The sequence below is a fragment of the Salmo trutta genome, chromosome 12 (assembly GCF_901001165.1).
Source record: "Salmo trutta chromosome 12, fSalTru1.1, whole genome shotgun sequence".
In the NCBI taxonomy this organism is placed as follows: domain Eukaryota; kingdom Metazoa; phylum Chordata; class Actinopteri; order Salmoniformes; family Salmonidae; genus Salmo; species Salmo trutta.
Window position 1 is genome coordinate 62,336,866 of NC_042968.1, and position 144,179 is coordinate 62,481,044.

Below are 144,179 nucleotides of genomic sequence, written 5' to 3' on the forward strand. Positions count from 1 at the left end.
AGAACTTTAAATTTGATTTGGGTACAAATTAAAATGTGGCGCTTAATTGCCCATGGATTGATGTTTCACCACTGTCTCAATGAAAATAGCTTGGAGTTCGGCTAGCCACGTGTGACATGCACGTGCAGTTACAAGCCTGGTAGAGTTAGCGGCAGGTGGATTAGCAATATCCACCGTCGTAGTACAAAGGAAGCCTGAGCTGGAATCTGAAGCTGGTTAGCGTTAGAAAATCCTGAGTAGATCTAGCTTGCTTTGTAGGATACCCCTCTGATTGCTGTGTTCACTGAAATAGAATGGTGAATGCAGTGATCAGGCTGCTTCCTCCAGGCTATTGTTTAGCAGCCCAATCCAGGAACACAGGAACGGACCAAAGAAAGCAGAACAACTGCAGCCATGTCTGTGACTTATAAGACAATTTGTTATGTACATCTAGGCAAACTCAATATCTGCCCCTGCTGAGGTTTATATGTCACTGTTGTTCTCAACTACTCAAGTACCCAAATAGTTCCTCCAGAGGTCACTACAACTTGCCTGACGACTCAAACTAAATTCTTCTACTGCTCTGTTTGTTACATATGTCAGTGAGACTGCCATCATTTAAGTCGTTTGTGGTGATGTCAAAAAGAGGGGTGTTGTACAAAACAAAGTCATCAGCGATTGGATCAGCACTAACCAATCAGAGTATCAAAGCCAATGACACATTTTCAAAACTCTGCTTTACCCACGTGTTCTGGCCCAAACCAATCAGAACGGTTAGAATGTGTTTGCATTCTTGGGGGGGGTACTCGGATCCAGACTCAACTGCGGAGAAGAAACTAACGTCTGTGGTTGTGGCGTAGCATTTGGCCGGAGCCAGTTTGGCCCAATTTGTAGTTCCAACAAAGACAGTACAGGATAAAGATAGGCAGAAATCAAATAGAAATAGAATCAAAGAAACTGCTTCAATAGAAATCTCCAACAATGCTTGTAGGTGATATCATGGCAACGCTGGCTTGCTAAACCACAGAAACGTAATCGAGGTCGATGCATATGCATTTTGTTTTGCCGGATGTTTAGCCTGCATTTTCCATACTTGACGCACATGTGCTTCGCTTTTCAACTAGCTAAACCCTAGCTAATTGGAGTCTGTGTACTTCTGTTTGTACCACCGCACGGTATTTTAAAGGCTTAATTTTAGGGGCTTAATCTGTGTCCGGGAAACCTGCCCTTAATGAGCAAGTACCCCAGACACCAGTTGTGGGGTCAATACCAAGTGCATTTGACTGCTTAGCATATTGTTTACACAGTAAATTATGTGAACTGATGTATAGTACATGTAGTCTAATCCTTTTCATATTGTTTAACCAGTAATTTATGTGACCTGATGTACATGTATAGTCTAATCCTTTTCTGTACAGTGAGTGTTTTGTCCATGTGATTGAATCAAATTCTGTTCTTTACATGTTTACTGACAAAAGCTACATAAAGGTTAAAAATTACTGCCGGCTGTAGTGATGCTGACATGCAATCAATTACCGTACAGTAAGAATATTTGTGGACTGTTACAATTCCATGTTGCACAATCACAAATAATAATGAGGAAGGTGCAAGGGCATGAAGTAATGGCAAACACATATGCTGCAAAAACACCTCTCATTCTAGTAGCCTATGCACTCACTACTACCTGGTTATAGTTTGAGAAAACCATCACAAACATACAAAACAAGTCTTGTGAATGTTAGAAAGAGTTTGGGCTGGTATGTAATTTCCTTATTAAGATATGCATGTCTTGGACCGTGTTGTTCATGTTCAGCTTCGTGTAGGAGAAGTGGAATTTCGATGGCATCCACTTCATCGGCAATAACAGTGAATTCCATGTCTGCCATTTAACATTTCCTAGAAAAAAACAGAAGTTGTCAGACAGCAAACTGTCAGTGCATAAATATGTATCTCCCTGACTTTACTCGTTGACTTATGTCTACAGTCGGTTTACCACTCAAACGCGCACATTTACTTCTCAATCCCAGGCCTGGTCTGTCTGCTTGGTCTGTGTCGCAGGCATTCCCGGAAGTCTCACAATGTTATGCCTCTGGTTTAAGAACGCAGTAGGCCAGCGGTACTAATATTGGTACTTGAAATTATTCTCATCATATATATTTGTTAAAATTAGGTAATTTAAAATGTGGAGTGAAGCAGCCTGGTCTCTAGACGTAACATAGTAAAAGTAAATCCGGAATTCTAAAATAGCATTATATATTGTGTTTAATATGGTTACATAAAACAGATGGTTACTTGAGGCAAAACTAAAGTAGATTGGTTGTTGTGAATGGGTGTACAATGCAAATGAATAGCAACCCAAATATTGTAAATTCGTATCTCTCTGGACAATTTAAGCTTTTTAGCTAATTGGCAGCTTTTCAACCACTTACCTACTTTGCAACTATTTATTATGTTAGTTAACCCTTCCCCTAACGTTAGCCAGCCAGCTAGAATTAGTAACATATCATATGTTATGCAAATTCGTAAAATATTGTACGTTTAGCAAATTGGTAATATATCATACGAAATGGGTGATGGAGTTCTACAAATTAATACATGCCATATGAAACGTAACATATCATCCTAAATGGAGTGTCTCGGATTTACATACAGAATAATACGAAATACTCTGAGACCCAGCCAGTGAAGAGACCACCACGAAAATACACACATTTTCTGAGAATATCTGTGAATAAAAAAATTACATTCGGTGGTATTTTGAGGGCTACATTAAATGTAAAATACACACAGGAGATGTTATTAGGCGTGATGTAGGCTTACGGGCTGCCATGTGGCGGCGGAAGTGCCTACCCTGAACGGGGTCGCCTGATAAGCTACTACATGAAAACATCCGTGCTACGTCTACATTTTCCTGCACTGTCAAATGTCAGCTTACTTGGGCTGTCTGCGTTTTGCCAGTAGAATAAACGGGAGTCTGAAAGCTCATAGTTAATGATTAGGTTGTGAGTTATCTTGGCCCAAGAAAATCACGCTGGAACCACAGCTTTTCTGAACGTACTGTACTGTCGACGTTGCAGGCACCGTGTTATCTATATTGTGAGGTAAGCGCGTGCGTGCTTTCCCAGACTAAGTTAAACTATTGTTCTTTTGGACTTGTTTGACCTCTGTAGCTACTAGATAAGCTAGTTGGCTAGCAAGTAAAGCGACTATCTAGTTCATTAGTTAGCAAAGTGGTTTTTTGGTATTATGCAACTTGAGCCATCTCACAATTTCAAAGAAATGTGCATATGTTAGATCCCATTTTTTAAATATATATATATATATATATATATATCATTTCTTTTTTTCCCTTTTTTTAAGACAACCCCATACAGCTAGTTAGCTGCCAGCAAAACAGATTTCTAGCCTTTGACTATAATTTTACTATGCAGACGGTCAGTTGTTGAGAAACACTTGGCTTTTGTATTTGCTACACAGCTACAGTACACACAACTCTACATTGTTTGCCAAAGACTCATTGATCTTAGTCTCTCCACTACCTCAAGGTTTTACTCTGCTCTTTTTCATCATACTCTCATATTGCGAAACAATTAAGCTATCAATATCTATCACATTGTCATGCTCATGAACTTGTCATGAAGCACAAACGTGCAATGTTCACTATTCCAATGTCTTACCTGTTTCACAACTAGAAATTAAGCTACAAATATGCAAAATAATATTTTTTTTCAAGCTATTTCAATTGCAGCCTTTCAGAGCATTGTGTTGAGCATTGATGATGATGCCGAAACAGAACCAATTGTACTGTGGTCCTTTTATAGACTATTTTCAATTACAGCTTTGAACATATTACCTGTCACAGTTATCCCCTTTATAACAGAGAAAAAAAGTGAGCCTCTCTAGAGCCAGAAAGTTCCATGACCTGGTAGTCATTATTTATGTCACTCCAAAAGTACATCAAAAAATGGTCAAGGCTGGTCAACCACAAGAAATGTATGGAACTTTTATCTCTCAAATGGTCGGTGCTCACTGATCTTATTGTGGGAAGTCTGCTATTGAGTGGCACTCAACAACCACGACAAACTCTGCCACAAGACTTGAACCCCAATGCACAAAAATCTATGCAACTTAGATGCTGTTACAAAGATCTGCTTTTCACTTTTGGATTTCGCTTTCAATTCGACTGCTCTGGGAATAACAGGGTCACTAATAGTTAACTGACTTTGTTATATTTTCATTTACTCACAGATATGTGAATGGGAGGAATGTTTATGAGTGGGTCTGAGTGAAACAGTGCCCAATTGTCTTTATGTATCAGGAGGACAGGGACAGTATCCAATGGGCCAGGCTGTCTTCCAGCTATGCTGCTGTAGTTGGCCCTCCATCCCTTTGGCATCACTCCTACATGACTGAACCTTGTTTGCCTGGTAAGGGTTCTCATTCTCAACAACCGGTTTACTTTACAGACAGACTTATACTTAGGCTAGTTGATGATGAAGGCGGCAGGGACCAAGTGTATTTGAATACAATTTGTCAGACCTCCGCCAAGCTTAAATGACCACCTTAAATGTTGTGGTGGATTGTTAGTAATTGTTTTGATCTTCGTTTTTGATTGAAATGGCGTCATAGTTACAGTAGAGAAAATCAATCCCTTCCTGGATCAAGATCCCTGCAGCCTAAATTAGTTTTTTTACACTTGAAAAGTAATGGCGCCCCTTGTGTCCACTGCCAGTAATACAGTATACCCCGGGATGCTACAGGAACGGTATGCAAATCTGGTGACCGCCCAACCCTAGTCACATACAACATTCCATGAATGGAAAGCAGTGGATTGATAACACAGACATGACAGGTAAAATAAAACAGGGCTAAAACAACACCTGTAAATCAAAGATGGGTTGATGAGAACGTGATCAGAATCTAATGGAGAAATTCAAGTTTGAAGTTTGAATTGACAACCTTTTGGTTATTGTACCTCAACCTGTATTGTTCTGTACCATCTTGTTTTAAAAGTCGGAAAGTAGGCTAACTTTGCCATTGTACACTCTTAGCTAGCCTGTGTACCCTTTACTGTACTGTATTTGCATCAGGTAGTGGGTCTTGTGCATTCATTAGGAATGTGTTTAAAGTCTGGCAATTACGTAGCAAAATTAGGTCAGTGGTGTACTGTTAAATGTGAAAGAATTAGGCTTAGGTCTACGTGATCATGTGAGGCCAGTTAGGGTAACTGATGGCGATATCATACAGTTTATTTATTTAGATAAGACTGATTAATTGCACACTTTCAAATTGCAGGTCAAGGGTTATCTTTACTGTCCACTGAAGTGATTAGTGAATTAGGCAGGCCTTTCCAAATGGCATGTTGCCACATTGACAGACGCAGGCAGAGAATGGTTTTGAACATTGTCTTCTCTACTCAGCCCTTCTTTGTTCCATCAAGGTGTTGAACTTGAGGATGCAGCTTTTACTAAAGGCAAGAGCTGAAGAAAGTTAATCTTCCTCTCTGAACAAAGCTACAGTACACACACACACACACACACACACACACACACACACAAACTGTTGAGTAAATAGTAGGCTTCACTGAGTAATCATCACCTCTGACCTCTAATCACAATGTTTGAGTTGCACAATCATGGAATGTTTTGTTGGTCAGTGGTTGTTGATGCTCTTTTTTCCGTTCCGTAATTTTGTACATTGTGCTATTTACATTTCATCATTGCTTCAGTCACTTTAATCTTCGGCAAGGATTATTATGAGCCCGTTTTATCAGCGCCTATGGCTTTCATATAATATGCCTACGTCGGCCTTGACTTGACATGCACTTTTACGTCGTGTTCCACAAAGCTGGAGGTCGGACTGTTCTGTCACAGTCACACTGTAACTCATTTTAGACTAAAGGTGCAAGTACATTACATGTACAGTGCCTTCAGAAACAATTTGGCGGCAGGCAGCCTAGTGGTTAGAGCGTTGGACTAGTAACCGAAAGGTTGCAAGATCAAATCCCCGAGCTGACAAGGTAAAAATCTGTCATTCTGCCCCTGAACATGGCAGTTAACTCACTGTTCCTAGGACGTCTTTGTAAATAAGAATTTATTCTTAACTGACATGCCTGGTTAAATAAAGGTAAAATAAAAAAACGTTACTTTTTCCACATTTTGTTGTTACATCGCTTAAACTTGAGGTGTTGTGTTACTGATCTACACACACTGCCACATATTGTCAGTGGAATTTTGTTTGTAGAACATTTTCCAAATTGATAAAAAATGGAAAGCTGAAATGTCTTGAGTCATTAAGTATTCAACCCCGTTGTTATTGCAAGCCTAAATAAGTTCAGGAGTAAAAAAGTTGGTTAAAAAATCACAAGTTGCATGGACTCATTCTGTGTTCAATAATAGTGGTTAATGTCTTTTTTGAACGATACCCCATCTCTCCCACATACAATTATCTGTAAGCCCCCTCAATCGAGTAGTGAATTTCTAGCACAGATTCAACCACAAAGACCAGGGAGGTTTTCAATGCCTCGCATTTTTCATCCACTTTGACCTTAAAGTATTTTATGTAGATCGTTGGCCAAAAATGTCAATTAAATCAATTTTAATCCCACTTTGTAACACAACAAAATCTGGAAAAAGTCAAGGGGTGTGTATACTTTCTAAAGGCATTGCATCGCTGCAGTGTATCCATTATCCTTTATCTCCGATTGGTCGCCATAAAGTCTAATGATTAACAATTCCCTGTACGTGGACCCAAGCACAGGAAATGGCATTATTAGTTGTGTTCTATGCATCAGCATTCAGTTTATGATCAATTATTTTGATCAGGAAAGTGTTCTTGTGTTACTGTATAGGCTAGCTTATGTGGGTTTTACCGAACACTGATGAACACAAGCCTACACTGTTTGGTCCTGACTGTTTGTCTGGTCAAAGGACAGTTTTATGAAATATAAAAGATTGTCTGAGCAGCAAACAAATAAGTGAGTGGACATCCCATTATTTCGTCAGCTAATGTATGTTTTGTCCAGCACTTGTAGGGTATGTTTTGGATGTGTTTGAAAGTATTTGCTTTTGAAATGGCTCTTTTCCTCATTGGGGGGGACCCATGTGATTGGCTGGATCAGAGGAAATAAGAGGCAGATGAACAGTCACATGAGGAGGGCAGTCATGAGAGAGAGCAGTTTATTGCACAACACACAGTCACTTTCCCAGACTCAAGCAGGAGAGCACACTCGGGATCAGACCACACACACCTATACGCATTGATAGGTTGCATGAACACACACACATTGACAAGTATCTTGTCATTGATTTGGCTGTAACAGAGACATTTGGGTAAGTTTTAATGTGGTGAGACATTAGGGTAAGTTTTAATATTGGGTGAGATTTTATCTGGAATGAAGCTATTTCATATAAATTATCGAATCAAGAATGTTTAGGCTACCATTTAATAATATACATTTTCCTTGTATGAAATGTATTTCAGCTGTTTTTACTTCTGCATGCTCCAAACAGTCTGACTGTTCTGGGGGGGGGGGCATGGACTCTGTTAATTATGTGTTTCCTGTTTTTATGTCTAGCTCAACCGAGTAAGCGAATATATGCAGGGTTTAGGCTTTTATTCACAGTACTTTGAGAGCAGTCGTTTCTAATGTAAGTCCTATCTATATGATGATCACCGTTGTTTTTTATTTAAGGGGCTAAGATCAGCTTTAATTTTGCAGATAATGCTGGGTTCAATCAATGTCATTTTTGGCATAATTTCCAATCCCCCCCCAAAATTTTTTTTTACATTTACATATTTTTTTATTTATTTTACCCTAACCCTCCCCTCCCCTAATTGGAGTAAACCAAGGACAACTATACTTAGGCATCTACTTCCAGCTTATACATACTAAATACATTTTACGGACACGGTACATTTTTATATTGGTTTACTTTTTTCATTTTTATTTCATCCTTCAGCCACCCTCAACCCCAAAAAACGATCCAGTCTTGACTTATTTCTGCTGTGCTGTTTCACAAAAGTTCTGAACCTTTCTATTCTCAAGTTTCCACAGATTCTAAATGAAAGATGAACACCTTTACTAAAAGTACAATTATATTATTGATCAACTGACCATGGCTTTTCAAGTCACCCAGCAGTGCTATTTGCAAAGATAGATTTAAGTAAATGTTGTGATTTTTTTCATCAGTGAAGAGCACTTTTTGCCAGTCCTGTCTGGTCCAGCGACGTTGGGTTTGTGCCCATAGGCAACGTTGTTGCCGGTGAGGACATGCCTTACAACAGGCCTACAAGCCCTCAATTCAGCCTATTGTAGACAGTCAGAGCACTGATGGAGGGATTGTGCGTTCCTGGTGTAACTCGGGCAGTTATTGTTGCCATCCTGTACCTGTCCTGCAGGTGTGACGTTCAGATGTACCGATCCTGTGCAGGTGTTGTTGCATGTGGTCTGCCACTGCGAGGACGATCAGCAGTCCGTCCTGTCTCCCTGTAGTGCTGTCTTAGGCGTCTCACAGTACAGACATTGCAATTTATTGCCCTGGCCACATCTGCAGTCCTCATGCCTCCTTGCAGCATGCCTAAGGCACGTTCACGCAAATGAGCAGGGACCCTGGGCATCTTTCTTTTGGTGTTTTTGAAAGTCAGTTGAAAGGCTTCTTTGGGGTCCTAAGTTTTCAGAACTGTGATCTTAATTGCTTAGGAGTGGGAGGCCCCGGTGCACAACTGAGCATGAGGAGAAGTACATTAGTGTCTAGTTTGAGAAGCAGAGTTGCAAAGAAGAAGCCATATCTGACTGGCCAATAAAAATAAAAGATTTAGATGGGCAAAAGAACACACACTGGACAGAGGAACTCTGCCTAGAAGGCCAGCATCCCAGAGTTGCCTCTTCACTGTTGAGACTGGTGTTTTGCGGGTACTATTTAATGAAGCTGCCAGTTGAGGACTTGAGGGGTCTGTTTCTCAAACTAGACACTCTAATGTACTTGTGCTCGGTTGTGCACCGGGGCCTCCCACTCTTTCTATTCTGGTTAAAGTCAGTTTGCACTGTTCTGTGAAGGGAGTAGTACACCGCTTTGTATGAGATCATCAGTTTTGTGGCAATTCCTCGCATGGAATAGCCTTAATTTCTCAGAACAAGAATAGACTGACGAGTTTCAGAAGAAAGTTCTTTGTTTCTGGCCATTTTGAGCCTATAATTGAACCCGCAAATGCTGATACTCCAGATTCTCAACTAGTCTAAAGAAGACCAGTTTTATAGCTTCTTTAATTAGCACAACAGTTTTCAGCTGTGCTAACATAGTTGCAAAAGGGTTTTCTAATGATCAATTAGCCTTTTAAAATGATAGACTTGATTAGATAAACAACGTGCCATTGGAACACAGGAGTGAATGTTGCTGATAATGGGCCTCTATACGCCTATGTAGATATTCCATTAAAAATCAGCCGTTCCCAGTTACAATAGTCATTTACAACATTAATGTCTACACTGTGTTTCTGATCAATTTGATGTTATTTTAATGAACAAGAAATGTGCTTTTCTTTCAAAAACAAGGACATTTCTAAGTGACCCCCAAACTTTTGAACGGTAGTGTATGTAAATAAGGTATATGTTTTTTTTTAAATAAATTTGCAAACATTCTGCAAACATTTTTACGCTTTGTCATTATGGGGTATTGTGTGTCGATTGCTGAGGAATTGTTTTATTTTTTTAAATCAATTTTAGAATAAGGCTGTAACGTAACAAAATGTGTAAAAGTCAAGGGGTCTGAATACTTTCCCGAAGGCACTGTACGTTTGTGTAATGGCTAACTTCTCTCTGTGGTAGTAACTGAGTCTAGCAGAACAATATGAGTCAACAGATGTTTTGACTGGAAACCAGCAGTTTAAAAGATGTGGTTTTTGTGTCTTCATTTAGATTCTCGATGTCTGTTTTGCTGATGCCATTGGTTTCCACCTCTGGGTGTTCCAGGCCTTTTTCATATATCTTGTGTTTCTCAAATTAATTGACATTGTCCATTTTAAGTGGGCATTTATTGTGTTATAAAGGCAGTTTTTACAGATGTGGCCTTGGGTTGTTTAGACATTAGATTAGTAAGGGTCCTGATGGCGCTCTCGACTCAAGTGGCTAATTCTTCCTCTTCGAATGTTTGCTCTCTTAAGTAGGGAGTGAAGGTGATTTTCAAAGTGACATGTCTAGTAGATTTAGATTTAACCTGAAGCCGTGTATGAAATAGCCTTGGCACACGGACCATGTTGTTCTATCTGTAGCCTAATATGTGTCTGTTCTTTCCTCAATTTAGGTACTCTTCAGATCCGACAAATGCAACTATAATTAGCCTAACTATTATAATTGCATTATCAATAACTCGATTACAAAATGGCAACGCTGTAATCGTTATCTTGACCTATATACGTTTATGGTCTGGGTACTGCGCTTCCTTTTGCACGTACTTGATGTCCAAGAAAACCGTTTCAATCAGCGTTTACAATAGACCCCGGCCACCAGTGGGTTCAGTACAGTAGGTTGAGGTTCATGGTTAAAACACCTCAACTGAATCGCACCATCACCGTCTCTCCATGGCAATAACACTGGGTACTTTGGAGACTTTGACTGACTCGTTTTAATTACGGTCCTAACTTTTTCAATCGGTGCTAACCAAGGAGCATTAGAGAGGATCTGGGGCTTGTCCTCAGGCTAGTGGCATGGTGCCAAGTCAAGGACCAGGCTACTCCAATTCTGAGGGATTACCCACTTCATCCCTCTTTAAACTCACAGTCAAACACGGACCTGTGTCCTTACAAACCTGGAAAATGTAGCTTGAGAGGACCTAAATTCGACGTGCAGGCCTACACCTGGAAAATGGCACACTATGCATTTTTCCTGGACGATAATAAGCAGGAGTCCTACACTGTGCTGCTAAGGATGGGCAGTGTTCCCTCTAAACTGTGTGCGTGTGTGGGTGCTGCGCAGCTCCCCGGGACTGCTGTGCAGAAGAAATATCAGCCCACAGAGAGAAGCACGAGATTTAACTTGACTTGAAATAAGGGCTGTGTTTCATGTAGGCTTACCCTGGCATGATGTTTTGATAACCATGTAAATCTCTCTCAGACAAGGGGGACTTTTTTTATCAATATATTCGTCTATATTCCGAAAATGCTAATTAGCATCAGAGTAGACATCATGCAAGACTACAAATCCCTGCAAGCTCCTGCACGTCATCTCTAGCTGACACCTTTGCTAACAGGTATTGAGTCAATTAAAAACTTGCACAAGACAGTTCATAGAATTGTCAATTTAAATATTTCCAATTTATTAATTACAAAATATAGCTAGCTTTACATAGTTAATCCAGAGATTCTTACCTTTGCCTTGAATCAGGCTGTCACATCCAGATCATGGCATTTTGTTATAGCCGCTAAAGCAGCTAATTTAGCATTTCAATTTTGGGGGGTAAATACAGGGAACTATGTTGATATAAATCACGTTGTCCTAGAGAGATTTACACTTATCAAAACGTCACGCCAGGGTAAGCCTACACGAAACGCAGCCCTTATTTTAAGTGTTTCTAAAATCCCCTGTGGGAAAAATGAATGGTGGAAAAACGATTAGACCCATTTCCTTGTTTGACCCCAAGGTTTTATGGGTATTATGACTCCGACTCTGGTACTCTATAGGCAGCAGGTAGCATAATTTGTCTGATTCTCTGTAATAATGGAATGGGCATAATGCATTTTATTTTGTAAAGTGGTTTCTTGCATCAAACAACATATTTTCAGTCACCTCCTTGTCTATTGGACAAGTGGATAAACAGGTTAATATCAAGCCTTGCATGTTTTTTTACATAAATCTCAAGGAATGTAGGCCTACATTGAACACCCCACATTGGCTGCTACTGTAGGCTGAATGATAGAACAACTATTTCCATGTTAAAATGTTAAGGGATGCATTTTTCTCCATTGTTTTCAATGGTAGGCCACTCTGGTAGCACTACATTATGATCAAATGGCCACAGTAGCCTACTTGGCCACTGTTAAAACTGTAACTTAAAGCGGGTACAGCCTCAGTGTTCACAGTAAACGTGTGTTGGAAGTTGCACAAAATTTTCACAACGTTCAAGTTTGGGCTCAGCAGACCTTAAATGTGCTCGGTGCCCAATTTATTTTTAGTGAACATTTGGGGTGGGGTTTGTTTTATTTTTGGCTTGATGTCTGTTTCCGTCTTGGCTTCACAAGAATTTTCTGAACACCTTTGGCACTGCCAAATACCTACCACAAAAGCCACCTGTCGTGGTCAAATGAGTCTGTGTGGATATGTGAAGTGTGTGTGACTGATGTGTGTTTTGTCTCTGTATTTCCGGGTTCTTGCAGTCCTACAGTACAGATGAACATGGACATGCACCATGATCACCACAACCACGGCACCATGGCTCCTCCCACGGGGCCAGACTCCCATGCGGATGGAGCAGTACACTGTGCAGGAGGAATGATGATGGTGAGTGGGCCTGGCATTCAGAAATATGTCACACACTCATTTCTCTGTTACAGTGTGGGATTTACTTAGGCTTGGCACCCTGTCACTGCACTTTCTACCACCAAAGTTGCAAATCTGATTTTGAGATGAATGGTTTTAAACTCTAAATTCAAACGGCCTGCTTGACATTTCTCTCTGCTGTGTGAGCTGAATCACTGTAAACCCCTTGGCTCTGTAGGTGTGTGTGATACAATTTGTTTTCTGTTCCTATTCTGAAGCAAATGACCTTCTACTTTGGCTACACAAACGTGGAGCTGCTGTTTGCCGGTCTTGTCATCAACACACCTGGAGGTAAGAGTGTGTGTTTTCCAGGATGCATTTGTAGACTTGAAATGTAGTGCAAAAAGTATTTTATGACCATGGCCATTAACAGTTCATTATTATCCCCATTTAAGAAGTTGAATATCTAAACCAACATTAACATCTCAATCATGTCTCTTCTCAGAGATGGCAGGGGCCTGCATTGGTTGTTTCCTGCTGGCTGTGCTCTACGAGGGGCTGAAGATCGGCAGGGAGTTCCTGTTGAGGAGGAACCAGGTCAACGTGCGCTATAACTCCATGCCTGTCCCGGGAGCAGACGGTACCATGCTCATGGAGACCCACAAGACTGTAGGGTGAGTGAGACCAAATATGCAACAGGCCTCCTCACTAAACGGAAACACAGTAGTACTGCAGTGAAGTGTTCCGATTTATACCCCAAATGTGAGACTTCTAGACATGGCAGCCAAAAAGGGCTACTGGCTCCACATTAACTTGTAGTATGACATTTTGAAGCTTATTTGTCCCACTTCACACATGTACACGTGTGTATTAATACACGTGTGAATTGTAAATGTGTTTTTTTGCATATCCCAACTCTCCCTGAGACACACTTGTAGACTGGCCCAATGCTCTAACCACTAGGCTACCTGCTGCCCTGCCTTACTGTTTGTGGGGAATGTTGTACCCATAACAGAAATTTAAAAAATGTCCAAGTAGCCACTAACACCCGACTTGCAGAGTGCTGTGAATGAGTTGATTGAAAACATGACTCTCTTAATATTCCTGTTTCCTTCTCTCTCCCCTGCAGCCAGCGGATGCTGAGTCTGTCCCACTTGCTGCAGACGGTGTTACACATCATCCAGGTGATGGTCAGCTACTTCCTTATGTTGGTCTTCATGACCTACAACGCTTACCTGTGTATCGCCGTGGCAGCGGGGGCCGGGGTGGGATACTTCTTATTCAGCTGGAAAAAGGCTGTGGTTGTTGACATCACCGAACACTGTCACTGACACCCCCACCTGGTCTATTCATCCTACCACACACGTAAAACACACACACACATACAGGCATTCTCCTTTCAATCCCCATCGTCATGCATCCAGTTTTTTGTTGTTGCATGTATCACATTTAGACAGTTCACTTTGTCACACTAAAGCTTGATGGTAAATCTAAATTATGACCACGAGCTTTTACATTTGTGACAGTCTGTCCTATTGGTAGCTCTAGATGACTACCCGTGTCACCGTAACACGATGTTGGTATTCCAAATTCTTACGCCTCCTGTCTCAATCTCCACGTCTCTGTCAAAAGAGCTGAACGTTCACTCTTCCCCCAGTCGTGCCATTCTTAATCAGTATTTTTATTATTGCGCAACAATCGGTGCACGTTCATCCTTACAGCATCGGACCTAGGGTTTTCTGCTCACATAGGGCATTTGTGACATTTACAACTACTTTCTCCTTGAAGAACAGTGTGCTGGTACAAGCAGTCAGTAGTTATATGAATAGGGCCTAGAGTATCTCCTGACCAGGGAACAATGCTGGGCCCTAGTTGAAGCATTCTGAAGCCAAGTCCTCTGCATTCCATCTGACAGTCCGGTGGGGGCCATACATAATCAGTGTCTCACAACAGGAGTCAAAGGTCATACTTGAGATTGGCTGTATAACTGAGCCTTAGTAAACCCTTTGCCTTAGAGGAAAACATGTGACAGCCTAGGCCAACTGTAGACAGGACCCATAGTCTACTGATAAGTGCGAGCACCATTTTAAAGAAGTTTGTCCTTGTACTCGTCACGTGATTATATGAATTAGAATATAATGCAGCAGAAAGTGACAACCCTTAAAACCCTCATGATACACACTGCTATGCAATGTTCAATTTTGGATAGATTATTACTTTTTTTTAAACTCAGTATTTACAAATAACGCTTCACTTAAGCATAGGCTTGATCTGACCCATAAATGTACAATAAAAATGGGCTCTTGCACATTAAGAAGCCAATGTAATTAGAAATATATGTACATGTCAAACAGACCTACTGCTAGTATCACTTCCAACGAAGATCATTTCACATCTAAATTCAAGTGTCTGCCTTTCTAAATCTTTACCACCATAAATTGTTGCTGGACAAATCTTTAATTTGCTTGTTTCAAGAAACTAATTCATGTTGAACAGATTACTGGGTCTAATCTGAGCACATAAGGAGGTCCCTAAAAACCTCAACCTAAAAACAGTTAACTTTATCACTTCATGAAGTGGGATTCCCCGCTATAATTAGGGAGTAACTTTTGGTGTGTTCATTCAATAGGCTTGAAGTAGCGCATGTCAACACAACATGGACACTAGTGTCCTTATTGGAGCAAGTGCTCAGGTCCCAAGGACAAGCAGAGAACTGGGAAAGTAGCAGGCTGGATCCAGTGCTTTCTCAGACTGGCCTAGTAACACATGATTTCTGCACTACTTTGTGACCCATCAGTGCTTAGGCCACACACTACATACAGTACATACTTTGACAGAAGGGTGATTTCTATGAAGTAGAACCTAAAAGAGAAAATAATTCACTTATAGGTATGTCTTTTTAGTTTCTTAATGGTGTACCTTTTTTCCATTTGAGATAAATGACTGTAGTAAATGTTTCAGTTGCCTGAGTGACATTGTGTTGTGCCTGGTTTGGGGATCAAATTCCCAGTTTCTATAACTGGATTTAACAGCCACGTGTTCTCATTACATTACAATAAAGCCAGGGACATTAGTATGTACTTGAACATAACCGTTTCTGTTTTACCATGTGGGATCATGTATAAAGAGGATACATTATGGTCTACTGTACAAATGGAGTGAATTGGCCAAAAACAACAGTGGGAATCTGACCCCCAATCCAGCACAGCATCAGCGTGAACATGTCTGTATAGTTTTACATATTTATAGTGCTGTAATCTTTTCAGAGAAAACAAGTAATAAATGGTATCATTCAAGAACTGTATTTCAATTCTGTTGCAGTCTCCTGTCCTTGACAACACGGCCTTGAAGGCAAATAAAAGTACAATCATACCATTGTAAGTAATGACTGATTTAGTTAAAGTCCATTCAGTTAATCCATTTTTCCACAGATGCTACCAAGTCTGGATGTTTGTAATAAAGGAGGGAAACCACTGTACACAACCCCTCCCATCAAACATGACATTGTACAAAAGGCTACCCTTTGCATCACAAGTCATAACTTTTCAGGTAAATGTAGCAACATTACTTTAGACTTATGAATGCAATATGACCCTCAAAATACACATTTCTTTGTAGAGATATACTTCTCAGGTAAACAAATACCCCTGACCATGTCAAGAGCAGTCACGGTGCCAACCACACACCAATGCTGGAGGGGCCAACCATTTTAGCGGTCTCTAATGTGCCCATTAGGAACCTAAAATTGCAGGTTTCCAAAGAGCGATGGCAAGGTGTTGGGTTTAGGATGGGGCTTGTAGCCTATTCTCTCATTGATCATCTGTTCCCGTGTCTTCCCATCCCCTGTTCCACTACCGGCCCCCACCATGTCACTCGACATCGCCACGCCAACAACATCCACCTCATCTCGCTGTTTCTTCCGACTCTGAAAGAGGAAAGTGTGGGTGGTAGTTCGACACATGGAAGTTCTGCTAATCATCAAGCTTTTCTTGCAAAGTTAATAGGGAACTGCATTGTTCACACACTAATAAGATAGTATTTTATACCTGCAAATACTATAGAGATTATTCATGATGGTGTGGCTACTCACCTCAAGCTCTTTCTTGACACTCTCAAACTCCTCCGTGTCGTCCAACTTCAGCTCCAGACGGGTGGGCTTTCTGCGCAGCATCTTCTACCCACTACCGTTAGCTGGGAAGCAGATGTGCCGTATCAATGAATACTTATTCACATAAGTGCCATAGGAAACTGTTGTACTATTATAGCTGGCTAAAGATAGAGAAAGGTGATAAGTCAAGTGCTGAGTGCAATAGGTAACGTTAGCATTAAATCACTTATAATACTGCATATGAAATTACACAGTAATTGTTAACTCTGCATTGTTGAAAAAGGACACGTAAGTATGAATGTCACTGTTAGTCTAGACCTGTTGTTTACGAAGCCTGTGACAAATAACATTTGATTTTATTTAGGCTGCCAAAGAAATTAATTGCACTCATATCTCTGCAACGTCCTACTCCTAGCTAGCTAAATAGCAAGCTGGCTAACTAGAACTAAGACTACAGTGACGGACCAAACTTGGCAAAGGAGACCAAAATAGCGAGCTCCCCACGTCAATACTTTGTCTCTGAGACCCAATGAAACAGGCAAATCGTTCATATTTACTTACATTTTGTTGTTTATTTGGATAGTAGCTAGCCACGCTCTGTAGAATCCGCCATAAATTGACGAAGAGCTTCTGGGTAAAGTAGTTTTTCAGCTGTGCCTTGCTTTGGCGTGTTTGACCCTTGATTACAGTCAGTCGGCTTGTTCGACATAGAGATCGCCATCTTGTAGTCCTAAAACCCAGAAATGAGTTACCTCTGGTTCGTTCAGCCATTCATATGGCGAAAATGAATAGGAAAGAATAGGGTTTTGGGATCAATGCCGAAAATAATGTCTGAGGTTAACACAGGCTTAATATCAGTCAGTTAACATGACCTTCATGAATTCTTTCCCCATACATGTTTTGTCATTTGAATGCCTGAACGAACCAGATGTAACTAATTTTAGGGTTTTAGGATTACAAACTGGCGAGCTCTATTGCAGCCGACTTTAAAGGTGAGTCAAGACTGACTTATTTACAAATCACCTTATAACCAGTGGTGTAAAGTACTTAAGTAGTACTTTACTATTCATGTTTTTGACAACATTGACTTTTACTTCACTACATTCCTAAAGAAAAGAATGTACTTTTTACTCCATACATTTTCCCTGACACCCAAAAGTACTAGTTACATGTTGAATGCTTAGCAGGACAGGAAGATGGTCCAATTCACGCCCTTCTCAAGAGAACATCCCTGCATCTCTACTGCCTCTGATCTGGTGGACTCACTTAATAAACATAAATGCTTTGTGTTGGAGTATGCCTCTGGCTATCCGTACATTTAAAAAACAAGAACATTGTGCGGTCTGGTATGCTTAATATAAGGAATTTGAAATGATTTATACTTTTACTTTCAATCTTTAAGTATATTTTAGCAATTACATGTATTTTTGATACTTAAGTATATTTAAAACCAAATACGTTTAGACTTTTACTCGAGTAGTATTTAAGTGGATGACTTTTACTTGAGTCATTTTCTATTAAGGTATCTTTACTTTTCCTCAAGTATGACAAATTGGGTACTTTTTCCACCACTGCTTATAACTACTCAATGGGCGCGCGAAAGTAGACGACTGTAGTCGGACAACTTCGAAAGTTTCTAGGAAACGTGACAATGGCAGACATGGCATTCGCCTTTGTTATTGCCGATAAAGTGGATGCTATCAACATTCCACTTCTTCTACACAAAGCTTAACATAATCAACATGGTCCAAGGAATGAATATCCTGATGATAAAGAAATTAGATACCAGCCCAAGCTCTTTCTAACATTTACAAGACCAGGTAGTGAGTGCATAGGCTACTAGAATGAGAGGTGTTTTTGCAGCATATAGGATATGCTCTGTTGTTTGCCATTACTTCATGCCCTTGTACCTTCCTCATTATTTGTGATTGTGCAACATCAAGATTCAACACCAAGATTCTTACTGTATGGTAATTGCTGCATGTCAGCATCACTACAGCATGCAGTGTATTTCTTTAATACTCAACCTTTATGTTCCTTTTGTCAGTAAGCATGTAAAGAACAGAATTTGATTCAGTCACATGAAAGACAAAACCCTCACTGTAGAGAAAAGGATTAGACTATAAATGTACACCAGTTCACATACTGGGCAAACAATACGTATACGATCAGTTCATATAATTTACTGAGTAAACAATATGCCAAGCAGTCAAATGCACTTGGTATTGACCCCACGACTGGTGTCTGGGGTACTTGCTCATTAAGGGCCGGTTTCCCGGACACAGATTAAGCCTCTAAAATTGCCAGTGTAGAAATGCATGACAATAACCCATGTGTAGCCTACAATATGTATTCAATTATATTCACACTTAATAGACAATCAACCAATTACAATTTGTTTGGTGACAACAATATTACAGACTACAATTGTAGGCTATAACATTGGACACAACATTACAGTAACATCTAGATAAATACATTAGCTAAATTGTCAGAAGTAGGATATTTCATTTATTTATGTTAGAAATGTGGATCACATGTAGGCCTATGCAATTAGCGAATCCAAGATGGCGTAGCAGTCAGACATGCGTGTTTGTCTTGTCCCATGTAAATAGTCGGTCTCACTGTTTCTTTTCTTCGTATATATTTTTTTATATTTTAATCTCACTTTCCACCTAAGATCTAAATATACTTTCCTGCAACCCGCCCCATCCAATGTGGTACGGATCTGTTATTTTTATACGTTATAACTGGAACCTCCATCAGAAGCTAGCCAGTTAACTAGCTACTAGCTAATAGTCACTGTTAGCCCTGCTAGCGGACTTAATCTTTAGCTCGGTCACCAGCCAGCTTTAGCTCGGTCAATACCTGCAAGTCTGCACAGCGCGATATCGGACTGCTTTTCTCCACCACGTCATCGGATTCCTGCCGCAAGCTCTGAGCCATTACACCGGATCATCGCAGCTAGCTAGCTGCAAACGATTGGCTAACGCCTCTGTCCCGAAGCAAGCACCAGTTAGCCTTGAGCCAGCCTCGAGCTATGCCCATTTCCCGGCTAGCCGAAGAGGTATACCCGCTAATTCATGGGCTACAATACCTCTTTTGCCAATTGGCCTGGACCCCTTTATTGCCGACACGGAGCCCCGCCGGTCCATCACGACTGGTCTGCCGACGTAATCATCCGATGTGGTTTCAACAAACTTTTCCGTTGCTTTGTCACCGAAGACCCTTCTGCTATCCCGGCCCGCTACCTTTCTGAACGCCGTGCCTCCCGCTCGCCTAGCATAGTAGCGACTACCGAACGGCTCCCGGACTCATCTATTGCTGCTCATTGAACCCTATGGTCACTCGGCTACACATGCCTCTCTCTAATGTCAATATGCCTTGTCTTCTGCTGTTTCGGTTAGTTATTGTTTTATTTCACTGTAGAGCCCCTAGTCCAGCTCAACATGCCTTAGATTGCTCTTTTGTCACACACCCCACACATGGGGAAACCTCACCTGGCTTAGCTGGTGTCTCCAGAGATGCAAGCTCTCTCATCGTCACTCAATGCCTAGGTTTACCCCCACTGTACTCACATCCTACCATACCCTCATCTGTACATTATGCCCTGAATCTATTCTACCACGCCCAGAAATCTGCCCCTTTTATTCTCTGTTCCCAACGCACTAAACGACCAGTTCTTATAGACTTTAGCCGTACCCTTATCCTAACCCTTCTCTGTTCCTCTGGTGATGTAGAGGTTAACCCTGGCTCTGTAGCCCCCAGCATCACACCTATTCCCCAGGCCCTCTCATTTGTTGACTTCTGTAACCGTAAATGCCTTGGTTTCATGAATGTTAACATCAGAAGCCCCCTCCCTAAATGTGTTTTATTCACTGCTTTAGCACACTCCGCCAACCCTGACGTCCTAGCTGTGTCTGAATCCTGGCTTAGGAAGGCCCCCAAAAAGTCTGAAATTTCCATCCCCAACTACAACATTTTCCGTCAAGATAGAACTGCCAAAGGGAACGGCGTTGCAATCTACTGCAGAGATAGCCTGCAGAGTTCTGTCATACTATCCAGGTCTGTGCCCAAACAGTTCGAGCTTCTACTTTTAAAAATCCACCTTTCCAGAAGTAAGTCACTCTCACTGTTGCCGCTTGTTATAGACCCCCCTCAGCCCCCAGCTGTGCCCTGGACACCATATGTGAATTGATTGCCCCCCATCTATCTTCAGAGTTCGTACTGTTAGGTCACCTAAACTGGGAAATGTTTAACCCCAGCCGTCCTACAATCTAAGCTAGATGCCCTCAATCTCACACAAATTATCAAGGAACCTACCAGGTACAACCCTAAATCAGTAAACATGGGCACCCTCATAGATATCATCCTGACCAATTTGCCCTCTAAATACACCTCTGCTGTCTTCAACTAGGACCTCAGCGATCACTGCCTCATTGCCTGCGTAAGGGGCCCGCGGTCAAACGACCACCCCTCATCACTGTCAAATGCTCCCTAAAACACTTCAGCGAGCAGGCCTTTCTAATCGACCTGGCCCAGGTATCCTGGAAGGATATTGACCTCATCCCGTCAGTAGAGGATGCCTGGTTGTTCTTTAAAAGTGCTTTCCTCACCATCATTCCCAATTCAAAAAATGTAGAACTAAGAACAGATATAGCCCTTGGTTCACTCCAGACTTGACTGCCCTTGACCAGCACAAAAACATCCTGTGGCGTACTGAATTAGCATTGAATAGCCCCCACGATATGCACGTTTTCAGCGAAGTCAGGCACAAATATACACAGTCAGTTCAAACAGAAATTTGCATCCTGTAGCACTAATTCCAAAAAGTTTTGGGACACCGTAAAGTCCATGGAGAATAAGAGCACCTCCTCCCAGCTGCCCACTGCACTGAGGCTAGGAAATACTGTCACCGCCGATAAATCTACGATAATCGAGAATTTCAATAAGCATTTTTCTACTGCTGGCCATGCTTTCCACCTGGCCACCCTTACCCAGGCCAACAGCTCTGCACCCCCCTCAGCAACTTGCCCAAGCCCCCCCCCCCCGCTTCCCTTCACCCAAATCCAGATAGCTGATGTTCTGAAAGAGCTGCAAAATCTGGATCCCTACAAATCAGCTGGGTTAGACAATCTGGAACCTCTCTTTTTAAAATTACCTGCCGAAATTGTTGCAAACCCTATTACTAGCCTGTTCAACCTCTCTTTCGTATCGTCTGAGATCCCCAAAGATTGGAAAGCTTCCGCGGTCATCCCCCTCTTATAAGGGGGAGACACTCTAGACCCAAACTGTTACAGACCTATATCCATCCTGCCCTGCCTTTCTAAAGTCTTCGAAAGCCAAGTTAACAAACAGATCACCGACCATTTCAAATCCCACCGTACCTTCTCCAGTATGCAATCTGGTTTCCGAGCTGGTCATGGGTGCACCTCAGCTACACTCAAAGTCCTAAACGATATCATAACCGTCATAGATAAAAGACAGTACTGTGCAGCTGTTTTCATCGACTCTGTCAATCACCGCATTCTTTTCGGCAGACTCAATAGCCTTGTTTTCTCAAATGACTGCCTCGCCTGGTTCACCAACTACTTCTCAGATAGAGTTCAGTGTGTAAAATCGGATGGCCTGTTGTCCGGGCCTCTGGCAGTCTCTATGGGGTGCCACAGGGTTAAATTCTCAGGCCTACTCTTTTCTCTGAATATATCAATGATGTCACTCTTGCTGCTGGTGATTCTCTGATCCATCTCTACGCAGACGACACCATTCTGTATACATCTGGCCCTTCCTTGGACACTGTGTTAACAAACCTCCAAACGAGCTTCAATGCCATACAACACTCCTTCCGTGGCCTCCAACTGCTCTTAAATGCTAGTAAAACTAAATGCATGCTCTTCAACCGATTGCTGCCCGCTCCTGGCCGCCCCCTAGCATCACTACTCTGGACGGTTCTGACTTAGAATATGTGGACTACTACAAATACCTAGGTGTCTGGTTAGACTATAAACTCTCCTTCCAGGCTCACATTAAGCATCTCCAATCCAAAATTAAATCTAGAATTGGCTTCCTATTTCGCAAAAAAAAAAACACGTAAAACTGACTATCCTACCGATCTTTGACTTCGGCGAAATACAAAATAGCCTCCAAAACTCTACTCAGCAAATTGGATGTAGTCTATCACAGTTTCATCCGTTTTGTCACCAAAGCCCCATATACTACCCACCACCGTGACCTGTATGCTCTCGTTGGCTGGCCCTCACTACATATTCGTCACCAAACCCACTGCCTCCAGGTAATCTCTAAGTCTTTGCTAGGTAAATCCCCGCCTTATCTCAGCTCACTGGTCTCCATAGCAACACCCACCTGTAGCATGCGTTCCAGCAGGTATATTTCACTGGTCACCCCAAGCCAACATCTCCTTTGGCTGCCTTTCCTTCCAGTTCTCTGCTGCCAATGACTGGAACGAATTGCAAAAATCACTGAAGCTGGAGACTTATATCTCCCTCATTAACTTTAAGCATCAGCTGTCAGAGCAGCTTACCGATCACTGTGCCTTTACACCGCCCATCTGTAAATAGCATACCCAACTACCTAATCCCCATATTGTTATTTTTTGTTGTTGCTCTTTTGCACCCCAGTATCTCTACTTGCACATCATCATCTGCACATTCATCACTCCAGTGTTAATGCTAAATTGTAATTATTTCGCCACTATGGCCTATTTAAATAAAGGTGAAATACATTTTTTTTAAATTTGATTGTAAGGATAAAGGTATACTTAAGCTCTAAATAGTCATCCATCTAAAACAGTAAACATGCACTGATAATAACCAATGATAGTTTTGCGACATCAACCATTTATGAGCATTTAGTGCCCTTTGCTTCCAAAAAACAGAAGCCTGTCTCCCACAACTCATCCAGAACGCCGCAGCCCATCTGGTGTTCAACCTTCCCAAGTTCTCTCACGTCACCCCGCTCCTCCGCTCTCTCCACTGGCTTCCAGTTGAAGCTCGCATCCGCTACAAGACCATGGTGCTTGCCTACGGAGCTGTGAGGGGAACGGCACCTCCGTACCTTCAGGCTCTGATCAGGCCCTACACCCAAACAAGGGCACTGCGTTCATCCACCTCTGGCCTGCTCGCCTCCCTACCACTGAGGAAGCACAGTTCCCGCTCAGCCCAGTCAAAACTGTTCGCTGCTCTGGCACCCCAATGGTGGAACAAGCTCCCTCACGACGCCAGGACAGCGGAGTCAATCACCACCTTCCGGAGACACCTGAAACCCCACCTCTTTAAGGAATACCTGTGATAGGATAAAGTAATCCTTCTAACCCCCCCCCCCCCCTTAAAAGATTTAGATGCACTATTGTAAAGTGGTTGTTCCACTGGATATCATAAGGTGAATGCACCAATTTGTAAGTCGCTCTGGATAAGAGCGTCTGCTAAATGACTTAAATGTAAAAAATGTAAATGTTCCGACTTCATGTTGCAGTTGGTGAGGGGCAAATGCAGAAATTTCCAGTTGACTGCAGTCAAACGTTTATTACCTTTGATCACATGGTTGTTGTAAAGGTCATGCAGTCGACATGTCATCGCAAATCTGAACTATACCCATAATGCAACACACTTTCAAAAGTGGTGACCAACGTTGGTCAATGTCTTGACAAACGTGATCTGCTCGAACGTGCCCAATTTTGTTTCTAGATCAATCAGTCAGAATTTACAGAATTTAACGTCACGGTTTGGATGCTCTCGAACACGCCCATTGATTTGACCCAGAGGAAAATATTTGGTTTAACTCCTTTACACTAGATGTCGCTGTGAAATTTCTAACCAACGTTTTCGATTAACAACTTCCTGTTCCCAGACCGAGATACAACGCGGCTACCACTTGTGTAATTTGATTTTGCTAGTTACTTTTCTTTTGTAGTTGCTTTGTTATTTGAAACACAAGACTGAAATACAGCTAAACCAATCCCCGTAATGTTGAGCATTTTGTTTGGTTGGGGATGCTTTTGCTGTTGGCAAACTCTTGAGTATTGTTTGCTAACGTTAGCTAGCCAGGCTATGTCGACGTGCTCTTGTATAGGAAGGCAGCACGAACTCCCAATATTTTGTCAATGCATCTTATCCATTTGATTTACTGATTAGGGACTTGGCTATTGTTGGTCACCAAATTGCTTGGTTTAATAGCTTTACGCTTTTCCTCATTAACTATAGCGATTGAGGTGGTTGGCTATCAAGTTCTCAATCATTAATCTGCGTATGTCTTGTCTATTCCAGGTCAGTATCTTTGTGGTAAACAGTGGGACTATACATAAGGACCAGAGATGTCTGATGATGAAGAAGCTCCGCTGGTGAAGAAGACCAGGATCTTCTATGGCAGTTTGGAGGAGAAGGAGAGGGAGAGGCTGGGACGAGAGGCCTCTGGGTCAGGCAAAGATTCTGTCAAAGCAGGAATCGAGGCTGGCAACATCAACATCTCCAGTGGTTAGTATACCAAACCCAAATCTGTATTTGAAAATAGTTATGAAGAGTTTGTTGAGGTATCATCTAACTTCTCCTCTCCCCTCAAGGCGAGTCCCTTGAACTTGAGGAACGTGTGACTGAGCGCCAGTCTGAGGTATTGGCTGACTTTGAGCGCAGAAAGAGAGCAAGACAAATCACAGTATCCACAGACGACGCAGAGGTCAAAGCCTGCTTACGGGCCCTCAGGGAACCAATCACACTGTTTGGGGAGGGGCCTGCTGAGAGACGAGAGAGGTGAGGGACACAAGCATGGCTCTGTCCACCCCTTCAAATATTTGAATGTGTGAATCAACAATTAGACAACAATCCACACATCTGTGACCCTTTGATGCTTTTACAACATGTTAACTCACCATTTAAAACAGCCGTTTTGAGGAATTGCCCTAATGCTTTAACACACTGTATCGATAGTTATTTCATTGCTCACAATCTCTCTTCCCCTCTCCCGCTCAATTTGTACTTGCTCTCTTTTCCAGGCTAAGGAATATCCTCTCTGTAGTGGGTCCAGATGCATTGAAGAAATCGAAGAAGGACGATGAGAAATCCAAACGCTCCCAAGAGGAGGTGTGATATGTGACTTGACTCTCCTATATCTTTCTCTCACTACTACAGTCCGTATTCATTCAATATGGAGACACACGCGTTTGATGTCTTCTCCTGTTCCCCTCTTTCAGTGTCAGCAGACATGGTACCATGAAGGGCCGACCACTCTTAAGGAGGCAAGGCTTTGGTTGGCCAGATACTCTCTGCCCAGGTACAGCTTGATTCTAATGTTGGACCATAGTTACCATGATGACAATGATCGTTTCAAAGGTTGTTTTGCAGCAATATCGTATTGATAAAAAAAACGTGTGCGATGTCTCAACAGGGCTGTGAAAAGGTTAGAAGATGCCAGAGCTCACAGGGAGATCCCAGAATCTACACGGACAGTCCGGACACAAGAACTTCACAAGACGCTCAGGGTACGTCATCCATCAGTCTCCGAAAGCATTAAAGGACTTGTTTTGTTTGTGAAAAACAGTTGTAGAATGACATGATTTTCTCTGTCTATCCAGAACCTGAATAACTTCTGCAGTCAGATTGGTGACGACAGGCCTATATCCTTTTGCCAGTTCAGCCCCAACTCCAAAATGCTGGTGACCGCGTCTTGGTGAGTCCCTTCTCTCTCCTCTCTCAGTGCACCGCACAGGCAGCAGTGAGCATGATTACGTGCAAACAATAATACGATTATTGTGGCTAGTCAGATGAATATAATAGTTTGTTTAAAATGTTTACGTACTTCTCCAAACTCACTTCACTCGCGCACAAGAGGAAGGCTTGAGCTACCGTTGCAGGCACATGCACAGATCAGATACACCGTTGGAACGCTGATTTTATTAAAGCTGTTTACATGTCCTAATAATTCTAAAGATTGTTCAGAAAACCGTTTTAATATTAAATTGTTTGTGAGCATGTAAACGTACTGTTTGACTTTGGGTGTTTTTTTGTATTTAAAATGTTGCCATCAATAAAGGTATTTGACTTTTCCTCATCTCTTCCTGACTTTTTCTTTTCTCTAGGAGTGGCCTGTGTAAACTGTGGAATGTTCCTGACTGTACCCTTGTCCGTACCCTTCGAGGTAAGAAGGATCTCTTGTTTTCCCCTTTCTTATCCCTTTGCAATTACTCTTTGCTTGGGCAACTGTAGTCCGTAATAATTGTAAGTATATCCAACCCTAATACATCCTTATCATCGTGTAATCTTCTCTTTCCCTTCCCACAGGCCACAACACCCACGTGGGGGCCATCTGTTTTCATCCTCAGGCTACTCTGACTCTGGAGGACTCTGATGTTAACATGGCCTCCTGTGCTGCCGACGGCTCCGTCAAACTCTGGAGTCTGGACAGGTCTGCTCCGATTGCGATCGTTACTGTGTTTCTGTCTTTATTGCCATCTGTCAAATAAGGGAGGCTACCAAATATTATTCAGGCAAAAAAGGGTGAGTGGTCGACCAAGAGCAGTGAAGCTTATTCCCAAATGTTCCTCGGGTAGCGTCATAAACAGTAGCTGAGGTTGTGGAGTGAGCTGCTGAAATGAATGGTGGCCATTTAAAAAAAGAAAATACATGTTGATGTGTTGTAACCGTGGTAACCCCTCTCTTCACAGCGACGTGCCTGTTGCTGACATCGAGGGCCACTCCATGAGGGTGGCAAGAGTAGCCTGGCACCCCTCTGGAAGGTTCCTGGGCACCACCTGGTGGGTGAATTTATTCCCAAGCATTATTTAATCCGGCAACGCCAGTTGAGAACTTGTACTATTGTTTTTAGAACGGCCCATCCGGGGAATACAATAAAAACAAACATGATCACTTGCCAATACCATAGATCAATGGTATTCTGGCCAGACTTGTAGTGTTCAAAGTGAATCTGAGATGGGGCTTAATCCTCTCCCTCCTCTCCCTGGCAGCTATGATAATTCGTGGAGGCTGTGGGACCTGGAGGCCCAGGAAGAGATCCTGCACCAAGAGGGACACAGTAAAGGAGTCCATGACATGCAATTCCACCCTGATGGATCTCTGGCAGCTACTGGGTAAGATCTCACTGGATATGCTATGAAAGTCAATGTCGGTTGTCAATATTTGTTCACAATACGTCATTATTGGAGAGACGGTTGAAAATATCTCTGAAACGTCTAAAACAAATCGCATTCATTTCTGTGTTCTCTTTTGCTTGTCTCTGCACATTCTGTTGCAATGTATGTTGCCAGTAAATCTAGCACTTTTGGAGAGTATTACCCCATTATTTCTACAACAAACCTTGGCTTCAGATAACTGGGATCTGTGTCCTCCCCGAAACGAAAATACTATCTAGAAAAGGCTTTAATCAACCCCGTAATTGAAGTGCTGTCAGGTCAAAGAGCAGATCTAGATTAGCCTATTAAAGGGAATGGTTGGATTCAGTAGTCTGTTTTAATGGCCAGTAGATGTCCACCCAGTTTTCTCAATTAGAGGTTTGGCAGAACGAGAGCCTCTGTGGCTGGCTTGGTCTGAAACATACAGGGATGTTCCCTTCATGTCCCCTAATGATAACATGCTTCCTTACACACCCACACACACGCTACTCTTTCAGTGCACATTTTTGCTGAACAATTTGGAGGACTGAGAAGGTTTAGCAGCTTGTTCTGTGCTGTTATAACTGGTTATAACCTCCTAAATAGAAAATAATGCAGATGCAACAAACCGGCTGCATGTGACACATCAGAGCTGGCGTTGTGTTTGTGTACAGATCCATCTTATTGTTTGTTGTAAAGCTTCTTGACAGGTGCAATTCAGCACTGAATCATTTACAGTCGGAAGAATTACAGATCTCTATTTACCCCTCATCAGCAGTACTGTTGGCTGAATCCTAGTTTGCCTCAGTACACAATATTCATCTCTCTCTCAGGGGTCTGGATTCATTTGGCCGTATTTGGGACCTTCGGACCGGGCGCTGTGTGATGTTCCTGGAGGGCCACCTCAAAGAGATCTACAGCATCGACTTCTCTCCCAACGGGTAAATGACATGGAAGATGCTGTGTTATTCATATCGTATGGATGGGGTCAGATATTCCTCAACATATGATCTAGAACTACAGCCTGGAGTTATTCAATGGTCAGGAAGAACTCCTGGCCCTACGTATTGATGATGATGATGATAAGTTGGAGTGTGTTTATAGGTCCACTAATGAAACCATCTTCTCCGTTTAGCTACCACGCAGCAACAGGAAGTGGGGATAACACCTGTAAGGTGTGGGACCTGCGTCGCAGGAAATGCATCTACACCATCCCCTCCCATCAGAACCTGGTGTCCTCTGTCAAATTCCAACGTGAGTTTCTCCAGGTCCCACAGACCTCAATTTTTAAAATATTTAATCAAGCAATTGAGTAATCACAGGGTTCAAAGTTGTTAGTCACTGCGACGGCTTTCTGCCATGTGGATGACCCGTCAGGTTTAAAACGTCTACAACTGGTTAGAAAGTATGAGGAAATGAGAATGGACCTATATATTTTCAAATAGCTGCCGTTTTCTGGCCTGCAAATCCAATTTTGACCAATAAATCGGACATAAAGACATCTGTGCTGCCCTATGTTGAATTGTGAAATCCCAAATGTGGTCCTCAAGCCAAAAACCTTTGAGATGGACTTGAGTTTGTCATGGGATTTTTTTTATATATATTTTTCGCGTTAGACTGAGCTGATTACAGGGGTTATCTCACACACTTTTGGAGGACTGAGAAAGTTTAGCAGCTTGTTCTGTGCTGTTAACACTGGTTATAACCTCCTAAATGGAAAATAAGGCAGACGCAACAACCGGCTCTGAGACACTTAAGAACTGATGTTGTGTTTGTGAACATCATTTTGGACTAGTAATACCACTGTCTTTAACCATTTTAAAAAGTCTGGACTGAAAGTCTAACTGGATTTATAAAAATAAAAAAAGTTTGTTGCAATATTTCTGTGCTCACATTTCCCTCCATCAATCTCCCTCTGTTAGCCAATAACGGTCACTTCCTCCTGACTGGGGCCTATGACAACACAGCCAAGGTGTGGACCCACCCGGGCTGGTCCCCCCTGAAGACCCTGGCGGGCCACGAGGGAAAGGTGATGGGCGTGGACATGTCCCCTGACGGACAGCTCATCGCCACCTGCTCCTACGACCGCACCTTCAAGCTCTGGATGTCAGAATGAGGAGGGGAGGGAGGACAACCCGTAGAAATAGAATGACATTCTATGGTACATTCTATTTCTATGGCAATACCTGACTGTCATTCCATTCAAGTAGAAGAATGTTGAACCAAGATCTGTAAAATGTTAACTTTTCGATTGATGGATTAATCTGAACATCCTAAATATTCGGAATTTGTCTTGACATTTAGTAGATTGTTCGATTTATTATTGAACAACATTTGAGGCTATTAATATCTACAACTTTGAAGTTGTGGGTATACTTTCTGTCCTTTCTCCCAGATATTTTTGTTTGTTAATAACATTGTTTTAGGTGATTTTTAAACACGATTCATTTGGTGTCAAGTTGATCCAATTGCCTTTTTTTAAATAAAAACAAACTCACTAATATCTTTCATTATTTTACACTTGCACATGACAAAATGGTTACATATGTTCTTGAAACACACTTACAAATGGTACTATAACTCAACAAGGTGTGCATATAATGATTCAACAGTTGACTCTCACAAGGTACCAATAGCCCATATGTCCAGTTGCCTATTTGAAAGGAGGCAGCAGAGGATTCTTTGGGTTGTAGGCGAGCTCAAAAATGAGGTCCTTATCAAGCATCCCATTTTGAGTGCTGAAACATTTTTCTATGAGTCTTCAAATCGTAAACGGACAACAATGTAAAAAAAAAAAGTATCTTTGTAAAACGACAGACTCAATGTTGTCTCCCACACAACTAAGGCCTGTTGTCTTGGTTCGGTCGGGCAGACGGGCCCTAGGTATTTTCCACTTTGTAGCCTTGGAAGCCCAGGCATCCCTATAATCAGCTGCAGGAGGTACTGTAATGGGAACTCTTGGCCAGATGCTTTAACCAACTCCTGTCATTCATACATGCCTGAGCAGCCTAGCAGCACCACCAGCAGCAGAAGCGCCTGCAGCAGGGGCTCCTATGAAAGCGAGGCTCAGCCAATCCTCCATGGTTCCAGGTAGCCTGAGGCTGCTCTATGATGGACTGCTTCCCAAAAGAGGGCTTGTGCTCCAGCTGGGTGCCTAGCTCTCTTCCTCCCTGCCGTGAGCAGGACCTCTGGTTTTCCATCTCGGCCTTGACCCCCAAGAAGGCTACTAGGTCCAGGTCCAGGGCTGTAGCGCCCCCGCGTGGGAGGGGGGTGTTCTGCCGACACTGTGGACAGGGGATCCACATCTGCTGGGAGTAGAAGAGAGGGCAGGGTAAGGGTTGTCACTTGGGACACGTTAGTGTCAAACTGAACAGAACTCTTTTCTAAGGTTTTCTAAGTGGTCTGACTGTTGTGCTCAATACAGAGTCCCTCCTTAGAAAAGTACAGTTGAAGTCGGAAGTTTACATACACCTTAGCAAATACATTTAAACTCAGTTTTTCACAATTCTTTTGCTGTTGTTCTGGGATTGATTTGCACTTTTCGCACCAAAGTACGTTCATCTGTTTGGAAATTGCTCCCAAGGATGAACCAGACATGTGGTCTACAATTTTTTTCTGAGGTCTTGGCTGATTTACACTGAGTTTGAAGGTAGGCCTTGAAATATATCCACAGGTTCACCTCCAATTGACTCAAATTATGTCAATTAGCCTATCAGAAGCTTCTAAAGCCATGACATAATTTTCTGGAATTTAAGATGTTTAAAGGCACAGTCAACTTACTGTATGGAAACTTCTGACCCACTGGAACAGTGATAAGTGAAATAATCTGTCTGTAAACAGATCATGTTGGAAAAATGACTTGTATCATGCACAAAGTAGATGTCCTAACCGACTTGCCAAAACTATAGTTTGTTAACAAGAACTTTGTGGAGTGAAAAACTAGTTTTAATGACTCCAACCTAAGCGTATGTAAACTTCCCACTTCAACTGTATCTTGACGAGGCAGGATCTATTGTGGGACTGGTGTCGTGACAGTCAGTCAGACCCACCTGTTCATTGAGGATGGTGTCGAGGCGTCTCAGGCAGGCCTGGCAGAAGGTGTGGCTGCAGTAGAGTTTGCGTGGCAGCCTCTCAGTCAGGTTGAAGGCACAGTAGCATATGATACAGTCCAGTTTACGGCTGTCTCTGGATGGCTGAACTCCTCCTGCCTCCACACCACTCTCTACTGGGGGATCTTCTGGGGCCTCTCGGTCAGGGGACTCTGCTGGGTCCTCTGAGGCAAGAAAGTCTGGGGCATTAGGAACTGGGGCTTCCTCCTCGTCCATCCTGTACAGGAGAACAGATTAGGAATGGGTGCTTATTGCTATGGCCCAGAGTTTCTCCTGGTTAGGTTGGATTCTCAAGAAAAACTCAGGGCCCTTTAGTGACATTACTACTACTACTACTACTTTATAGATAGCATTTCAGATAATCAAACACACATGCAACCAAATGATTGAAGTAAACGGTTACAGTTGATTAATACAAAAATAGACATATTGAATTGCTAATAAATTTAGACTCGAGAAAATGGATTGAGACCCAGATGTTTGATGTTAGCTGTGATCTTCTGTTACGACATTCTCTGTCCGTTCAGTCAGTTGTGGGATGATACAACACAACAGGTTGGTTGTAAGCAGAGACACATATCTATTTACTGGCTGAAACGATGTCAGTGAAAAGGGGAGATGGTTATCGTGATGTGCTAGGCTAGGTGCTTCTCCCTTTCTGCCGTGTCCGTGTCCAATACTTAATTGAAACGTTCATACTATTTTAAGTATTTTTAAACTCATAGCTAACAATCTGTTGGACATGTATTCAATACATTTGGACGTCAACTCGGTGAGAAAAACGTGTTAGAAAATCGGATGTGTCAGTCTCACTCAGATCTTCTTTACCACCTGTTGATAGAAAACTGGCCTCAACCAAAAGCATGCGTAACAGAACTGAAAACCTCCATAACAAAACATGACATACCTTCTAGTTTGTCCTCCAAACCCCCTGAAGGTCCTTGGTAGTTCTCTGGAGTCCTGCCATGGCTTCTGTTTTCAAAGCAACCTCCTTCCCAGGACTAATCCAGTGTAGTTTTCCTTTACCAGTTTTCATTATGACAAACTAATGCTACACTACTGATGTACATTATAGGATCAGATAGTAGCGAGAGAACCTTATTACCTAGTCCCTGTGGATCCCTAGCACATCTCACTAGAGGGTACGTCCTCCCTTTATCTCCCCCGCTGCTCTGCTCTGCTCTTCCACAGAAACTGCTCTCCTCTCTAATGAAGGGCAAACAATGTGAGCCTGCAGCAGGTCATCAGGCCCTTTAATATTTCAGGCCGCCCTTCCGTGTGAACTCCCGCTCATAGGCCTGTCAATGGAGCGGGTTACATATTAAAGAGGCCCCAGAGAACAATGGGGTTCTCCGGGGGAGAGGGAGCTTATTATCCTCATCTATGGGACCCGATGGGATGGGCCCTCTGCTTCTCTGCCCTAGCATGTATACAATCCAGCGCACATTGGCACAGGTATGCACATTGGCACGTGCACGCAAACACGTGCGTGCTAACAACACACACACAATTGCGGACAGACTGACGGACGGAGCTGGTTGTGTCACAAGTCCATTTCCACCTCCTACTTCTTGTTGTGAGTATCCCAACAGTCTGGCCAGCTGAAAGGCGAGCCAGGCTCACGTTCCTGTATGGAGGGAGCAGGCAGCAGATCAGCTTACACTGGCAACAATAGACAAGCAGAAACCCTACACTCTCGATCCACCAGCACTCACAGGAGCCAGTTGCCAGCACAGTGGGTTGGCCAGCTGAGTCCATAAGAACCAGTCACCCAGGGCCATAAAGCAAAATACTGCAGGTATCCTAAAGTAACCTTTACAATGTGACATTGCCTTGTCCAGGCTGAAAATTACCCTAGCCCCCATTAGCCTCTTCTCCCAGCAAACCACATTCAGTTCTGAAGAGACTGGATAAGTGAAAGCAATTATATGGCGATGGACTTCATAGAACTTACACCTATCCAGTTCCTAGTGATCTGAAAACACCAGTGTCAGGAACAAGGTTACCCTTCATTAGGTTACCCTCTTGTCTATGCTGTAAACTCCCTTCTTGTCTATGTTGTAAACTCTAGGTTTGTTCATAATCAATGTACAATATAGACATGCATATAAGTACAAAGCATTGTTTAATTGCAGGCTTGAGGAATGTTTTAAATGGACTGTCATGAAAAAAAAACGGTGCTTGATATGTTGGTGTTCAGACACTAGATGGTAGCAAAGATTAGATAGACAGCCAGAGATGTACATTTCAAGCCAACTCCACAGCGTGTTCAGGGGTGTCGGCGGCAGAGCTGAGTGGAAGATGACCGCGATAAATGGACTGTCTACACAAAGACTGACCACTGCAACATATGATTGAGGGAAGTTACTGTTGTTTGTTGTCGAGTGCGTTCCTTGCTTGTGACCGTAAAACAGGTCTATGAAAGATGAGTAAAGGATGAAAACGGTTGATTGTCATCTTAGTCTTTCCCTGTCCCTCTGAACTTCTGTAAAGTTTCAGTTCTCACCAAGTTTTCCCAGAGAGTATATTGTAGGTAGTTTATTAGCTTACTGTAGGTTATTGTACTACTTTAAATTGGGATATTTTTTTTACTGTCTCCTATGTGATGGAAATACATTGTACTTGATTTTTAATAAATATTTTCAATGAAGCCTCTGTTCAAGCCTACAAAGTAATACCCGAATAGCACTGTTAATGTTTGATAGACGGTCACCTCCAAAATTATTGGCACCCTTGATAAAGATGAGCAAAAAAGACTGTATAAAATAAATAATACAAATACTGAGCTATATTTTATGCTCAATTGTATTTTATACTAACGCAATTGCTCAGAGAACGAGATTTTGTCTCTTTATTTAAAAAATAAAATAAATCTAAAAGATAGGTGTAAAAAGTATTGGCACCCCTGTTTTCAATACTCCGGCACCCTCCCCTTTCGAGGATAAGTGCAATGAACCTTTTTCTGAACTGTTTTTTTTTTTAGATTGGAGAGGGATCTTAGTCAAGTCGTCCGTACAGAATCTTCCCAGATCTTTGATATCCTTCAGTCTGCGTTCATGGACTGCCCTCTTCAATTCAAACCACTGGTTTTCATCGTGTTACTGTTGTCTGTGAGATAGCGTTGCAAAATGTTGATTTTGTGGTCAATTAACCATTTCTTTGTGGATTTTGATGTGTGTTTGGGGTCATTGTCTTGCTGAAAGATCCACTTGGGCCAAGTTTCAGACTCTTTTAGTATCAGGAAATATTCCAAATGTGTGCAAAGCAGCTTTTGTGCTACCATTCCATGAGGGTGGGGATAGTAGTGATCTTGATAATTATTGACCCATTTCCAGGCTCCCTTGTCTTGCGAAAATACTTGAATCACTGGTTAACAAACAGCTACGTTATTTTCTATCTGTAAATTGTAGTTTTACTGTTAATCCATCCGGATCCAAAAAAAAAACATGACAAGTAAAAAAACACTGATAGACAAGGACAGTCACACAAATTTACGCAAAGACGGGTCCAAATTGTCAACCCCTAATGACTTCTTGGTCTCAATAGCTAATAAGGCAGCAAGAGCTTCTGTTTCTGGGAATTGCCAAAAATAAAAACCCTGACTACCATTTCCCCAGTCACGTGAGGTGACTGGAGGCCGTATGTGGGAAGAACCGTCAACTGACTGGCCAAGACCAGTATGACCACCATTTCTTTCAAATAGGAAACCAGTTGAAATAAAATGCAGATTAAAAGCATCACAAATCTTAACTGATCAGGGTGACCTATGTTGTATTGAATGCAAATGTGAATCGTGACGTCATCTTGAGTCTTACTCCTGCCACAGAATTTGACTGTACAATCAAGCCACTGACGATTGGCTTTGGCATCACAGAGATTCATAACATATCCTATAGGCTGTGTGTGGGTTGCTCCACCAATTTGGTGCCTTTTGAGAAGTGTAACTTGGTAAAAACATAAAAAATATGTTTGATGTCACCTAATTTAAACCATAAAGAACACATGGTCAACTTCATAAAAAAAAGGTTTTTCCATTTCAAGAGGTTAAATGTAAAAAATGACTAGAATAAGTGCCAATTAAAGTAACAGGTTGACCATAACAGGGTTGCGATTTCCTCTGAAATCAGCCACGAATCCTCTTGTGACAGAAGAAATGGAAGCGTCTTGTGTGCAACAAGGAGGGGTAATTGAATGCAAGCTTCAATTTATTTTATTGTTAAAGGTCCAGTGCAGTCAAAAACTTTATTTCCACAATATGAGGTTGGAATAATACTGTGAAATTGTAAAATGCTGATAATGCCCTTTTAAGTTTAAGCCTTCCATGGTGACATCACAATGCGGTAAAATAGTCAATAGACCAATAAGAAATAGAGTTCCAAACCCATAGAGACCCAATACAATTATGTCTAAACCTCTCTGCCAATAACAGCACATTTTGATTTTTTTCTTTCCTTACCTAGACCACTCCCTGACAGTCCTAGCAAAATTCTTGCTTGAGAAATTGTCCTTTGCTAAGAAGATATTTTTGTTTCTTATTTTTTACCATTTTAATTGAAAATGCACACAGAAAAGTATTTCATGGTTACCCAGAAATGATTTGATATTGACCTCGTGAAGATACCATTGGACCTTTAAAACATTTCTAGCCTGTCTATCTATGGGTAAGAGGGTTGACTTGTTATGCTTGACCCGGTCAGTTTTCTACCACAAAACAACAGAAAATGGCCAAAAAAAAGAGTAGAATCAGCTCACCTGCTTTTACACTAGTTGACTATTAGATTTTCAATGTTCGTTTTGAAAATAATACTTAAAAATGAATAGTTTCACCATATTAAAATGAGAGTTCAGTTTGCGTAGCTGGGTTGACTTTAAAATGAGGGACAGACACTAATCACTAATCACAAATAATACTCTTCAGAAATGACTTAATAATAACAAAATAACTAGAGCTTTACAATGATGGTGAAAATGTAAAACATTTGGGGGTTAAGTGGGTTAAAATCTTTCTAGAAGTCACAGATGGTGCACGGAGAGACATGTCTAAATGCTGAATTTTGGCACTTTAGCAAGTCTTTATTCATATTGAAAATCAGATTTATTGAATTCTCCAGGTGATCTATATTAAAGGGCACTACGTTTAATATGACAGATTTCAAAAATTCAATATTGGTGCACAATTGCTACTTAAAATATCAAAGGGACGCAAAAGGCACTCATTTCGTGGAACGACCCAGTTACATTGATGGACATATCCTCTGTACTTTTACATTAAATGTTGGTAAATGTTATCTTTCTGGGTTGTTGTATGTGTACAAGCAAAACAGACTTCCCTTACAGGCACAATGACGTTGTATATTATTGTCTTGTATGATTACTGTGAAATGTAGAGATCTATAATGTATGAGGTTGTGCAAGTCATGAGAAGTACATTGCATTTGGTGGATGTTTTCTGGTGTGTTATTATTTTCTAGCTATGACCTAACTCTGTTTATACTGTCAACCATCTGTGGGAAGTAGAACAAATACACTTGCCTAACCCTTCTCTCTCTCTCTCTCTCTCTCTCTCTCTCTCTCTCTCTCTCTCTCTCTCTCTCTCTCTCTCTCTCTCTCACCACCCACCCTTCTCTCTCTCTCTCTCTCTCTCTCTCTCTCTCTCTGTGTGTTGCCATGGATACAAATGGTTTTCACTAGCACTTCAAGAACCTATTAATCTTGGTGCCACTGATAGCTACAGTGCCTGATCTAACAGCATGTACACATAAACATAGAGGACACTGTGAGAGAAATTACATCTTATTATGCAAATGTCTATATTTTATTTACACACTGTCAGGACGGCTCTAGGTCGCCCGCAACCGACCAATGATAGGTGTCTTTGAGTCGACTAACTCTCAGATCATCCTTCACTGACTGGGCCCTGTTTACGCCTCCAAGGTGCCCCCTCACACAGGAATACACACTCAGAGCCTACATAACAGAGGCTTTTCTTAAAAACTCCACTTCGCGTGTTTCACTCACCTCTTTCTTTTAAAAAGAAAAACTAAGTTTGAGATGTGGTATCCACTCGCCTCTCTGCCTCTCAGAACATGGGTGGGTCCATCTGCTCTGTTCCCAAAGTGTGGTCTCCCTGAGATCCCAAGTTTGAAGGATCCCTCGTCTACGATTTACCCAGGTCGTCAGGAGCGGTCACCAAGTGAAGATTCACATCAAATAAAACTTTATTTGCCACATGCACCGACTACAACAAGTGTAGACTTTACCGTGAAATGCTTACTTACAAGCCCTTAACCAACAGTGCAGTTCAAGAAGAAGAAAATATTTACCAAGTAGGCTAAAATATAAAGTTATAATAAAAAGTAACACAATAACAATAAGGCTATATACAGGGGGCACCGGTACCGATATCCCCATCCCCGTCGCCAAATGTGGTGGTTAATTTCTTTATTATCAAATGAGGAGAGACAAACTTATCACACAAGTCAGTTATACTTAAACTAAATCTTTATTCACTTGTTAATAAGGGAGCAGGACAATACAACACACACATATAAAGTGAATCGATTGAGCGCTCTACGTTAATGATGGCTGGTCGACGAATTGAGAGGCCCGAGACAAAAGTACAAGGTCTTTTATAGCAAAGATACACCCCCTTCAGGCTACATGACAAACAACAGATGTATGGAATGGGTCACAAGGTTAAGATTAGTATGAAAGATACTGTCTGCTGTGAATTATAAGTATCTCATTGTATAGAGACCAGGGTCTGGCTCTGGGATCATCTCTCCCTGGTACCTTATAGAACAGAAACATTAACTCATGCTCTGGAATGCGGTATCCCCCAAAGACATCGTAAATCTTCTAGAGGCCCATCCTCAGTAGAACACACACACAGATGAGCGTTCTAACAACCCATTATTCTGTTGCATAAAACAACCATTTGATGCAATAACAGCATTATAACATCATCTTGTAATTTCTCTCACAACACTGGCGTAGCTAGCTCGTTGCAGCTGCAACATTTTCTCTCAGCCTCACGGCAAAATGTGTAGCTAGATTAGCAGGAAATGAGCTCTAAAACAGCAATATTTTCTCTCAGATGAATGGCAAAATGTGTAAAATAGGTTTTGCCTTGCGAAACTGTGCTACACCACTGATAGAGGACAGAACATTCCATGTTGACCAGACTGAGGGCAGGGACCTATGGGCAAAGAGCAGGTAAGGCCAGTTATTCCAGTAAGTATCTTGGTGGAGAGACTTGTAAGGCATTCATGTCATAGAAAACAGACACACCAGTGGCCTATCCGGTTCCACTAGCCGGGACCGGGATGTAGATACAGCCGTATATAGTACACTCTACTCCAGAACACTTACATATTACTCAGGAATCACAACCTCTGATGGAATGTGTGAGCTGGAACAGGTGCATTAATTGTTCTGTGACACAAGCTTCCGAGCAATGCACTCAAACCTGTTATTGGTACTCTAACAGCTCACTGAAATGAGTTGAGGACCATTAAGGACAGGAATGCATTCTTATACTCCCACAGACACATTAGTAAAATGGTCTGTTGCTAACAAGTGACAAAGTTACTGTAAAGGGTGAACGAAAATGGGGTAGTAACTCCATAAATTCAACAAGTCGTGTGTTTCAGTATCCTCATAAGTGCAGTACGACATAATGATCATAATTATAATCATCAATAATGTGAATGAATGGCAGTAGAAGTAATAGATTCATCTGGAGCTCACTATTTCTGAGGAGCTTAAAAGGCTGGAATTCAATGTTTACCCACTGCCTTTATTTACAAGTGTCTACCTGCACAATGTCTACCTATTATTTTGAAAACATTAAGCCTCAACTTCCTGCTTTGAGAAGCACAGCAAGTTCAACCTAAACTGGTTCTGTCGCTGCCATCACCATCCTGTGACTGTTACACCTTAACCTCGTCATGGGTAGAAAGAAGACAGGGGTAACCTTTTATCCGTCAGTGTTTGACTGCATCACACACCATCATGAAAAGGGCCAATATTTGGGTCAAACAATAATTCTATTGGGTTACCTGACCAGGAAAAGCTCTAAAAACTCCTATGAAAAAACCTATACTAATGCAGTTATGTATACTGAACAAAAATAGAAACACAACATACAACAATTTCAAAGATGTTCCTGAGTTACAGTTCATATGAGGAAATCAGTCAAATGAAATAAATTAATTAGGCCCTAATCTATGGATTTCACATGACTGGAAATACAGATATGCATCTGTTGGTCACAGATACCTTTAAAAAAAAGGTATGGGCGTGCATCAGAAAACCAATCAGTATCTGGTGTGATCACCATTTGCCTCATGCTTGCAGGACACATCTCCTTCGCATAGAGTTGATCAGACTGTCGTCTGTGGCCTGTGGAATGTTGTCCCACTCCTCTTCAATGGCTGTGCGAAGCTACTGGATTTTGGCGGAAACTGGAACACGCTGTCGTACACGCCGATTCCGAGGATCCCAAACATTTTCAAATGGGTGACAGGCCATGGAAGAACTTGGACATTTTCAGCTTCCTGGAATTGTGTACAGGTCCTTGCGACATGGGGCCGTGCATTATCATGCTGAAACATGAGTTGATGGCGGTGGATGATTGGCACGACAATGGGCCTCAGGATATCGTCACGGTATCGCTGTGCATTCAAATTGCCATCAATAAAATGTTAACTGTGTTCGTTGTCCGTAGCTTAAGCCTGCCCATACCATAACCCAACCACCAACATGGGGCACCCTGTTCACAACGTTGACATCAGCAAACCTCTCACCCACACAATGCCATACACCCTGCCATCTGCCCGGTACAGTTGAAACTGGGATTCATCCGTAAAGAGCACACTTTTCCAGCGTGCCAATGGCCATCGAAAATGAGCATTTGCCCACTGAAGACGGTTATGACGCCTAACAGCAGTCAGGTCAAGACCTTGGTGAGGATGACGAGCATGCAGGGGAGATTCCCTGAGACGGTTTCTAACAGTTTGTACAGAAATTCTACAGTTGTGCAAACCAATAGTGTCACAGCTGTCCGATTGGCTGGTCTCAGACGATCCCACAGGTGAATAAGCCGGGTGTGGAGGTCCTCAGCTGGTGTGGTTACACGTGGTCTGCGGTTGCGAGGCCGGGTGGATGTACTGCCAAATTCTCTAAAATGACTTATGGTAGAGAAATTAACATGGCAACAGCTCTGGTGGATATTCCTGCAGTCAGAATGCCAATTGCATGCTCTATCAAATGTGAGATATCTGTGGCATCTATGTTGTGTGACAAAACTGCACATTTTAGAGTGACATTTTACTGTTCCATGCACAAGGTGCACCTGTGTAATGATCATGCTGTTTAAATCAGCTTCTTGATATGCCACACCTGTCAGGGGGATGGATTATCTTGGCAAGGAGAAATGCTCACTAACAGGGATGTAAACAAATTTGTGCACATTTTAGAGCAATGAGAAGCTTTTTGTGCGTATGGAACATTTCTAGTAACTTTTATTTCAGCTCATGAAACATAGGACCAACACTTTACATGTTGTGTTTATATTTTTGTTCAGTGTAGTTAATACCACAGTCCCAATTATCATTCGTATATGCTTTATTTAAAACATTTTATTCCACTTTATTATTACACAAAATCAAGCATACATAGTGTCGACCTTTGCTATACATTCCTTTAACTGGGTCCTAGTAACCTACGGAGCTTTGCTGAGTCATTGCAGTTCACTGCTGACTGGAGAAACAAATACCAGTTCACCCAGTGAAGTTCTAACTCCTACACATGTCATGTCATCCTGTTGGGGGATTAGGGGCTTGAACTAAGAGGGGCTTTTATACATGGGACCAGTTCATGAGGTGACCCTAATATGCTGTACAAGTTTGCACATTTTTTTTTTATATCAAATTTCTAAAAACGAACAATGCAGAGTAGAGTTTCAGTAATCGTTTCACAAGGCTAAACTACGGGACGCACAGTGGTTGTGTAACTCACACAAACAAGACAGCATGAGCACGGCCATATCACATTTAAATTCTCATCCAGTCAGGCCTCGCTTTCAACTCTTTATGATCAGGAGGGACAGTGAGGTACTGTTTTACCACATACACAGAGCAGAATGACTGGGGTTGGAGCTGGGGCTGCGGGGGCCTGTGGCCTGGTTTCCTGGGACCCAGTTGCACAAAGGCAGCATTGTAAAGCAGCAGCAGCAGAGCGACCAGCCCAGCGGATGGATCAGCAGGACAGAGGGGTGTGTTATGGTGTGGTATGGGTTGGGAAGACTGGACTCAGTAAGGCCCATAGAAACTAACCCAGCCTCTGAGCTAGCTGCCCCTCCTCTAGATCCACCTCACTGGTTCGGTCAGGTCTGTCCGTGACAAATCAAAAAAGGCCTAGCATGTCATCTTTTGTGACGGGTTGGTTTGACAGAGGAAGTAAAAGGTTGTTGCATATTAATTCATTGACATGTGTACTGTAGCATTTGTCTTACTCTCTACCACTCCCTGAACACTGGCTAGTTGCATCATCCACCCAAGTGGCCTTTTTGACATCATTCAAACACTGACAGATAAAAAACTAATAAGGCATAAAGATTTAGGGTATAAATATTTAACAAAAAAAACCATAGCTAAATATAGCAGTCTTGTCGACTAGAAGAAAAAAAGCAAGCATACAAAGTCGTAAGTGAAAGGCTTATGTAAAACACTTCTGTTTCAAAGGCAGATTCTGCCATAGTGGCTGTGAGTGCATCTTGCATCCAATCTCAAAAAGAATCCCTTTGGAAATTGCATAAAATTTAAATGATACCACTGATGAATCCTTCAAAAACTATACGTTTCACCAGTAATGGCTTTGGCTTTTAATCCAGCTAGTAACACCAGGTTGGACAGTGTCTGCCGACAGTGTCCCTTGATTGTCTTAGTTCCTATACCCTGAACCTTTGTAGCCGGGCGTTGTTTGACGGTTTCCTGATCCGGGTGGAAGTTGCCAGTTCACTTCCGTCGGCAGCGCAGGCAGCAGGCCCGAGAGCGACCCACCTCCTCTTCCTTGTCTTCCTTCACTGTGTAGGAGGACTGGCCGTTGTTGCGCGGGGGGTTTGAGGCGTCACCATCCCCATCCTTGGTAACTTCTGAGGGGCCTTGCGACTCCCCATTGGGTTTGAAGGCACCGTACGGGTTGAGGGAAGAGTTGCGGTTGCTGTAGGTACTTCCAGCGGCCATGGGGTTGATGATGATCGTGCTGTCCTCTGCAGAACGTAGCTTGGCACGAGGGATGGTCACGTCTCCATAAGAGCTGTCCAGAGACAGATTCATGATGGCTGGTTATAGAAGGCTGAGAGGACGAAACACAGGTAGATAGGGTCTGTGACTGTCAATGTCTTAGATCTCAGACATGGTATTGAGGCTCTGAGACTCTGATCTGAACATTAAGCTTTGCTGTCACCATTTCCAAGAATACTCCTGTAAAAGACAGATTGAAAAAAACAACTGTATAGTTATAGAGAATTCTGAAACTACAAAAGCTCTGGTTTTGTTCTGCTTGACATTTGAGAAAATTGGGGAAGAGGAGTATCACATTACAGTAAAATAAAAGTCATTTTCAGTCCCTCTGCTTCATAATGTTCCTGCATATTCCTGATCCAAAGCTCACTGTAGGATCTTTCTCACTTTCGGGTTTATCCATTAACTCATCTTACTGCTAGAATTGTTCTGTCCCATTCTCTTTCCAAATCATTTTCATGATCATATGTCACGTCGACACTGAAACGTCTTTTATATGGAACTTTTAAAAACACAAAATACTTCACCAGTAACAAGCACTGATTGTTCACGCTTACCTCTTCAACTTGTGGAGTTCCTCAGCAGTCAAGTGTTGTATGACATCCAATGTCAATTCCCCTGGTCTTTAGATGGCTCATACAATCCAGTGAGTACTTAAAGGTTTAATGGTTGTCTCTTGAAGATCCTTCTAGGCGTACTTCCTCTGTCTCTTTACAGGAAAAGGGAGCCACACCTGTAGCGGTGTGTGTCAGAGTAAAGACTGAGATGGCCCACACATGCTCCGGTGAGGTAGAGTGCTGTTGCTGTACCTGGGAGCCACCTGACCCCACCCCTCTGAGAACAGAGCAGACGCCCGAAACCCTGAGAGGGTGTGGTGACGCCTGGCAGCCTCAGTCCTGGAATGTCATTCCTCTCGCTGCTCAACACGGGTGCATTTGACATGGTGACCAGGTCACTCCTCTCTCTTTGTCTCTCACAGTATCTGTAGCCTGCTGCTAAGCTACACCGCCCATCGAAATATGTAACTGGTAAATGAGTGTGACCACTCAAAGCTATAATCACACAGATAGTGTGTCATATTGACATGACAGTCTTGTTTGTTGTATTTGATACTTTTTTGAGTTGCAGATAGTGGTCTATAGAGACCTCTCAAGTTCAAACCATGATACTACAGGATTGCTGACATAGCTACAGTACCTGTATGGGTTTTGTTGAATTTGGGTTCATTCCAGTGTTACATTTACCTGGTTCCATATGAAATGCATTCAAGTGGCTATTCTGCTTTCACCAAGAACCTTTACATTTGTATGCTCAGCATGTTTGTGAAATGAGTCAAAGTGAACAAGCGCACACAGACAAATGGACACACAAATGCAAACACACACAGTCTTGTATAACTAACCTTGTGGGGACACACAATTCAGTCCCATTCAAAATCCTATTTTCCCTAACCCTAGCTCCTGACTCTAATTTTAACCTTAACCCCCTAGAAATAGTATTTGACCTTGTGGGGACTGACAAAATATACCCAATTGGTCAATTTCCTTTTTCATTTACAAGTGTTGTGGGGACTTCTGGTCCCCACAAGTATAGTTAAACACAACCGCAGTCACTCTCTCACACACACGTACAAGCATGCACACACACGTCATGATTTTGTAAGATAACAATTCTATGGCCCTTTGTTTCCCTCAAGTGGTTTTACTGGTCAATGCGTTTCACTTTACAGCAACTAAGGTTCCGTACTTTTTTTGAGCATTTATGCTATTTAGTATATTATTCTACATACAGTTGAAGTTGGAAGTTTACATACTTAGGTTGGAGTCATTAAAACTCATTTTTCAACCACTCCACAAATTTATTGTTAACAAACTATAGTTTTGACAAGTCGGTTAGGACATCTACTTTGCGCATGAGAAGTAATTTTTCCAACAATTGTTTACAGATTATTCCAGTGGGTCAGAAGTTAACATTGACTAAATTGACCGTGCTTTTAAACAACTTCGAAATTCTGGAAAATGATGTCATGGCTTTAGAAGCTTCTGATAGGCTAATAGACATAATTTGAGTCAATTGGAGGTGTACCTGTGGATGTATTTCAAGGCCTACCTTCAAACTCAGTGCCTTTTTGCTTGAAATCATGGGAAAATCTAACGAAACCAGCCAAGACCTCAGAAAAAAAATGGTAGATCTCCACAAGTCTGGTTCATCCTTGGGAGCAATTTCCAAACACCTGAAGGTACCACGTTCATCTGTACAAACAATAGTACGCAAGTATAAACACCAAGGGACCACACAGCCGTCATACCGTTCAGGAAGGAGACGCGTTCTGTCTCCTAGAGATGAAAGTACTTCGGTGCGAAAAGTGTAAATCAATCCCAGAACAACAGCAAAGGACCTTGTGAAGATGCTGGAGGAAACAGGTACAAAAGTATCTATATCCACAGTAAAACGAGTCCTATATCGACATAACCTGAAAGGCTACTGCTCCAAAACCACCACAAAAAAGCCAGACTATGGTTTGCAACTGCACATGGGGATAAAGATCATACTTTTTGGAGAAATGTCCTCTGGTCTGATGAAACAAAAATAGAACTGTTTGGCCATAATGACCATCGTTACGTTTGGAGGAAAAAGGGGGAGGCTTGCAACCCGAAGAACATCATCCCAACCGTGAAGCACAGGGGTGGCGGCATCGTGTGGGGGTGCTTTGTTGCAGGAGGGACTGGTGCACTTCACAAAATAGATGGCATCATGAGGAGGAAAATTATGTGGATATATTGAAGCAATATCTCAAGACATCAGACAGGAAGTTAAAGCTTGGTCGCAAATGGGTCTTCAAAATGCACGACCCGTAGCATACTACCGAAGTTGTGGCAAAATGGCTTAAGGACAACAAAGTCAAGGTATTGGAGTGGCCATCACAAAGCCCTGACCTCAATCCTATAGAACATTTGTGGGCAGAACTGAAAAAGCGTGTGCGAGCAAGGAGGCCTACAAACCTGACTCAGTTACACCAGCTCTGTCAGGAGGAATGGGCCAAAATTCACCCAATTTATTGTGGGAAGCTTGTGGAAGGCTACCCGTTTGACCCAAGTTGAACAATTTAAAGGCAATGCTACCAAATACTAATTGAGTGCATGTAAACTTCTGACCCACTGGGAATGTGATGAAAGAAATAAAAGCTGAAATAAATCTCTACTATTATTCTGACATTTCACATTCTTAGAATAAAAAGTGGTGATCCTAACTGACCTAAGACAGGGAATTCTTACTAGGATTAAATGTCAGGAATTGTGAAAAACTGAGTTTAAATGTATTTGGTTACGGTGTATGTAAACTTCCGACTTCAACTGTATATTTCAGTTTTTCACTTTCAGAATTAGCCTCAAATTCTGGGAGTTACACTACAAGTATGTGGACACCTGCTCGTTGAACATCTCATTCCAAAATCATGGGCATTAATATGGAATTGGTCCCCCCCTTTGCTGCTATAACAGCTTCCAATCTTCTGGGACGGCTTTCCAGTAGATGTTGGAACATTGCTGCGGGGACTTGCTTCCGTTCAGCCACAAGAGCATTAGTGAGGTTGGGCACTGATGTCGGGTGATTAGGCCTGGCACGCAGTAGGCATTCCAATTCATCCAAAAGGTGTTCAATGGGGTTGAGGTCAGGGATCTGTGCAGGTCAGTTAAGTTCTTCCACACCAATCTTGACAATTTCTGTAAGGACCTCGCTTTGTGCACGGGGGACAAAGTCATGCTGAAACAGGAAATGGCCTTCCCCAAACTGTTTCCACAAAGTTGGAAGCACATAATCGTCTAGAATGTAATTGTATGCTGTAGCATTAAGGGGCCTAACCCGAAACATGAAAAACCTGCCCCAGACCATTATTTCTCATCCACCAAACTTTACAGTTGGCACTATGAATTTGTACAGGTAGTGTTCTCCTGGAATCCGCCAAACCCAGATTCGCCTGTCGGACTGCCAGATGGTGAAGCGTGATTGATCACTCCAGAGAACGTGTTTCCACTGGTCCAGCGGTGTCGAGCTTTACACCACTCCAGCCGACACCTGGTGATATTAGGCTTATGCTCAGCCATGGAAACCCATTTCATGAAGATCCCTAGAAACAGTTTCTTTACGTGCTACAGCACTTTGCGTTCCCGTTCTGTGAGCTTGTGTGGCCTACCACTTCACAGCTAAGCAGGTTGTTGCTCCTAGATGTTTCCACTTCAGTAACAGCACTTACAGTTGACCGGGGCAGCTCTAGTGTAACCGATGTGAAATGGCTAGTTAGTTAGCGGTGGTGCGCGCTAATAGCGTTTCAATCAGTGACGTCACTCGTTCTGAGACTTGAAGTAGGGTTTCAAGGGCCGCGGCTTTCGTGGGGTGTCAGTTGTTGTGTGCACGGGTCCCTGGTTCGAGCCCGGGTTGGGGCGAAGAGAGGGACGGAACCTACACTGTTACACTAGCAGGGCAGAAATTTGACGAACGGACTTGATGGAAAGGTGCTATCCTATGACAGTGCAATGTTGAAAGTCACTGAGTTTTTCAGTAAGGCCATTCTACTGCCAATGTTTGTCAATGGAAATTGCATGGCTGTGTGTGGCTGAAAATAGCCGAATCCACTCATTTGAAGGAAGGGGAATCCACATTGGAACAGGGTGTTTTTACACTTGGTTACTTTTAGCACGTTTGTGAACTTAATTTTTTGTGCAGTGTGACCACTCCAAAGGAACTCAGACCCCTCAAAAGAACACCCGAAGGGAATCAAACTGAGTCCATCTTGAGGTGATCGGAGTTCAGTTTGCTTGAATTCTGAAGTCTGGCTCCCTTTTTTAGCGCAATGTGAACAAAGCTCCCCATGTTCTTGTCATTATTCCCACACCACACACACTAGACTACTGCAACACCGTTTCCCCTGACATAAACCCTCACATTGGTGCCACAAGAGAGAAGATATGCAGGTTTGCGGAAAAAACGTGTGCCGTTTTGGGATATTGATATGCAATTGATGCACAGAAAGTGTTTTAATTCAGATTATTTGTTTGCAATATGTGATCTATAGGCTAAGAGTGTCCTAGGCGGTTTATTCAATTGTGGGGTTTGAATAGTGTGAGAAGAAAACATTGGGTAAGAATCACATCATAGAGCTAGAATTGATTTTGTACCCTTAACGGGGAAGTAGCCTACATTGGGTGTACAACTTTCAATTAGCTTCCAGTAAGTCGGTATATCAAGCTGTCCAATAAAGCAATCTGATGGAATGGCTTATCTTGCACTTTGTAAAAACCCAGAGTGCATTGAGTGAACGTTGGAAAAATATCTATCAACATTAGGATAGGAGAATTTGATCCTAAATCTGTGGTTTAGGTTAACTTCTACCTCAAGCTAATTTACATAGCAGACCATTGCTACCAATATGACCTTTGGGACATTCTTTTTTGTGCTCCAATCAAATCACTCCTCTAACATTAAAATTGAGCAGCGGTTAGCTCCAGAGATCAACACCAATACTATAATGTGTGAAGTACATATTTTCTTGTCACACACATACAAAAATATATTTTTGAAAGAATACGCCAAAATTTATTAGACATGTTTTCCTGTATCTAAAAAACAAAGTGAGATTAAAGTCTATGCAGTGTTGAATGAGTCACATGATTCAAGTATATTACAATGTACATATAAAAACAAGTGTGCAGCAGGCAGTGGCCAGGCCCTGGTGTTTGGTTTCTGTATGTGATACTATTTGTGGGACGACGACGTAGCCAAGGGGTTTGGTGTCACCGGCATCTCCCCGGTCCAGCACGTCTGTGACCACCGCTCGTCGTACGCAGGAGGTCAGAATTCCTTTACCGAGGGGTCAGAGTCAGAAGAGGTCGCTACCCCCTCAAAACAGAGCAATAGTTCAGCAGCAGAAACACAAAAAGCACCAGGAAGTCTACATTTGTTCAAAGCAATTTTTTGAATACATCGAAAAACAACCCCAAAAAAAACATTGTATTTTTGGCACTACTAGAAAATCTAAAACAGAAACACAGAAAAAAATAGCTTTAAATAGCTCAGCCCTGGGTATCTGAAGGGTGTCACAATCGTTAGTATCGATATCAGCATAAGTTTTACAGTCTTAAAAAGGTTTAGCCCAACTTAATTGAATATTATCAAAGGCAGATAACTTCCAGTTTAACAACTTATTCAAATTCAACTGAACAGCAGAAGACAAAAAGTAATAGTTACCAGTACCAGCTTGCACATTCTCTCCCATGATCCTACCACCAGTGCTGCACTTCGGCATGGGTTTGTTTTTGTAATGATGGTCAGAGGGCTGTATATCAGCATAAAATTAATGGCTCCATTCAGAGGAATACATCAGGATTTAGTCCATTGACGAATTGGGTTAGATTAACACACGTCATCGTAAATCATCTTCACTGAAGTCATCATCACATGTTAATGTCTACTCTAAAATGTGACATACCCCTTTTGGAAGTCATTTACGGTTAGGGTTACAGGAGAAGTAATTGGCAGCAGGCAGCGCTTCTAGCTACCTCTAATGATGATGAATAATGCATGGCTGTGATGGCAGAGATCGTACACCATGGGCTTAATACAACAGGGAAGTTTTCATTAGGGCACACCATAGCAAAACATTAATTTTTTTCCCCCATCACACACTGAAAATAAGAGGTTCCTATTGGACCAAGTCCAGGTACTCCTGGCTGGTTTCAGACAGTTATCTCCCTGCAGGTGCCTAATGAATACAACCCAGACACATTTGACTGGGAGGAATCGTGCCAGTCTTTACCTCCATGACAGGAAGGGGGAAGAGTCCACATAGTCACCCCAACACAAGCACCTTCTCTGGGGATGGCAGAAGAGGGAGAGCCAGCAGTGCGGACGGAGAGTGTATGAGAGACAGGAGAGGAAGGCGTTCAGTATCAGAGTGAAGGAGGGAGGGAAAGAGAAGAGGGTAGGCTCTGTATATAGTCTCTGGTACATTCCTTCTTCGTGGTGTGTTGAATGTAGGTGTGTATACTATATAGGGAAGCCTGTCCACATGATAGTGGCTTAGTGTGACAGGGGTTACCTGTGTGTGGATACGTCTCGCAGCTCGCTAGCCTAGTCCCAGATCTGTTTGTGATGTATGGCCAACGGACAAAGGAGTTGGGCTACACGGCACTAAGCAGATCTTTAAAATCAGGCTAGTGCTGCTCGTGTCTGAAACCTCAGAGAAACTCCCCATTGACGAGGAGACCCCTGACAAAAGGCAATATGGGTAAAATGTATCAAAACAAAATAAAATATGCTAATAAAATTTAAAAGCTATGTTATTCTTATGGAACAAAAAAGTAACTAATTGCTGTAAACTATCTTGCTTTTGCTGGTCGTAATCAATTGTCAAAATAAGTAAATAGTTAATTGAAACTAGTCGATGGAACAGGGAGACCCCTTTGTTAGTAAAGCAACAGTGGTGGCTTGTGAGTTTTTGCTGTGAGTCAGTCAGTGCATCGTATGGTAGCTGTACATCTCTCAATTTCAATGTACAGTACATTTACTGAATGTCAGTGTATGAATGAGTGTGGGTGTGTGTGTTTGTGTGTGCGCACGCAAGTCCCCTTGGATCTGTACACGCACGTTAGCGTGTCCATCAGTTTCTTATAGTTTAGTCTGCTTCCCCCAGAAAGCGTCTCTCTTGTCAGCCATCTTGGCTCACATAGTCCCCAGGGGTTCCCCGTAGCGGATCTTCTGGCCGGCCTTCAGGTTGAAGGTGAAGTCGTGCGGAGCCTCGAAGAGCAGGACGATGGTGGAGCCCAGGTTGAACTCTCCCAGGTGCTCCCCTTTTCTCATGCTCACGCCCTCCTGGTTGTTGTTAGACAAGTAGCTGAAGTCGTTGTACGAGCCTTTGCTGTAGCGTGGGCTGTTGGTCCGAAGCTCCTGGGGGGGAAGTGGGGCCAGTTTAATAAATATATAATAATGATCATATATTGGTTATAGAGCATAGCTTTATACCCCCCCCCATAAATTCAGTGTCCATCCCCATCATCTTTCTCGCCTCTCCTCCCACTCACCTCTACTTTATCCTCCCTTCCCACCTGACGAATTGACAAGGAAAACTGTAGGGCATAATCTCATGACAACTGAATCCGGAATCCTATGGCTAGGACCCCAAAAAAAGATGGAGTATTTCCTGGTCAGGTCACAATGTCACATGGTAAGGAGAAACTCCTGTATCCATCTACTTCAGATGAAACAGGAGACTGCAGGCTGCGCCAGCGAGCAGAACGTCCCATTTTTGGTCTGCTCTCTGTTGACTGACCCAGGGAGGCAGCCCAGTGGCGAGCGTTGATCCAAAGGACCAAACGCATTAGCCTGTCTGCTCCCGAAGCCAAGATCCTATTGACCTACAGTAGGGAAGTTGGAGGGAGGGCTTTTAAAACGTCCACGTCAATTTAAGCCTCTGCTCTAATCAATGGGAGTCTACAGAACATCAGTCAGTTTGAACACAGTGAGTGTGGAGATTAAATAGGCCTACCAGTGTGTGTGTGTGTGTGTGTGTGTGTGTGGGCAGCTTAGGGAAATGGCGTGACGTACAGGTAAGTGAGACAGGAAGCAGAGGGAGCTTAATGAAGTGATAAGAAGTGTAACATGGCTCAGAGAGAGAAGGGGTCAGAAACCCTGAGTCAGGCTGGCCCACTCTCAGCTTTATGTCACACTGACTTTGTACTGCATGTACTGTTATGTCCTAATAGGTTAAGCAGGTGACCCTTGTCTGTTCTCACAATATCAGAGAAAGAGATCGCCATCAGTAATACATCGAATGCCAGTTTAAAAATGTGTACGCACACAATAATTGCACAGCTTGTGAACAGTATAGAATTGTGGTGTAAATACATGTTTAAGGAACAATAGCGGGACCACTAACTTCGATGCTCCCATTCAGAACTTCCTCCATGTATGGACAACGCCAAGGTCCCTAAATACTCTGACGTGGAGAGACATTGATGCTGCACTATGCACCAGCCGGCGCAAAATGGACGAGTGAGTAATTATATACTGTGACAGAACCAGAACAGGTTCAGACTAGTGAAACATCCAACCTAAGTGGGGTTCAGCTCCAACCAACCTTGTCAAAGTAGATGCGTATGGAGCCCACGTTGGTGGCTCCTACAGCGGTGAGGGAGAAGAAGCCGTGCGTCCACTCTCCGCTCAGCACCACTCTCTCGTTATGGCAGAACAGTTCTTTGATCCAGCGAGCCACGCCAGGGTTCACTGACATCAGAGAACCTGGCAGGGACACAGAGGAAGCAGAAAGTAAATACAAAGGTATACCAACACAGATACAAAACACAATACAAACACTGCAAGCAGCACTATACACCAGTTATTAGGTACACCCTGTTCATGAAAATGGTTCACGCCTACAGACCGTGAGTAATGTGGCTGTGGCTTGCTATATAAAGCAGGAACTCAGGCATCGAGGCATTCAGTTACTGTTCGATTGAACGTTATAAAACGGTCAAAATTAGTGACCTAAGCGACTCAGAGCGGTATGGTTGTTGGTGTCAGGTGCGCCGGTTCCAGTATCTATGAAACGGCCAGCCATGTTTTGGGGTGCATGACGCCCCTGATTATGATGTGTGTGTCCTGAACGTCCTGGGTTTGTCCTAGCATAGCAGAGTAATTCTGGTGTTTAATATAGGGGAATTTCAATGTCGAATGTATGAGCAGGACAGTCCCAATAGTGCACTGACCAGGGAAGTGTCTTCTGTGGGCCACCCTCCAGTCTGTGGGGGAGTGGAAGCAGTGGTAGTCTCCTGGAGCCAGGTACACCACACAGTGGAACAGCTCATTCCCCTCTTTAGTCACCAGCAGGTCCTGGAATGAGCTGGGGTCCTCTTCATCTGGGAAACCCACACATAATTATGGTCAGCAGGCAGGGTGGTAAGGTGCATCATACAAACCAATCCTAAATCCCTAGACTCTAAACAAAACAGGATTAGATGTGTCTAATTCTGATAAGATGTATAAAAATTATTGGGAGCAAGGTGGGCCTATTAGGTCTACAACATCAGTTATACTGTATTTACCTGCCCAACCCTTTGAGATCAACAAGTCTCAAAGGAATTAAGGTTTGAATTAGGATTAGGTATTAGATCCCATTAGACCGGGGGGGAAGGGAAGAGGTACTCACTTGATGGCTTGATGGTACAATTGATGGCCTCAGCCCAGGTGTGGGGTCCCAGGAAGGTCTCCAAAGAGTAGGTGACTCCTTTGACTTGCTCCACCTCACAGTTCCGCACCCGCCCAAAGTGCAGGATCTTCCCGTCTGCTGGGCTGATCTAAAAAAAACAACAAAAAAAACAGACTCCAACATTTACGGCTTAAGCCAGGGATCTACTCCTCTATGTCTAGAATATACAGTACCTTCAGAAAGTATTCATACCCCCTTGACTTCACATTTTGTTGAGTAACCGCTTGAATTCAAAATTGATTAAATATCGTTTCTCACTCATCCACACACACACACAAAATGACAAAGTGAAAACATGTTGAGAAATGTTCGCAAATGTATTGAAAATTAAATACAGGGATCTCATTTACATAAGTATTTACACCCTGGAGTCAATACACGTTAGAATCACCTTTGGCAGCGATTAATTAAAGCTGTGCGTCTTTCTGGGTAAGTCTAAAAACGTTGCACAAATGGATTGTACAATATTTGCACATTTTAAATTCTACAAGCTCTGTCAAGTTGGTTGATCATTGCTAAGACAGCCATTTAAGTCTTGGCATAGATTCTCAAGCCGACTTACGTCAAAACTGTAACTAGGCCACTCAGGAACATTCAACGTCATCTTGATGAGCTTGTGAGCTGTATATTTGGCCTTGTGTTTTAGGTTATAATCCTGCTGAAAGGGGAATGGGTCTACCAGTGTCTGTTGGAAAACAGACAACCAGGTTTTCCTCTAGGATTGTGCCTGAGCTTAGCTCTATTCCGTTTCTTTATTTATATTTATTTACACACAAAAAATGCAGAGTCCTTGCCGATGACAAGCATACCTATAACATGATGCAGCTACCACCATGCTTGATAATATGAAGAGTGGTACTCAGTGATGTGTTGGATTTGCTCCAAACATAAAGCTTTGTATTCAGGACATGAAGTTAATTTCTTTGCCACATTGTTTACAGTTTTACTTTAGTACCTTATTGCAAATAGGTGTCCTCCTTTGCGAGTCATTGGAAAACCTCCCTGTAGATGAATCTGTGTTTGAAATGTACTGCTCAACTGAGGGACCTTACAGATGACATCTCTGTACCCCACATATCGGTTATAAAAAACGACACACTTATTGCACATACCGAGTCCATGCAACTTGTGACTTGAGCACATTTTTTACTCCTTTCCATAACAAAGGAGTTGAATACTTACTGATTCAATACCTTTCAGCTGTTCATTTTTTATTAATTTGTTAACATTTATAAAAACATAATTCCACTTTCACATTCAAATCAAAATCAAATCTATTTGTCACATACACATGGTTAGCAGATGTTAATGCGGGTGTAGCGAAATGCTTGTGCTTCTAGTTCTGACCATGCAGTAATATCTAACAAGTAATATAACCGAACAATTTCACAACAACTACCTTATACACACAAGTGTAAAGGAATGAATACGAATATGTACCTAAAAATATATAAATGAGTGATGGCCGAACGGCATAGGCAAGATGCAGTAGATGGTATAGAGTACAGTATATACATGAGGTGAGTAATGTAGGGTATGAAACAAAGCGGCATTGTTTAACGTCTATGGGCTACGTGAGACGCTAGCGTCCCACCTGCGGGACACAGCCAGTGAAATATCAGGGCGGCAAATTCAAAACAACAAAATGTCATAATTCAACTTTCTCAAACATACAACTATTTTACACCATTTTAAAGATACACGTCTCCTTGATGTAACCACATTGTCCAATTTCAAGAAGGCTTTACAGCGAAAGCAAAACAGATTATGTTAGGAGAGTACATAGACAAAAATAATCACACAGCCATTTTCTAAGCAAGGACATGTCAATAAAACCCAAAACACAGCTAAATGAAGCACAAACCTTTGATGATCTTCATCAGATGACACTCCTAGGAGATTATGTTACACAATACATGTATGTTTTGTTCAATAAAGTTCATATTTATATCCAAAAACAGCATTTTACATTGGTGCGTGATGTTCAGAAAATGTATTCCCACCAAAACTTCCGATGAATGTGCACATCAATTTACAAAAATACTCATCATAAAAGTTAACAAAATATATAACAATTATTTAAAGAATTATAGATGGACTACTCCTGGATGCAACCGCTGTGTCAGATTTTAAAATAGCTTTACGGAGAAAGCACATTTTTCAATCTTCTGAGTACATAGCTCAGCCATCACAGCGAGCTATACAGACAACCGCCAAGTTCGGGGCAACCTAAACTCAGAATTAATATTTCTAATACTGTCTTACCTTTGCTGATCTTCGTCAGACTGCACTCCCAGGACTGCTACTTCCACAAGAAATGTTGTTTTTGTTCGAAATACTCCATATTTATGTCCAAATTCTCAGTTTTATTTGTGCGTACAGATCACTTATCCAAAGGCATAACGCGCGAGCGCGGAACCAGAGAAGAAAAGTCAAAATGTTCCATTACCGTACTTAGAAGCATGTCAAACGCTGTTTAAAATCAATCTTTATGGTATTTTTAACATAAAATTGCGATAATATTCCAACCGGACAATAGCATATTCATTCAAGAAGAAAAAGGAACGGCGCACTCGCGGGATCGAGCATATCCAATCGCTTTGTTGCCAGGCAGTCCACTCAGTAACTGAGCTCCTAAACTCTGCCCAGTGACAGGAGAATGCTTAAACCACTTTCTGAAGGCTGTTGACAGCCAATGGAAGCCTTAGGAAGTGCAACGTCACCCCACAGACACTGTAGTTTCGATAGAGAATCAAAAGAACTACAAATCTCAGACTTTCCACTTCCTGCTTGGATTTTTCTCAGGTTTTTGCCTGCCATACGATTTCTGTTATACTCACAGACACCATTCAGAGTGTTTTCTATCCAAATATACTAATATGCATATTCTAGTTTCTGGGCCAGAGTAGTAACCCGTTTAAATTGGGTACGTTTTTCATCCGGCCGTGAAAATACTGCACCCTACACCCCAACAGGTTAAAGTGGCTAGTGATACATTACATCAAGATGGCAAGATGCAGTAGATGGTATAGCGTACAGTATATACATATGAGATGAGTAATGTAGGGTATGGGAACAGGGTGGTACTCAGTAATGTGTAGGCCAGTAACAATCAAAATTAAATCCATTTTAAATTCAGGCTGTAATACCATTTTTGGGGAGAAAGTCAAGAGGTGTGAATACGGCACCTTTATGGCACTTTTCACACCAAGACGTTTTTCAGTCAACTTTACCAATGCCGCCAAATGTTTCCGCATTTTCTTTATATATCTGCCGGTAACAAAGCCTGTACTTTTACTTCCACCAACCGACCTAGCCACGATTGCGGTAATGCATTTAAAAGTCCTGTTGGGAGTTTGAAAAAGAAAGTGCGAGATGGTGTGATCACGTCCAACGTGGATCAGTAAAGAAACTTTGATATCATCCTACAGAGGTTCATCCAGGTCAAAATTGTTTGACCTGGATAGAGCAAATGCTTCTATAGCAAAAAAACGAGAACATTCCACACATTCTAAATATTTTTTATATTTTATTCTGTTATATTCCATTATATTAAATCTTACTATAAAATAGTGTTGACTGATCAGGGCAGGGGAAAGTAGGCTAAGTGTGTCTCTTGTCTGTTTAACAAAATAAGAACTATTGATTTCATTTGCCTTGCACAGCTATGGGTTGAACAGACCAGTAGCCTATCATTAAACTCAAAATATACTATTCTATTGAAAATAAAAATGGTTATTAGTCTTCTGTCTTAGGACCTGCATAAACACATTTATAGATTTGTCTATCCACCTCATTACCAGAACATCTGACAATGTTTTGAATAGCCAACTTTTTATTCACCATAAAAAGAAAATACAAATCATTATTTACAATTATAAACTTGGTGGTTTGAGCCCTGAATGCTGATTGGCTGACAGCCGTGGTATATCAGACCGGTTTGTGGTATATGGCCAATAAGCCACGGCTAAGGGATGTATATAAACTCTCATTTTGTACAGCGTGACATCCATAACAGTCAATTTTCCTCTAAAGTATGACAATTTTTATATTTTCATCATTGTTGTTTTTGTGTAGCCATGCCTTACTATCAAAGTGGCTATTAATATTTAACCCTAAGACTTTGAGATTCACACTTCTACAGATGTGTCCATTCTCTGAAAAATTCCTGTCCAAGTCTACACGATGTGTTTACAATACTGCGTCGCTAATAAGGCATTATTTGTTCAACTGAATTGGAGCATTTGAAATAAGATCAATCTCAAACGAGAAGAAAACATTTACAAACACATATATATATATATATATATATATACACATTTTTAAACATCTTTGATACAGATGTTTCTAGCAACTTCTGGGGTAGCTAGCTTTAACTTGGTACCTAGCACCAATGCAACCAGCCTGAAAACAATGACCAGTAGAAACTGCATTAATTGTCAATATTCTTAGCAATGATTTAGAAATCCATGTAAGTATTAGCTAGGTAGCCACTTGATCTCTAATTGAAATCCAACCTCAGTTCATGGAAATAAAGCTAGATAACGAACCCCAGGCTAACATAAGCAGCTAGCTAGCGTCATCTGGCTAGTGTGGCTTGACCGGTCCGGGTTATGTGTTGTGAAGCTAGCTACAATAAGGATTAGCCACAATAGTGGAATTCGCGGTTCGACTTCAAACAAACCGCAAAAAAGTCCCTCTTTGGAAGTGATGCAAATGGTTACAATTACTGAAATCATGCCATATTTAGACTAGATAATGTTAAACAACGTTGGAGTGTTGGAATGTGGAGCAATGAAATTAGGTATCAGTCTACTTGGTGACACCCACAGAACATAACTGAAGAGTTCACACAAATATTAGCATCTTAGCTCCTATTGCCGGAGTTTGACTGTGGGAAATGAAATATCAGTCTGCTCAGTACCCAGGTGTGCGCCCCCCTCCCCCCAAGTCCTCCACGGAGTTATCAGACTCCAAAACATCCACGTTGTATTGTTTTTCCTCTGGAATAGTGTTCAATCCAAACAGTAGGTTGACTGGTATAATAAATGTTGCTTATTTCACAGTAGTTTCAGAGTCACGCAATAAGAGCTACGATGCTAATGTTCTCTGGATGTCACGGAGCACACTGATACCCCATGCCATTGACCCACAATCCATAGGCTGTACAGTGAAATAAGTACGCCCCTAATGCAATTCTCAAGTTTAACACATGATTTGTCAAATTAACAAAGTCTCTTTGTTGAATTTATATAACATTCGAACATCGTTTAGCATGATCTATTAAATTATGGCATGATACCACTATTTGTGTCACTTTCAATTAGAGACATATTTTGAAGGTGAACCGCAAATTCCACTATTGTGTCTACTCCTTATTGTGGCCAGCTTCACATAGGTGGGTCTAAAACCGACACTGGAGTTGCTTACCAAGAAGACAGTGAACATTCCTGAGTGGCTGAGTTACAGTTTTGACTTAAATCTACTTGAAAATCAAATGGCAAGACCTGAAAATGGTTGTCTAGCAATGATCAACAACGATGACATAGCTTGAAGAATTTTGAAATTAATACACGTGCAAATGTTGCACAATTCAGGTGTAGTAAAGCTCTTAGACTTACCCAGTAAGACTTGCAGCTGTAGTCACTGCCAAAGGTGCTTCTACAAATTATTAACTCAGGGGTTGAATACTTATGTAAAATAGACATCTCTGCATTTAATTTTAAATACATTTGCTAACATGTTTTCACATTGTCATTATGGGCTATTGTGTGTAGATGAGTTAGAAAAAAAAAGATTTAATCCATTTTGAATTCAGGCTGTAACACAAAATGTGGAATAAGTAAAGAGGTATGAATACTTTGAAGGCATAGTACACACACGCACGCTTACACACACACTCACCACGCAGTGCGAGTTGCACACGGGCCGGAGAGCCGGTTTGAGTTTCCGTCTAAAAAACTCTCCCAGGTTCCTGTATTGAATTAGGTCTTCCACAGCCGCCTCCTGCATGTTGACGCCAAACGTCCAGATATACAGACTATAGACTGGCTTTCTCAGCCAGGTTGGTAGTTCCACCTGGTTCAGGCGACCCCAGGCCCGAGACAGCAGCCGTGTTGGGATGGTCTTGTACAGAGCAACCTGGGCCAGGGAGTGAGAGATGATTGGGTTAGTCTACACATAGTTAAACTGCATGTTCTCACATTGGCTGCATCCTGGCTTTTCACAGATCAGTTTGTGCTGTCTGGCCAACTCCTATGCTCATTGTTACACCAAACAACAATAGGAGTTGGCAAGACTACACAAACTGATGAGACAGGGCTACTACTTCTCTACTGGGTGAACAGTAACAGGAGAAGCTAGAACCATGGCAGACGCGGCTATAAAGTTGACTAGATCACTAAGCTTAAGGCAAGGCGCCATCTCAATTCTGAAAAGAGCATTAAAAGTCAACTGCATCAAGGCCATGTGCAGGATAGGTAGCAAGCGAGAGTTGACAGTGTTTTAACGCGCCTGAATAGATTGAACTTTTGCACTCCTGAAGTACGGTCTTCGTTTACAGGTGCATTGTAGAAGCCAAACGTGAACCATCAGAACTCGCATAGATCATGTACATTTGCAAATTAAACTCAAAGTTTAAGTCGCATTGAAAGCCATCTTGTCACGGACTTAGACACCTTCCAGAAAATTGGAACGGAAATGGTGCTAGACCAAACTGGAAGTCTTCTGACTAGCTTGGAAAGACCGTAATGTGCAGTATCAAAGAGCCCTCACTGCTGCTCAATCATCCTATTTTTCCAACTTAATTGAGGAGAATAAGAACAATCCAAAATGTATTTTTGATACTGTCACAAAGCTAACTAAAAAGCAGCAGGATGGCTTTCACTTCAGCAGTGACAAATTCATGAACTTCTTTGACGAAAAGATCATGCTCATTAGAAAGCACATTACAGACTATTTAAATCTGCGTATTTCTCCAAAGCTCAGTTGTCCTGAATCTACACAACACTGACTGAACCTAGCACATGTTTTACTTTTAAACTGACAAAAACAGATGCTAGTTCCAGGTCCCAAGAAACAAAGAGATCTTCTGTTGGATCTGGCAATTAATCTTGATGGTTGTACAGTCATCTCAAATAAAACTGAAGGACCTCGAAGTTACTCTGGACCCTTATCTCTCTTTTGACGAACACATCAAGAATAGTTTAAGGACAACTATTTTCCATTTTCATAACATTGCAAAAATCAGAAACTTTGTCCAAAAATGATACATTTTTCTGCATCTATGCTTTTGTCAGTTCTAGATTAGACTACTGCAACGCTCTACTTTCCGGCTACCCAGATACAGCACTAAATTAACTTCAGTTAGTGCTAAACACAGCTGCTAGAATCTTGACAAGAACCCCATTAAATGTGATCATATTACTCCAGTGCTAGCCTCCCTGCACTGGCTTCCTGTTAAGGCTAGTGCTGATTTCAAGGTATTACTGCTAACCTACAAAGCATTACATGGACTTGCTCCTACCCATCTTTCCAATTTGGTCCTGTAGTACATAACTACATGTACGCTATGGTCACAAGACGCAGGCCTCCTTACTGTCCCTAGAATTTCTAAGCAAACAGCTGGAGGCAGGGCTTTCTCCTATAGAGCTCCATTTTTATGGAATGGTCTGCCTATCCATGTGAAAGACGCAGACTCTGTCTCGACCTTTAAGCCTTTATTGAAGACTCATCTCTTCAGTAGGGCCTATGATTGAGTGTAGTCTGGCCCAGGGGTGTGAAGGTGAACGGAAAGGCACCAGAGCAACGAACCGCCCTTGTCGCCTCTGCCTGGCCGGTTCCCCTCTCTCCACTGTGATTCTCTGCCTCTAACCCTATTACGGGGGCTGAGTCACTGGCTTACTGGTGCCCTTCCATGCCGTCCCTAGGAGGGGTGCGTCACTTGAGTGGGTTGAGTCACTGACGTGAACTTCCTGTCCGTGTTGGCATCCCCCTCGGGTTCGTGCCGCAGGGGAGGTCTTCGTGGGCTATACTCAGCCTTGTCTCAGGGTATTAGGTTGGTGGTTGAAGATATCCCTCTGGTGGTGTGGGGGCTGTGCCTTGGCAAAGTGGGTGGGGTTATATCCTGCCTGTTTGGCCCTGTCCAGGGGTATCGTTGGACAGGGACACTGTCTCCCGACCCCTCCTGTCTCAGCCTATTTATGCTGCAATAGCTTGTGTGTCGGGGGGCTAGGGTCAGTCTGTTATATCTAGAGTATTTCTCATGACTTATCCTGTGAATTTAAGTATGCGCCCTGTCACTCTCATTCCTCCCTCTCAGAGGACCTGAGCCCTAGGACCACACCTCAGGACTACCTGGCCTGATGACTCCTTGCTGTCCCCAGTCCACCTGGTCATGCTGCTGCACCAGTTTCAACTGTTCTGCCTGCGGCTATGGAACCCTCACCTGCTCACTGGACGTGCTACCTTGTCCTGTACCTGCTGTTTTGGACTCTCTCTCTACCGCACCTGCTGTCTAACTCTGAATGATCGGCTATGAAAAGCCAACTGACATTTATACCTGAGGTGCTGACCTGTTGCACCCTCTACAACCACGGTGATTACTATTATCTGACCCTGCTGGTCATCTATGAATGTTTGAACATCTTGGCCATGTTCTGTTATAATCTCCACCCGGCACAGGCAGAAAAGGACTGGCCACCCCTCAGAGCCTGGTTCCTCTAGGTTTCTTCCTAGGTTCTAGCCTTTCTAGGAAGTTTTTCCTAACCATCGTGCTTCTACATCTGCATTGCTTGCTGTTTGGGGTTTTAGGCTGGGTTTCTGTACAGCGCTTCGTGACATCGGCTGATGTATAAAGGGCTTTATAAATAAATTATTATTGAATTCTAATTTGTTAACTGTGCACTTTAGGGATCGCCCGCCTAGGGATCTTCCCCACCCCTTATCCCTGCCGAACAGCTGAAGCCCTTAATGATATTGTATCTGAAATCCAACACGGCTACGAACGGACCGCCGGCACAAAAAAATGCATTGGAATAGCCATTTCTTTACATGGCCTCAGATGCGAGGTCAGGGTGACAAATGTAGAAATCAGATTTAAAATACACCTGCAATAGAATATAAGTTTAACAGGTAGGTAGGAGGATTGAGGGTCTCAAAAAGCCATTTGACCCCAGGATTAAAAACCTTAAAGCTGATCAGAGTTCAGACTTTAAAACAGAGAAAGTGGAGAAATACTGGAGCTTATTTTGGAGCTCAACATTGCCGATAGAAATATAATGTATAGATCAAAACTGACAAACCGATTAAATGTGCACAATGGAGAGAAGCATGTCTGTTCTACAACATTTCAATGCAAATTGTCTGGAACTTTGCGCACCCTCCTGAATTTAAGCCAAACCGGTGCTGCATGCTGAGTCTGGACCCACACACATAACTCATAGGCAGTAAGGTCCTGTAGCTCCAGAGATGATCACAAAACTGCAGGAAATGGATCAGCTGAGGAGATGGGTGGCAGACAAGTTCTATCTCCATGATTAAGTATCCACTTTGATTAATAGGCCAAGGGAGGCGGAATAGGTCAACATTTCATTAATAACATTAAATGCTTATTGGCTGATGGTAAGGGAGAAACAGCATCCATTGAAACTTAGGCCACTCACTCGCCCCTTTGCTGCGACAGAGTGAGCGAGCACAGCAGGAGAAGAAAACAAAGCATTCCTCCCGTTATTGTGTGGATCACACAAAGGGCCTTTGATAGGCGTTACGATAGAGCCTGGGCTGAGATCAGAGCACTGCAGGTCCATATGGGTCCGGCCATCTGTGACGGGGGAGGGGGCTCACCTCACACATCAGTGGCTCTCTAACAGAGCACTTCTAGCCAAGACGCAGGGGAAACAAACTGTTTGGTGGGAACTGTAATGACCATAGGGGTTATTCGAGTGGATTTAAAGCGCCTTTTCAAGTGTTCCAGCTGCAATTGACTTTGTATGGGAGGAACTGGTATCCTACTCAACTAGTATTATAGGACTTGGTACCTCTGGATGCTGAGATTGACATTCATTCATTCTCTCACACACAAACAGAGAGAGAGAGAGAAAAACGCTATTGTAGCTCGTTATTAGGGAAGTACTCACCCTGCTTGTTGGTCTCCAGCCAACCTTGACCAGGGGCTTGAGTGCGCCGAAGGTCAGGAAGTAGTAGAGGAAGCTGAGCGGCCATGAGCGCAGCCGCAAGACGGGCCGGGACATGCAGTTCAACTGGCCAAGACGACGCCGCAAGGCCAACTGAGGGAACTGCAACCTGTGCAACCATACAAAGCCCTGGGTTGGCACAGATATGGCAGTGTACACACAGAGTCTCCGACTCACAAACACAGGCAGGACAGAGACTCACATTCGCAGACACCCACAGATATCTCTCACCCACGCACACCCACAAAGCACGTGAAAAATGACAATGCACACGCGTGTCCACGCAAAGACGTGGGTAAATACACGTATAACGGGAACTAAATGACACAACAAAGCACAAACAGAAATAGCTGACAGATGATGCTCTCTTACATTATACTGTTCAAACACAGCACATACCTATCAGGGAAATAGGCTACTGAGCCATCACACGTTCTGACTGCACAAGCTCCCAGAATCTCCCCAACCACGCAGCTCTTCAACAGTATCTCATCTAAACCCCCACGTGGTTAGTTTCCTAAAAATTAATATTTCATGCAGAATCCACTCTACTCTTCAGGCTGCTTTTAGTCAAGTCAACTGTCTCGCCTTAAAATATCCTCATTTCTAACTCCCATCCATCCAGATCTCTCAATATGCCATGTTAAAAAATGCATCACTTTACTCGCTTAGCCTTAGGCGATAAACGCAGAGAGGGATTTTAATGACAAACTCGGTGCTCGAAGTGTGGGTGGTAAACACACAGCTAAAAATGCATAGAAAACAGCATATCCACCCAACAGTCAAATCCATAATCTGTCCATGACTATGCCTGGCCGCACTGCATAGGTCTATTAAAATAGGCTTCAGTGATGCTTGTGTTGTCCTGACTCTGTACAATAGGAACAACTAGGGCAGCAGTGCTGCGGTGGATTGGACTCTAAGGGGGAGACCAATGTTATCTCAACAAGGGACATCCAACACACAAATGTACAACACCAAAGGCGTTTATATGGGATATGGGGGGGGTATAGCTAGTTCTCAGCCAAGTGACACATGGAGGTGCTGCAGCCTTAGCTCTACAAAGTCCAGATTTGTGAAAAGAAAATGAACGAGTGAAAGAGTCCAGATTTGAGAGAAGAGGTGGTATAACGCAGGCTAGCTGTATAGCCTCTGTGGGGCTATCTATAGACCTAAAGAAGACCTGTCCACTCTAATCAGGATAAGGGCAAAGCGTGAGGCTATGCATGGTTTAGCCACTGACACCCTAACGGACAGCCGTCAGTCAGCAGCACCTTATCGCCACAATCACTGGCATACACACAGATGCTGCCAGCTAGAGAGGACCTGTAGGCCAACAACCCTAATGACAACAAGGGAGTAGGGCTGGAAACAGTTGACCCCCGATGATCTCTCACGCATGCACACAATCCAGAGACACCGATATTACGCACACTGACATGAGAGAAAAAAGGGGAGTAGTGACTGGCGTACAGTAGGTTACATAGGTCATCTCCCGTGGCGTCTATATTAATCCCTGTGTTATTATAGACCCGTTTGGCCTCTGCGTTGAATCAGATCAATTGAATGGTACTTCACAGGCTTGTGTTGATGCCCCCTTTTGTGAAACTGCTGCCAGTGCCGAGTGATCGTGTCCCAGCACAGCCGTACAGACACAACACTGCCCATATTGTTCATCTGAATACACATCTGAGGATGGCCTATAGATCCGGAGCAGCGTGCTGCACACCCCACCACCACATTTTACTGTGTCATTTCTCAAGGGTTTGATGACCACAGCACGGCAGTCGTGAAAGAAAAGGCTATCATTAAACACATCTGAATGATCCACAGCGATTTAAGATCGCCCCATTCTGGAAATCTGGAATGAAATTCCCATCTCTGATTACTTTGGCTCCACGGTAGCTGGGTACGAGATTACTTCGACTGAGGCACACTCCTGTATGGTGCCTAGTTTACTGGAGATAGCGACTGCTCTCCTCATAGTCACTGCTGGCTGGCTGGCCTAGTTTGGACTGCAGAGCGTTAGACTGGGCCACTCATCCTCTAAGCTCTAAAAACAGGAAAGCAACGTTTACTACAGAGCCTGGCCGGGTACACAGCCTATAATTAGATTCCAGCTAATGGCGCTAATATAGATTTAGGGCAATTCCACGATAACGGAATTGTGCTGAGACTCAGATCTCACTTTAAAAGCCAGCAAAACAAATACCATTGATTTAAAAAAAGGTTTAACAAAACCATACAACTCTGCACAAAGACTACTTTTAACAATTTATACAACATTTTACAAAAACATAAAAAAATAAATAAAAAAATAACTCTGCAGATGCAAAGTTGGGTACCTTTTAAATTATATTTTTTTTTAAAGTCCACGGTTTCCAATAACTGCTCCAAATTAACATTCAAAAGATAAAATGAAGAATGGGGTGCCAGCTATGACATGACACATTGAATTTAATGAACTACAGTAAGTGAAGTGGATTTACACCCGGTAACGGAATTGCTTCATGGTTCCCTGATCTGTACTACACAGAAACGCGTAATTATGGATATGAATGTAACTCTTTATAGAGATGTATACTAAATAGGTACAAAAAGGTTGAAATATGCAATATCCATTGCATATTTCAATATTATTCTACACACTGGCTCTTATTTTAATGAGCCCCCCCCCAAACAAGACAACATTTGAACCAACCTATATGTTTCACAAGTTAAACATCAAAGTACAGCAGAGTATAGTTCAGTACAACTCTAGTGTGCTCTACTGAACTTTACAATACTGTTTAACTCTACGCTGCTTTTCTTTACGGAACTCTTTCTTTACTGTGTTGTACTGTCAAAACGTGTGAACCAAACTGTGGTGTGACTATGATTTTCCATCGCAGCCAATTCAATTGCAGAATTTCCGTTACTGTTTTTTCTGAAATTCTTTGAAGATTTGGTAACGGAATTTAGAGGTCACTTAATTCATCAACAAAATTGATATCAGTAAAAACACTAAGTCATTGATAGACCTTCCTTCACTTGTTACTTCTGTAAACGTTCATTATCCTCCCCACATGAGGAAGAGAAATGGGAAAATATCTTAAAGACACACTATATACACAAATGTATGTGGACACCCCTTAAAATTTGTGGATTCAGCTACTTCAGCCACAACCGTTGCTGACAAGTGTAAAAATCGAGCACACCGCCATGCAATCTCCATAAAGAAACATTGTCAGTAGAACGGCCTCACTGAAGAGCTCACTGACATTAAAACGTGGCACCGTCATAGGATGGCACCTTTCTAACTAGTCAGTTCTGACCCGGTCAACTGTAACTGCTGTTATTGTGAAGTGGAAATGTCTAGGAGTTACAACGGCTCAGCAACGAGGTGGTAGACCACACAAGTTCACAGAACGGGGCCGCCGAGTGCTGAAGCATGTGGAAATAGTCTGTCCTCGTTTGCAAGACACTACCGAATTCCAAACTGCCTCTGGAAGCACTGTTCGAACGGTTCGTCGGGAGCTTCATGAAATGGGTTTCCATGGCCGAGCAAAAGCCTAAGATCACCATGCGCAATGCCAAGTGTCGGCTGGAGTGCTGTAAAGCTCGCCACCATTGGACTCGAACAGCGGAAACACGTTCTCTGGAGTGATGAATCACGCTTCACCATCTGGCTGTCAGACTGACAAATCTGGGTTTGGCGGATGCCAGGTGAACGCTAACTGCCCGAATGAATAGTGCCAACTGTAAAGTTAAGGTGTAGGAGGAATAATGGTCTGGGGCTGTTTTTCACAGTTCGAGTTAGACCCCTTAGTTCCAGTGAAGGGAAATCTTAATGCTACAGAATAGAATGACATTCTGGACAATTCTGTGCGTCCAACTTTGTGGCAACAGTTTGGGGAAGGCCTCTGTTTCAGCATGACAATGCCCCTGTGAACAAAGTGAGGACAAAAATAGAAATGGTTTGTCGAGATCGGTGTGGAAGGACTAGACTGGCCTGCACAAAGCCCTTACCTCAATCCCATTGAACACCTTTGGGATGAATTGGAACGCCGACTGTGAGCCAGGCCTAATTGTCCAACGTCAGTGCCCAACCTCACTAATGCTCGTGGCTGAATGGAAGCAAGTCCCCGCAGCAACGTTCCAACATCTAGTGGAAAGCCTTCCCAGCAGAGTGAAGGCTGTTCTAGCAGCAAAGGGGGGACCAACTACATATTAATGCCCATGGAACGAGATGTTCGACGAGCAGGTGTCCACATACTTTTGGTCATGTAGTGTATGTGGGTTTTTAGGTAATGGAATTTCAAGGCACTAGGACATGTTTCTTAAACTTACCGAAGGGAGAAAGATTACTCCTAAACGTGTTGATATTAATTGGCAGGGGTCTTTACTTCAAAATGATGTATTTCTAATACCTTAAGACTTTTTAGTAGATGTTTTTTAAAGACCACTTTTCCATCTGTTTGACCAGAAATCTAAGCTTTTACTTATTCCTAATATTTATATGATGGAAAATGGTAAAAGAAAAAAGAAAAGAAAATCTATCATTTCTCAAAAAAGCTTAAATTTGACACCTAATCCGAGATGCTCCTATGAACTTTACGTTGGTCCTTTTACATGGAAATCACCCTGAAAGTCATTCATTTGATGTAATTGAATCTCAATTCTCTTACAAGTCAACCAGTGCAGTATCATTTAAATATTATTTACCGTAGCCTGTCATGCACCTTGGTTTCAGCAATCGCAAAGTATTGCTAAATATCCCAGCCAACCACATAAACGCAACAAAAGTAACAAAAAGCCAACACGTAAAGAATACACTTCTGTAATTGTTTTATTTCCCGGCTATCCAGTCTCCCTCGGCCACAAAACGCAGGCTCCAACAGCACCCCCCCCCTCTTCAATGCAGGCACATATTAGCCAATCACTGGCTGCATAGCATTCTCTCTCTCCTGCCTCGCTCTATCTACATAAACAGAGTCTCTCAGCCGCCACACAGATCTTTAAAACTCCATCTATCCCTCACTTATTTCAGGCCCACTTCCGAGGTTGGCTGGGTAAGGCTAGCTAACTGGCTGCATAGGGCTGGCCTTGGCCTGGCCCAGATACATTGTTCCTCCTTAGACTGGCCTGCCTGGATGGGGCTTAAGGGCATTACGCTGCAATTAGGCCAAACAGAGGCTTTGTGCTGCCTGGGACAGAGAGAGAGAGAGAGAAAGACAGGGCTTTGGGAGAGCGGGCCGACTGTGGCCACTCAATATTCAGCCCCTCGGCTCACGGTTGTCCCTCTCCTCATGTAGCAGCTCAACACGCGACGTGCACACAACCCCCCCACTCACAAACCATAACTGCTCGAGCTTCAATCTCACAGCAGAACATTACATTAATCATCCCCTCTATGCTCGCTCTGGTCATCCCTCATTTGCCTTTAATCCATCTCTCACATACTGTAAACAATCACTTTATAGGCTGAAAAGCATTCGTTCTCCCTCCGCGTCAGTCCTGTCTTTGTCATGTCATGTCTAACAAGCATGTTATACACATGCTAAGGCATCCTGTGGTCATTCATCTCTTGTTCTCACTCTCATTCTCTCAGCATACCTGAATCGGTTCCTGTGGCTGAGTGCTTGGGCCCCGTGGCCTGAGACGTTGCCGCCGTTGCTTCCCCCCTGCTCTCCGGCAGCTCCTGTGGAGCTGATCGTCCGGAGCCGGCGCACATCAACCCTAACTCTGTGGAGATTGTAGCAAGACGGAGGGCTGTGCAAAGACCTGCAGCATCTCACCATTTCCTTGAGCTCTGCGCTGCCGCCCGCTGAAGGCTCCTGTTCTGACACATTATCACTGAAGGCGTGGGGGGGATTACAGACGCTTCTCTCTTGCGCTCACTGGGGCTTTCGCTCTCGCTCGGTGTGCGCACTTCTGTTCTCTTGCTGGATCTCGTTCTCTCGCTCTGCTACTGTCAAGCCCAGCCCCTTCTCTGGTAGGACGGATGTGACGTGGTGGAGGGTAATCCGTTCGCTCCTCTTCTCTCTCAGGGATCCAAGGGCCTCTGGAAGTGATTTTGTACTAGAGAATGGGAATCTTCTGGGTGGGCTGACTGTTTCACGGCTGACCTGAGAGGAACTGCAGGAGACTGGTGACGGTGGGAGATAGGAGGAGGACTGGTCTGTCTGGGGGAGGGGCAACTTGATGATAGGAGGGAAATGCGACAAGTTTGGTTTGTGATTCCTATGGTTGTTGATGTAAAGAATATTTTCTATTAATATTTTCTATGGTTGAGAGGGATGAGGCAAAAGAGATGGCAAATAGGTCTGGCTGTACAACCGATTGGCAAACGTACTGCAAATTCAGAAATCATGTGACTAAACTGAATTTAAAAAAAGTAGTAACTACACAAGACAGATACATGACGAAGAATGATAGTAAAAAGATTGGGAGCACCTTACAAAAAAAACGTCTATCAACAATGACAAGCCACTTGGATGGAAAATTTATGAGAATATTAGCAGACAATATTGCCACATCTTCAATTTAAGCCTACTGGAAAGTGTGCGTCCTCAGGCCTGGTAGGAAGCAAAAGTCACTCCCCTACCTAAGGATAGTAAAGTCCCCTTCACTGGTTCAAATAGCAGACCAATCAGCCTGTTACCAACCCTTAGTAAAGTTTTGGGGAAAAAATTGTGTTTGACCAGATACAATGCTATTTTACAGTAAACAAACAGACTTTCAGAACGCTTATTGGGAAGGACATTCAACAAGCACAGCACTTACACAAATTACTGATGACTGGCTGAGAGAAATTGATAAGATTGTGGTGGCTGTTTAGTTAGACTTCAGTGTGGCTTTTGACATTATTGATCATAGTTTGCTGCTGGAAAAACTTGTGTTATGGCTTTACACCCCCTGCTATATTGTGGATAAAGAGTTACCTGCCTAACAGAACACAGAGGTTGTTCTTTAATGGAAGCCTCTCCAACAAAATCCAGGTAGAATCAAAAATTCCCCAGTGCAGCTGTCTAGGCCCTTTACTTTTTTCAATCTTCACCAATGACGTGCCACTGGCTTTGAGTAAAGCCAGTGTGTCTACGTACGCGGATGACTCAACACTTCAGTTGCTGTGGTAGCTGACATGACTAACACTTAGAGCTGCAGTTAGTTTCAGAATGTGTGGCAAGAAATAAAATGAGTCCTAAATATTTCAAAAACAAAAATGTGTATTTGGGACAAATCATTCACTAAACCCTAAACTTCAACTAAATCTTGTAATGAATAATGTGGAAATTGAGCAAGTTGAGGAGACTAAACTGCTTGAAGTAACCCTGGATTGTAAACTGTCATGGTCAAAACTGTAGCTAGGATGGGGAGAAGTCTGTCCATAATAAAGTGTTACTCTAACTTCTTAACATTACTATCAACAAGGCAGGTCCTACAGGCTCTAGTCTTGTCGCACCTGGACTACTGTTCAGGCGTGTGGTCAGGTGCCACAGAGAGACTTAGGAAAATTGCAATTGGCTCAGAACATGTTGAATGCACCGAGCTGTCTGTTTGAACTTCTGGCACACAGACACCCATACATACCCCACAAGACATGCCACCAGAGGTCTCTTCACAGTCCCCAAGTCCAGAACAGACTATGGAAGGAGCACAGCACTACATAGAGCCATGACCACATGGAACTCTGTTCCACATCAAGTAAATCAAAAAGAATTCCACCTTATGGAACAGTGGGGAATGTGAAGCAACACACAGGCACAGACATGCATAAAAACACTAACACGATAACATGCGCACTATACACACACACTAGTACACATGGATTTTGTGTTGTGATTTTGTGGTAGTAGATTAGGGGCCTGAGGGTACACAGTGTGTTGTGAAATCTGTTATACAATTTTAAAACCATTACAATACATTCATAACTGCCTTAATTTTGCTGGACCCCAGGAAGAGTAGCTGCAGCCTTGGCAGCAGCTAATGGGTTCCATAATAGATACAAATAATCCCATCAGCTATAGTGTTCACGGACCCTGTTATAGACTCCTGGCAGCTCCCCTATACTGCTGATCTGTATCGTTTTGTATTACAGTATCTTTTTGGCATTCATAAGCATGCCATACCTTGTTTTTCTCCTTAGGTTTTGGCTTGATTTAGGGAGCCTGGAGTCCACTGCTTCCTACCTTATCCTATCCTACCATCAGCTCTGCAAAGCTCAGTGTGTGTGTGGGGGGGGGTTAATCTATTCACTATCTGCTGTTTTGTCAGTTAATCATTTCAGAAAGGTAAGCGTCATCATTACACATTGTTGCCTGACTGGTCATTTTTTAAGTAAGATTTTAAAAGGCTACTCAAGATGCAGTTCCAGTGTTTCCCCTATATTCCTATATATAGCCCACCTCTGCTGCAAAAGACATGTAATTTAAAAGAAACAGTACCAGTCAAAAGTTGACAGCTACTCATTCAAGGGTTTCTTTATTTACTATTTTCTACATTGTAGAATAAGTGAAGACATCAAAACTATGAAATAACACATAAGGAATCATGTAGTAAAAAAAAAAAAAAAAAGTGTTATATCAAATTCTATTTTACATTATTCAAAGTAGCCACCCTTTGCCTTGACAGATTTGCACACTCTTGGCATTCTCTCAACCAGCTTCAAGAGTTAGTCACCTGGAATGCATTTCAAATAACAGGTGTGCCTTGTTAAAAGTTAATTTGTGGAATTTCTTTCCTTAATGCGTTTGAGCCAATCAGTTGTGTATACAGAAGATAGCCATATGTTAAAATACCATATTATGGCAAGAGCAGCTCAAATAAGCAAAGAGAATGACAGTCCATCATTACTATAAGACATGAAGGTCAGTCAATGCTGAACATTTCAAGAACTTTTCAAGTTTCTTCAAGTGCAGTCGCAAAAACCATCAAGCGCTATGGTGAAACTGGCTCTCATGAGAACCGCCACAGGAAAGGAAGACCGAGAGTTCCCTCTGCTGCAGAGGATAAGTTCATTAGAGTTACCAGCCTCAATGCTGGTGACATTGTCAGTGATTTATTTAGAATTCAATGCACACTTAACCAGCATGGCTACCACAGTATTCTGCAGCGATACGCCATGCCATTTGGTTTGCGCTTAGTGAGACTATAATTTGTTTTTCAACAGGACAATGACTCAACATACCTCCAGGCTGTGTAAGGGCAATTTGACCAAGGATGAGAGTAACGGAGCGCTGCATCAGATGACCTTGCCTCCTCAATCACCGGACCTCAACCCAATTGAGATGGTTTGGGATGAGTTGGACTTTTAGCGTGAAGGAAAAGCAGCCAACAAGTGCTCAGCATATGTGGGAACTCCTTCAAGAATGCTAGAAACGCATTTCTCATGAAGCTGGTTGAGGTGTGCAAAGCTGTCAAGGAAAAGGGCAGATACGTGGAAGAATCTTTAATATAAAATATATTTTGATTTGTTTAACCTGTTGGGGCTAGGGGGCAGTATTTACACGGCCGGATAAAAAAACGTACCCGATTTAATCTGGTTACTAATCCTACCCAGTAACTAGAATATGCATATACTTATTATATATGGATAGAAAACACCCTAAAGTTTCTAAAACTGTTTGAATGGTGTCTGTGTATAACAGAACTCATTTGGCAGGCAAAAACCTGAGATTCCTTTACAGGAAGTGGCCTGTCTGAGCATTTATTTGCTTTCTTTGACATCTCTTCCAAAAACGGAGGATCTCTGCTGTTACGTGACACTTCCCACGTCTCCAATGGGCTCTCAGAGCCCGGGAAAAACCTGAATGACGTAATTCAAAGCCCTGGCTGAAACACACGAGCGCTTTTGCTAAGTGGTCTATCAGCAGACAAAAGGCTTAGGCGCATGCACTGCCCGCCCATTGCCTTTCTGTTTTTCCCTCTATTTACAGACAGGCAGATTCCCGGTCGGAATATTATCGCTTTTCTACGAGATAAATTGCATAAAAATTGATTTGAACCTTTTGGGGATAGGGGGCAGTATTGAGAATTTTGGAAAAAATATGTTCCCATTTTTAACTGCCTCCTACACCAACTCAGAAGCTAGAATATGCATATTATTGTTCAGGTTTGGATAGAAAACACTCTGAATTTTCTAAAACTGTTTGAATGGTGTCTGTGAGTATAACAGAACTCCTATGGCAGGCAAAAACCTGACAAGGTTTCAAGCAGGAAGTACCCTGTCTGACAAGGAGTCGTGCGTCTTGCATCTTTTTATTGAAAAGTAAGGATCTTAGCTGTAACGTGACAATTCCCAGGGCTCCAATAGGCTCTCAGAGCCCGGGAAATAACTGAAGGTTTACGAGGGAGCCTCAGGCTGAAACACATTATCACCTTTTGTAAGTGGCTGCTCAGAGGACCTTTGAATGAGGCGCGTGCACGATTCGCTCCTGAGGAGAAATTTTATTCGGCTGTTTAGGCTCAATGCATATTCCCGGTCGGAATATTATCACTTATCTACGAGATAAATGGCATAAAAATTGGTTTTAAACAGCGGTTGACATGCTTCGAAGTACGGTAATGGAATATTTAGACATTTTTGACACGCCAATGCGCCATGCGCGACACCGTGATGAAGCATTCTGATAGTGTCTAGAACTCACGAACAAAACGTCGCTGTTTGGATATAACGATGGATTATTTGGGACCAAACCAACATTTGTTATTGAAGTAGAAGTCCTGGCAGTGTATTCTGACGAAGAACAAGCAAGGTAAGAACATTTTTCTTATAGGAAATGTGATTTTGGTGGAGGCTGACCTGGGTGGGTATCTAAATAGCTAGCCCTGTGATGCCGGGCTATGTACTTAGATTATTGCAAAATGTGCTTCATCCGAAAAGCTATTTTAAAATCGGACATATCGAGTGCATAGAGGAGTAATGTATCTATAATTCTTAAAATAATTGTTATGCTTTATGTTAACGTTTATCGTGAGTAATTTAGCAAACTGTTAGTAAATTCCCCGGAAGTTTGCGGGGGTTATGCTTTTTCTGAACGTCACATGCTAATGTAAAAAGCTGTTTTTTGATATAAATATGAACTTGATTGAACAGACATGCATGTATTGTATAACACAATGTCCTAGGTGTGTCATCTGATGAAGATCATAAAAGGTTAGTGCTGCATTTAGCTGTGGTTTGGGTTTATGTGACATGATATGCTAGCTTGAAAAATGGGTGTCTGATTTTTTCTGGCTGGGCACTCTGCTGACATAATCTAATGTTTTGCTTTCGTTGTAAAGCCTTTTTGAAATCGGACAGTGGGGTTAGATTAACGAGATTCTTGTCTTTAAATAGCTGTAAAATAGTCATATGTTTGAGAAATTGAAGTAATAGTATTTCTAACGATTCAAAAATCGCGCCACTGGATTTCAGTGGCTGTTACGTAGGTGGGACGAGTTCGTCCCACATGCGCCAGAGAGGTTAAACAGCGGTTGACATGCTTCGAAGTACGGTAATGGAATATTTACAAATTTTTTGTCACGTTATGCGCCATGCGCACGACCGTTATTTACCATTCTGATAGTGTCTAGAACTCAAGAACAAAACGTCGCTGATGGAACATAACGATGGATTATTTGGGACCAAACCTACATTTGTTATTGAAGTAGAAGTCCTGGGAGTGCATTCTGACGAAGAACAGGAAAGGTAAGACCATTTTTCTTATAGGAAATATGATTTTGGTGAAGGCTAAACTTGCCGCGTGTCTAAATAGCTAGCCCGTGATGGCTGGGCTATGTACTTAGAATATTGCAAAATGTGCTTCATCCGAAAAGCTATTTTAAAATCGGACATATTGAGTGCATAGAGGAGTTCTGTATCTATAATTCTTAAAATAATTGTTATGCTTTTTGTGAACGTTTATCGTGAGTAATTTAGTAAATTGTTAGTAAATTCCCCGGAAGTTTGCGGGGGGTATGCTTTTTCTGAACGTCACATGCTAATGTAAAAAGCTGTTTTTTGATATAAATATGAACTTGATTAAACAGACATGCATGTATTGTATAACATAATGTCCTAGGTGTGTCATCTGATGAAGATCATCAAAGGTTAGCGCTGCATTTAGCTGTGATTTGGGTTTTTGTGACATTATATGCTAGCTTGAAAAATGGGTGTCTGATTATTTCTGGCTGGGTACTCTGCTGACATAATCTAATGTTTTGCTTTCGTTGTAAAGCCTTTTTGAAATCGGACAGTGTGGTTAGATTAACGAGAGTCTTGTCTTTAAATAGCTGTAAAATAGTCATATGTTTGAGAAATTGAAGTAATATCATTTCAAAGGTTTTGAAAATCGCGCCACAGGATTCAACTGGCTGTTACGTAGGTGGGACGATTTGGTGCCACCTAGCCCAGAGAGGTTAACACTTTTTTGGTTACTACATGATTCCATAGGTGCTATTTCATAGTTGAGGTCTTCACTATTATTCTACAATGTAGAAAAATCCTTGAATATGTGTTCAAACTTTTGACTGGTACTGTGTGTTTTTCAACCACTCCACACATATATTGTTAACAAACTATAGTTTTGGAAAGTTGGTTAGGACATCTACTTTGTGCATGACAAGTAATTTTTCCAACAATTGTTTACAGAGATTATGTCACTGCATCACAATTCCAGTGGGTGAGAAGTTTACATACATTGAGTTCACTGCCTTTAACCTCTATTGGGTAGGGGTAAGTATTTTGACGTCCAGATGAAAAGCGTGCCTGTAGTAAACTGCCTGCTACTCAGGCCCAGAAGGTAGGATATGCATATTATAGTAGATTTGGATAGAAAACACTCAGAAGTTTCTAAAACTGTTTGAATGATGTCTGTGAGTATAAACAGAACTCATATGGCAAGCAAAAACCTGAGAAAGAAATCCAACCAGGAAGTGTGGAAATCTGAGGTTTGTAGTTTTTCAAGTGATTCCCTATCCAATATACAGTGTCTGTGGGGTCATTTTGCACTTTTTAAGGCTTCCACTAGATGTCAACAGTCTTTAGAATGTTGTTTCATGCCTCTACTGTGAATGGGGAGAGAATAAGAGGTCTTGGAATCAGATACTGAGAAAATGACATGAGCACAGTGGCGCACACTCCCGTGAGAGTTAGCGGTGTTCCTTTTCCTTTTTGAAGACAAAGGAATCGTCCGGTTGGAATATTATGGAAGATTTATGATAAAAACATCCTAAAGATTGATTCTATATATCGTTTTACATGTTTCTACGAACTGTAATATAACTTTTTGGACTTTTCATCTGAACTTAACTGCGCGAGCACAGTGCATTTGGGTTACTCGACTGAACGAACAAAAAGGAGGTATTTGGACATAAATATGGACTTTATCAAAACAAATGAACATTTATTGTGGAAATGGGATACCTGGGAGTGCATTCCGATGAAGATCATCGAAGGTAAGTGAATATTTATAATGGTATTTCTGACTCCACAAAATGGCGGGTTTGGTTTTGTGACTGAGCACTGTACTCAGATTATTGCAAAGTGTGCTTTCGCTGTAAAGCTTTTTTTTAAATCTGACACAGCGGTTGCATTAAGGAGAAGTGTATCTATAATTCTTTGAATAACAGTTGTATATTTTATCAACGTTTATGATGAGTATTTCTGTAAATTGATGTGCTCATTCACTGGAAGTTTTGGGAGGCAAAACATTTCTGAACATTACACGCCAATGTAAAATGGGTTTTTTGGATATAAATATGAACTTTATCGAGCATAACACATGTATTGTGTAACATGAAGTCCTATGAGTGCCATCTGATGAAGATCAAAGGTTAGTGATTCATTTTAGCTGTATTTCTGTTTTTTGTGACACCTCTCCTTGCTTGGAAAATGGCTGTGTGGTTTTTCTTGTCTAGGTGCTGTCCTAACATAATCTAATGCTATGCTTTCACCGTAAAGCCTTTTTGAAATCGGACAATGTGGTTGGATTAACGAGAAGACTATTATACACCATTTTAAAGATACTTGTATGTGTGAGAAATTTGAATTATGAGATTTGTTGTTGTTTTGAATTTGGCGCTCTGCTATTTCACTGGCTGTTGGCGAGGTGGGACGCTACCGTCCCACATACCCTAGAGAAGTTAACCTCTTACATCTAGACCTTCGCTAGCGGAACACCTGCTCCAATATCCAATGATGGGCGTGGCGCGAAATACAAACTCCTCTAAAATCCGAAAACTTCCATTTTTCAAACATATGACTATTTTACAGCATTTTAAAGACAAGACTCTCGTTAATCTAACCACACTGTCCGATTTCAAAAAGGCTTTACAGCGAAAACAAAACATTAGATTATGTCAGCAGAGTACCCAGCCAGAAATAATCAGACACCCATTTTTCAAGCTAGCATATAATGTCACAAAAAACAAAACCACAGCTAAATGCAGCACTAACCTTTGATGATCTTCATCAGATGACAACCCTAGGACATTATGTTATACAATGCATGCATGTTTTGTTCAATCAAGTTCATATTTATATCAAAAACCAGCCTTTTTACATTAGCATGTGACGTTCAGAACTAGCATACCCCCCGCAAACATCCGGTGAATTTACTAAGTTACTCACGATAAACGTTCACAAAAAACATAACAATTATTTTAAGAATTATAGATACAGAACTCCTCTATGCACTCGATATGTCCGATTTTAAAATAGCTTTTCGGTGAAAGCACATTTTGCAATATTCTCAGTAGATAGCCCAGCCATCACGGCTAGCCATTTAGACACCGACCAAGTTTAGCCCTGACCAAACTCCGATTTACTATTGGAAAAGTTTGATTACCTTTGGTGTTCTTCGTCAGAATGCACTCCCAGGACTGCTACTTCAATAACAAATGTTGGTTTGGTTCAAAATACTCCATTGTTATATCCAAATAGCGGCGTTTTGTTCCTGCGTTCAAGAAACTATCCGAAGGGTAAATAAGGGTCACGATCATGGCACATTTCGTGACAAAAGATTTCTAAATATTCCATTACCGTACTTCGAAGCATGTCAACCGCTGTTTAAAATCAATTTTCATGCCACTTTTCTCGTAAAAAAGCGATAATATTCCGACCGGGAAACCGTGTATACGTACAAAAAGAGAGAAAATAAAAGCATGCTATCCCCTCGTGCACGAGCCTGAGTCTCATAGTACTTTTACTGGCCACTATCCAAACGCGCTAATGTTTTTCAGCCAGAGCCTGCAAAGCCACGATTCAGCTTTTTGCCGCCTTCTGAGATCCCATGGGAGCCGTAGGAAGTGTCACGTAACAGCAGAGATCCACTGTAATGGATAGAGATAATCAAGAAGGGCAAGAAATGGTCAAACAGGGTACTTCCTGTACAGAATCTTCTCATGTTCTGGCCTGCCAAATGAGTTCTGTTATACTCACAGACACCATTCAAACAGTTTTAGAAACTTTGGAGTGTTTTCTATCCAAAGCTAATAATTATATGCATATTCTAGTTTCTGGGCAGGAGTAATAATCAGATTAAATCGGGTACGTTTTTTATCCGGACGTGAAAATACTGCCCCCTATCCATAACAGGTTAAACAACTTGGAAAATTCCAGAAAATTATGTCATGGCTTTAGAAGCTTCTGATAGGCTAATTGACATCATTTGAGTCAATTGGAGGTGTACCTGTGGATGTATTTCAAGGCCTACCTTCAAATTCAGTGCCTCTGCTTGACATGGAAACCCCCCCCCCCCCCCCCCCCCCAAATAAGTCAGCCAAGACCTCAGGATTTTTTTTAGACCTCCACAAGTCTGGTTCATCCTTAGGAGCAATTTCCAAATGCCTGAAGGGACCACGTTTATCTGTACAAACAATAGTACCCAAGTATAAACAACATGGGACCATGCAGCCGTCATACCGCTCAGGAAGGAGACGCGTTCTGTCTCCTAGAGATGAACGTACTTGTGCGAAAAGTGCAAATCAATCCCAGAACAGCAGCAAAAGGACCTTGTGAAGATGCTGGAAGAAACGGGTACAAAAGTATCTACAGCCACAGTAAAACAAGTCCTATATCGACATAACCTGAAAGGCCGCTCAGCAAGGAAGAAGCCACTGCTCCAAAACCACCATAAAAAAGCCAAACTACGGTTTGCAAATGCACATGGGGACAAAGATAATATTTTTTGGAGAAATGTCCTCTGGTCTGATGAAACAAAAATAGAACTGTTTGGCCATAATGACCATCGTTATGTTTGGAGGAAAAAGGGTGAGGCTTGCAACACAAAGAACACCATCCCAACCGTGAAGCACGGGGGTGGCAGCATCATGTTATGGGGGTGCTTTGCTGCAGGAGGGACTGGTGCACTTCACAAAATAGATGGCAACATGAGGAAAATTGTGTGGATATATTGAAGCAACATCAAGACATCAGTCAGCAAGTTAAAGCTTGGTCGCAAATGGGTCTTCCAAATGGTCAATGACCCAAAGCATACTTTCAAAGTTGTGGCAAAATGGCTTAAGGACAACAAAGTCAAGGTATTGGCGTGGCCATCACAAAGCCCTGACCTCAATCCTATGGAAAATGTGTGGGCAGAACTAAAAAAGCATGTGCGTGCAAGGAGGCCTACAAACCTGACTCAATTACACCAGATCTGTCAGGAGGAACGGGCCAAAATTCCCCCAACGTATTGTGGGAAGCTTGTGGAAGGCTACCCGAAACATTTGACACATGTTAAACAATTTAAAAAGGCAATGCTACCAAACACTAATTGAGTGTATGTAAACTTCTGACCCACTGGAAACGTGATGAAAGAAATAAAAGCCGAAATAAAATCAGTACTATTATTCTGATATTTCACATTCTAAAAATAAAGTGGTGATCCAAACTGACCTAAGACAGGGAATTTTTACTAGGATTAAATGTCAGGAATTGTGAAAAGTTTGAATGCATTTGGCTAAGGTGTATGTAAACTTCCGACTTCAACTGTGTGTGTGTGTGTGTGTGTGTGTGTGTGTGTGTGTGTGTGTGTGTGTGTGTGTGTGTGTGTGTGTGTGTATTCTTCCAAGACACGCTTTTAAATGGATAGTCATTGGCTCAATGACTGGATGTCTATGGGAACAGCTAGCATGTCATTATACTAAAGCTAGTAGCCGCACACTATAGGCCTACTATACTCCCAACAGTGTGCAACTATTTTCTTAATATTGTTTATCCAGCAGTCTGATGTTGGACTTTAGGGGTGAGTTCCTACTCTATTAGTCTCTCAACCAACCTGTCTTGACCAAACAGGAAGGCGGTCCCTAAAAGCCGCAAAAAGCAGGAAACAGGACCCACTTCCTTATCTGAAACACTGATGCTACAGACTACGTATCCTGTGAGATGACTCATCTAAACAGTTACCGTAAAGACATAGGAACTGTCCAAATAAAACTTCAGTACAGATTGTTTATCCCTAAATTCACTTAGGTTTTTGACCACTTTACTGTAACAGTTCCATATTAAAACTCTTCGGTTTAACTAGAATACATTGAACAATTTCCATAAACAGTTACGCATTTCAGCTAATCCATTATACAAAATTCAAACAGTATTGAGCTTATTTTAAAAAAGAAACTCAGAACCTTACCTTCTCTTGGTGTTTTGTCTGAAATATGAATAAAACTGACAAAGGCAAAGTTAACTAGCACACAGTGAGAGACTTAACGGTGAAGGCTCTACTCTCACAACAAAGTGCTGCATGCTGGCTAGACAAGCCCTTTAAGAGACTAGAGGGTGGGTGGGCAGATATCACATTCAAAAGACTGTCATTGGTGGGTGATGTCATCAGAAAAAGTAGCCTGATGGTCCAAACACACAACTCTACTGTAGCTGTACAATATCTCATCATTCATCAAGTTTACAGCAGAGCTAAGTAAAAAGCTAGAATCCTTAATTGATACAATAAAGTGTTCTGCTATGGGTACAAGGACTGACCATCCATGATATCAAAGGTATAGTTTTAACCATGTTTTGAGACTAGTGTTTGTTAACATATGTCGTTTCCAAACATTGACCTAAAACAAGCTTATATTTTGAGTTCTGATGGGGTATGACAGTTGAACTAAGCTCATGAAGCATTTATAAGTTATATTCTTCTAGAATCAATGGGTATATCGCTAAATTTATAAGTTAAAAAAAATGTAGCAACTAAGGATTCTTTAACGATTTGGGGTGATGAACTGTATTCAACTAGGCCGACATGCATCCATGAGCAGAGATAGGCTAATTGTGGCGCTTTCTATTTAAATATTTGGTCATTTTATTTTGAGTAGTCTGGATTTTCCATCGGTAGAGGATTTACAGATACTACTAACAAACTACGACCATCTGTTGATAAGCAACTACTTGCTAAGGTTACGGTAAGGACTAATGTTAGGATAAGGGTTAGAGCTAGGGATGCACGATATAAACAGTGAAAATATCTGGAATCGGACAATATTAGCTAAAAATGCCAAAATCGGTAGCGGCCCAATGTCTAGTTTAACGCCGATGTGCCAAACCATTGTCAAAGCTGCCGTGCATACCTATATATGGTAGGTGCGTGACGTAATGACGCCACGTAAAATGTTGCGGTACACGTGCAACACAGCATTCCTAACCTAACCTGTTCTGCATGCCGTCCCTAGGAGGGGTGCGTCACTTGAGTGGGTTGAGTTACTAACGTGGTCTTCCTGTCTTGGTAGGCGCCCCCCTTGGGTTGTGCTGTGGCGGAGATCTTTGTGGGCTATACTCAGCCTTGTCTCAGGATGGTAAGTTGGTGGTTGGATATATCCCTCTAGTGGTGTGGGGGCTGTGCCTTGGCAAAGTGGGTGGGGTTATATCCTGCCTGTTTGGTCCTGTCCGGGGGTATCATCGGATGGGGCCACAGTGTCTCCTTACCCCTCCTGTCTCAGCCTCCAGTATTTATGCTGCAGTAGTTTGTGTCGGGGGGCTAGGCTCAGTCTTATATCTGGAGTATTTCTCCTGCCTTATCCGGTGTCCTGTGTGAATTTAAGTATGCTCTCTCTAATTCTCTACTACCTGGCATGATGACTCGTTGTCCCCAGTCCACCGGGCCGTGCTGCTGCTCCAGTTTCAACTGTTCTGCCTGCGGCTAAGGAACCCTGACCTGTTCACTGTGATTACTATTATTTGACCATGCTGGTCATTTAAGAACATTTGAACATCTTGGCCATGTTCTGTTATAATCTCCACCCGGCACAGCCAGAAGAGGACTGGCCAGCCCTCATAGCCTGGTTCCTCTCTAGGTTTCGGCCTTTCGAGGGAGTTTTTCCTAGCCACCGTGCTTCTACACCTGCATTGCTTGCTGTTTGGGGTTTTAGGCTGGGTTTCTGTACAGCACTTTGATATATCAGCTGATGTAAGAAGGGCTATATAAATTTGATTTGAATCGCGCAGTCAACAAGTCAAGCAGTCATTTGAAAGAGTAACATTTCAGCAAGACAACTCAACACCAAGATAATGGAATTCATTGCCCTTGACAATCAACCGTTCTGTCGTGGGTGATGTTGGCTTTCACCGACTGGTCGAGCACCGGTACACGTTGCCCTACCAGAGTTACACAGTAATAGCATCACTGCTATTAGCTTCACGACATACTATGAAACACTGTTTGGGTCTTTACGTGTCAAAAAAAGATGCATGTCAAATAACAGTTCTATTATAGAATGTTGTGTGTTCTGAATGTGCACGTGTAAGCCAAGCACCACCACTACAATCAGTAGCATGATCAAAGCTGTACAAAAACAGTCTACAAACAAGCAAACACCGGCCACGAACGATGTGTTTACAATACGGCCTTGGAAATAACTCTTTTGTTAGACCGCAACTTCTGGGGTAGCTAGCTTTAGCTTGGTACCTAGCTAGCACAATAGCCTGAAAACAATGACCAGTAGAAACGGCAGTCATTTCATTTTTCTTAGCTATGATTTAGGAATCCTTGTAAGTATTAGCTAGGTAGCCACTTGTTGTTCGCCTATTGAAATTGAACTTCAGTTCATGAAAATAAATAGCTAGCCAGCTACTTATAACAATAGCTTTGGGCAACCGGGTTAAGCAGCCAGCTAGCTTCATCTGGCTAGTGAGGCTCGACTGGACCGGGTTGTGAAGCTAGCCACAATAAGGATTAGGCACAATAGTGGAATTTGCAGTTGGCCTTCAAAATAAAAGTACCTATTTGAAAGCAATGAAGGTTACAAAAAAATGATGGAATCATGCCATATTTAGACTAGATAATGTTAAACACGGTTGGAATGTGAAGCAATGAAATGGGCTATCAGTCTACTCGGTGACACACACAGAACACAACTGAAGAGTTTACGCAAATATTAGCATTGTAGCCATTGCAGGACTGTGAAATCACCTCCCCAGCCAGCCTATTGGGTGTATTGACATTCATATCAGCTATCCCTTAGCCTTTCGAGCTATCACCAGTTTTGAACAACGCGACTCAGACCAGAGCATACCGGACCTATTTTCTCTCCATATCTACCGCAAGCTCTGGACATTTACACCTGGATCTTGCAGCTAGCTAGCTGCTATCTGAGTGACTATTGGGTAACGTTGGTCCCGGAGCTAGCATCAATTATTCCGGAGCTAGCCAGCTGAAGAGTTCCATCAGCCACTCCTGGGCTACAATCACCTATCCGGACCCGTTTATTGCCGATGCGGAGCCCCATCGGGCCTTCACGACTGGACTACCGACGTTATCTGCCCGAGGGAGTAATCCAACTGGCCCCTCCGTCGCGACATAACCTGAACGCCCATCTGCGGCCAGCTAATCGTTAGCTGTATTATCTGCTGCTATCTGAATAGGTCTATCGGCCAATTTTCTTGGGCCACTTTAACTATATTGCCAATTGGATTGGTCCCCTCTACCATACGGAACCCCACTAATCTACCGACGGAAACGCATGAGGTGGCTAAAAACAGACCATCTTCTGCCAACTTGCTACCCATGGCCCGGCTAGTTGTTTGAATCGCCGTGACCGTAACCAACCTCACTACTCACTGGACCCTTTTGATCACTTGGCTAAGCATGCCTCTCCTTAATGTCAATTTGCCTTGTCCATTGCTGTTCTGGTTAGTGTTTTTGTTCCGGACGTCCTAGACGACCAATTCTCATAGCTTTTAGCCGTACCCTTATCCTACTCCTCCTCCATTCCTCTGGCGATGTAGAGATGAATCCACGCCCTGCAGTGCCTAGCTCCACTCCTATTTCCCAGGCGCTCTCTTTTGATGACTTCTGTAACCGCAATAGCCTTGGTTTCATGCACGTTAATCTCTCTGGGCCAGTGGGACGCTTGCGTCGCACCTACTCAACAGCCAGTGTAATCCCGTGGCGCGATATTCAAATACCTTAGAAATGTTATTACTTCAATTTCTCAAACATATGACTATTTTACACAATTTTAAAGACAAGACTCTCGTTAATCTAACCACACTGTCCGATTTCAAAAAGGCTTTACAACGAAAGCAAAACATTAGATTATGTCAGCAGAGTACCCAGCCAGAAATAATCAGACACCCATTTTTCAAGCTAGCATATAATGTCACATAAACCCAAACCACAGCTAAATGCAGCACTAACCTTTGATGATCTTCATCAGATGACAATCCTAGGAGATTATGTTATACAATACATGCATGTTTTGTTCAATCAAGTTCATATTTATATCAAAAACCAGATTTTTACATTAGCATGTGACTAGCATGTGACTAGCATTCCCACCAAACACCTCCGGTGAATTTACTAAATTACTCACGATAAACGTTCACAAAAAACATTAATTATTTTAAGAATTATAGATACAGAACTCCTTTATGCACTCGCTATGTCCGATTTTAAAATAGCTTTTCGGTGAAAGCACATTTTGCAATATTCTGAGTAGATAGCCCGGCCATCACAGGCTAGCTATTTTGACACCCACCAAGTGTGGTACTCACCAAACTCCGATTTACTATTAGAGAAGTTTGATTACCTTTGCTGTTCTTCGTCAGAATGCACTCCCAGGACTTCTACTTCAATAACAAATGTTGGTTTGGTTCCAAATAATCCATAGTTATATCCAAATAGCGGCGTTTTGTTTGTGCGTTCAAGACACTATCCGAAGGGTAAAGAAGGATGACGCGCCCGACGCGTTTCGTGACAAAAAAATTCAAAATATTCCATTACCGTACTTCGAAGCATGTCAAACGGTGTTTAACCTGTTGGGGATAGGGGGCAGTATTTACACGGCCGGAAAAAAACGTACCCGATTTAATCTGGTTATTACTACTGCCCAGAAACTAGAATATGCATATAATTATTGGCTTTGTATAGAAAACACCCTAAAGTTTCTAAAACTGTTTGAATGGTGTCTGTGTATAACAGAACTCATTTGGCAGGCAAAAACCAGAGAAGATTCCAAACAGGAAGTACTCTCTCTGACCATTCCTTGGGCTTCTTGGCTCTGTTTATTGAACATTTAGGATCTTTGCTGTAACGTGACACTTCCTACGGCTCCCATAGGTTCTCAGAACCCGGGAAAAAGCTGAATGATGTAATTCCAGCCGCTGGCTGAAAAACTTTAGCGCGTTTGGATGGTGGTCGATGAGAGGGCCATCAGACTGAGGCTCGTGCACGAGGGGATCCCATGCTTTTACTTTCTCTCTCTTTGAACGTAAACACGCTTTCCCGGTCAGAATATTATCGCTTTTTTACGAGAAAAATGGCATAAAAATTGATTTTAAACAGCGGTTGACATGCTTCAAAGTACGGTAATGGAATATTTAGATTTTTTTGTCACGAAACGCGTCGGGCGCGTAACCCTTATTTACCCTTTCGGATAGTGTCTTGAACGCACTAACAAAACGGCGCTATTTGGATACAACTATGGATTATTTGGGACCAAACCAACATTTGTTATTGAAGTAGAAGTCCTGGGAGTGCATTCTGACGAAGAACAACAAAGGTAATAACATTTTTCTTATAGTAAATCTGACTTTGGTGAGTGCTAAACTTGCTGGGTGTCTAAATAGCTAGCCCTGTGATGCCAGGCTATCTACTTAGAATATTGAAAAATGTGCTTTCACCGAAAAGCTATTTTAAAATCGGACATGGCGAGTGCATATAGGAGTTCTGTATCTATAATTCTTAAAATAATTGTTATGTTTTTTTGTGAACGTTTATCGTGAGTAATTTTGTAAATTCACCGGAAGTGTTCGGTGGGAATGCTAGTCACATGCTAATGTAAAAAGCTGTTTTTTGATATAAATATGAACTTGATTGAACAGACATGCATGTATTGTATAACATAATGTCCTAGGAGTGTCATCTGATGAAGATCATCAAAGGTTAGTGCTGCATTTAGCTGTGGTTTGGGTTTATGTGACATATGCTAGCTTGAAAAATGGGTGTCTGATTATTTCTGGCTGGGTACTCTGCTGACATAATCTAATGTTTTGCTTTCGTTGTAAAGCCTTTTTGAAATCGGACAGTGTGGTTAGATTAACGAGAGTCTTGTCTTTAAAATGGTGTAAAATAGTCATATGTTTGAGAAATTGAAGTAATAATAGCATTTCTAAGGTATTTGAATAACGCGCCACGGGATTCCACTGGCTGTTGAGTAGAGGTTAAAATAAATTTATGCGATTTTTCTCGTAAAAAAGCGATAATATTCCGACCGGGAAACCCTGTTTTCGTTCAAAAAGAGAGAAAGTAAACATGGTGTCGGCTCGTGCACGTGCCTCCAGTCTCATTGTTCTTAGATCGACCACTTACAAAATGCGCTACTGTTTTTCAGCCATGGCCTGCAAAGCCACCATTCATCGTTCTGGCGCCTTCTGAGAGCCTATGGGAGCGTTAGAAAATGTCACGTCATGCCATAGATCCCCTGTTTTGGTTAGAGATGATCAAGAAGGCCAAGAAAAAGTCAGAGAGAGCGCTTCCTGTTTGGAATCTTCTCAGGTTTTGGCCTGCCAAATGAGTTCTGTTATACTCACAGACACCATTCAAACAGGTTTAGAAACTTTAGGGTGTTTTCTATCCAAATCAAACAAGTATATGCATATTCTAGTTACTGGTCAGGAGTAGTAACCAGATTAAATCGGGTACGTTTTTTATCCGGCCGTGTAAATACTGCCCCCTATCCCCAACAGGTTAACATTAGAAACTTCCTCCCTAAGGTTGTTTTATTCACTGCTTTAGCACACTCTGCCAACCCGGATGTCCTTATCAATGAACCTACCAGGTACCACCCCCAAAGCCGTAAACACGGGCACCCTCATAGATATCATCCTAACCAATTTGCCCTCTAAATACACCTCTGCTGTTTTCAACCAAGATCTCAGCGATCACTGCCTCATTGCCTGCGTCCGTAATGGGTCAGCGGTTAAACGACCTCCACTCATCACTGTTAAACGCTCCCTGAAACACTTTAGCGAGCAGGCCTTTCTAATCGACCTGGCCCTGGTATCATGGAAGGATATTGACCTCATCCCTTCAGTAGAGGATGCCTGGTTATTTTTTTTAAATGCCTTCCTCACCATCTTAAATAAGCATGCCCCATTCAAGAAATTTAGAACCAGGAGCAGATATAGCCCTTGGTTCTCTCCAGACCTGACTGCCCTTAACCAACACAAAAACATCCTGTGGCGTTCTGCATTAGCATCGAACGGCCCCCGTGATATGCAGCTTTTCAGGGAAGTTAGAAACCAATATACACAAGCAGTTAGAAAAGCCAAGGTTAGCTTTTCAAGCAGAAATTTGCTTCCTGCAACACAAACTCAAAAAAGTTCTGGGACACTGTAAGAGCAGAATAATAGCACCTCCTCCCAGCTGCCCACTGCACTGAGGATAGGAAACTCTGTCAACACCGATAAATCCACTATAATTGAGAATTTCAACAAGCATTTTTTTTACGGCTGGCCATGCTTTCCACCTGGCTACCCCAACTCCGGTCAACAGCACTGCACCCCCCACAGCAACTCGCCCAAGCCTTCCCCATTTCTCCTTCTCCCAAATCCAGTCAGCTGATGTTCTGAAAGAGCTGCAAAAATCTGGACCCCTACAAATCCGCCGGGCTAGACAATCTGGACCCTTTCTTTCTAACATTATCTGCCGAAATTGTTGCAACCCCTATTACTAGCCTGTTCAACCTCTCGTGTCGTCTGAGATTCCCAAAGATTGGAAAGCAGCTGCGGTCATCCCCCTCTTCAAAGGGGGACACACTCTTGACCTAAACTGCTACAGACCTATATCTCTATCCTACCCTGCCTTTCTAAAGTCTTCGAAAGCCAAGTCAACAAACAGATTACCGACCATTTCGAATCCCACCGCACCTTCTCTGCTATGCAATCTGGTTTCAGAGCTGGTCAAGGGTGCACCTCAGCCATGCTTAACCTGTTAGGGTATAGGGGGCAGTATTTTCACGGCTGGATAAAAAAATGTACCGATTTAATCTGGTTACTAATCCTACCCAGTAACTACAATATGCATATACTTATTATATATGGATAGAAAACACCCTAAAGTTTCAAAAACTGTTTGAATGGTGTCTGTGAGTATAACAGAACTCATTTGGCAGGCAAAACCCTGAGACAGATTCTGACAGGAAGTGGATACCTGATGTGTTGAATTGACTTTAAGCCTATACCATTGAAAAACAAAGGGAAGGAGGAATATTTTGGCACTTCCTATTGCTTCCACAAGATGTCCTCAGCCTTTACAAAGTGTTTTGAGTCTTCTACAGTGAGATCTGACTGAAGAAGAGCGTTGGAACGGCGATGGCCCATTAGACACCTGGCGCGCGATTTGATGGTGGGTACTCTCATTCCGAAACGTTTTAAAAGAGAACCCAATGGTCCGCCTTGAATTTTATTCATGTTCTGGTTAAAAAAGGCCCTAATGATTTATGCGATACAACGTTTGACATGTTTGAACGAACGAAAATATATTTTTTCCGTTCTTGAAGTGAAGTGAAGTCCGGCTGGCTTAGATCATGTGCTACAACACGGAGGTTTTTGGACATAAATGATGAGCTTTTTTGAACAAAACTACATTCGTTATGGACCTGGGATTCTTTGGAAGTGACATCTGATGAAGAGAATCAAAGGTAATGGATTATTTACATAGTATTTTCGATTTTAGATCTCTCCAACATGGCGGTTAGTCTGTATCGCAATGCGTATTTTTCTGGCGCAGTGCTCAGATTATTGCAAAGTGTGATTTCCCAGTAAGGTTAATTTTAAATCTGGCAAGTCCATTGCGTTCAAGAGATGTAAATCTATAATTCTTTGAATGACAATAGAATATTTTACCAATGTTTTCTAATATTAATTAATTATTTTGTTGTCATGACTTGACTGCCGGTATTGGAGGGAAACGATTTCCTGAACATCAACGCCATAGTAAAACGCTGTTTTTAGATATAAATATGAACAACTAAAAATGCATGCATTGTCTAACATAATGTCCTAGGAGTGTCATCTGATGGAGATTGTAAAAGGTTAGTGCATAATTTTAGCTGATTTTATGGTTTTGGTGACGCCTGTCTTTGAATCGACAATACACTACACACAGCTATTGTCAATGTACTCTCCTAACATAACCTAACTTTATGCTTTCCCCGTAAAACCTTTTTGAAATCGGTAAACGTGGTTAGATTAAGAAGATGTTTATCTTTCAAAGGCTGTAAGTTAGTTGTATGTTTGAGAAATTTGAATTTTGACATTTATTTGGTTTCAAATTTGCCGCTCTTGAAATGCACCTGCTGTTGATAGGGTGCGCCACGGGTGGCACGCTAACGTCCCACATAGTCCCAAGAAGTTAAGGTCATAAACGATATCTTAACTGCCATCGATAAGAAACAATACTGTGCTGTCGTATTCATTGACCTGGCCAAGGCTTTCGACTCTGTCAATCACCACATCCTCATCGGCAGACTCAATAGCCTTGGTTTCTCAAATGATTGCCTTACCTGGTTTACCAACTACTTCTCTGATAGAGTTCAGTGTGTCAAATCGGAGGGCCTGTTGTCCGGGCCTCTGGCAGTCTCTATGGGGGTGCCAAAGGGTTCAATTCTCGGGCCAACTCTTTTCTCTGTATACATCAATGATGTCACTCTTGCGGCTGGTGAGTCTCTGATCCACCTCTACGCAGACGACACCCTTCTGTATACTTCTGGCCCTTCTTTGGACACTTAACTACCCCCCAGACGAGCTTCAATGCCATACAACTCTACTTCCGTGGCCTCCAACTGCTCTTAACCTGTTGGGGATAGGGGGCAGTATTTGCACGGCCGGATAAAAAAAACGTACCCGATTTAATCTGGTTACTACTCCTGCCCAGTAACTAGAATATGCATATAATCCAAGTAGATTTGGATAGAAACCACTCTAAAGTTTCTACAACTGTTTGAATGGTGTCTGTGAGTATAACAGAACTCATATGGCAGTCAAAACCCTGAGACAAATCCTAACAGGAAATGGAAATCTGATGTGTGGAATCACTTCAAACCTTTGCCATTGAAACACACGGACTTATTAATCATTTAGCACTTCCTAAGGCTTCCACTAGATGTCAACAGTCTTTACAAAGTGGTTTGAGTCTTCTATGGTAGAAACTGACCCAAAGAGAGGCTTGGGAAGTTGGTCAAAGGGGGAGGGCTATTACTACTATGACGCGGGCGCCCATGGGAAACCTTTTGTTCCGAAACGTTTAGTAAGACAATGCAATCGTCCGCCTTGAATATTATTGAAGCTCTGGTTGAAAAAGGCCCTAAAGATTTGTTATACAACGTTTGACATGTTTGAACGAACGTAAATATATATTTTTTGCACATTCGTGACGACAAGTCCCGCGCGCTTCAGTACATTATGAGTAGCCTTCGGAACACGCTAACAAGAAGGAACTATTGGGACATAAATTATTAACTTTTTCAAACAAAACTACATTTGTTGTGGACCTGGGATTCCTGGAAGTGCCTTCTGATGAAGATAATCAAAGGTAAGGGAATATTTACAATAGTATATTTGATTTTAGATGGTTCCAAGATGGCGCTAACATGTATCGCCTAGCCTATTTTTCTGAGCATACCACGTCGTTTATTGCAAAGTGTGATTTCCCAGTAAAGTTATTTTTAAAATCTGGCAATGCGGTTGCATTCACGAGATGTTAATCTATAATTATTTGAATGACAATATTACATTTTAACAATGTTTTCGAATAGTAATTTTGTAAATTGTAGCGCTAATTCACCGGAAGCATTTGAGGGAAAATATTTTCTGAACGTCACGCGCCGATGTAAAATGCTGTTTTTATATACAAATATGAACTTTATCGAACAAAAAAATGCATGTATTGTGTAACATGATGTCCTAGGAGTGTCATCTGATGAAGATTGTCAAAGGTTAGTGCTGCATTTAGCTGTGTTTTGGGTATTTGTGATGCATCTAGTTGCTTTGAAAATGGCAGTGTGATTTTTTTTGGCAGGGTACTCTCCTAACATAATCTAATGTTTTGCTTTTGCTGTAAAGCCTTTTTGAAATCGGACAACGTGGTTCGATTCAGGAGAGGTGTATCTATAAAATGGTGTAAAATAGTCATATGTTTGAGAAATTGAAGTTATAGCATTTATGAAGTTTTGTATTTCGCGCAACGCGATTCCACTGGCTGTTGACTAGGGTGGGAAGCAAGCGTCCCACGTTCCCAGAGAGGTTAACCACAAGTAAAACTAAATGCATGCTCTTCAACCGATCGCTGCCTGCACCTGCCCACCATCACTACTCTGGACGGTTCTGAATGAGAACATGTGAACAACTACAAATACCTAGGTGTCTGGTTAGACTGTAAACTCTCCTTCCAGACTCACATCAAACATCTCCAATCCAAAGTTAAATCTAGAATTGGCTTCCTATTTCGCATCAAAGCATCTGTCACTCATGCTGCCAAACATACCTTCGTAAAACTGACCATCCTACCGATCCTCGACGATGTCATTTACAAAATAGCCTCCAATACCCTACTCAATAAATTGGATGCAGTCTATCACAGTGCCATCCGTTTTGTCACCAAAGCTCCATATACTACCCACCACTGCGACCTGTACGCTCTTGTTGGCTGGCCCTCGCTTCATACTCGTCGCCAAACCCACTGGCTCCAGGTCATCTACAAGACCCTGCTAGGTAAAGTTCCCCCTTAGCTCGCTGGTCACCATAGCAGCCCCACCTGTAGCACGCACTCCAGCAGGTATATCTCTCGTCACCCCCAAAGCCAGTTGCTCCTTCGGCCGCCTCTCCTTCCAGTTCTCTGCTGCCAATGATTGGAACTAGAAAAATCTCTAAAATGGGAAACACTTATCTCCCTCACTAGCTTTAAGCACCAGCTGTCAGAGCAGCTCACAGATCACTGCACCTGTACATAGCCCATCTATAATTTAGCCCAAACAACTACCTCTTCCCCTTCTGTATTTATTTATTTATTTATTTACGCTTCTTTGCACCCCATTATTTCTATTTCTACTTTGCACTTTCTTCCACTGCAAATCTACCATTCCAGTGTTTTACTTGATATATTGTATTTACTTCGCCACCATCGCCTTTACCTCCCTTATCTCACCTCATTTGCTCACTTTGTATATAGACTTATTGTTCTACTATATTTTTGACTGTATGTTTGTTTTACTCCATGTGTAACTCTGTGTTGTTGTATGTGTCAAACGGCTTGCTTTATCTTGGCCAGGTCGCAATTGTAAATGAGAACTTGTTCTCAACTTGCCTACCTGGTTAAATAAAAGGTGAAATAAATATTGCACTGTACAGGTTTACCTAAGGATTGGGGATCAATGCAATGGGTTCAGTCTACTCAATATCCAAGATATTTTTTCCCAACGTCATCCTCAGAGTTATCAGACTCCAAAACATCCATGCAGTATTGTTTTCCCTCTGGAAGTGTTCAATACACAAAGGTCGACAATACATGTGGCTCATCTCAGTTGTTTCAGAGTCCCGCAATAAGAGCTACGATGCTAATGTTCTCTGGGTGTCACCGAATAGACATGCACCATGTCATTGATCCACAATCATAGGTAAGGCTGTACAGTGAAATAAGTACGTCCCCAATGCAATTCTAAAGTATAATACATCCAGTGTGGTTGCAACAGATTGTCGTCAAATTATTGTCTTATTGATTTTATATAACATTCCAACCTCGTTTAGCATGATCTATTCAATTATGGCATAATTCTACTATTTATATTCATTTGCATCACTGTCAATGAGGTACTTTTATTTTGAAGGCTAACCGCAAAGTCCACTATTGTGGCTAAATCCTTATTGTGGGTAGCTTCACATAGATGGACTCCCAATCACAGCCGGATGTGATACAGCCTGGATTCAAACCAGGGAGTGTAGTGACACCTCTTGCACGGAGATGCAGTACCTTAGACCACTGCGTCCGTGTGTGTGTGTGTGTGTGTAACTATTTAACAGTACTAGAATGCTTAAAAAGGCCGCAGAAATGTTAAATAATCGGTATCTGGTTTTTTTTGGCAAGGAAAATATCGGAAACGGCCAAAATTGTCATATCGGTGCATCACTAGCTACGGTTAGTAGATATAGTTGAAATCTTACTGAGTCTGTAGAGCATCTACAGATGGACTATCAGAATAAGGTGTTATGAAATATTTCAATGTTCAAGATGTATCCATCCACACAAATGTAAGATATGTTACACCAATACACAATACCTCAGTGGCACTCTTTACAGACAGATTTAGCTGTTCCTATTTGGGTAGAGACTAGAGAGTGAGACAAACAGTGAATTCTTCTATCCCTGTAGCTGGCTCAGAATTGTGCATGCGTCTTTGGCTTGTCCGAGGGAAAAGTGAGGGCCCCTCTCCAGTCTGCTCATTACCATTCCAGTCACGTCTCAGCCCAAATTCATCCGGAGAAAAACTCAGGCAATTGTTAGGAGGGCATGTGCATTTGGTTCTTTGAGAAGCATGGGCCAAACTATGTATTTGTTCCAATGGGTTGTGTGTGTTGTCTAGGGCTGGGCGATAAACTGTAAAAACTATAACGGTATTCATTCACGGACCAGTTTGGATTTTTACATTACCTTCTATAAAAACTGTATTTTTATGTTTTATTTGTCACATTAAATATTTCAGAGCTGGGCAAAAGATACATCAAAATGTATCTTGTTACAAACACAAGACACTAAATACCAACATATCAAACCAAAACACTTTTTCAATGTATTTAATCGTAATACAATACAGGTATATTGGAGGTATTTAGTCATTTCGAAATACATTTGCAACATTATCAGTAACAAAAAAAACTCAGTTGCTATGTCTGATTGTTTATCTACCTTAGTCGAATGCACTGACTAAGTCACTCTGGTTAAGTGTGTCTGATAAAAATGACCAAAACGTAAACATGAACAATTCCAAGGCACACTGGTTATTATTTTAGGCCTTGTTTCAGGGGTATCATTCAAATAATACCCAGCGTGCTTTGCAAGTGTTCATTTAGCAGACACTTATCACACCATAGTACCATGAGACTTTGATACGAATGCAGGGTGAAATGGGTCCAGAAAATTGTGAATCGCACAACAAAAAGTATAGAAAACTATTTTGAAAACAAATTACAGTTCTCGGAAATATCTTGTTACAAAATACATTGGATTGTAGTTCAGGCCGTAAAAATCTACTTTACAAAATACTAAAGTAATTTAAATACGCATTTCAAAATACAAATACAGTATGAAACTGCCAACAGCTGAGGACTGCTAGCAAACTTGCCAGCATAACAAGTCAACTTCAGGAAGGTACGCTTGCCAAATAGAGACTCCTGGAATTCCCTCGTGGCAAAAGTAAGAACCACAATTGAAGCCGAACATACAGTCAAAGGATAATTATTGTGAATGAGAAATGTAGATATTTTATCATTCCGAAAACATAATAGGACCAAATACTGTAAAAAAAAATTAGGAAAGTACCATACGATATATTTTGGCCATGTCATCCAGCCTTAGTGTTCACATTTCACTGTGCGTGTGTGTGCGCGCCCTGGTGTCTGCGTGTGTGTGTGTTCACAATCAGTATGTGACTGTGCGGGAAGTTGAGATGCCAATGCTGGCCTTAACCATAGAACCTTGCTAAGTCACTTTCTGATCGTTGCATGTTGTACTGAACAGTTCACAGGGGGTGGAACCAAAAGTCCATCATGTTTGCTGTTCCATGTTTATTTACAATATAGCGAGAACTTCATTTGCAGTCAAGGAAATTCCCTAAAACAATCCCCCATACCGTCAATGAGCTTGCATTTCCACTGGGAACCTCACCCCACACTCTATTCATTACAAAGCCCTATTGAGCAAGTCTGCTGGCCAGGCCCCCCAAAGAGTATATTTCACAATAAGCAAAAATGTATTACAGTTTTGGTGAATAAATAATCACCCTTTTGTAGCTACAGCAAATAAGACCACCAAACTGTCAGTTTACAGATGTTTTGTCAGGTCAAATTTTGTCAAAAGAAAGTCTCTCGCTTAACAGTACAGTAGTATGAAAGTATGAGACTTAAGTCCATAAATAGTGTGAACAAAGGAACTGAAACTACAGAGGGAAAGAGAATAGAAAATGTCCTCATATTAAAGAAATAGCATTTTATTTGGTGTATTTAGCACGTCTTGGGGGTATGATATTTGTGTTGGACCCCAGGAAGAGTAGCTGCAGCTTTTGCAACAGCTAATGGGGATCCTAATAAAATACCAAACCTGACTGAGCTTGAGAGGATCTGCAGAGGAAAAATGGGAAAAACTCCCCAAATACAGGTGTCAAGCTTGTAGCGTCATACCCAAGAAGATTTGAGGCTGTTATCGCTGCCAAAGGTGCTTCAACAAAGTAGAGTAAAGGGTCTGAATACTTATGTAAATCTGATAAACATCTATATCTATATCTATATATATATATATATATATATATATATAAAAAAAGTCTAAAAACCTGTTTATGCTTTGTCATTATGGGGTATTGTGTGTAGATTGATGAGGGGGGGAAAAAACGATATAATACATTTTAGAAAAAGGCTGTAACGTAACAATGTGGAAAAAGCCAAGGGGTCTGAATACATTGTATGGAATCGTGACAATCGCAATATATATCAGCACCCAAGTATTGTGATAATATCATGAGGTCCCTGGCAATTCCCAAACCTACCTTTCAGGCTATCACTTGACCTCAACTGTACACATTGTTTTATGCCTAGTGCCTACACACACACACACACACACACACACACACACTTGCAAATACAATACTGCAACCTGGGCTTTACCCATGATAATTTGCTCAAGAAGTGAGATATATATTGCTTCATGTATAGGCTACGTTATTGCTGCATCTTGTCTCTGCAGCGCTGTGATCCTCTTGAACTTCATGTAGGTAAATGCCCTGAAGGCTCCAAAATGGACCGTTATTTAAATAGATAGGTGATTTTAAAAAGTCGGCCTTGTACAGTATCTAACACTCATGGTAAGATGATTACACTACAGAAAGAGAGGAGAAAAAGTCCCTGAAACGGCATGGAAAACAGGCTTATAACCTATGCTTAGCCAATCCGATCTTACGGAAGTTATCTGCAATGACATCACCTACGGTGCCACTTGGCTCTCTCCCATGTTAAATAGCCTAAGCAAACAATAGGCTTTGTGAAGCCTGTTGTGATTATTCCTATGGCACACAGACAAAGGGCCTGTTTTGATTACTCCTATATGACACCAACACTATGGACACTAAGAACACGGTGACCCTCCTCACGTGTCACAAATCGAACAGTAAAATCTCACAGAATGAGCCTCAGTATCACTTCTGGATCAGGTTCGCTAATCCAGCTGTTCCAAACCAACTTGATTAAGTCAAAAACGCGTAAGGCGTTAGAGGCCCAAATAGGCCTGGTTCTGTACTCAGAAAAACAGAACTAACACGGAGAACATAAACTGATGAAGCCAACATACCTGGCATCATTCAAAGCAATGTTGTGTTCTCAGCAAACAATATTTTGCCTACATAGGCTAGATCATAGGTGCAACAGACCTGAAAATGTCTTCATGTGAAAGCAATTCATTTCACAACAGCTGCTCATCTTGAACATGAGGGTAAGTACTTTCCAACTATTGGGGAAGGAAAAGCGTTATGGCGACAAACATATTCCCTGTGGAGCCACAAAATACAGACAACGCAAAACAGAGCAACAGAACACAGACAATGCCAGCAAGCAGGAAGAAAAGAAAGAGCAGCATCGAGGAAGGACACAAATGGACAGAATCCGACGGACAAACACGTAGGAGCTCAATCATCCATAACACATTCTTTGAGTCTTAGCTCTGTACACACTTCTCAGCATCCAGAGGTGTCAACTTGAGGTTGTGCATTGGTCTTACATGGAGGGACTGAAAAACCACGGTGCTCAATCATACCGGGTGTGGATTTTCCTTGCTGGCGAGTTATAATTCGAGTAAGCTACTCAAGTCCAACCAATAAACAGTGCACTGAATTAGTGTTGACAGCAAGCATAAGACAAGTGATATTTTTCTGCACAATACACATCCTGGTAGCTGGGACCATGACCAGGTCCAAAGATACAGTACAATAGAATTTACCCTACCTGGGTTTCATTGGCGATGCGTGGAGGCACCTCGATGCCAATCTTTGTTAACTCGCGGTCCTTGTAGCGACCGTACTGGTCGTATCCCATGTACCCTCCGCCGGTGGCGATGAGGAGGGGAAAGGGCCTGACGCGAGCCTGAAGGCCTAGAGAGGCTGCATTGAACCGCCCTCGCCCTGCATATACACAGAGGTTTATATTAGGAACAGTTTAAGCATTTCCCATAACAAGTATTGCATATACAGTACCAGTCAAAAGTTTGCAGACCTACTCATTACAGGGTTTTTCAATATTTTACACATTGTAGAATAGTGAAGAAATCAAAACTATGAAATAACACATATGGAATCATGTAGTAACCAAAAAAGTGTTAACCTGTCTGGACTAGGGGGCAGTATTTTCACAGCCGGATGAAAAACGTACCCAATTTGAACAGGTTACTACTCTGGCCCAGAAACTAGAATATGCATATTACTAGTAGATTTGGATAGAATTCACTGAAGTTTCTAAAACTGTTTGAACGGTGTCTGTAAGTATAACAGAACTTATATGGCAGGCAAAAACCTGAGAAAAATACAAGCAGGAAATAAATCTGGTGCCTGTAGGTTTTTCAAGTCATTGCCAATCGAACACACAGTGACTAAGGATTCATTTTGCACTTCCTAAGGCTTCCACTAGATGTCAACAGTCTTTAGAAAGTTGTTTGAGGCGTCTATGATGAACAGAGACCGAATGAGAAGGCTGGGAAGTTGGTCACCCAGGGAAGGACATCACTTCATTGGCGCGCATTCACGAGAGAGTAAGCTCTGTTCCAAAACGTTTCTCAAGACACAGGAATGGTCAGGTTGAAATATTACTGAATCTTCACGTTCTAAAGGCCCTAAAGATTGATGCTATACAACATTTGACATGTTTGAACGAACGTAAATATAATTTTTTTTTTACTTTTCGTTGTCACATTTTCCACGCGCGTCCTACATTCGGAGTAGCTGAACTGAACGCGCGAACAACAAGGAGTTATTTGGACATAAATTATGAACTTTATCGAACAAAACATTTGTTGTGGACCTGGGACTCCTGAAAGTGCCTTCTGATGAAGATAAAAGGCAAGTAAATATTTCTAATGCTATTTATGCATTTACATGACTCCAAAATGGCGGGTATCTGTATTGCATAGTGTATTTTTCTGAGCACAGTACTCAGATTATTGCAAAGTGTGCTTTCCCAGTAAAGTTATTTTGAAATCTGTCAATGCGGTTGCATTCAGGAGATGTTAATCTATAATTCTTTGAATAACAGTTTAATATTTTATCAACGTTTATGACGAGTATTTTTGTAAATTGTAGTACTGATTCACAGGCAGTTTTGGGGGAAATACATTTTCTGAACGTCACGCGCCAATGTAAAAATGCTGTTTTTGGATATAAATATGAACTTGATAGAACAACAAATGCATGTATTGTCTAACATAATGTCCTAGGAGTGTCATCTGATGAAGATTGTCAAAGGTTAGTGCATAATTTTAGCTGGTTTTCTGCTTTTGGTGACACCTGTCCTTGCATTGAAAATGGCTGTGTGTAATTTTGTGTCTATGTACTGTCCTAACATAATCTAACTTTATGCTTTCCCCGTAAAGCCTTTTTGAAATCGGACAACGTGGTTGGATTAAGGAGATGTTTATCTTTCAAATGGTGTAAAATAGTTGATTGTTTGAAAAATTGAAATTATTAGATTTTTGCTATCTTGTCAAGCAATCCCTTTACCGGGATGAGAATGGGAAGGGGGTCCCATAGAGGTTAAATCAATATATTTTATATTAAAGATTCTTCAAAGTAACCACCCTTTGCCTTGACAGATTTGCACACTCTTGGCATTCTCTCAACCAGCTTCATGAGTTAGTCATCTGGAATGCATTTCAATTAACAGGTGTGCCTTGTTAAAAGTTAATTTGTGGAATCTCTTTCCTTCTTAATGCGTTTGAGCAAATCAGTTGTGTTGTGACAAGGTAGGGGTGGTATACAGAAAGACCTATTTGGTAAAAGAGCATGTCCATATTATGGCAAGAACAGCTCAAATAAGCAAAGAGAAACAACAGTCCCTCATTACTTTAAGAAATGAAAGTCAGTCAATACTGAAAATGTAAAGAACTTTGAAAGTTTCTTCAAGTGCAGTCACAAAAACCATCAAGCACTATGATGAAACTGGCTCTCATGAGGACCGCCACAGGAAAGGAAGGCCCAGAGTTACCTCTGCTGCAGAGGATAAGTTCATTAGTTACCAGTCTCAGAAACGGCAGCCTAAATGAATGCTTCAGAGGTCAAGTAACGGACATCTCGACATCAACTGTTTTCATTTTTTTTTTTTTATTTCACCTTTATTTAACCAGGTAGGCAAGTTGAGAACAAGTTCTCATTTACAATTGCGACCTGGCCAAGATAAAGCAAAGCAGTTCGACAACATACAACAACACAGAGTTACACATGGAGTAAACATACAGTCAAAAATACAGTAGAAAAAAAATAACATTATATACAATGTGAGCAAATGATGTGAGATAAGGGAGGTAAAGGCAAAAAAAATGCCATGGTGGCAAAGTAAATAAAGTATAGCAAGAAAAACACTGGAATGGTAGATTTGTAGTTTGAAGAAAGTTCAAAGTTCAAATCTAAATAATATGGTGCAAAGGAGCAAAATAAATAAATACAGTAGGGGAAGAGGTAGTAGTTTGGCTAAATTATAGATGGGCTATGTACAGGTGCAGTGATCTGTGAGCTGCTCTGACAGCTGGTGCTTAAAGCTAGTGAGGGAGATAAGTGTTTCCAGTTTCAGAGATTTTTGTAGTTCGTTCCAGTCATTGGCAGCAGAGAACTGGAAGGAGAGACGACCAAAGGAGGAGTTGGCTTTAGGGGTGACCAGAGAGATATACCTGCTGGAGCGCGTGCTACAGGTGGGTGCTGCTATGGTGACCAGTGAGCGGAGATAAGGGGGGACTTTACCTAGCAGGGTCTTGTAGATGACCTGGAGCCAATGTGTTTGGCGACGATTATGAAGTGAAGGCCAGCCAACGAGAGCATACAGGTCGCAGTGGTGGGTTGTATATGGGGCTTTGGTGACAAAACGGATGGCACTGTGATAGACTGCATCCAGCTTGTTGAGTAGGGTATTGGAGGCTATTTTGTAAATGACATCGCCGAAGTCGAGGATTGGTAGGATGGTCAGTTTTACGAGGGTATGTTTGGCAGCATGAGTGAAGGATGCTTTGTTGCGAAATAGGAAGCCAATTCTAGATTTCACTTTGGATTGTAGATGATTGATGTGAGTCTGGAAGGAGAGTTTACAGTCTAACCAGACACCTAGGTATTTGTAGTTGTCCACAAATTCTAAGTTTGAGCCGTCCAGAGAAGTTATGCTGGATGGGCGGGCAGGTGCAGGCAGCGATCGGTTGAAGAGCATGCATTTAGTTTTACTTGTGTTTAGGAGCAGTTGGAGACCACGGAAGGAGAGTTGAATGGTATTGAAGCTCGTCTGGAGGGTTGTTAACACAGTGTCCAAAGAAGGGCCAGAAGTATACAGAATGGTGTCGTCTGCGTAGAGGTGGATCAGAGATTCACCAGCAGCAAGAGCGACATCATTTATGTATACAGAGAAAAGAGTTGGCCCAAGAATTGAACCCTGTGGTACCCCCATAGAGACTGCCAGAGGTCCAGACAGTAGGCCCTCCGATTTGACACACTGAACTCTGTCAGAGAAGTAGTTGGTGAACCAGGCGACGCAATCGTTTGAGAAACCAAGGCTACTAAGTCTGCCGATGAGGATGTGGTGATTAACAGAGTCAAAAGCTTTGGCCAGGTCAATGAATACGGCAGCACAGTATTGTTTCTTATCGATGGCGGTTACGATGTCGTTTAGGACCTTGAGCGTGGCTGAGGTGCACCCATGACCAGCTCTGAAACCAGATTGCATAGCGGAGAGGGTGCAGTGGGATTCGAAATAGTCGGTAATCTGTTTGTTGACTTGGCTTTCGAAGACTTTGGAAAGGCAGGGTAGGATGGATATAGGTCTGTAGCAATTTGGGTCAAGTGTGTCACCTCCTTTGAAGAGGGGGATGACAGCAGCTGCTTTCCAATCTATGGGAATCTCAGACGACACAAAAGAGAGGTTGAACAGGCTAGTAATAGGGGTTGCAATAATTTCGGCAGATAATTTTAGAAAGAAAGGGTCCAGATTGTCAAGCCCAGCTGATTTGTAGGGGTCCAGATTTTGCAGCTCTTTCAGAACATCAGCTGAATGGATTTGTGAGAAGGAGCAATGGGGGAGGCTTGGGCGAGTAGCTGTGGGGGGTGTAGTGCTGTTGAATGCAGTTGGGGTAGTTAGGTGGAAAGCATGGCCAGCCGTAGAAAAATGCTTATTGAAATTCTCAATTATAGTGGGCTTATCGGTGGTGACAGAGTTTCCTATCCTCAGTGCAGTGGGCAGTTGGGAGGAGGTGTTCTTATTCTCCATGGACTTTACAATGTCCCAGAACTTTTTAGAGTTGGAGTTGCACGAAGCAAATTTCTGTTTGAAAAAGCTAGCCTTGGCGTTTCTAACTGCCTGTGTGTATTGGTTTCTAACTTCCCTAAAAAGTTGCATATCGCGGGGGCAGTTCGATGCTAATGCTGAACGCAACTGTGCAGAGGAGACTGCGTGAAAAAGGCCTTCATGGTCGATTTGCTGCAAAGAAACCACTACTAAAGGACACCAATACGAAGAAGAGATTTGCTTGGGTCAAGAAACACAAGCAATGGTCATTAGACCAGTGGAAATCTGTCCTTTGGTCTGATGAGTCCAAATTGCAACCGCCGTGTCTTTGAGACGCAGAGTAGGTAAACGGATGATCTCCACATGTGTAGTTCCCACCATGAAGTATGGAGGAGTTGTGATGGTCTGTGATTTATTTAGAATTCAAGGCACACTTAACCAGCATGGCTACCACAGCATTCTGCAGCGATACGCCATCCCATCTGGTATGCGCTTAGTAGGACTATCATTTTTTTCAACAGGACAATGACGCAACCCACCTCCAGGCTGTCTAAGGGCTATTTGACCAAGAAAAGTGATGGAGTGCTGCATCAGATGACCTGGCCTCACTGTCTCTGAATTTGCTACCTTGGTGTCAGAGGTGAGATGGCGACCCTATGAGGCCATTGGAGGATATGCATATTATTGGTACCATTTGAAAGAAAACACTTTGAAGTTTGTAGAAATGTTAAAATAATGTAGGAGAATATAACAGATATGGTAGGAGAAAATCAAAAGAAAAACCAAGCAGATGTTTATTTTTTTGAGAGACCATCCTCTTAGAAATGTAAGAGAAAGCTCATATTGTAAAATAGCTCCCTGGACGCAATTCCTATGGCTTCCACAGGGTGTCAGCAGTCTGTTCAAAGTTTCAGGCTTGTAACTTCAAAAACAAAGAAATTCATTTTTGTATGTAAACAGTCTTGAAAATCCGTGTCATCGCACGCCATGATGAAGTTGCGCACCTGGTAAAATTGGTTTCCTATTGAACATACTTCTTTCCGAAAGATATATTATAGTTTGATTACATTTTAGGGTGTCTGAGGAGTAAATAAACTTATTTTGACTTGAAACAAAGTTTAGGGGTAGATTTTCGGATTCCTTTCCCTGCTAGTTGAATGAGTGGATTAGTCAAATCAATTGCGCCAACTAAACTGACTTTTTGGGATATAAAAAAGATTTTATCTAACAAAACGACACTACATGTTATCTCTGGGACTCTTGATGACAAATCAGAGGAAGATTTTCAAAAAGTAAGTGAATATTTAATCTTTATGTGAATGTATGAAACCTTTGCCGGTGGAAAATATATTTTGATGTGGGGCGCCGTCCTCAAACAATCGCATGGCATGTTTTCGCTGTAATAGCTCCTGTAAATTGGACAGCGCAGTTAGATTAAAAGAAAGTTTGTAAGCGATACAGAACGGTAGAGGGTAGTAAAGCTTGTGTGTTCATCTTATTAGCACAGAGACTAATGCGAAGGTAGCCTAAGAGTGTGTCACAGCCTCAGTCACCAATATGTAGGTTGTAAAAACCTGGGTCAGGTCTGGGACTGAGGATGTCAGTGTGAAACTCACCACTGGATAACGAACACCATGGCCACTGCTGAAACTGCCGGGCTCTTTGTGCTCTGAGGAGGAGCCAGTCACTGCAGACAGACAGAAGCAGCACATATTGTAAATGTACCCAATCAGATGGACTCCAAAATGTAGATTTTCCTACTTGTCTGTGTCAACAAACTTATTGGCATTATGATACAATACCCAAACCAAAAACCATTGCAAACTATACCAAGAACTGAGAAGTGGCAGTTTGACAGTCAGATGAGGTCAAAAATTAACATAAACAGCAACCCTCCTGTTCGGGTTGGACATGTCTGTAAGGCTATTAATATTATGGCATGTTCCAGAAACAGCACTACACCAGAGCATATTATTGGTGCAATAAAGTTACTCTTTTGCCTGGCGGTGCAACAACTAAACTGTGTGACACTGTCACTGACAACTTGACAGAGACAATGCAGAATCATAAAGTGGTGTGTGGTACACTTAAGCAATAAGGCACGAGGGGGTGTGCATGGATACAGCCTTTAGCTGTGGTATACTGGCTATATACTACAAACCTCCGAGGTGCCCCATTTCTGTTAGAAACATAATTACAACAGTAAAACAAATGTTTGTCATACCAGTGGTATAGGACACATTTTTTAACCAATTCAATTTTAGCCAATTCTGGGCTCAAACCACCCGGTTTATATAAGTCTATAATATACTATATTGCTGACAAGTAGATTTGTTGACACGAGAAACAAGACATTGGCATCATAAGATAAGAGCTTCCTAGTTAGCTAGCACTAGCTGGCTAGCTAATGTTTGCTGCAAGAATTTATGAAATGAGCAAACCAGTATTAATTTTCTCCCACCAAGACAGCTACTGTGTCTTACGACTCTTCCAATAGTGTGTAGCTACCACACATTGAAAAAGCAACGTATATTACCTGCCACATCTCCCTGCAGTCAGTGGCAGCTGATAAGAGCACACCTTTCCTAAGGACGCTGCCATCTTGTGAGTGTGTAGAACGCGAATGTTCTTCTTTGAAAGTGTTATGGCAGACAACACCTATCGATGTATTGCCGCCACCTACTGATCGGGGTCTTTAAGAAATATATTACTCCCCAAACAAATGCTATAGGTGCATGCTGCCACCTACTGTTTGTTGTATTTCAGCCCAAATAATTCAAATAAAACTAAACAAAATAAACGATGTACTCCTTTATTTCAGATTCAACTGTGAACGCCCATCCCTATTGGAAGAGCATCTTCGGACATGCTTTGCAATGTTTCAGCAGTGAAGTCCTGGATACTCAAACTTTTCAGCCGCAGATACTGTATCGTTACAATGTCGTTTTTCTTTGACTTTTTGTTCAGTACAATTAATCATACGTGCAATAAACACCATAAAAAAATCCACCTTCACGATCAGCATATCAGTTTCCCCTCAACTGTTGAACACTGAATCTACGGTCTGTGGAGCATCCACCGCCACATTTTCAGCTCCTTCAACTATTTCACGTGTAGCCCTGGTCACTTCACTCGTGTTAACCCTAACCGGGAATTGGGAATGTGGTTTCCATCACAATTACAACCGCGAACACTCTCAGATTCTTCAACAACATTGCTTCTGCACACTTGATACATGTCCATACCTTTTACAATTCCGGCAAAACAACGGATTGGACACAAACGTTCTCGCCGCAAATCTAACACATCCCATCTTCACATGTGAAGGGAGATACTCTTCGTCAAACATCAATAATACCAAAAGGCTTTTTAATTTCCTCAAATCCACTACAAAATTCCAGCGTGCTTCAACTACTACTTGTATGCTCCTACATAAACCATGCGGCCTCCACATCCAACGCGACGCCTAGAACGCTAGCGTTAACAACCAATCATAACTCGGTATTGAGGAACGCTGCTGTTTATTATTCTTCTTCTTCGGGGTTTATCGGCGGTTGGCATCCACGTGTGGTGCGTTACCGACACATACTGTACTGGAGTGTGGGCCAGAGACAGGGAGAAACTAAATCCTACCTGCCAGCACCATTGCTCTTAAACAAAGATAACATATTTGAGACTATATCTAATGACGTTCTACTCAATATACTCTGATACTAGATATCAGCCTCTCTCTTTCCCTCTGATACTGCCCTCCACACTGTAGTAATACATGCTCCATGGTCTCTGTTTTCTGGCAATAATCACACTTTCCTGTTGGATGCTTTCCTATCACATTTAAAGTCTTAATCAACTGGCCGTGTCCCACCCTTCATCTTGTAAAAATATCCTCTTCTCTTCTGTCCCTTCCTGCTGTCCTCCCCTCCCTGACGTTCCGCTGTACTTTAAATAAATGCCTGCCTTTAGTATCTCTATTCCACTGCTCCTGACATCTCTGCACCATCACTGTCCATATCAGGCTTTTCCCCTCTGCCTTGCTTATCACCTCCACATGGGGTAGCATCCAAGTTAATCTGATCTGTATACCCATCTGTCTAATCCTGCCATGGATTTGGAGCACCTCAAAGCAGGTTGTGTCTGCTATGTGAGCTAAAGGACTGGAGACACATCAACACTGCACATGAATCAGAGCAAATAACTACTCTGTCTGGCTTGACTTCCTCCACCCACTGCAAGGCCAACAGTATGGCCATCAGCTCCGCCGCATATACAGCAAGATGATCTGTAATACATTTTCTGACTGCCACCCCACATTCTTGCACTACAAATGCTGACCCAGTACGTCCTGTTCTTGGATCTTTTGAACCATCTGTGTAAATGGCCACAAAATTCTGATACACAGTATCCAGATGTCTCTTAAACAAATCAGATGGATCAACACCCTCCTTATCTTTCTGTAGTCTCTCCAACACTTCTAGATCAACTACTGGAGGCGGGAGTAGCAATGGTGGATTTACAGGAATTTACAGGAATAGCTACTGTTGGACTTAACTCCGTTTCATACAGTCCCATCTCCTTCACCTGGGTATTACCCACCCACCAAAAGCTTGTGTTCTGTCTTCGCTCATGTTCCCAGCATGCCTGTAAAATCCCTTTTGCCGGATGGCACACCCCATGTCCCTGTAGGTTGACCCAATAATTAATTTCCAGCTGCTGTCTCCTAATCTGCAATGGCATATCCCCCATTTCCACCTATAGTGCAGCCACTGGGGACATCCGAAACACCTCACTACATATTCTGAGTCCTTGCCCCTGTATGACATCTAGTCTTTCCAATGAGGTCCGGGCTGCCGAACCATATGCTATACTGCCATAGTCTATTACAGATCAGATCAATGCAACATACATGGTCCTTACTGAGGAACACCTAGCCCCCCACTCCTTCCTTGTCAGACAGCACATCACATTTAAATTTTAGTCATTTAGCAAACGCTCTTATCCAGAGCGATTTACAGTAGTGAATGCATACATTTCATACATTTTTTTTTCTCCGTACTGGTCCCCCGTGGGAATCGAACCCACAACCCTGGCATTGCAAACACCATGCTCTACCAACTGAGCCACACTCACTCAATGTGTTCTGCCCAGATCATCCTAGTGTCAAAGTACACCTCAAGTAACCTGAAGGCCCCCACCCTCTCCAAGTTTCTCCGATATAACCTCATCTCCCACCTTCTTTCTGGTAAAGAACACTGTCTCAGTTCTCTACAGAGAACCTGAATCCCCACATTAATGCCCACCGCTCTACCTCATCAATTGCTTCCTGTACCTTCCTGACTATGTAAGGCACATTTCTTCCCCTCTTCCATAAGGCCACATCATCTGCAAATAACAACCTCCCAATATCCGGCCGTACCTGAGAGTAAACATCATTGATCTTCCTCCTACCTTTATTATATCAAGCATGAATTTTATTTTATTTATTTCACCTTTATTTAACCAGGTAGGCAAGTTGAGAACAAGTTCTCATTTACAATTGTGACCTGGCCAAGATAAAGCAAAGCAGTTCGACACATACAACAACGCAGAGTTACACATGGAGTAAAACAAACATACAGTCAATAATTCAGTAGAATAATAAGTCTATATACAATGTGAGCAAATGAGGTGAGATAAGGGAGGTAAAGACAAAAAAGGCCATGGTGGCAAAGTAAATACAATATAGCAAGTAAAACACTGGAATGGTAGATTTGTAGTGGAAGAAATTGCAAAGTACAAATAGAAATAATGGGGTGCAAAGAAGCGAAATAAATAAATACAGTAGGGGAAGAGGTAGATGTTTGGGCTAAATTATAGATGGGCTATGTACAGGTGCAGTGATCTGTGAGCTGCTCTGACAGCTGGTGCTTAAAGCTAGTGAGGGAGATAAGTGTGTCCAGTTTCAGAGATTTTTGTAGTTCGTTCCAGTCATTGGCAGCAGAGAACTGGAAGGAGAGACGGCCAAAGGAGGAATTGGCTTTGGGGGTGACAAGAGAGATATACCTGCTGGAGCGCGTGCTACAGGTGGGTGCTGCTATGGTGACCAGTGAGTGGAGATAAGGGGGGACTTTACCTAGCAGGGTCTTGTAGATGACCTGGAGTCAGTGGGTTTGGCAACGAGTATGAAGCGAGGGCCAGCCAACGAGAGCGTACAGGTCACAGTGGTGGGTAGTATATGGGGCTTTGGTGACAAAACAGATGGCACTGTGATAGACTGCATCCAGTTTATTGAGTAGGGTATTGGAGGCTATTTTGTAAATGACATCGCCGAAGTCGAGGATCGGTAGTGTGGTCAGTTTTACGAAGGTATGTTTGGCAGCATGAGTGAAGGATGCTTTGTTGCGAAATAGGAAGCCAATTCTAGATTTAACTTTGGATTGGAGACGTTTGATGTGAGTCTGGAAGGAGAGCTTACAGTCTAACCAGACACCTAGGTATTTGTAGTTGTCCACATATTCTAAGTCAGAACCGTCCAGAGTAGTGATGCTGGACAGGCGGGCAGGTGCAGGCAGCGATCGGTTGAAGAGCATGCATTTAGTTTGAATATGCATTTAGAATGAATAACAACCCCTCCTTCCACATCATATCATAGGTCTTCTCCACATCAAAAAAGACAGCTGCAATAGTTTCCTTGTTCACCTGAGCCTTCCTGTTCTCTGCTTCTAAGCAGAACACTGGGTCCATAGTTCCCCTACCGTTCCTGAACGCACTCTGATCTGGCGATACTAGGCCCCTGCTCTCCAAGAAGTAAGTTAGCCTCTCCATAATCATACGTTCCATAATCTTACATGTGATGTTAATGCTATTGGCCGATAGCTTGTTGGCCTCAATGGGTCCTTCCCTGGCTTCCGGATTAGTACCACTACTGTCTCCTTCCAGCTGCCTGGTAGTTTCCCCTCCTCCCATACTCTGTTGTGCAACACCAATACATTATCCAGTACCTCATCACTAAGATGGGCCAACATAACATAGCCCACCTCATCTTTCCCAGGTGAAGTTAACCCAGCCTTACTTATTGCCATTTTCAACCTCTGCCATGGTAAATGGTGCATTCAACGCATCATTTACATCCTCCCTCCTATCCAGCACTCCAGGATGCTCCTCTCTCATTCTCTCTCTCCCCATCTTCCCCATTTGCCAAGCTATGCACTCGGACAAATGCTTTGGTCATCATCTCTGCCTTCTCCTCATCTGCCACTGCCACATCCTTCCCACTCGTCAACACTGGATAATCCCACTCCCTTCTAACCCCACTCATCCTCTTAATCATCCCCCACACTTCTCCCACAGGTATCGCCCTTCCAATGGTGTCACAGAACCAACGCCAACATGACTTCTTTGCCTGACGGATAGTTCTCCTCACCAGGGCCTGCATATACTGAATCAGATGTTGGAAGTTATGCGTCCTTTTCAGTACTCTAAATGCCCTGTTCCTACTCCTCACCATTTCCCCACACTCCTCTGTCCACCATGGGACTGCTTTCCTCCTCCTCCTCCCTGAACTCTTAGGTATAACCTCAGTAGCTGCCACCACTAATGCTGTTCTCACCCAGTTATTCATACTATCCACATCACTTCTCATATCCACCCGAGCCATCACCTGCTCACTCAGCTCCTGAAACTGATCCCATTTTTCCCTTCCAAACACCCACCTGCCTACTCTATCCACTGACACCTCCTCCTCCCTCTGTTCTACTGTGCATACTATGGGGTAATGGTCACTCCCTACTGTCGACTCCTCTCATATCTCCCACTCACAGATTCCTGCCATTACACTAGGTACCAGAGTGAGGTCCAAGGCAGACTTTCCCTGTGGCTACATTAATACTTATCCCTCGGCCATCATTCAGGCACACCAGATCTTTCCTTTTTATCAGATGTTCCATCACTTGGCCGTTTCCATCCATCTCCACACCACATTACCTTACTTCTATCCTGGCCCTCCACCCTCTTCAGCACTTCCAGGTCCAATATCTGACACGGATTATAGTAGTTCACTACCACTAGCTCCACTCCTCTCAACCACACCTGCACCACCACATATTCCTGTTCAATACCTTTGCCTAGCATCCTGTAAGGAAGTCCTTGCTTTATGAACGTGCTACATCCCCCTCTAGCCTACATCACTGTCCCTACGAACCACTACATATCCCTTTATGATAAACTCCACAGTCGGTTTGAGCCATGTTTCCTGACAAATTAAAGGGATAGTTCACCCAAATTACAAAATTATATTTGTTTCCTTACCCTGTAAGCCGTCTATGGACAAGCTATCACCCCATAGCGCTCACTTCTGTCATCATGAAGTGCTTTGAAAGGCTAGTTAGGGATCATATCATATCACCTCAACCTTAACCAACACCCTAGACCCACTAAAATGTGAGTCTGAACCCCACCCTGTGCAACTGGGTGCTGGACTTCCTGATGGGCCGACCCCAGGTGGTGAAGGTAGGCAACAACACCTCTGCACGCTGATCATCAACATGGGGGCCCCACAAGGGTGTGTGCTCAGTCCTGTCCTGTATTGTACTCCCTGTTCACCCATGACTGAATGGCCACCCATTTCTCCAACTCAATCACCAATTTGCAGATGACACAACAGTCGTAGGCCTGGTTACCAACAACTATGAGACAGCCTACAGCAGCGGTTCCCAAACTAGGGGTTGCGACCCCATGTGGGTTTTCCTGATATGAAAATGGGGTCACGGGAGAATATCCAAAATCCTGAAGAAAAAAACATGCCTACAAAAAAAGATATACCGTCTTCGTATCTCAAAATCATTGCAATGTGGTTAACCTTAATCTAAATGAAAATGATTCAAATCTAAAAGCTAAAATTCAACTAGAGAGCGTCCTTAGATAATGGGAAAAGGCCGCACTTAACCGTTGCACTTGAATCATTCCCACGGTGAATGACAAGGCACTGTGGCAAAGAAGGGGGTCGAGTGATAAATGGCAGATATGTGAGAGCAGAACTAATAAACGGGCTCTGCCCGATCCCTAAAATGGCCACCCCGATCAGAACTACAGATCACAAAATGGCCGACTGCCAAAACTACAATTCCCAGAAGCAAGGGGAACCCTCAGAAGGTGGAGCCGACCCACAGATAAAGGGTCAAGACAAACCAGGAAGGGAGAGAGAGGACTGGAAGGATCTATGAACTATAGAGAAAGAGACAATATATATTGGCTGGATTTACCATGTATGAGCTGGACTGTTTTGGACTTACCTATTGGCGTTTGGACCTGGACCTACCGAGAACCAGATTCGTGTACCGAACCCTGCTATCCTTGACCTTGCCTGCGGCCTGGGTGGACCAGGACGGAGAAACAAACACATAGGTACTGTCACGTTCGATAGAACTTTCATTCTGGGGTGATTTTGGTGAGTTTCCCACTTAATTTGTGACAAACGCTCCTAACCTTGAAGAGGTTTGCCACACGTGGTGGAGAATGTGGGCAATGGACTAACCATACCTCTGGTTAGGTAGAAGAAGAAAAAATGTTTAGTTAGCACTCCAAAGGTGAGTCAGGTTTTTTTTGTGGCTTTATTTGGTTAGGACAGTTTCTCAGGAAAATGAGTATGGAGGGAGCCATACAGGCCCTGTTACAAGCGACGGCCGCCCAACAAGAGGCAACTAGAGCTCAACAAATAGCTCATCAGGATGCAATGCGAATGTATCAGGACACGTTACAGGTCCAGCACCGCACCAACCAGCTGCTCAGAGAAGAGCAAGAGAGAAACACCCGGGAGTTAAGAGAAGGCCTAAAGGGGCTAGCGGACCAAATTGGGGCTCAGTTACCAGCTGCAAATACCCAGAGGCGGGCCAATCATTTTCTTCAAAAAATGACAGCGCAGGATGATGTGGAAGCATATCTTACGACCTTCGAAAGGAGAGCAGAGAGGGAGAAGTGGCCGAAAGAAGAATGGGCAGGGCTTCTGGCACCATACCTGGCAGGGGACGCTCAAAAAAAGTATTTCGACCTGGAGTTGAAAGATGCACAGGATTGCGATAAACTAAAGGGAGAGCAGCGTGGGGCCATGAGGAAAGAATCAGAATCTGGCCGAGACACTAAGGAAAAAGCAGGAAACCAGGACCGGGGGTCGAGGGGGTCTCCCCGCCGAAACCCTATTATCTGTTACAATTGTAATCGACCAGGACATATTGCAGCCTACTGCCCTATTAAAGAAGAGCCAATGCAATGTAACCTCGGTGAAAAAGAAGATGACATATGGTATGCATGTCCTGTGGTAACCACTGTACTTGAAAGATCAAGAAACAAACATATGTGCAGGGTGAAGGTTGAAGAGAAAGAGGTTGAAGCACTGCTGGATTCCGGCAGTATGCTAACCCTGGTCGTTGCAAACCTACTGCCGACTCATAAACTGGATAAAAGTCAGGATATCAGTGTTACCTGCATTCATGGGGATACCCGTCTGTACCCCAAAGCCTTAGTGAGCATACAAACAGAGGACAGTCTGCTGGATTATGAGGTCAGCGTGGTCCAGCAGATGCCATATGATGTAATATTGGGTAGATACTTTCCTAACTTGCGAAGTTAGGCCAAAAGAACGGCATATTTGAGAAGCCAACAACCCTGACCAAGCAGGAAGAAGCATGGGGCCTTCAACCAAAGCCAAGAAAATAGGTCTCCCAGGGGCCAACCTCACAGGTACTAGTAGGGGAGGATGAGGATGAAGTGTCAAACCTTGTTGATAACGAACAGCCCGGTACTAGTGGGGCTGGGGTCGATCTGAATCCAGAGGACGACTATCTAGAACCAGCAGACCTGGCAAGGTCCATGACTAATTTCGGGATGGCCCAAAACCAGGATCCAACCCTGCAGCAAGCCAGAGCAGACATGCAGGTCGTAGATGGTACTCCCATAAATGATGGGATGATGCCTAATAGTTTTCCCCACTTCATCGTGAAAAAGGGTTTGGTGTACAGAGTCTCAAAAATAGGGGTTGGTGTGGTGGAACAGTTGTTGGTCCCCACCCGGTACCGGAGGACAGTACTGGATCTAGCTCATGGGCACATTCTGGGTGGACACCTTGGTATCGATAAAACCAAAGACCGGATTGTATGGAGGTTTTACTGGCCAGAAATTCAGGCTGAAGTGGCTCGGCATTGTGGAGAGTGCCCAGAGTGCCAGTTAACAGCTCCCTGACCAGCTGTTAGAAGTCCGTTGGTGCCACTCTCCATAATCGAAACGCCATTTGAGAGGATAGCGATGGATATAGTGGGCCCACTACCCAAATCCGCCAGAGGGTACCAATACATTCTGGTGATTCTAGATTATGCCACTTGCTACCCAGAAGCAATTCCCCTTCGGACGATGGCTTCCAAAAACATTGCCAAGGAATTAGTGCTCTTGTTCACCAGGGTAGGGGTTCCAAAGGAGATCCTTACTGACCAGGGGACCCCCTTTATGTCCCGCCTTATGGCGGACCATTGTAAATTGTGTCAGGTCAAACAGTTGAGGACATCGGTTTACCATCCTCAGACGGACGGGCTGGTTGAGAGATTCAACTGGACCCTGAAGTCAATGCTCAGGAAGGTAATCGATAAGGATGGGAAAAACTGGGATTGGATGTTGCCGTATCTGATGTTTGCCATTAGAGGTTTCTCAAGCCTCGCTGGGGTTTTCTCCCTTTGAGCTGGTATATGGGAGGCACCCCCGGGGAATCTTAGACATCGCCCGGGAAACCTGGGAGCACCAATCCACCCCGTATACTAGTGTCATAGAGCACGTCATGGCAATGCAAAACAGGATAGCCACAGTCATGCCCATCGTCAGAGAGCACATGAGACAAGCACAAGAGCACCAGCAGCACACTTATAACCGGCAGGCTACCCTGAGGGAATTTCAACCGGGAGATAAGGTGTTAGTGCTGATCCCCACAGTAGAGTGCAAACTGCTAGCCACATGGAAAGGACCATATGAAGTACTGGAGAGAATAGGAGAAGTTAATTATCGGATCCGACAGCCAGGTCGACGGCCCCAGGAACAGATTTATCACATAAACCTGTTAAAAGCATGGAGAGAGAGAGAAACACTAATGGTCACGTACCCCACACACACTCAGGAGACAGCCGAAGTAAATATTTCACCTACTCTGTCCCCAGCACAAGTACAGGAAGTAAAGACCCTGATCCAGTGTTTTCAGAGGTACCCGGCCGAACTGAGGATACGGCTCATGATATCGTTTCCCTACCAGGGAGAAAAGTGAGCATAAGGCCATATCGGGTACCCGAGGCTCGACAGGCCGCGATTAGAGCAGAGACGGAGAAAATGTTGACAGCTGGAGTGATCGAAGAGTCACATAGTGAGTGGACTAGCCCAATTGTGATGGTCTCCAAGCTCGATGGGTCTTTGCGGTTCTGTAACAACTTTCGGAAGGTAAATGAAATCTCCAAGTTTGATGCCTACCCCATGCCCAGAGTAGACGAACTACTAGAGACAATTGGTAAAGCTCGGTACATTACGACCCTGGACCTGACAAAAGGGTACTGGCAAATTCCTCTGACTCCCAGGGCCAAAGAAAAGACAGCCTTTGCAACCACTGACGGTTTGTTCCAATACACCGTCATGCCATTCGGCTTACACGGGGCCCCAGCCACCTTTCAGCCCCAGCCACCTCGCCTACAGGGAGGAGGTGAAGGCCTTGGCAGAGTGGTGCCAGGAAAACAACCTCTCCCTCAATGTCAAAAAAACGAAGGAGCTGATCGGTAACTTCAGGAGACATCAGATGGAGCACGCCCCCATCCACATTGACGAGCTGCAATGGAGAGGGTGAAAATCTTCACGTTCCTCGATTTACACATCAGACAGTGTGTTGAAGAAGGCGCAACAGCGCCTCTTCAACAACAGGAGGCTGAAGATATTCGGTTTGGCCCCTAAGACCATCACACACTTCTACAGATGCACCATTGAAAGCATCCTTTAGGGCAGTATCACCGCCTGGTACAGCAACTGCACTGTCTGCAACCGCAGGGCTCTCCAGAGATCGGTACGCAACCCTGCACCTTAGAAACTGCTGCCGATAGTCATTGTAAATATCATTAAAGTGACCACTTCATACTGTTTTACCCACTTCATATGTATATACTGTATTCTAGACAGGGCTCATCCTATACAACTAATGCTGTACACAGCTTTTTTATTATTAATATACTATCCATAATGTCTATACACACAATCATATACATTTATATTACGGACTCTGACATCACATTTTTGGGATTTGCGTATATTGTTAGGTATTACTGCACTGTTGGAGCTAGGAACATAGGCATTTCGCTACATCCGCAAAATATGTACATCCTGTTTCCATTGATCATCTTGAGATTTTCTACAACTTGATTGGAGTCCACCTGTGGTAGATTCAATTGATTGGACATGATTTATAAATGCACACACCTGTCTATATAAGGTCCCACAATTGACAGTGCATGTCAGAGCAAAAACCAAGCCATAAGGTTGTTAGAGGTTCACCTAGGGGTCATGATTGGGGCTGTACCAAATGTTTGATGTATTAGAATAATTGATTATGCTTATGTTGTATTAATAGAAGGGGAGGGGTTATAAGACCCCTCCCTCCTTACATTTATAGGGCCCTAGACTACAGATTAACAATATATACATTATGAGGTTTAATATTGTTCCACAGTACTTTTCTAGGCTCTCTGCCTCTTATGAAGAAACTGTCTGAGAAATGTGTGACTGTGAAGACAGAACTCTGCAGGGGAGTGTCAGAGATAGGAGACTATTCAGACGTTCCACTATAAATCAACTTGGACATTTACTGCTAAGCTTTTAGATAACACTAAAAGCCTTGTTTATATAGCTGTGTAAGCATGGTTTTGGTCTCATGAGTAAAAGGTAATGACGTAGGCAGTGACATCACTAAGGCTGGACTTCGGGCTTAAAAGCAACTTGGGACCTTTTTCTATTTTGCAGAACTTACTCGGAAACATGCGTTATGTTCCTGTTGTCAACTTCTGTCTGCAATTGCATTAATAAATGTTTTTGAATGATTTAATTAAAGATATTGTCATAATGCTAATTTCACCAATGAGCCAATGATTGACAAGGAACAAGGAACAAACCCCAACAAGGTCAAAGGAATTGTCCGTAGAGCTCCGAGACAAGATTGTGTCGAGGCACAGATCCGGGGACCACCAAGCCTCTTCCTAGAGCTGGCCACCCGGCCAAACTGTGCAATCGGGGAGAAGGGTCTTGGTCAGGGAGTTTGTCAAAAGGCTAGATTCTCTGGTCTGATGAAACCAAGGTTCAACTCAATGCCAAGCATCACGTCTGGAGTAAACCTGGCACCATTCTTGCAGTGAAGCATGGTGGTGGCAGCATCATGCTGTGGGGGTGTTTTTCAGCGGCAGGGACTGGGAGACTAGTCAGAATCGAGGCAAAGATGAACGGAGAAAAGTACAGAGAGATCCTTGATAAAAACCTGCTCCAGAGTTCTCAGGACCTCAGACTGGGGCGAAGGTTCACCTTCCAACAGGTCAACGACCCTAAGCACACAGCAAAGACAACGCAGGAGTGGCTTTGGGACAAGTCTCTGAATGTCTTTGAGTGGCTCAGCCACTCAGCCAGAGCCTGGACTTGAACCCGATCGAACATCTCTGGAGAGATGAAAATAGCTGTGCAGCAACATTCCCCATCCAACCTGACAGAGCTTGAGAGGATCTACAGAGAAACTCCCCAAATACAGGTGCCAAGCTTGTAGCGTCATACCCAAGAAGACCTGAGGCCATAATTGCTGTCAAAGGTGCTTCAACAAAGTACTGGGTAATGGGCCTGAATACTTATGTAAATGTGTTTTTTAAATTTTTTATTATAAATTAGCAAACATAAAAAAAAAAAAGTTTTTACTTTGTCATTATGGGGTATGGTGTGTAAATTGATGAGGGAAAAAAAACTATTTAATACATTTTAGAACCTGACAAGGTCAAGGGGTCTGAATACTTTCTGAAGGCACTGGATATTAGCATTTTCACACTTCACGACCATATCTATGATTTGTAACTTCATTGAGTTACACAATCAATTTAACATATTTTAGAATGTTTTGGACATGACGTGTGAAAATGCTAATATGATTAATATGACCACTGATTTTCCTTGGATTTGTCCCACAACAGCAGCAAGGTAAAGCATGGATTGCTGTCATACCTTGTCCATAGACTGCTTACAATACATGATGAAATGGTCTCACTTCTAGATTTCTCAAACAGAGCAATGGTTTCAGCCAAACAAATCGGTTCTAAGCACATTAAACCAACTAAGAAACGACACATTTCAATACCATTTTATTCATAAAAATATATTACAATAATTGACAATACTAACCTTCAGTCTGAGATACATTTCCACAGTAAGCACCCATCCCTTTTAACAGAGGATGAAATAAGGAATAGGAGGGATTTAATGAAAAACACAATATAAAATTCATCTTTTCACAGACATATGGGATCCCAAAGTGTGTCACTTCTTACACTGCACACCAGTGTAAACACAAATAATCCTCTGCTACAGCTAAATTAAAATAACTTGTTTCTACAATTCAGTCTCTGGCCTAAAGAGCAGAGGTCAGAGGACAGGAGAGAAGGTGCAATAGAACACTTCACAGGGTCTGCCTCTGGCTCTTTGGGGGGGGGGGGTCGTCAATAAGTGAAGACTTCTGCCACACAAGAAAAGCTACTGGCAAATAGGTCCAGGGCAGCAGAAAAGTATACAAATAATGATTGCAATCCACATGAGGGCTCTCTTAGAAAGTAACCATACAAAAGAAAATGAATAAAAAAAATCAAAAAAACACAAGTATGAACAGTATTATTTGGCCGTTAAATACAAACCCCATTAGATCACTGTCAGATAATGACACTTTCATTTTGTGCTGAACAATTCAAGAGAGGATTATGTCAATGTGTGTGGCTGCGGAGCTGAACGTTTCCACTTCAATCCGCACCAAGACCCCTGATATGTAATGATGACTGACCACAGTTCAAAAACTCAAATGATTCACCTGAAATTAGTGTTTCATAACAAATGCTGACATAACAAAATGCAAAAAGTGGTAAGCAAACACTACAAAAAAATAGTTACAGCCTGGTTCCCAGATACGTTTATGCTTTAGCAATATCCTTATCTTGACAGTCATTATGCAATGTGAAAATGAGATTGCACTAAGGCCAGACTGTTTGGTATGACAACGCTAGAAGTATAAACAGATCTGGCAACCAGGTTAAGTCTTCCAATCTAAGGCAGTTTATTTTATAACTTTGCCAAAAATGTCTAAAAAAGTTTTTTTCTGTGTCATTATGGGGTATTGTGTGTAGATGTGTGATGAAAAACATTTAATACATTTTAAAATAAGGCTGTAACGTAACAAAATATTGAAAAAGGGAAGGGGTCTGAATACTTTCCCAATGCACCGAATATGACTATGGATCACGTGGTTTAAAAAATCAAATGTATGTTCTGAACTTTAAGATAACATCTATAATATAATTTAGCAATGTACTAGGTAGAGGGTATAGCAGCAATAGGAATTAGGGAAATAACTACAGGCACACAGCCCACACTCTCACTGTACTAGAAGCACGGACCACTCAGTGCACATAACTTGAACTCCTCAAACACCCCCATCCAACGGAAAATGGTTAAGGACAAGAGTTTTTCCTAACCAACAAAGATTCTGGGTCTTATCTATAACCCAGAGTTTTTCCCAGTACAGGTCACATGGTCTGAATAAGGTAAGAAGGAAAGTGCTCAGGTATGGGTTGGTGAACTTGTCATCCATGTGCTTGTGTAGTCTACAGTGTTCATATGCAAAAGTTTGTGTGTGCATGTGTGTGAACGAACGCACACATTTAGGTATCAGTGTTCCACATTCTCCGTTTCAATTATTAGTTCCTAAGAAGACAGTTATTGTTCAACCACTATTCATCGTCTATCAACAAAATCATATCTTTGCTGGATTGAGGTTAAACTTCCACTAAGGCATGCATTAAAGCTGGAATCCATAGCGGTGAAGCTGCAATGTCCGTTTGCGATATTACAACAAGACTTTACTTCAAACAACGAACACTGCCTGCCTGCCCCCCCCCCCCCGGACATCAATGCATGCGAAGTAGAACAGCACAGTATGTTCAAATATATTTAATTTTAACGATGCCGAATGCTCTTTCCATCAAAACAATAACAAATGCGCCTGGGCTGGCCAGTGGCGCGGCTTGCCTTTGCTCTTTTCTAGCTCTTCAAATGCTAGCAGTTATAAAGCAATAATGTGAAAGGTGCACTTGAAATACCCAGCCAAACAAAACTTTAAAAAACTGAGAATGAGGAACTGTGTGTGATGCATGTGTAGCATGTCACAAATGATACTATGTTTGTCCCGGTGGGCTTCGGTCAAAAGTAGAGCACTATATGCTGAACAGGGTGCCATTTGGGACACAGCCTGTGCATTTGGATGTGAAGGAGGGGGTATTGAGGGACTGCTCAGTCCTCCAGGCCTTGGCAGGTGAAGAAGTCCTCCAGCTCGCTCAGCCTCTCGATGAGCATAATGTCCAGGTCGGAATCATCGGGCCTCCCCCTCCGGCCCCGGCCCCTGGGGCCCTTCACACGCAGGGGCAGCAGGTTGGCTCTGGCTTTTCGTTTGCGCGGCAGTGTGAAGTCTGGGAAGTCCAGCACGCGCTTCCTCTTCTGGTGGCCGATGCAGACCAGCAATCCATTCTTCTCCTTAGGCTCCTCAAAGATGGTCTCTAGGCTCCTGGTATGGGAAAACAATATGATTAAACCATATACTAAAGAAAATATGAACCATATAATAAAAGAATATCAAGGGTAAAATTTGCATTTTGAGCATAATGAGAGAAAGACAAAGAGATTCTTCAGTGCCTTAGAGAGGGGTGAGTGCACTGGCAGAGGACACATATGGGCAATACAAAACATTAGGAACACCTGCTATTTCCATGACAGACTGACCAGGTAAAAGCTATGATCCCTTATTGATCTCACTTGTTAAATCCACTTCAAATCAGTGCAGATGAAGAGGAGACAGGTTAAATGTTAGTTTTTTTAAGCCTTGAGACAAAAATGGTGTATGTGCAAGACAAAATATTTAAGTGCCTTTGAACAGGGTATGGTAGTAGGTGCCAGGTGCAAGTTTGAGTGTGTCAAGAACTGTAACGCTGCTGGGTTTTTCATGCTCAACAGTTTCCCATGTGTATCAAGAATGGTCCACCACCAAAAGGACATCTAGCCAACTTGACACAACTGTGGGAAGAATTGGAGTCAACATGGGGCCAGCATCCATGAGGAAAGCTTGACACCTTGTAGAGTCCATGCCCTGAAAAATTGAGGCTGTCCTGAGGGAAAAAGGGGGTGAAACTCAATTTTAAGAAGCTGCGCCTAATGTTTTGTACACTCAGTGTACGTGTTGTGGCCCTAAAATGGCACACCTGATTCAATTTGTCAACTAATCACCAAGCCCGTGACTAATTGAAACAGGTGTTCCTAATGTTTTGTACACTCAGTGTATGTGGCCACCGTGTACATATAAAGTATGTATAAAGTAAGCCAAGCATCAGGTCTAATATCATGAGCCAAGGTGGCTGCAAGAGGAGATCTCTGGGCAGCGATGAGAGGTATAGACTACAGTAGATATGCCCATTTAAAAACAGCCTACTGACTGACAACAAAGTGTTTCAATAAACTGTGCGTTGTCATGTTCAACTTAAGGTACAGTTTGAATAATAAAAATTACGACTGACCTGTTGGGAGTGGGTGATCTATAATTCTTGTTGGTGTAAATCTCCTCCAAGCTGAACTCCTTCTTCTTCAGTCTGATGCAATGTACACACCAATAAAAACATGTGAAACACAGTTGAGACACAGGAGGATAGTTGATCAAACTACTAGTTCGACATAACGGCCCTGTTCAGACGTGTCTTTCCAGCTTGACTTAAGTATTTACCATTGGCAATCTGTGTGATCACACGAGCCCCTATAAAATCAATAATCCCATTGTTTTGTTAGTTACTGGTTTTTCCCCTCACCTCTTTGGTTTGGGCAGGCCCATGGGCGTGAGGTTGTTGTCTGGTTTGGGAACAGTCTTCCGAATGCGGATCTGGGAAACCCTCTTGGAGTGCTGGCCTGGCTGGGCCCCCACATTCGCCTCATACAGACCTCCCTGCAGGGCCACAGAAAGAAAAAAGTGAACAAGGTCACAGAACCGGAAAATATTCGTATTTTAATATGGCAAGGAAGTCACATGGGAGAGGTACAACTAGCTGGATTGCAAGCGTTTGTACGAAAACAAGGGAAGAGGTGCTTCTTTGAAAAATAATGATGCTCAAAGGGAATAAAAGATATGCATCCCTCTCCATGGAGAAAAATGAGCATCCTCATTAGTCAACACCAAAATGGTGTTCCCACTGTCCCACGGCATTCATCAGCCCCCTTAGGACCAGGGCTAGACTGCAGAGACTGCAACTGAGATTTCTCTAAAATCTGCTGGAATGTTTGTTGAGCATGGTCCCAATAAATTGTTAGGATAGTACATAGCATCAGAGCCACACCTATATTGAGTAGAAGGCTTTGTATAGTACAACCAAACAAAGCCCAGGCTAAGAGTATAGTGTAGGACGTGTACAGTTACTGTATATGGCAGGCTCACCTCTCTGGATGGGCTGCAGCCATGCCCATGCAGACCTGGGTATTTGACGTTGGCAGTAGCGATGGCAAGACTGGGTACAGGCTCAGGCTGGTTATCCAGACGCATGGTCTTGGGGCTGTGCCCATGGCTGGTTCTGGGTTTGGAAAGGGCCCGCTCTGGGGTGAGTCTGACCCTACATCGCTGTGTGGGTGGAGAGGTGAGAGATGTGCTGCTGGGGCAGGACAGGAAGGAGAAAAACAGTTCAACTGTTAGAAAAAGTATTTTTGATCAAATTCATAGGTTGTGCACCGTTACAAATCATAGCCACGGGAAGTAGGTGTGCTGAAGCACCTGTTCAAAAATCGGAATTAACTAAAAATCTTCATTACAAAATCAATCCAAAAATTAAACAATGATATAGCCTGTAGTGTGGATGAAGGAAAAAACATTCTACCCCCCCCCGTCGGCGAAAGAGTCACCGCACCCCCACCCCCCAAAATCTTCCCGCTGCTATGATTACAACATTGTGTTTATATTTGAGATGCCACTGACAAAAGCAGTAAAGGATGCAATGTACAGAGTGTACAAAACATTAAAAACACCTTAATGTTGACTTGAACCTCCCCCTTTTCAACAGCCTCAATTCATCGGGGCATGGACTCTACAAGGTGTCGAAAGCGTTCCATAGAGATGCTGGCCCATGTTGACTCCAATGCAGTTGTGTCAAGTTGGCTGGATGTCCTTTGGGTGGTGGACCATTCTTGATACACGCGGGAAACTGTTGAGCATGAAAAACCCAGCAGCGTTGCAGTTCTTGACACAAACCGGTGCGCCTGGCATCTACTACCATACCCCGTTCAAAGACAAATCTTTCGTCTTGCCCATTCACCCTCTGAATGGCACACATACACAATCCATGTCACAATTGTCTCAAGGTTTAAAAAACCCCTCGTCTACACTGATTGAAGTGGATTTAACAGGTGACATCAATAAAGGATCATAGCATTCACCTGGTCAGTCGATGTCATGGAAAGAGCAGGCAATTCCTAATGTTTTGTACACTCCGTGTAATCTGGCCACATTGATATTTAATCCAATCCGTTATTACATTGTGTGGTGGATCTGCATTTTATGGAGATTCGATACTGTCCCACGTCTAGACAAAACAGGCATTCATCATACTGAGTGGCTTGATGCATGTGCTGATCACCTTGCTGCGGTAGAATTAAGCAATAAGGCCCGAGGGGGTGTGGTATATGGTCAATATACCACGGTTAACAGTGGAGGCTCCTCAGAGGAGGAAGGAGAGGACCATCCTCCTCAGTGAAATGTAATTTAGAAAAAGACATAAAAAAAATACTATACTAATATATTCATATGTCACCAAATAATTGATTAAAATACACTGTTTAGCAATTATAATTTTTTGTTTTTAAATGTAACCTTTGTTTAACAAGGCAAGTCAGTTAAGAACAAATTGTTATTTACAATGACGGCCTACCCTGGCCAAACCTGGACGACGCTGGGCCAATTGTGTGCCGCCCTATGGGACTCCCAATCCCGGCCGGATGTGATACAGCCTGGATTCAAACCAGGGACTGTAGTGTCGCCTCTTGCATTGAGATGCAGTGCCTTAGACCGCTGCGCCACTCGGGAGCCCCCGAGGGTCTACAGTAACTTCAACATCACTGTCTGGGCTAGCACCATGGTGTCCATCTGGTCAGGGTAAACTAATTGGTAACGTTATGTATTTATAGTCCATTTGTGTGTCGGGAGAAAATGTGAATGTGATCAAATGTAGTTTATATTCAAAATTGGGCTGGCTAGGCTGCCTATACGTTTTTTTAATCCAAAATGATTAACTGGAATGAATCAATCAACATAGTGATGACAGATGTTAAGTCTGTTTTTTATAAGGCCTACAGTTGCATAGGCCTGCATGATGCAAACACATATAATGCTCAGCCCTGTGAGTTCTATTGTCTATCAGTTGTTGTCTATGTGTCTGGGTAGAGCAAATCCCCATCCTAATCTAGTCTAAATATAATGTATATGAACAAATATAAGGTAGCTGCAGTTTGACAGGGTTTTCATCCTCCCCAGGGCCATACATTTTTTTCAGGAGTTTTTTAAAACCATGTGACCGGATTAAGAAAAACTGGTCCCATTATAGCCCATATAAAACCTTTTTACAACTGATTAATCACTGTCATACCTTATTAGGGTCCAGAGTTTTCCTACTTATATGTTAACCTAAGGAAAAACTCCAGGTCCCAGGGGGTAAAAATTGCCCCACCGCAGTGGGACCTATGGTGCCACCAGTCTGCTTGCAGTTGTCAGGTATGTGGATGATCAGGGCTTTATTCAGGAATGTTTCTTGGGATACTTTGATTTGTCAAGTGGGCGAGATGCGTAATCTGTGTTTGACTTTATGAATTTTGAGACGTCTGAGTTTAACTTCATAGAGCAAATCGTTGTCCAAACCTACAATGGCGCAGCTGTAAAATAATGTATCTGCTATTTGTATTTACAGCTAAGTCCCCACCTGTTCCCTGATTTAAGAGTTGATGACCACTCCACTACCATTGTCAACTTTTCCTGACATTAACTGAAGCCACGTCTCATGTGCCCGCTCATCCACTGGCACATTGAATGTTTCCCCTCCAAATAGTGAGTACCCCTATCAATTTTCTCTCATGTATGTAGAGTCAATCACATAGACAAAACGCATTACACATCAATGATGTTAACTTGCTGAGACTCATTCTTAGCTCTTTTGTCTAACAGTGTAGTGTCTTGTGTTATTGTTTGTCTTCTCAGTCAAATCCTGTCCTGCACTGGTCACGCCTCTCAACACCTCAACTCATGCCTCCTTCAATCACTGCTCTCATTTCCCATAATATTGTACTATAAACGGCTTTATTAAATGCTTTAGGTTAAAATAATTAGTCTGCCGATTTTTACACATTTTGGCGTATCCTTGCATTCGGCGCTTATACCGTGGGTCTCCCATCCTCTTCAATTATTCAAGTCACCAGCCTCCACTGACGGCTAAGGTGCCTTAATGCGATTATAAAACTGGTTACCAACGTTATTAGAGCAGTAAAAATAAATGTTTTGTCATACCCGTGGTATACAGTCTGATATACCACGGCTATCAGCCAATTAGCATTCAGGGCTCGAACCACCCAGTATATAATTCCTGCTAGAGGAAGTATCCTGAAAACAAGGCCGAGCATAACTACAAATACAAACAAGAAATCAGATGAGTTTCTTCAAACGCTACCTCTAAATCCCTCATTATCTCAGAGCATCAAGTCATTTTCACAAGTCAAGATCACGTTATAGACTGACCTGTGGTCATTGCCCAGGCCAAGAGGGCCAGTGTAGTCCTTGAGGGGCAGCAGGGGAAGATGCATGTACTTCTTCCGCGACTCCATGATCTGACACACCACAGTCTTCACCTCTGTGGCCGACAGTCTCATGAGGGGAGCGGGGCGCTTGTGTCTGAACCAGTGGCGGAAGGAGGTTGGGGAGGAGGCGGCCAGCACAGTGCTCAGACCCCCCTTGGAGATCTTAGAAAAGCCCATCTGGCTGAAGAGGGACATGGGGAACTGGCCAGTGGTGCGGAGTAGGCGGGAGAGACCACGCTGCAGGGTAGAGGTGTCTCTGTTCAGGAGTTTGCTGCAGCAGCGGGAGAAGGTCTGGGCTAGGGACGCCAGCTGCAGGGGGGAAAGAAGCAAGACTGGGCTGCCTAGAATCACCAGTGGCTGCCAGTGGTGCTGCGACGTCTCCTCCTGCAGCTCCAGGAGAGTCATGGCTAGAGCGCCACCAGTGCTGCTAATACCTTTTAGCTGCCGCTTTTTACAGGAGGGCCGGTCCTTATCCCAGTGGCGCTTGAGCTTGGAGTTGAAGAAGTGCGGGAGGTTCCCCCGTCTGCTTTGACCACCATCCGGGGGTGAGGGGAGCTCCGGAGAGGGGCTGGCAGCTATGAGGTGGTTGGCTGTGTCCGACAGCTGGAGCAGGAGGGTCTGGCACTTATGGTGGGTGGATTGAACACCAACGATGAGAGATTTACAAGAGCCATTTCGGGGAGAGGGGAACTTGGAGGCCACGGAGGTGTCTAGAGAGGGGCTGGTAGAGTGGAAGGGCAGGAGGGCTTGTTTGCCCTTCTGAGGGTCCATGTAGCCAGTCATGGGTGGAAACCAGGAATACGGTACAAAGACTGAACCTGATGGTGATGATGATAGTCGGTCTGGAGATTTAAATTGGGCATGGCACAATGGAGAGTGTTGCTGATTAGTAGGTACGGTTAATCTAAGAGAGTGATTTTCTTGTCCGCCGTATGACACCCTTATACTCTCCACAAACCTCTCATGTTGTGGACTCCACTGCTTCTCATCGGCTGTCTCCCTGCCCACACCAGCCTGCGGTTGATCCTGTACCTGGGCGGAGAAGCTACCCTTGATGGACATGGCGGCAGTGGAGTCAAACTCACCAACCGGGTGTGCCTTTGCTTCCCTCTTGTTCCGCGTCTTCCTCTCAGGCTTCCGGTCTTTCTCTGCCTCTTTGGAGGACTGAGTGTAGGCCGTGTGGTCAGTGCAAGGTGGGCTGGTGATCCTTCGCTGGAAATCAGTTGGAGCAGGAGGAGCTATTCTGCCTGTGTGCTCGGACCTAGATGAGCCTACGACTTTAACGGAATGTGCCAACAGAGAGCAAGCTCCTATAGGGCTCAACTGGACCACCTCAGAAAATGCAGCCATAGTCCGACCCTTACCTGGAATTGGACACGTTGGGACCTCAGTGCTTTTGGATTGGCCTTGTGATTGAGTGGGGACATGTATATGAGGAGGGCGTGGATGTGTCTCCATACTCCCTCTCCTGTTCCCTTGAGTGTCCCCAGATTGTGCCTTCCAAGGGGATAGAAGGGTCACTTCCTGGCTGTCATTAGACTCTGTGTCCACCAGGGCAGAATTGACCAACCAGGTGGGAGCGTCCTGCCCCTTTTCGCCAGCCAGCTCCATGTCCAGATCCTCAAAGTCCGACATGGGGGAGTAGTTTCCCTGTATGCACCCCTCTGTGACCGCCTCTTTTCCGACAGAGGATAAGAAGTGTCCTGACTCTGTCTTTTTAATTTCCCCACCTAATCCCTCATCGTGGTCACAGTGCCGGGCCGGACTGTGGCTAGGTGAAAATGTAGTCGCCATCCTCCATTGACATCCAGTGAGGCTCCCCTTGTCTGTTCCAGAGCAGCCCATATTGCATGAAGGGTTTGGACCATGTGGTAATAGTTTGGTGAAGTCCAACTTTTCTTCTTTCAGCGCTCTTGGTTCCTTTCCTGTACCAACACAAGAAACCAAAACATTACTCACCAACAAAATATTCAATCAAGTACTTAAACACAGCAGCATCTAGCACACAGACAACAACCTAGCCTTTCATATCCTATGTGTGTCAGTATGACTTAACGAACGATCGATATGATCCACACTCATCTTAAAAACAATTAAACATTACTTTATAAAATGTAACAGGGGAGCATGCACCCACTTTTTAGTGTGGTGCCTTCTAATCTTTAGCGCATCAGCCTCAACTCACCCAGACCATGGAGAGGTGACAAGTCCTGTTTGGTGGTGGCGGTCATCCTTCTCGCCAGCTGGCCCACCTGGGTGTTGAGCAGGGCCAGGCTGTTGCCATGTTTAGTTCCCTGCTCGTAGAGCTCCTCCATCCTCCTCTCCACCACCTGTAGCCGCTGGCACAGGGTGCCCAGGGCACCCGTCAGCAGCCGCTTCATCTCTGCCTGGTGGGGTGCCAGGCAGCGCTCCAGGATGCCCAGCTGCTCACCTGTGGGGCCGGCCGGAGGAGCAGGGCCAGGGGGGCTGGCTTGAAGCGGAGGCGAGGCCCCGGCTGAGGCTCTGGAGGTAGGCCCTGTGTACAGAACACACAGTCACAGATAGGTGAGAGGCTGCATGGGGACTGGGGAGGTAGGCTGTTTGGTTTGGGTAGCTGAAGGATTTGGTTGCACTGTTTGAGATTTCGCATGGTGGCTAATGACCAAATGGGAACGGCATCTCTAAAACCTTGGCAGTGCTCAAATGAAATTCTTAGATTCACTGATTCGCCTCCTTGACTCATCTGTCTGTACTATGTAGTGTCATCACTGCTGTTTCTATATAACAGACTGATATCAACAATGGTACATTACCTAGTTGTTTTGGATTAACCAAGACATTGCCTTTGTTGCCGGGTCTTTGAAAGCCTTGGACCTGAAAATGTCAACACACAAGTTTACACAAGACACACACATGCAGAAACATAATCATACACTAAAAACAAGACACACATTCCACACCTGGTCTGACACTTGTCTCTCTGTTCTTCTGAAGTCGGCAGAGCCAGCAGTCCCATAGACATGACCGCTCAGACTGGAGACTGAGCCCAAAGTGCTCTGCCTGTGCTCCACCGGGATCTGTTGCTCTCTCCCACCAGAGTCCATCCCAAGATTACCATCTCTAGCTTTGCTCTCTGCTGGTCTGAGAGACATGGTCATCAGAGGTCCTACACCCGCCGCAGCAGTCTTCTGGTCCTTGCTAGTCTCTCTGCACCCTGTGGCCAGTTGTTCATGGTACAACTGGGAAAGAGGGGGGCATGGATCCACCAGACCCACCGACATGGTGCCGGGTATCTGCTGACCACCTCTTGGAACAGCCGGAACAGATGACAACATCATCACATGGGCTGAGAGACCAGTACAGGGAGAAGAAAGGGGACAAGAGTGGTACCTGGGTCAAATTCCAGTTCAGACAATTGTATGGCCAATACGGCATGGTTGATAGATATCTTGGTCTAAGACATTATGATAGCTGGATAGTCAACTTCATGTAATCCAAAACGTCATACATCTACATTTTAAAATGTCTAAAATAAGATCAGATTTAAATCTTATTCTTGCAGGGAACCTAGTGGCCAATACCAAATTAATTCGGTATTATTGCCCAAAGCAGTGTGGTACATTCTCTTCATATAGCCATCGTTACCTTACCCAACACATAATCCTTGATTGCTGCAACAAGTAAACTGATTCGCTGCCCGCACAAGCTATGTTTTGTGGTTTGACGGATTGAATATACAAGCATGACCAAAACAGAGACCAAACATAAATAGCCCTACGAAGCGCGCCGTCACGTATAGACTTATAACAAGCTAGGGCTGTCCCCGAATCTTGGTCGACCGAGAGTCGTCGGTTCTTTCAACCAATCAATTGGTCCAAATTTTTAAACATGTATTTTTCCATATATAGTCACACCTTTTGTATGAATAAAATCAACTATATAGTGCACTTGGAAAGTATTCATACCACTTGACTTTTTCAACATTTTATGTTACAGCCTTATTCTAAAATAGTTTCCTCCCCCCTCAATCTACACACAATACTCCATAATGACAATTTGGACATTTTTGCAAATGTAATCAAATTAAAAAACCAAAATACCTTATTTTCGTAAGGGTTCAGAACCTTTGCTATGGGACTCAAAATTGAGCTCAGGTGCACCCCGTTTCCATTGATCATCCTTGAGATGTTTCTACAACTTGATTGGAGTCCACCTGTGGTAAATTAAATTGATTGGACATGATTTGGAAAGGCACACACACGTGTCTATATAAGGTCCCACATTTGACAGTGCATGTCAGAGCAAAAACCAAGCCATGAATTTGAAGGAATTAGCCGTTGAGCGCCGAGACAGAATTGTGTTCAGGCACAGATCTGGGGAAGGGTACCAAAAAATATCTGCAGCATTGAAGGTTCCCAAGAACACAGTGGCCTCCATCATTCTTAAATAGAAGAAGTTTGGAACCACCAAGACTCTTCCTAGAGCTGGCCGCCCAGCCAAACTGAGCAATCGGGGGAGAAGGGCCTCAGGGAGGTGACCAAGAACCCATTGGTCAATCTGACAGAGCTCCTCTGTGGAGCTGGGAGAACCATCCAGAAGGACAACCATCTTTGTAGCACTCCACCAAATCAGGCCTTTATGGTAGAGTTGCCAGACAGAAGCCACTCCCCAGTAAAAGGCTCATGACAGAACGCTTGGAGTTTTCCCAAAAGGCACCTAAAGGACTCTCAGACCATGAGAAACAAGATTCTCTGGTCTGATGAAACCAATGCTGAACTCTTTGGCCTGAATGTCAATTGTCACATCTGGAGGAAACTTGGCATCAACGGAGAAAAGTACAGAGACACCATAGTGCCCTCGAAGCTCATCCCTAAGCTAAGGACCCTGGGACTAAACACCTTCCTCTGCAACTGGATCCTGTCAGGCCGCCCCCAACTGGTAAGGGTAGGTAACAACACAGCCACCACACTGATCCTCAGCACAGGGGCCCCTCAGGGGTGGGTGCTCAGTCCACTCCTGTACTCCCTGTTCACTCATGACTGCACAGCCAGGCACGACTCCAACATCATCATTAAGTTTGCCGATGACACAACAGTGGTAGGCCTGATCACTGACAACGATGTGACAGCCTATAGTGGAAGTCAGAGACCTGACCGTATGGTGCAAGGGCAACAACCTCTCCCTCAACGTGATCAAGACAAAATGAGATGATTGTGGACTACAGGAAAAGGAGGGGGCGAGCACGCCCCCATTCTCATCGGGCTGTAGTGGAAAAGGTTGAGAGCTTCAAGTTCTGTGGTGTCCACATCACCAACAAACTATCATGGGCCAAACACACTAAGACAGTCGTAAAGAGGGCACGACAAAGCCTATTCCCCTCAGGAGACTGAAAAGATTTGGCATGGGCCCCCAGATTCTCAAAAAGTTCTACAGCTGCACCATCGAGAGCATTCTGACTGGATGCATCACTGCCTGATATGGCAACTGCTCAGCCTCAAGGCACTACAGAGGGTTGTGAGTATGGCCCAGTACGTCACTGGGGCCAAGCTTCCTGCCATCCAGGACCTATATGCCAGGCGGTGTCAGAGGAAGACCCTAAAAATTGTCAAAGACTCTAGCCATCCTAGTCATAGACTGTTCTCTCTGCTACCGCACAGCAAGCGGTACTGGAATGCCAAGTCTTGGTCCAAAATACTTAACAGATTCTACCCCCAAACCATAAGACTCCTGAACACCTAATCAAATGGCTACGCAGACTATTTGCACTGCACCCCCCTTCTTTTACAACGCTGCTACGCTCGGTTTATCATCTATGCATAGTCACTAACTCTACCTACACTACCGTTCAAAAGTTTGGGGTCACTTAGAAATGTCCTTGTTTTGAAAGAAAAGGCAATTTTTTGTCCATCAAAATACAGTGTAGATATCGTTAACGTTGTAAATTACTATTGTAGCTGGAAACGGCAGATTTTTTATGGAATATCTACATAGGCGTACAGAGGCCCATTATCAGCAACCATCACTCCTGTGTTCCAAAGGCACGTTGTGTTAGCTAATCCAAGTTTATAAATTTTAAAAGGCTAATTGTCCTCTTGCTCAGATGTGCACCGGGGCCTCCCACTCCTCTTTCTATTCTGGTTAGTGCCAGTTTGCGCTGTGTCTGGAGACACCTGAAAATAGCTGTGCAGCAACGCTCCCCATCCAACCTGACAGTGCTTGATAGGATCTACAGAGAAGAATGGGAGACACTCCCCAAATATAGGTGTGCCATGCTTATAGTGCCATACCCAAGAAGACTGAATACTTATCTAAATGTGATATTCCTGTAAAAAAAATACAAAAATAGTTGCGAACAATTTATAAAAAACTGTTTTTGCTTTGTCATTATGGGGTATTGTGTGTAGATTTGAGTAACATTTTTTATTTAATCAATTTTAGAATAAGGCTGTAACGTAACAAAATATTGAAAAAGTCAAGTGGTCTGAATACTTTCTGAATGCACTGTATGTAGGCGATTGAGCTTGTCTGATGCTTTAGCTGATGTAACAAGGCTATAGAAATACATTTGATTTGACTTTCAGCACTGCCATTCAAAATTAAGACGGAACGGTTCCGTATTTCACTGAAAGATTAAACGTTTTGTTTTAAAAATTATAGTTTCCGGATTTGACCATATTAAATGACCAACGGCTCGTATTTCTGTGTTTAATTATATTATAATTAAGTCTATGATTTGATTGAGCAGTCTGACTAAGCGGTGGTATGGAGCAGCAGGCTTGTAAGCATTCATTGAAATTTATCAATGCTTGAAGCTCTTGTCAATGCTTGAAGCACAGCACTGTTTGACTTCAAGACTATCAACTCCTGAGATTAGGCACTGTAGTATTGCCAGCCTATTAGAACATCCAATAGCCAAAGCTCTATGAAATACAAATGGTATAGAGAGAAATAGTCCTACAACCTAAAACTTCTTAACTGGGAATATTGAACCACCAGCTTTCATATATGTTCTGAGCAAGGAACTTAAATGTTAGCTTTTTTACATGGCACATATTGCACTTTTACTTTCTTCTCCAACACTGTGTTTTTGCATTATTTTGGTAGACCATTCTTGATACACACAGGAAACTGTTGAGTGTGAAAAACCTATCAGCGATGCAGTTCTTGACACACTCAAACCGGTACATTTTTACATTTTAGTCATTTAGCAAACGCTCTAATCCAGAGCGATTTACAGTAGTGAATGCATACATTTAATTAAAAAAATTCCCCCGTACTGGTCCCCCGTGGGAATCGAACCCACAACCCTGGCGTTGCAAACACCATGCTCTACCAACTGAGCCACACGGGACCTACTACCATACCCTGTTCAAAGGCACTTAATCTCTTAAGGATTAGCCCCTTAAATCTTTTGTCTTGCCCATTCACCGTCTGATTGGCACACATACACAATCCATGTCTCAAGGCTTAAAAATCCTTCTTTAACCGGTCTGTCTCACATTCATCTATACTGATTGAAGTGGATTTAACACGTGACATCAAGGGATCATAGCTTTCACCTGGATTCACTTGGACAATACATTGGAGATTAAAAAAATTACAAGTACTGGAAACAATAGAACACTACGAAAAATCTGGGAAGCCAGGCCTAGTATTCATAGCTGACTTTGAAAAAGGCTTTTGATATAGTACGACTGGAATTTATTTATAAATGCCTGAATCACATTTGGTGAAAGTTACGTATAGTAATCCTAGGTGTAAAATAGAAAATAATGGCTACTTCTCAGGAAGTATTAAACTGTAAAGAGGAGTAAAACAAAGGTTGTCCATTATCGGCATATCTATTTGTTATGGCAATCGAAATGTTAGCTATTAAAAATCTTTTAAAAAATCAGATCCAACAATATCAAGGGGCAAGAAATCCAGGGCTAAAAAACAAAGGCGTCATTGTACGCTGATGATTCAGGTTCTTTTAAATATACAACTTGGATCCCTCCACAGCCTCAGAGGATCTAGATATTTTTTCTGGCCAATTTAATGTTTCACTATAAAAAAATATATAAAAAACTGAGTAGGATGGTCGTTCTTAGGGGTTGGGCAGTATCCAGATTTTCATAGTCATTACCGTCCTTCTCTCAACTTGGGATCTACGGTATTACTGGCTTAGTACACATGCGCCAAAAAATGCAAAAAAGCCCATTACCTGAATGCTAACAAAATTAGTACAAGTAATAGCTAATTTCCAGAGGCTGCAAACTAAATATGCGAGCGCAAAGGAAAATAAACAAATTGCAGACAGGCAATCCAGCTCATAAAGTTATACATTTAGGTAGGCGCTACCGAATGTCGTTTTTGGTGAGTTTGGACATTTACAAGCGAATGTGAACGAGAGACATTGTGCAAATGAGCAACGTTTTGACACATGCAGTACTGTCTCTTCAGCAGCATGTCTACATGTTGTGTCTGTGTGGAGTCTGGAGTCACTAGGGCAACAGACCTGCCTGCTAGGAGAAGAGGGGGGATGAGCCGATGGGCTGAGAACTGAGGGGAGGAGAGGACTTGCCTAGTTAAATAAAATTAAAAAAATGTAGAGACAAAACACAAGGAAATCAAGATAACAGTGGCAGCTGTACAAATAACCAACTTTGACTTCTCAAACATGGCAGAAAGCTAACAATATGATTCGCCGTCACCTTATTAATTCAGCCACTTACTTAGATAGCAAGTTAAACTAGGGGTCGTGTTAAAACGCAGAATTATGCGTTTTCACACAGGAAAAAAAGATAACCCACAAGAAATATCTTGCTGCATTTTGTAAATGCATATCTAAAATGGTTATTTTTGTAAATTCGGCTGGGCGTCATACCAATTTTGTGCTTCAGTTGCACTTTTCCACTCAGATAAAAATTCACTAATGGGCATTCTATCAGCACACAGTTCTCCGACCGGTGTGGTTTATTTTCTGCAGTACTTTTCTTGTGTAGCCAGCCTATTTTTCTCCGCTAAAATGCTAGATTAACTTTAAGCAAAACATTAGGAAATGTAGCTGGCTACATTCTTTCTATGATGGGCCTAAACATTAGAAATAATGATGGCTATGAATCATTTTTGCAAAAAAAGACCTTGCTTTTTTAATTTAATTTACTTGTGCGGCTGCCAGCCAAATAGCGTTGCACTTCTGTCATCTGATGAAAATGAAGCTATTTTCTGCCGAATGTGTTGCACTTATGTATTTTCTGTGAAGGAAAACTATAGCTGTACTTCCCTGATCACTCTATTGAAGCAAAACACTTCACTTTCAATATAAAAACGCAACCTTCCTAGTCCTTCCCTTCCTCCTCTGAGGAGCCTCCACTGGATCACTTGACTTGTATCTGCTCTGTGAGTTAACGTTACAGACTGCAATGCTGTATTGGATGAGTCATTTGTTTGCCCCCAGTAACTCTGGTATGCACAGTGTTGTATCCTTTACTCTTTTCCCATATATAGCACAGTTTTTGTAAAGGGATTTTTCATCTTTTGAATGAATGGTTCAATACCTGAGATTTTTGTAGCTATTCCAACGTTTGGAACCACCATAACCAGAATGTTGTTGAAATTTGTATGCTAAAAATGAGTAGCCGTGCCAGTTCCTGGAACATTACATTTACATTACATTTAAGTCATTTAGCAGACGCTCTTATCCAGAGCGACTTACAAATTGGAACCATAACCGCAGAAACAGGGGCGCCCGTAGCTGCCCTCTAGCAAGCAAACTATATAGAATTAGGCTTGGCTGCAGTGATTTCAATTATAAAATATTGCTTCCGTACCACACTCGTCCCCACTTGCGTGAATTTAGTTGAAAACGTCACTTTGCCATGTGGACATAGGGGCGAGGGAGCGTGAACAGGACCGGACCTAAGATGGGGTGGGGGGGCAATCTTTATGCGAATATACCACATTCATTGCGGCACGCTTGACCAATTGAAGCTCACTACAGCCCCTACTGGATTGGCAGTTGATACCTAGCACTAAGAAATAACGACACACATATCTTTTGTATTAGAATGTTGTGAATGACATATATTCCTGTCATAGTCACCAGTCAACTCCATTACACTCAAAAGTTACTTCAACCAGTGAATACTAGCGATGGCTAACTATTCTACCTGTCGGTCTTAATGAGTGTTAGCACGCTAATAGCAAACCTTGCACACAAAAAGGTATATTTTCTCAAGGGGAATGTAGTAGTTTGCTGGATTGAATCCCTGAGCTGACAAGGTAAAAATCTGTCGTTCTGCATCTGAGAAAGACCGTAAACCCACTGTTCCCGGGCGCCAAAGACGTGGATGTCGATTAAGGCAGCCCCCTGCACCTCTCTGATTCAGATGGGTTGGGTTAAATGCAGAAGACCCATTTCAGTTGAATGCATTCAGGTTGTACAACTGACTAGGTATCCCCTTTCCCTAGTTTAATAATGACACCACCAAAGTATGTTTTATCAGACATTTCAAACATTCCCAGGTAATAAGAAAACAGTCATGGTATTTAATTTAAGAGAATGAACAAGGCAACCTTGGGGCTAATTTGTATGGGCACCTATGGCCGATTGAGGGACTTTTGAATCCGTATCCCAGTACGGCCCACGTGACCACCACTCCGTGAGGGGCTGTGCTTGCGTCGCCCAACGGTCGCCTTCCTAGTCCCACTTCGCTCATTGGAAAAAAATAAATGGGACTATGTTGTTTCATCGCCCCAAACGTGCTCTAAGGATCTTGGCTGGTACATATCATGTTAACTATCAGCAAAAATGTGGATAACCATGCTAGCATTTCCCTCATGTAGGTTCTAACAAGTTAGCAAGCATAATAGGTCATGCTAGGTATCAACAGTAAATTCAGTAAGGCCTGGAAGCTATAACTTTGATTGGTCAATAGCGCTCGGATGTCATGTCATGGAGTATTTGCATAACGTTCAGCTTTACCCAACTTTGGTCCCACCCATAGAGAATGATGGAGAAAGCATCCCCATATAGTTACTTTTATGCCATCTCTGAGTGCACTGGCAGATCCATTTTTAAGTAGTCAATTATCTTCACGATTGGCTGACCCATCCTGATGACCCGGTTGCACATGACTCCAACAGGGTGATCAGGAGGGATCAACCCATAAAGTTTAAAGTCCCACCCAGTTGACTACATTAAAATGGTGGAAGCCCACAATGGCACTGCCCTTGCTAAAACAGCCTTTTGGCCTCTATCATTCTCTATGATCCCACCCTGTTCATGTACCCTCGCCCCCCTCTATCGTGTTCAGTGAAGAGGTACCGATAGACCCGGTTTATTTATACATTTAATAATGAATAAAAGGGTGTCTAAATGTGGGTTACGCACATAATTGCTAGTCTACTGAAACGATACAATTGTTGAAACACTGAATACACTCTATAATAGTACGACTGGCTACACTTTGTATATTATAGCTAGAAATTAGTTTAACCAGAATCTGGGTTTACATGAGACGTTGAATATGGCGATTATCCTTTAAACCCAGGAAGCAGCCATTCAACTTGGCATTCACCAGCTTTCAAGTTGAATAATGTCACATTACATTTTGTACTTACCAAAGAATGGAGTTACTCTGTGCAACTATCGTTATTATTGCTGCCACGGCCAATATGTGGTTCTAAAAAAGGTGTAGATAAAAAGTTACACGCAACCGAAAAATGGAGAATCGCCATATTCAATGTCTCCTGTAAACACAGATTCTGGTTCACAATGCGATCAAAACGATGTGGAAGGGCACGTGCTACACGCCTCTCGCTCTGTTTAAGCATTTTAGCCGGCAGGTTTAGAAAATTGTAATTATACCCTACCTCGGCCGGAGCTCTGCGCCCGCTGTGAATATTTGGCGTTATCAAGCGTGCCCTACAAATTCCTAGATAAAAGTCCAGTTTGCTGTTCCGTCCCGTAAAGACTTCATTAGTTCGCTAACCGCTGCGCATACGGTGGAAAGCGGATCTTGTCGGACAGGAGAAAGGCAGGTTATTACATTTCAGAACCGACCCCCTTATTAGCCAGTTCAAGAAGTCTGTTTAATATATCTAGATTACCTTATACCGGTATTTGGCAATGTTTGTTGGCAAGAAATACATATTTCTTTACGAAAAAATAACTAAATTAGTCTCGGATCAGGGCGAGACAATTGACAGGATTGGATTCTAACTTCCTTACGAACGACTCAGCCATTGGCGGAGAACAACGGGCTAGGCGTACTCAACTCCTATTGGTGCATCGATGAGACATTGCATTATGGGTTACCAAGATATTAACGTAAATACAGTAGGCATAAGCAGTTTGCCTAATAATGTGGCCCAGTGGCCACTAACCATTTTTGAGCCGTGAGTCAAAATGCAGGCCAAGATCTACAGCTCAGATTTAAAAAAAAAAAACGTTTTAAAAAGCATAAGCCGATGCAACGTTAACCTATTAAAAACAGTTATGTAGACATGATCTAGGTTTGTTCAGTAGGCTATAGGCTCAATACATTATCATTGCATATTGGCTATTATTGAATTGCCCTGCCAATGTTGTTCTCAGACCATTATTAAATAATATTTCAAAACGTGGGGTATATGATTACACTGGTAATATATAATTTGTTGTATTACTTGTGAGGCATACATTGAAATAATTTACGTTTTTATTTTACTGAATTGATGGTTTAGGCTCTCTCTCAGCTCTTCCTCCCTCCGCTGACTGAACGAAAAGGGATACAGTCTTCCAGCTGATGGTGAAACTTAAATCGCAGACACGATTATCTGAGCTATCTAATTGGCCAGTGGTAGGCCTATAGGTGCTCTTGATTTGCTCTCTGGAAGGCGGAATTTGTACCTTCTCGGACACATGAGATGGTTCAAAATGGGAAAACTCCATTAGCTTAATTAAGTATTAAGGCTGTCGCATGCTTCCCAGTCGAAACAGTTCACGCAAATATTGTGCCGGAATTGTGTGACGTTTTTGTTTGTTTTGGTGTTTGGCAGATTTTTTATTGTTTGGCTGTTTACTGCACACAGCATATTGGGCGCGTTTCTTTGCCCGTGCGTTGACCATGTGTCGCTGACGCCTACCAGATCTTACAATGCCTGGATATGTTTTTTATGTATCAGATAATCATGTATCAGATAATGTATCAGATAATGTTATAGCAATCTGTCAGTTGAGGACGATGACGTGCATGCAACGTCAGAGCAGGGAATGCAACTTTTTTCTTGATTGTCTATTATATTGACAAGATAGTCAAGTGACGCTCTCACAATGGAAATGCATGTCCTCAAAGATGGAATGCAGGCGGAGGAGGAGAGATCAGGTGGGACCATTCTAGCCAATGAGAGGGCAGAAAAGCATGAGAACAACAGATGGATAGAGGACTCCTCTTTGTATCTGTGCCATGATAGCGTCTGTTAGCCTTATGGGGCGGCAGTTAGGCTAGCGGCTAGATCTTTGGCCCAATAAACAACAGGTTGCTAGTTTGAATTCCCAAGCAGACTAGATGAAAAATCTGTCGAACTGCCCTTGACCATGACTCTTAAACCTAACTGCGCCAGGGTCGCCATCAATAATTGCTAATCCCTGGCCGTGACCCCACTCTCTGAGGGTGTCTCAGGCAGAGAGGGATTTGCAAAAACCACATTTCCATTTTCACAACACACTTGTACAGGTTACACACTTATATCAGTGCATTCATAACAACCTAACCATTGCAAAACTTTTATTAGAATAAAATAAGTCAACATTTCGTTAGCCAAAGGCCGCGTTCTCTTTTGTGAAGTTGTTGACCGTCGTTGGTCACCACCTTTCAAAGTGGGTAGCATTCTGGGGCAAAAATTGTCAGATTTACATGTCGACTGTATTACCTGTTCAAAAATCATGTGTTCAAAGGTCATGACGTTTTGACTGTAGTCGACTGTAAGGTTTTGCAGTTGCTCTTCACCAACTTAATCCTGCAGCCATCACCTGCATTGTGGGAGGCTCAACTGTCAACCATGTGTACAGTAAATACTGTATATACAAATACATGTGATATTTGAGGCTCTCTCACTAATTGATTGTATAATGTACACATATGATTTCAGTTTGTGAGTGTTTGATATGTTTTGGATTCGATTTTTATTAATTACGATCCCCGTTACACAACGCCAATAGCGACAGCTAGTCTTATTGGGGTCTGACACATTACGAAAAAGCCAGACAAAAAAAGACTACAATTTACATACATTTAAAAAAAGTAATATGTAGTGTGTGTGTGCGTGTGTGCGTGCGTGAGTGCATCTATCAGTTACACATACAGTACATTCGGAAAGTATTCAGACCCCTTTACGTTTTCCACATTTTGTTACAGCCTCATTCTAAAATAGATTCAATTGTTTGTTTTTTCCCCTCATCAATCTACACACAATACCCCATGAAGACAAAGCAAAAAAAATGAAGAATCACATTTATATAAGTATTCAGACCCTTTCCTCAGTACTTTGTTGAAGCACCTTTGGCAGCGTTTACAGTCTTGAGTCTTCTTGGGTATAACACTACAAGCTTGACACACCTTCTTCTCTGCAGATCCTCTCAAGCTCTGTCAGGTTGGATGGGGAGCGTCGCTGCACAGCTATTTTCAGGTCTCTCCAGAGATGTTCGATCGGGTTCAAGTCCGGGCTTTGGCTAGGCCACTCAAGGATATTCAGATACTGGTCCCAAAGCCACCCCTGCATTGTCTTGGCTGTGTGTTTAGGATTGTTGTCCTGTTGGAAGGTGAACCTTTGCCCCAATCTGAGGTCCTGGGCAATCTGGAGCAGGTTATTATCAAGTATCTCTATACTTTGCTCCATTATTCTTTCCCTCGATCCTGACTAGTCTCCCAGTCCCTGCTGCTGAAAAACATCCCCACAGCATGATGCTCCCACCACCATGCTTCACCGTAGGGATGGTGCCAGGTTTACTCCAGATGTGACGCTTGGCATTCTGGCCAAAGAGTTCAATGTTGGTTTCATCAGACCAGAGAATCTTGTTTCTTATGGTCTGAGTCTCCCTTAGGTGTTTTTTGGCAAACTCCAAGCGGGCTGTCATGTGCCTTTTACTGAGGAGAGGCTTCTGTCTTGCCACTCTACCATAAAGGCCTGATTGGTGGAGTACAGCAGAGATGGGAGAACCTTCCAGAAGGACAACCATCTCCACAGAGGAACTCTGGAGCTCTGTCAGAGAGACCATCGGGTTCTTGGTCACCTCCCTGGCTAGGCCACTCCAGGACCTTGAGATGCTTCTTACGGAGCCACTCCTTAGTTGCCTTGGCTGTGTGTTTTGGGTCGTTGTCATGCTGGAAGACCCAGCCACGACCCATCTTCAATGCTCTTACTGAGGGAAGGAGGTTGTGGGCCAAGATCTCGCGATACATGGCCCCATCCATCCTCCCCTCAATACGGTGCAGTCGTCCTGTCCCCTTTGCAGGAAAGCATTCCCAAAGAATGATGTTTCCACCTCCATGCTTCATGGTTGGGATGGTGTTCTTGGGGTTGTACTCATCCTTCTTCTTCCTCCAAACACAGCGAGTGGAGTTTAGACCAAAAAGCTCTATTTTTTGTCTCATCAGACCACATGACCTTCTCCCATTCCTCCTCTGAATCATCCAGATGGTCATTGGCAAACTTCAGACGGGCCTGGACATGCGCTGGCTTGAGCAGGGGGACCTTGCGTGCGCTGCAGGATTTTAATCCATGATCCATGTGTTACTAATGGCTTTCTTTGAGACTGTGGTCCCAGCTCTCTTCAGGTCATTGACCAGGTCCTGCCGTGTAGTTCTGGGCTGATCCCTCACCTTCCTCATGATCATTGATGCCCCACGCGGTGAGATCTTGCATGGAGCCCCAGACCGAGGGTGATTGACCGTTATCTTGAACTTCTTCCATTTTCTAATAATTGCGCCAACAGTTGTTGCCTTCTCATCAAGCTGCTTGCCTATTGTCCTGTAGCCCATCCCTGCCTTGTGCAGGTCTACAATTTTATCCCTGATGTCCTTACACAGCTCTCCGTCTTGGCTATTGTGGAGAGGTTGGAGTCTGTTTGATTGAGTGTGTGGACAGGTGTATTTTATACAGGTAACGAGTTCAAACAGGTGCAGCTAATACAGGTAATGAGTGGAGAACAGGAGGGCTTCTTAAAGAAAAACAGGTCTGTGAGAGAGCCGGAATTCTTACTGGTTGGTAGGTGATCAAATACTTATGTCATGCAATAAAATGCAAATTAATTACTTAAAAATCATACAATGTGATTTTCTGGATTTTTGTTTTAGATTCCGTCTCTCACAGTTGAAGTGTAACTATGATAAAAATTACAGACCTCTACATGCTTTGTAAGTAGGAAAACCTGCAAAATCGGCAGTGTATCAAATACTTGTTCTTCCCACTGTATATTCAATTCACTAATACCAAACATGTGCATTTAACATAACATCTCTATATTTAGTATTTTGATCGTCGACAAGGTGTATTTGAGCTATGGTCAGCGCCATTTTAAATTGCCATAGTAACCACTGACGCCTGTGTGTCACTGGCAGGAATCAGCAAATTCTGTGGTATTGAGTTTTCGCGCGGAGAGTGAATTGAAGAGAGTGGGGTTAGGTGCGGACAACAACAAGTAGTAAATTCAAAAGAACTGTATAGTGCCAGATTGCGAATTGGTTAGGGTGTAAGGGTTAGGGTGTAAGGGTTACTGACTGACCATCATCAACATCGCTGACTTTGGAGTCAAGCCAAAGCCGAATTGAACGGAGGAGGTGACCCGGGTAATGGAGCCTGACAGGCTGACTACATGCGAGTGTTGCAAAATAAATTTAGAAATCTATATTATTCAATTATTGCACCCACACTGCTCGCGCGCGCCAACGAGCATTGCCAAGGGCTAAAATAGAAGTCAGTTCTATTTCTGACGCAGATCACGCTGCAAGTCCTGCCTCTCCCATCTCCTCATTGGTTTATAGAAGCAGGTACTCACGTGTCATCTCCTCATTGGTTATACCCACGTGGGGGACTGAAAGAAGAATGAGGTCGGTGGCGGTAATGCACCTAATTTATGAAAGTTGCCAATCACAATATAAAGTCAAGAGAAGAAAAAGCCTAGGAGGACAGATGAATAGAAACGATTCGGTTGACCGTTTTATGTGTGGATTAATTGGCGGAAGTAGAGGACCTTGTGCATTTCAGGTAAAATAACAACTCAATGTTTATATCCCAGGACAAATTAGCTAGCAACAGCAAGCTACGTTGCGTTTGCTGTGGGGGGACAAAATACATTTATGCACGATGGCACAGCCGGTTTGGGTTCCATGTTAAATAGAAGCCAGTTCTATTTGTGACGCAGATCGCGCTGCAAGTCCTGCCTCTCACATCTCCTCATTGGTTTATAGAAGCAGGTACCCACATGCCATCTCCTCATTGGTTATACCCACGTGGGTGATTGAAAGATGAACTGTTTTGCCGGTTGTCGTGGTAAGTGTAGATGGCACCATATAAGTTCAAAGATGAAAAAGCCTGCAAGGAGGAGAGATGACTAGAAACGATTCGGTTGGCCGTTTATGTGTTGATTAATTGGCAGAGTAGAGGACCTTGTGCATTTCAGGTAAAATAACAACTCAATGTTTATATCCCAGGACAAATTAGCTAGCAACAGCAAGCTAGCTAAATAGGACAAATTAGCTAGCAAGTGCAAGCTAACTAGCTAAAATGCCATAAATGTTTAATGCTTTTCGACCTGTCCCCAAATTAATATAATTTGTTCAGCTTCCACCTCAGATAATCAAGTAATACATTTTACTGAGATTTGTTTTTGGAACGCTTTGATATCTGCACCTCATCTAGCTACACTGAAGGAGTTACATTCAAATCTATGTTATTTCTCAGGCTATTGTTTATTTCAAGACACAATCTGTTATCCCTGAGGCCATTTTGGATATAAAATGGACAATATACAGTATATGCAGTGATTCTTGAATATAACTATAGCCTAATAGATGCCTTAATTTTTTCTACCAACAGGAAAGAACGGTTAGTACAGCATGCCAAACTGACCCCTGGGTGCCTGAGTGTTCCTCTGCTGCGGTGGAGAAGAAGTCCACCGGGACCATCACTAAAGAGCTCGAGGCCCAGCTAGATTGCACTGACGACCATCAGTATACAACCGAGTCCTGCCCCTATACGCCACAGATGGAGCTGACGGAGAGTGAGATGAGTGAAGACCAGGACTCGCTGTATGAACCTGAGAGCTCAGAATCACAATCATCACAGTGCGAGCCAAGAGATACTATCGAAGAGTGTGTGCAAGAT

At 42.7% G+C, this 144,179-nt stretch overlaps 6 protein-coding genes and 2 non-coding genes across 24 annotated transcripts; 4 read left to right on the forward strand and 4 right to left on the reverse strand.

The window, feature by feature from the left end:
* The first annotated feature begins 2,936 nt into the window (after positions 1–2,936).
* On the forward strand, positions 2,937–15,755 carry slc31a1 (solute carrier family 31 member 1). 4 transcript variants are annotated; one of them, XM_029769062.1, is made up of 6 exons: positions 7,117–7,310; positions 7,556–7,628; positions 12,349–12,472; positions 12,730–12,802; positions 12,957–13,125; positions 13,581–15,755. In XM_029769062.1, the coding sequence occupies exons 3-6, from the start codon at positions 12,362–12,364 to the stop codon at positions 13,780–13,782; spliced, it is 555 nt and encodes a 184-aa protein (XP_029624922.1). In that variant the 5' UTR covers positions 7,117–7,310; positions 7,556–7,628; positions 12,349–12,361; the 3' UTR covers positions 13,783–15,755. The 4 variants fall into 4 exon arrangements, with proteins under 4 accessions (XP_029624924.1, XP_029624923.1, XP_029624922.1 ...); XM_029769064.1 differs by lacking the exons at positions 7,117–7,310; positions 7,556–7,628 and adding an exon at positions 2,937–3,080; XM_029769063.1 differs by lacking the exons at positions 7,117–7,310; positions 7,556–7,628 and adding an exon at positions 4,385–4,406.
* On the reverse strand, positions 15,738–17,268 carry cdc26 (cell division cycle 26 homolog). Of its 2 annotated transcripts, none has more exons than XM_029769066.1 (3): positions 17,121–17,268; positions 16,542–16,642; positions 15,738–16,376 (listed from the first exon to the last, which is right to left on the reverse strand). In XM_029769066.1, exons 2-3 carry the CDS (start codon positions 16,620–16,622, stop codon positions 16,191–16,193), a joined length of 267 nt encoding a protein of 88 aa, XP_029624926.1. In that variant the 5' UTR covers positions 16,623–16,642; positions 17,121–17,268; the 3' UTR covers positions 15,738–16,190. The 2 variants fall into 2 exon arrangements, with proteins under 2 accessions (XP_029624926.1, XP_029624927.1); XM_029769067.1 differs by having other exon boundaries at positions 16,542–16,720; positions 17,121–17,243.
* Positions 17,269–17,428: 160 nt separating this feature from the next.
* prpf4 (pre-mRNA splicing tri-snRNP complex factor PRPF4) lies at positions 17,429–30,176 on the forward strand. 3 transcript variants are annotated; one of them, XM_029769060.1, is made up of 14 exons: positions 17,429–17,551; positions 24,842–25,048; positions 25,135–25,321; positions 25,564–25,651; positions 25,762–25,841; positions 25,956–26,049; positions 26,143–26,237; positions 26,647–26,705; positions 26,849–26,972; positions 27,232–27,321; positions 27,532–27,654; positions 28,509–28,616; positions 28,811–28,929; positions 29,598–30,176. In XM_029769060.1, the coding sequence occupies exons 2-14, from the start codon at positions 24,889–24,891 to the stop codon at positions 29,789–29,791; spliced, it is 1,521 nt and encodes a 506-aa protein (XP_029624920.1). In that variant the 5' UTR covers positions 17,429–17,551; positions 24,842–24,888; the 3' UTR covers positions 29,792–30,176. The 3 variants fall into 3 exon arrangements, with proteins under 3 accessions (XP_029624920.1, XP_029624917.1, XP_029624919.1); XM_029769057.1 differs by lacking the exon at positions 17,429–17,551 and adding an exon at positions 24,363–24,453; XM_029769059.1 differs by lacking the exon at positions 17,429–17,551 and adding an exon at positions 24,435–24,538.
* Positions 28,216–28,352, forward strand: LOC115204780 (small nucleolar RNA SNORA47). Its single transcript, XR_003880453.1, has one exon. It is a non-coding gene; the product is annotated as a small nucleolar RNA SNORA47 (small nucleolar RNA).
* LOC115204782 (small nucleolar RNA SNORA47) lies at positions 29,327–29,460 on the forward strand. The gene has a single exon (XR_003880454.1). It is a non-coding gene; the product is annotated as a small nucleolar RNA SNORA47 (small nucleolar RNA).
* A 288-nt stretch (positions 30,177–30,464) lies between the features above and the next one.
* Positions 30,465–32,000, reverse strand: LOC115202589 (RING finger protein 224-like). The gene is made up of 2 exons (XM_029766695.1): positions 31,725–32,000; positions 30,465–30,980 (listed from the first exon to the last, which is right to left on the reverse strand). Exons 1-2 carry the CDS (start codon positions 31,998–32,000, stop codon positions 30,684–30,686), a joined length of 573 nt encoding a protein of 190 aa, XP_029622555.1. The 3' UTR covers positions 30,465–30,683.
* Positions 32,001–48,658: 16,658 nt separating this feature from the next.
* Positions 48,659–106,198, reverse strand: pisd (phosphatidylserine decarboxylase). 6 transcript variants are annotated; one of them, XM_029769068.1, is made up of 8 exons: positions 105,965–106,198; positions 104,336–104,406; positions 98,199–98,374; positions 59,253–59,489; positions 53,289–53,436; positions 52,849–52,998; positions 52,221–52,381; positions 48,659–51,031 (listed from the first exon to the last, which is right to left on the reverse strand). In XM_029769068.1, the coding sequence occupies exons 1-8, from the start codon at positions 106,171–106,173 to the stop codon at positions 50,807–50,809; spliced, it is 1,377 nt and encodes a 458-aa protein (XP_029624928.1). In that variant the 5' UTR covers positions 106,174–106,198; the 3' UTR covers positions 48,659–50,806. The 6 variants fall into 6 exon arrangements, with proteins under 6 accessions (XP_029624928.1, XP_029624930.1, XP_029624932.1 ...); XM_029769070.1 differs by lacking the exon at positions 105,965–106,198 and adding an exon at positions 105,256–105,353; XM_029769072.1 differs by lacking the exons at positions 104,336–104,406; positions 105,965–106,198 and adding an exon at positions 63,485–63,650 and having other exon boundaries at positions 98,199–98,326.
* Positions 106,199–118,073: 11,875 nt separating this feature from the next.
* On the reverse strand, positions 118,074–138,030 carry LOC115203959 (uncharacterized). Of its 6 annotated transcripts, XM_029769077.1 has the most exons (10): positions 137,688–137,703; positions 137,436–137,497; positions 128,792–129,177; positions 128,645–128,705; positions 128,038–128,367; positions 125,794–127,777; positions 122,461–122,671; positions 121,841–121,974; positions 121,556–121,627; positions 118,074–120,552 (listed from the first exon to the last, which is right to left on the reverse strand). In XM_029769077.1, exons 3-10 carry the CDS (start codon positions 129,167–129,169, stop codon positions 120,282–120,284), a joined length of 3,441 nt encoding a protein of 1,146 aa, XP_029624937.1. In that variant the 5' UTR covers positions 129,170–129,177; positions 137,436–137,497; positions 137,688–137,703; the 3' UTR covers positions 118,074–120,281. The 6 variants fall into 6 exon arrangements, with proteins under 6 accessions (XP_029624937.1, XP_029624935.1, XP_029624939.1 ...); XM_029769075.1 differs by lacking the exons at positions 137,436–137,497; positions 137,688–137,703 and adding an exon at positions 137,925–138,030; XM_029769079.1 differs by lacking the exon at positions 137,436–137,497 and having other exon boundaries at positions 122,461–122,668; positions 137,688–138,030.
* Positions 138,031–144,179: the final 6,149 nt, after the last annotated feature.

Coding starts and splice junctions, on each gene's coding strand:
- slc31a1 (XM_029769064.1), top strand. CDS start 12,362: ATGAACATGGACATGCACCATGATCACCACAACCACGGCACCATGGCT. Junction 12,473..12,729: donor GTGCAGGAGGAATGATGATG/GTGAGTGGGCCT, acceptor CCTATTCTGAAG/CAAATGACCTTCTACTTTGG. Junction 12,803..12,956: donor TGTCATCAACACACCTGGAG/GTAAGAGTGTGT, acceptor GTCTCTTCTCAG/AGATGGCAGGGGCCTGCATT.
- cdc26 (XM_029769066.1), bottom strand. CDS start 16,622: ATGCTGCGCAGAAAGCCCACCCGTCTGGAGCTGAAGTTGGACGACACG. Junction 16,377..16,541: donor GTGTCAAGAAAGAGCTTGAG/GTGAGTAGCCAC, acceptor TTCCTCTTTCAG/AGTCGGAAGAAACAGCGAGA.
- pisd (XM_029769068.1), bottom strand. CDS start 106,173: ATGTGGAGGCCGCATGGTTTATGTAGGAGCATACAAGTAGTAGTTGAA. Junction 98,375..104,335: donor ATGGTGTTCGTTATCCAGTG/GTGAGTTTCACA, acceptor GTGTATATGCAG/GGCGAGGGCGGTTCAATGCA. Junction 51,032..52,220: donor TACGCATCTACTTTGACAAG/GTTGGTTGGAGC, acceptor CTTCCCCCCCAG/GAGCTTCGGACCAACAGCCC.
- LOC115202589 (XM_029766695.1), bottom strand. CDS start 32,000: ATGGACGAGGAGGAAGCCCCAGTTCCTAATGCCCCAGACTTTCTTGCC. Junction 30,981..31,724: donor ACACCATCCTCAATGAACAG/GTGGGTCTGACT, acceptor TACTCCCAGCAG/ATGTGGATCCCCTGTCCACA.
- prpf4 (XM_029769060.1), top strand. CDS start 24,889: ATGTCTGATGATGAAGAAGCTCCGCTGGTGAAGAAGACCAGGATCTTC. Junction 25,322..25,563: donor CCTGCTGAGAGACGAGAGAG/GTGAGGGACACA, acceptor TCTCTTTTCCAG/GCTAAGGAATATCCTCTCTG. Junction 28,617..28,810: donor ATCGACTTCTCTCCCAACGG/GTAAATGACATG, acceptor TTCTCCGTTTAG/CTACCACGCAGCAACAGGAA.
- LOC115203959 (XM_029769075.1), bottom strand. CDS start 129,169: ATGATGTTGTCATCTGTTCCGGCTGTTCCAAGAGGTGGTCAGCAGATA. Junction 128,706..128,791: donor AGAGACAAGTGTCAGACCAG/GTGTGGAATGTG, acceptor TGACATTTTCAG/GTCCAAGGCTTTCAAAGACC. Junction 127,778..128,037: donor GTCACCTCTCCATGGTCTGG/GTGAGTTGAGGC, acceptor GTGTTGGTACAG/GAAAGGAACCAAGAGCGCTG.